At 31.3% G+C, this 144,179-nt stretch overlaps 1 protein-coding gene across 1 annotated transcript; it reads right to left on the bottom strand.

The window, feature by feature from the left end:
* Positions 1-29,001: 29,001 nt before the first annotated feature.
* LOC148283339 (transcription factor collier-like) lies at positions 29,002-100,259 on the bottom strand. Its single transcript, XM_088223662.1, has 7 exons — positions 99,624-100,259; positions 97,938-98,076; positions 80,851-81,004; positions 75,374-75,437; positions 61,618-61,673; positions 34,574-34,647; positions 29,002-29,074 (listed from the first exon to the last, which is right to left on the bottom strand). Exons 2-7 carry the CDS (start codon positions 98,066-98,068, stop codon positions 29,002-29,004), a joined length of 552 nt encoding a protein of 183 aa, XP_088079788.1. The 5' UTR covers positions 98,069-98,076; positions 99,624-100,259.
* Positions 100,260-144,179: the final 43,920 nt, after the last annotated feature.

The following is a 144,179-nucleotide window of genomic DNA, read 5'->3' on the forward strand; positions in this document are numbered from 1 at the left end:
TAATTAATTTTGAAAGTATTATTTAAATTGAATTATTTTGTTTAACTCATACTAGGCTGTGCTACAAAATTCCTCTACTCGCGGTGATATAACATCGTGTTACCTCAAGCAAAAGACATAATATTCTGAAGTTCAGACATTAAAAAAAAAAAGATAAATACGGTTCAATAATTCACTAACCATAATTTATATATTTTTTTTACATAATTTAGGCCTATTATTGCAGTATAATTTTTAAATTATAAAAACACCGGTCATATAACTAGTGTGCAACTTTGCCTACAGCTAATAACCGACCGATTGAACATTGAACGAATATCTTATTTTGTTTTTGCCTCTTTCACACAAACACCGAACACAGAACAGCGTCTTTTTCTTCTTTGTTATATGTTTTATTCGCGTACTCGATCTATATACGATAAAAAAATCATCATTGGCATCATTTTCATTCGTATAATTATTCTTTGAATAGTAAGAATAAATATTTTTTGTCTTAAAATTATGCATATTTATACAAATTTTACTTTGCAAATACGATGTGAAAATGTTAATTTAAAGAATAGATATAATAAGATAGTCTTATGTCTATCTTAGATGGAGATTTTTCTAAACAGAGAACACTCCGTTTTTATTTTCTATTCACTAGTTTTATATATATTCCCTGTTACTAAAAACGTATATTTATTTTCTGCAATAAATTTATAAAATAAATAAATAATGTAGACTCGTTTAACATTATGGCCACACAAGAGTTAAAAAGCTTTAACGAGCTTTGACATTTGTGGATTACAACTTATAACGTAAGCTCAATCATCCTAAAGTGTTACGGCTTACAATATGATTGTACTGGTTAAACTGCTATATTTTATTTTATTATTATACTTTATGAAATATTTTCATACAAAATGTTTCCAAAAATTACAAAATTGTTTTTACAAAATTTCTTCCTCACTAAGAAAACCCGCCTTAAGAAAGACTGTACACAGTTACAGTGTACAGTGTTACCTGTCACTCACATATTTTTATTGATTTCTGTTGCATTAATTTTAAATGGTATGGTTTTACTAAGACGCAACGAATTGCTAAAATATGAAAACCAAATAAAAAAACTGCAACTTTCGCTTAAATATGATGAAAAAACTTTTCTGTCATCATTATGCAATAAATCAGTATTTTCTTGACTAAATCAAATTGAAATATTAATTTATAAGTACAGTAGAACTTCGATCGTCCGAATCAATTGGGACGAGACCCTATTTGGATAATCGAAAATTCAGATAATTGGATTTTTTCAAAAAAAAAGATTTTTTTTTTTTGTTACTGAATGGACATATGTTGAAAATGGGAGAAGAAATAATTTTTAAAGAAAAATAGCTTTCAATTGATTGAATGAAAGGGTAACACTTTTACATGTTAAGCGTAGTTACAAGCGCTGTACATAGGTACATTATGTACATACCGTACAGTCAATGAAAGTCATTGCTTGCTGAACATCTCAGTCAAAGTAAACTGTTTGTCATCATCCGTTTTCGACAATAACGCGCGTAGACAAAATCATTCTTTTGCGAATCGCAGTATGTTTCCGTCTTAAATTTTTTTTTCTGAAATTCTGAAAGCGATTTGGATGGTCGGAGTTTGCATAATTGGAGTTCTACTATAAATGTATTTTCAAATAAAGTACCTATCAAAAGGCCGCTCAAGCGGAGAAATAAATTGGCATAAAAACCAAAAATAATTGCGGTATTAGGTACTGACGTAGCCTATAAAATACGTTTGGGGTGACACAAATTAGGCATAACGATGCTAAAATGAGGGTTAGCTCTGTGTCGTATTTCATTTTCAAACACTATTATATTGCTTGATAAATTGTATGATGCATAAGATCGTTCTTGTCTGCTTAGAGGAAACCGTGTATATTTTTAAAAAAAAATCACTTAATTATGAATTTAAAAATATAAATTCTTACTCTTGCAATCCTGTTTTGATTAATAATTACTTTAAAATAAATTATTAATACGTTAAATATTTTTCATGATCATACTTAAGAAAAGCATGTGGGTAATTTGTAAAGCAATGCTTCTAATTTAAGTCACTGTTATTTAATCTATTCTGATTCGGGACTATCACAACTTTTTACGTTTGTTGTTGTTTTTTTTTTGTGGTGTTATAAAATTAATTTCATCAGTCAAACACTGTAGCAGCATATAATTTCAATCAAACCGAGAACATTTTAACAAACTAACCGTTTTACGAAACAGAACTTTAAGAATCGTTTTGAAAAACCCGATACACAAGTGTAAATTTGATGTTAAATTAATGAAAGGTGCTAACATATAAGCAAATAATATTTTACAATACGATGATGTTTGTGATTAAAAAAACTGAATTTCGGAAAAAAATTATCACAATACCCGAGAAAAAAATTAAGAAAAAAAGCGAAGTCAAGAAATTCTATTTTATATAAGACAGTAAAAAAATATTATGAAACGGGAGAAAACATTTATGAAATAAAAAAAACAAAATCCCAACATAAGGTTGAGAAATATGTGTTAAATAACTTATAAATTAAATATATGTACATAATAATATGTTTATGTGTGCCATATTTCAAGATTCAAAATTTAAAATTTAAAATATGAGAACACCGATCGACGTTATATATGAATTCGGTAGTTTAAACTATGTTTAATGTGAGAAAACATATTTTCTTACTAAATCACACGCACTATATTTACAGTTTATTTATTTGTATTAACACTTTATATAAGAGCGAGCATATTGAATTATTGCATTTTTTTCCTATCTACCCAAACCGTTCAGTTTGAGAAAATTACATTTACATGAACATATTCTATTGAATTGTACTGAATCATATAATTTTATACAAAATTAAACACAAAAATTAACTAAAAAATTAAAATGAATATTTTCAAAGAAGAGAAAAGAGGAGATGGGAAGAAAAAGAGAAGGAGAAAGGAACAACTAAAATATCCATATAAATACATATTTTTACAATTGAAGAAAAAATAGCTATGGAATCTGAAAAGGAAGCCTGGACACGTGTTTATAATTAATAGGTAACACTCAGATTAGGATTTAGAAAAGAAAATCATGAAAATATAACCACATGTAGTGGTTTTCGCGTTTGCTTACGATATTTGAGGTCCTAGGACGATATATTTGTGATTAATTAGTTTAAAACAATAAAATTTATATGTGTCCTCATTTAATGTTTTATAAAAATGAAAATATTCATAGATCTTTGTTTATTGGTGAATAATGTACATAAATTATTTTTTGATTTGATTTATTTTTTGTTTACATTAAAAAATACTTTTAAAAAAAAAGTTTAATGTTTAAAACGAATAAAAAACAAGCATGGCATGTGCTAGGGTATGGTATATATTTTATTCATTAACATAAAATAAATTAAAAGTATAATATGTACTTGCATCTTGCATGTCCATATGTTGCACATACAAATTTAAATAATCTGTAATTTCTAATATTATTTCAGAAATGATCTTACATCGTGAAAATATTCAATAAGATAAAACCAAAATAGCGAAGAAACTCGTAGAAAAAAGTCTCAATAGTGGAAAAGTTTTCCTACAACCAGAGCTAGTCAAGTGGAAAACCGTTTCTAAGCGTGTTAGCTACGTGCCCCAACGACCTCTTGTACTATTACCTACCCTTATCTAGTGCTCTCCCCAAAGGCTGCCTAGATTCTTCTATAATTTTCACAATCTGTACACGTTGGTGCGCTGGAGGAAGCAAACGTGAAATTCCCATCGAAAAGAGAACAGAAAAGCTAGACGAGATACCGCATATATGGGAAGAAGTTACAGCGGAACGGTGTAATAAATGTTTAGTGCTGTTTAACTCGGTGGGTATTTTAGGTTCATTTGTCCGGCAGGAGATTGGAAAATAATATGAAAAACCCGTGTGATCCGGAAAATCAATCCAATCAACACGACGCGTTATTTTTATGTTGAAAATATGCGATATATTTTGAACCGAAATCTGTACCTAAATTACCTATTATGGGTGTTAACGTAAGTTTTTTCTGTTAAGAGAACAAGAAGTCACAATAAAAAAAATATAACCAATTAGTCAATAATCAATAAAAATCAGGTTACAGTCCCGCGGCTAGTGTTGCAGACTCACGTATCGGAGGTCTCAAGCTCGAAATCTACTCTGTCCTGACTTGATTTATATTTTTTTAATGGTGAGTTATTTACAACTCGTTGAAAATGGCCACCAAATTTGAAATATTTCAGTAAATTAAATAAACTCTTATATTTCAGAGATTTAGGAGTTGTTTTGGACTATAAACTGACATACAACGAGCATATAGATAATACAGTAAATAAATCACTGAAATTACTTGGCTTCATTAACAGAATATCCTCTGATTTTACTAATGTCCGTACAATCAAAACTCTTTATTGCTCAACTGTTCGCCCTCTTCTTGAATATGCCTCAGTGGTCTGGTCTCCATTCTATGTCAATCGCATAAATCACATTAAATCAGTCCAACATCGCTTGCTTCGAAAAATAGCGTGGATGCTTGGACTAGAGAGAGATAATTATTCTTAAGCTGAAATAGAGTCGATGTTAAATATTTCTAGTCTACAAAAACGTAGAACTAATATTGACTCCATATATATGTTCGGCATACTAAATGGTATAATCGATGTTCCAGCATTACTGGGACAAGTAAAATTCAATATTCCGACTCGTAGATTGAGAAACAATGAAGTACTGTTCATCGATCAGCATAGAACAAACTATGGCCTAAATTCTCCAATGACCCGCCTTTGTCGTATTGTTAACTCAAGACAGGATCTGGACTTTTTTGGTTTAAGTTTACAACGATTTAAACGAGCACTAAATAAATAGTCCAGATCTTGTCTCGATGTCCCTTATGTTTGTCAATGCTTCTTTCTTTTTTCTTTAAATGTTTTAAACTACTCTTTTATTGTAATATTTAAACCTTATAAATTGTATACATGGACAATGTCCGTTAATAAATAAATAAATAAATAAATTAAAAAATGTGTTTATCTTCATGGTTTTCCAATTTAAAAAAAAAAAATTCACAGCATCTTCACTGTAGGTACACTGCGCAAATATCGCGAGTATCTTCAGCAGCGTTTCTCCTCCTATTGAACGCGAATAGAATGAGTGAAAGAAGTGTCGAAAATGCTCGTTTTTGTCTTCTTAATATTTCATTTTAAAGGCTTGTAATTGAATTTTTAAATTTATGTAAAGTAAAATCAAACACAACGTCTAGAAAAGCAGAAGATTTTTCAAACTACGTATAATCTTTATAATTTCCTTTTAATTTTTATGGTCATTTTAAAATTTGGAAAAAAATTGGACTCAACTTATGTTAACACTCAAAAGATTCGATAAAATATTTGTAAAATGGGTAAAAACAAGAATGAGGGAGGTTTACTTTTTGATATGCTCGTTTACCCACTTAAATTTTTTTTTTTTTTTTTTAATATTTAGATAATATTTTGATAGATCCCTCTTATGTGTGTATTGAATATGATATATATTATGAGCTGTTAAAAAAGGGTGATTTTTCATTAATTTAAGAATTATGTTTAACTAACTGATTAAATTGATTTAATTGTTAAATGAACGAAAACTAAATAGTTTTTAAATTGATTTTACTCTTTATCGAAGTACTTAGGTTTTAGCGCAAGTGATTAAATGTTAACAATGAAAAACAGCCATGGCATATAAATTATAAATATTTAACATTGAAAATGATTATACAAAGGATCAGCAAACATTCTTGGGTTTTGCATTCAAAGTTACGTTTAAATCCTTGTGAATAGCTAAAACCGCTGATTTCTTTATTACTCAGATGTTCGAATTACGATTGAATAAACACGTCTTGATCACATTCTGGAATCTTCGAGTATTACACAATATGGATAGGAAATAGTCTTTTTCAGCACCGCGTAATGGTGATACGTCCCGCGGGGCTAGCTGCCGCCGGCAGTCGCATGTTAGGATACAGAATCATAATGGTCAAACTCCACGTTTTATTTTTCAAATTATAATTTACAGGAATAAACAGATAAGCTTCTATTTTAGAGGCTTGCCAGGAGGTGAGAAATAGAGGATTTGAAAGTGTAAGGAATGTAAGTATGTTGTTGGTGACAACAACATATCTACAGGCGTCTGCATACTGCATACTGCATCTTCACAACTACCTTAGTACAAAACAGAAAGGAATTTGTGAAAAATACAATAAAACTCCCATACCAACTGAAAAAATATTATTTGCATTTTTTCTTTCAACTAGTGGAAATCAAACCCACGACGCCTTTTAAAAAATTGATAAATATACGAATAAAGATATAAATATTTAGCATGCAGTACAAGATAAATTATATTTTTATTATTTGAAGCCAATCACAGGCTTATGAATACTCGAATGGAGTGGCATTGATGATATAACTTGAATACATTGATTGAGCTTTCACATGACAACATGCTAATTACAGTAAAAACTTACGTTGGGGGATCCAAAACCCTTACATCCATCCACAGCTGTTATAGATTTCTACTGTCAGTAACGCACAGAGGAAAATTCATGGATATAAACTCTATCCATTTTAATAAGGGAGAGAAGGATGAATATATATAGGCCAATACGTTGTCTCCACTCCTCAGATTCGTAATATCTCTTTTTAATGCAGTGCACCGTGGAAAATAAAAGAAAGGTATTTTTATTCAGTTATCTGAATGTCAAAAGCCTACAATAAAGAATAAACTAATATTTACGTATCTGAAATTAAACCAGATTTTCTTAAATCGATAAATTTAAAAAAGATTTACTTTTAACTTTTTAAATACACTATTCATATTTAAGAGAACATCTATTTAGTATCTGTTGATACCTTTTAGTGGATTTAGACCAGTGTAATTCTACTAAACAGTGGGATCCGTTCCGAACGCCAACGCTTATTACCCTCTCATTCATGTGTGATCGGGATTGCCGATGCTCGAAAGATCGTTGAGATTTTAAGAAAGTGAACAAACAGAATATTAAGTTCTAAAGGATTTTAATTGGAGAGCTAACTAACAGATACTTCAACAATCAAATCGGATAAACAACAGTTCGAGGAAAATATCTTACGCAGTAAAAATATAAAGTTTGTATTACGAGTAGAAAATTATCGGTTGACAATTAAGTCCCGGTGCCGGCTTTAAAGTATGAAATCAAAGTACAAAATTATGCAGAAAAACAAGGATGGAAGTTCGCTTAACGTTGTATGAATGCAATATCTGTCAAATGTGTTACAAAACTCTCTCAAATGGTGCACATATATCGGAATGTATGCAAAATGTGCGACTTAGACAAGCATTACCCATAAATGGATAGTGAAATAATGTCAAAAAAAATAACGATGCAAATATTAATGGATGCGAAAGACCAAAAAACACATCACATGACAAAATTCAAGATTTTTTTTTTTAATATGTTAGTGGTAGAACTTTAAAATATATATCATTCATTATTACATTTTAAATTAAATTTCATGCGACCGTAGATTTGATATTTGATGTAGCAAGAGCAAAATAATTGGCTTAATAATTATCTTATTAATGTGCTGATATATGTTTTTTTTCCAAAGATATATAAAAAAATATGTATTTAAAGATGGACAAGCTAAAAATCGGAATAAATATATGAAGAAAATGAGTGGTGTTGCGTTCTATCCTCTCAAACAAAACAGTGTGATGGTTGGACTGTTTGTATTTAATATACCATTTCGGACGCTTATTTGGTTAGAAAAACGGTATTTTTCTTTAATTATGATTAAACACACGCAATGGTACACAAAAATTATTCCAGGAGAAGCATCTAGACGTTTTGTATTTCGACATTGCTAAGAAAATCTCGGGACAAAGGAAGGGAACCAAACAACAGAATAATTTCTCTACTTTCTCTAGCAAGATTCCTTCAGCGTTGAAGACAATTGCACGCCCGACCTTAGTTGCTTAGGAATGAGACAGCAAATGAGTACCCGATGACAAGATACGTACGAACGAGCAAAAGCTAACTGTATCGTCCACAGGAGGATACTCATTTAACAGGGTCATACGGTCGTGAGGAGAAAGCTCCAGGGAGACAAAGAACAGATTTGCTCGACACCGCGATGTACGTAACGACTTTTTGTGCAAGTTCCTTTATATTACATTCGATTACTGCTGCTTGATTAATATGAAATGAAACTTACTATTTTCCGGAAAAACAAAGTCATGCTATTTTAAAAAATAAAACGCTTTTTTGAATTGTGTAAATACACAAAAGGATTTCAATAATATTGAGAGTATGTCCAAAAATGTATATACAGGTACGTACTGGATTTAAAAGTTTACCAGAGGTTAATATAATTTCACACACATGAATTAATAATAATAACTTTTTAATAGGAGCTATAAATTAACTAATGGAACAAGTAGAGAATTGAGAATATTCAAACGCAGGGAGAATGGTAAATGCTGCACTGTATATTAAGTGATCACTTAAACCACGAACGCTAAAATATTTATGTCATTTCCATCCTTAAAATGTTCTTCATTTCTACTGTCATATTTATCGAATACTTTCCTGTTCTGTTAAAAATCTGAGGGCAGTTTCTTTGCACGCTTCCGTACATCCATTTTTCTTATTTTTGTAGGCAGTCTTCTGAATTAAGCGTGTCTTATCCTTTATTCTCAGCACAACTCTGTTTTGGCCGGGCTGAGACTCGAGAAGATTACATATCTTAGAAGGAAGTAAAGTGCCCGAGACCCTAAGTATTTTTATTAAAGAAGTCATCAGAAACAAAAACCCAAAAAGGATTAAGGATGACGTGAATAATAAATAAACGAGTCATTAAATTTTTACCGGCTACCTATCACTAAACAGAAAAAAGAAGATAATCAGCCTTTGAAACGGATACATATTTATTTTGGTAAGAAATTATAAAAAGCACACGCATATTACTTTAATCATTGAATAATATCTGTACCTTTAAGCAACCACGGGAGTCACGTTGAATGAAATGTTCACGAAACAAAATTTTGTGATTGGGCGATTTCCAAAACATCATAACTTTTGATCCAAGTGAGATCATTTCAATATATACAGAACGTTCAATGTAAAATAAAGATTATTTTAATGATAAAAGTACATATTAAAATAGGTGCTTATCAAATCAACTTATGTGTTTTCATTAAAAAAAACAGGACTACATATTTTTATTTTAACTTAAAAGGGAATTTTTATGACGAAAGTGGACTTCAGTATTATATTAAAGTATAAAATAGCTTATTAAGACAATTTCAGCATTTTTAACTTCAAAACGGCAAAAAGTGGACTCCCGTGTTTCATCCTCTTAGTTACAGAATTATTAAATGGACGTGTCATGATCATCAGAATCATTTCCTCAGCCGTACCTAGTAGTGCATAGAACACTGCTTTGATGCTCCAATTGCAGAGTATCTCGATCATTTTTGGTTGAAGGGCCAGCCTTACGCTTCAGGTATCAGTCCAGGAACAATATAACAGAGCAGAGTAGAACCATCTTTGAAACAATATGTTATTTCCACCAGGTCAGGAATCGAACCCAGGAACTCAAACAAGGTAGGCAAATGCTACAACCGAAATACTAATCGTCAGAGTTATAACGTCAGACGTTTTAAGGTGGTTGATTTTTATCAAAACGTATTATCATAAAATTTTCCATACGTTTTTGGGATACCTCCATGTTCAATAAAATACTTTAATTAACACCGCACGGAAAAAAACATTATTTATATCCAATTTCCGTGGCCCTAAACTTCCTCAGACAGATGAATAATATTTAGATAAATAATAAATAAATATTTTTTTAAAACATGCCACGTGTTATTAATGGAAATTTAAATGTAAAACACGAAATATAATTACATAGAGTTATGGTTTCATGAATAGTGTCATGAACTCCGGATGGAGGTCCGAGGATCAAACTTCGTACAGCCACAACTTGTTTCCATTTATCTAGTACGATTATTTACGAATAAAAGAAATCGTCCCAAAACTAAAACATTTGGATAAATCATAAGATTGGAAATATTTGTTTTTAAAAAAATATATCGTCAATCCTTTCCGCACCTAATTGTGAATAGGGCCTTTGTAACTTATTTATAAAAAAAATACAAATCATCAGAAAATGGTACAATCCTCTCCATCTCAATCAATTTGTATGCTTGATTAGACCAAGCAACATAATATGGTACATAATGATTTTTATTCAGCGCTCCCTTTACGATTATACCATCAATTTTTATAACATTTTTATAAATGTTAACATATCGAGGAGAACAAATATATGTTTAATTTAATTCAATAGAAGATTACCTCCCACATTTACTTTTATTTTACTTACTACAAAACTTAATAATTGCAGTTTTTAAAAAAAGTGTTCAATATTTTACTCTTGTTGCATATTATTTACTCGTAAATATGCATAATATTTTATTGTTTTATTGATGCTGGTATTATTTTGCATTAACAAATAATTTAAGTTGATAGTAATTGACAAGAAAAAAAATATTATAGCCATTACTTAAAAGTAAATATAATAATAAAATCACTATCTTTGATTAGTGATACGTTATGAAACGAAAAAAAAAGATAAATAATTAACAAGATCTTGATACATTACCACGAATATAAACACATAACAATTATTATAAATTTGACCAAAACTTTACATTATTTTTTATTATAAATAGCATTTAAGTTGAGTTAAATAAATTGATACCAATTTTTGTTTCTTTTTTAAAAAATTAGGTTTTTTAAAAATTTTTATATTTATTTTATTTCTCATATATTTAAATTTCATAGTCCCTGGACTGGTACCTGAAGCGTAAGACTGATCATCTTATCTTCATGTAACAAAAAAGATCAAAATAAGCTGCGATTGGTGTACCAATGCATTGTCCTATGCAGCATTTGTTGCAGAAAGGGAATGGTGGTGGGTGGTATTTTATATTATTTTTTCAAATATCCTTTTATCTTTTTATTTAATTTAAAAAAATATTTATTTGTTGTATTTTATTTTATTAAACCAGGAACATCAAAAAAATAAAATAATACGTACCTATTTAATAAAATGAAAATAGTCAACTTAATTTTGCTTGGAAAATAAAGAAACATTAGTTAATATTAGTTGAAACGTGATTAATAAGGTGGCTGATGTTTCCGTGAAAAAGTTGAAGCTCATTTAATGGCAAATTTTAGTTTTTTTAATGAAATATTTACTCAAATATTTCAATTTGGGGGGTCATTTTCGACAAATTGTAAATAGCTCACTATTAGAAAATGGGAACCAAGTTGTGGTAGAGCTAGAAGCTCTAAGCAACATATTTATTTTAAAAGAACGCTTGCTTTTACCAACATTAATTTATTTCAAATACTTTTTATGAGACCATGATGTAAATAATAATAAAAAACTGTAAGTCGTAAAGTCTACTACTCGTATAATAACTTATTACAATGATGGATACCAGACATTTTAGATTGGGTCTTATTGGTTAACACGCAATACCTAATTCAATCGTTTATATGGAGTAATCAAATATTCATTTTATTTTATTTATTTAGAAAATTTACTAAACATAATTTGATGTAATAAACAAATGAGAAAAATAAATCCACATGTACATAAATACAAAAGTATATTTACATGTATAAAGTACCCGTTAATAAAATACATCGGGCTTAAGAAAGAGACTGCTGCCTTTATACTTTATAGAATAGATTTATTTTAAAGGGTACTTTGTTAAAACGGTCTGATTGTGTTTTTTCGGTTTTTGAGATATTAATGCTATTTTTTTCTCCTAAATGAGTTTAATAAAATTGAATATACAAAACTGAAAAAATGTGGCTCCATGACTTATAAACAACTGGAAAAAAAAATAGTGAATATGCGGTGATTGCTGAAACAAGCTCGTTTTTGTTAGTAATTTTTTAAACATTTTTTAGTACATAAAGTAGACGCTTTTGTTTATTCTTTTTTATGATTGTTTGTAAAAATATATATTTAATTGATTGAGAACCTATTTTATTAAACGATTTAACGCAGGGTCCCACAAATAAGGATTTTATTCTTATTTTCACTCTTCCATCCATTATTTGGTAATGAGCCCGTTCTTGCAGTGAGATAATAAGATAAAGTGTAAAATGAACGATAACACAATGAATCAAAAATAAACTGACCCTTTCGAACAGAATCACAAACAAAACAAGTGTTATATTTCATAAAGCCATCTGTCGTTGATTAGTTCGCAACAAATAGACGTTTCAATTAATAAAAATAAACACAACACAACGCCCAGTGAATAAATAATCTATCAGTGTCATATAAACTCGTACGTACAATGACGTAATTCGTGCGATGGATGTACTGGTTGCGTTGCGTTAGTAGCGTGACGAGATCATTTCAAGTAGTAAGGGATGGAGTGGGGTAGGTAGATTTCTTTTAGAATCCTCCCTATCACGATTACTCGTGGTTCAAGTACGCTTTAGTAAAAGTGTTTTAAACTGATTGTATTATTACTGGATTTATACTGCTGAGCGAGGAAAGATGTGTAAGGTTAATAAAGAGAAATGATTCAGAGTTCACTAAATATTTAAGTTTAATTTTTTTGTTGCTTATTTATTGAGTTTAAGTATATTTTGTAGAACTTCTTTTAATTTAGGAGGCAAACATTAAATTTGGGTCTACGTTTTTTAAAACCTACTAATAATCTGTATACACGAGTATGATGCGTTAAATTATAATTACCAGACTTGTATAATTGTAAAATTTTAGGACCTTAAATATACTTGTAGTAATTTTCACATTTGTTAAAAAAAGATCTGAATGACGAAATGATAATTGTCAAATTTTATCAAAAATCTAAATTAATTTCGTAGCGTCAATGGTGTAGTGGTTAAAACGCCTAACCCAGGCATGGAAGTTTCCTGGTTAGATTACCTTTGAGCCATAAAAATCTAAATGTGATTTTCTTCAAGCTAGGTTGTTAAAATACGTACACTCAAATCAGTATTTGATTTTAAATGAAGTTTTTTGAAGTTATCAATGTTTTCGACTGGAAAAATAACAGGCAAACTCTGTGTGCACATTATAATATCTATGCGTATATTATGGATTACATATTTATTGCAAACAGAGGAAAAACATTTTTGAGAAGAGAATATGGAAGTTTAGGCATTTACAGAGCTTACGAACTGTCATTGGCTGGTTTAAGTGGCCACTTTACAAACTGTGTAAAATTCACCATTCTGCCTAATATGGATGGATGTTTAAACATTTACAGAATGGTGAATGTTACACAGTGTATAAAGATAACTTATAAGTACTGTAAATGTCTAGACTCCATGTTTCTTCCTGAAAAATGTTGCAATAAAATAATATCTAAATAACTCCTAGGGAGAAAATCCAGGTTGTAAACAAACATCTGGACACACCCAAGGTATTGCATATTTATGTTTATGTAAAATAAATCACTAAGTATCTTATGTTTTTTTTCTACTGAAAATAGTAAAAAACAGTATTTCATATACGAGGTAATAGTAAATGTCTGAAATTTTTATTTATATAGGATTATATGCAAAATATGTTTATTAAGTATTATGTTTTATCAATTATTGTAATGTATCTTTTTGGCGTAGTAGTCTATCTTGCAGAATTCATTTCCACAATATTGATATGAAATATTTAAAAAACAAAGATGCATTACATTCTACCACAATATAATACAAGATACTAAGAATATTTATCACTAAAGATGTATTTGGATGCACAATTTGCTTTAACTTTGGAGCAGATTTAGGGTGTTTGTATGTATTTACAGAAAAAAATTTTTTTTGGAAGATTTTTGTCTTTGAATCTGTTTAAAACATACCTACTATTTACAAAAATTCTGACCAATGCACAAACTTCTGTTTTTGTATTTTTTTCCAAAAACATGTTTGATGCATTTTATTTAATTGATTTTTGTTCGGTTTGCATTTTATTACATCATTAAATTAAATCAATTTTAGGCTAACTAAACCTAGAAAAGCGATTCAGTTAAACTACCCCTTATTTATTTCATTCTATTACAGCAAAGAATTATCTCCGACAAATTTGTTAAGTGGATTTTTATCCCCGCACCCGCCCCTATTGATAATGCTTCCTGCAAGTGCTTGTCTCTTATTCGATTAAGTTGAACAGTTGATTGCTTGTATACAGTTGAACTGATCGTTGAAATTTATGGACTGGAATGAACGCATGTTTTTAAGATTGACCCCCTAGTCACGTGGGCAAAGTTAAGTGATTAAATTCGTTCGTGATATTTTGTGATTTACTTAGCTCAATGGAATTTTTTGTTCTATTGAAATGCATATACATAAATATTTTTTGATCTGTTATTTGATTCACGTTTTTTTTTAAATTAAATGCAATCATAATGAAAAGATATACGCATATCGTCGGCGTTACTTGCAAAACTCGTAATTCCAAACCTTGTTTGTGCTAACGGGAGAGTAAAAACAATTTTTACTTCAGTAGCAAATGTAGCGAAGTTTTTTTAAAATTATTTTTTTTAATATAATGCAGCACTGCACGATTTACAAGTTTTACTGACTTGATTATTTAAAGTCCTAACCAAAAACGCCATAATATCATTTTTTTTTTCGACTTATGAGTTTTACAAGTTAGGGTGAAATTATCTTAAGGAATATCATAACCATATTATTGCAAATGAACTTAATTTGTTGTGCTTTTAAAAGCTCAAACTCACACTAAAATATTTTAATCAGGGAACGCGACGACTTGTTCCATATAGAGATAAGTGAAGTTATATAAGGAAACCTTCCTTCAGCAAAAACTGCATCCAGTTTGAGGCCAATTACCCTTACTTAGGAGCAGACGATAACAGGTTATTTACAATATATATCAATAGACCATACCTTCACTTATTACCAAGTGAGTAGGTATTTAATTTAAACCGTATCTTGATACTTTGTGATAACAAATACATAAAAAATCCAAGCTACTACGTGTTGATTTGTTGAAACAATCCAGTACGAACTAAACATGGCGTATAAAATATAAGTAAAAAATAATATATTACATGTACTGTAAATTATACATAAATCTTAAGGAAAAAATGGAAAATAATATTGAGGACACTCGTTTATGCTATTATCTTGGCTATTCTGAGGTAAAAATCCTAAAGAAGGAAATCGAATGGAGACAAGTCTATCTGAACACTACGGTCTGACGATGTCGCGAGAGAGATCAAACCTAATTGGATTAATGTGTCAACCTGTTATTTTTTAATTAAATTGTATTTTTATTGACGATTATTACAATGGACTTTCACTTAGTAATTTAGAATTAAGGACTATTTTTTCAAAACTCGACAATTTTCGTTTTAAAAAAATTATTGCGCAATGACTAAGGTAATCTAATAAATAATTTATTTAAGTTATAGTTTTCCATTATATTTCATTAGCACCCTATATAAATGATTGAAGTTAGGAAATAATATTAATATACGATAAAACACAGCATTAAATTTTTTTTTTATGACTTTAGTATTTTTTAAGCAGGTTTTTAGTGTGGTTTAGTGAGTTTTTTTTAAAGTTATCGAACGTCTTAATACTGGCCTTAATTTATTTTTTTTAAATCCCTAATTGGGTGAATATTGTGTTTTGAAAACGCATTCTTTAATTATTATAATCATTAAATACATTTTATTAAAAATATTTAAAAAACCAACGCGGGCAAGAATTAAATTAATTTACAAGTTCATATCTCAATGCCTTTCTAAGGCCGCCATATCAATTAGTATAGGTCTAATATATGATATTGGAAATACAAGATAATTTACCATACCTTGGATACACATAAAACCAACTAATTGGAGTAAACTTTATGTGTGACATGTGACACTTATGAGTAATTTAATGCAATAATTGCAGTTTTGTCATTGAAAATATAAATGAAAAACACATATCTTTAGATCAGAGTTATACATGGATTTAAATACAACAGTAATTTAAAAAATACTATTTATATGCAGGAAAACTAGAACCATATTGTTTACTGAGATAAAAGATGTATAATTATATCGTTATAGATAATTTGTTAACGTGTTTTATCGCTCCATTACTAAAAAAGTTATATGTATGGGTATCTGATATGTATTATGTTTATGTGCATTTTTTTTCAATGTGCGTTTATATGGCCAACTTAATTAGTGTAAGATTTTAATTGAAAATGATTTACTCGTATTTCGCACTTGAGCGATAACAGTGGCATAAGTAAAAAATGGAATATTTTATGTTCAGTGTGCAGAAATGCCCCTGAATTTATTTTGTTTCCGCATAATTAACGGCATAGTTATACGGCAATATCTGGTATATTATTGTTTTTTACTCAAATTAAAGAAACAATGGTGGCATAATAATCTTTATGCCAATTTTTATATTAAAATGTAGATGGCACAAGTGAGTGAACTTTTAGTTTTGCTTTCGTTTTTTTAAATGAATGTTAGTTAGTTACTAGAACGGGGTGTGTGCAACCACTATCTTGTAAAAATTAGTTTTTTGAGTTATGCCACTATTATACCGTATGGATTTTTTTTAAACATTTGGAAAAGTCAAAATAAGATTTACCCTTTCACATTGAATATCAATATTGATATTAATTTATTTAACATATTACAACACAGATGAAGAACATTTTATGGAAAGTAATATAGAAGTCTAGGCATTTGCAAGGCTTATGACCTGTCATTGGCTGGTTTAAGTGATGAACAGATGAAAGCATTAAAGGAATATAGACGTTCAAATATGGGCAGAATGGTAAATGTTACACAGTGTGTAAAGTGGCCACTTAAACCAGCCAAGGACAGGTCATTAGCCTTGTAGGTGCCTTGACTTCTATATTTCCTTATCTAAAATATTTTTCTTTAATATTTTCTTTTTCTTCATCTATGTTGTAATATGTTAATATTAACAGCTCCCCAGGGAGTTGAATCCGATCCTTGTCTACAAAAAATTGGACAAACTAAAAATAACGTTGGTTAATTCATTTAAGTACAAAAAAATCATTTTCTATTTTTGTGTGTAGTTTGTTTGATTATTTCGTATTCTCTCTTGAAACTTAAGTTATATTTTTAAAAATAATAATTTTATTGGTTGGTTAGAAGAAATTGCTCAAATATGTATCATGTACAATAAGTTAAATAAGTAAAAATGAAAAAATGTATTCGGTTAATAAAATAAAAATACTCGTGTCAGTTTGATGGTTTTGTAAATTTTTATTTCCGTGCGATTGAGTTTACATTGTGAATTGAAATGGAGCTTTAACAAAATGGGCTATCTACAATTTGCGGTACCGTTGCTCTACGTGTGGTATCATTTGCACGCTATTGCACAAATTCAATTATCAAATTACTTTAGTTGGTTGCTGCACTTTACCCTCCCAACCTACTCTGGTGTGTATGAATGCATAATTGTATTTATAGGAGTGGGTATTGAATTTAACAACTCTTTTGATAACATTGTCGAATTAAGGATAGTGAATTTATTGTTACTTTTATAAAAGTGTACAAATACTGTGGAAAGCTGCTCAGATTTTGACCTCTTTGGTCAACGAATCACGTTTGTACTTAGTTATTAAAGAAATATTAAGGTAACGATGCCTTATTTGACCGATGTTTAAATGATGGGGAAATTCTTTGGGAAGGGAATGTAGAAGCCTAGACAATCGTGGATCTATTATTTGTCATAAACTAATAAACGATTAAGGGATCATTTTACACACTTCTTAACATTCGGCATTTTGCATATTGGAACTTTTAAAAACTAATTAGTTGTAAAAATAACAAAAAATATAATTGTTCTAAGAAGGCCTGGGCCCCGATTTCAGCAACAAAATGAAAGGCGCACTAAGCACAGTCAATTGAAGCTAATTGGCAGTGCACATCGGAGTTTTAGTCCCAACACTTATATATGGAAGTGAAACATAGAACTGGCAGAGGAAAGATAAGTACCGAGTGAACGCGGTTAAAATGCGATCTCTAAGACGAATGTGCGGGAAATAAATTCGAATGACAAAATTAGGCGAGAGTGTAAAACTGAGTCGAGTATAATTGATAAGATTGAGAAAAGGTCTCTGAGATGGTTTGGTCATGTAGAAAAAATAGACGATGAAAAAATGGTAAAACAAGTATATATGGCGAAAATGAACGGTAACGTGAGACGACAACGACCAAGGAAGACGTGACATGATCAGATAAACCAAAATCCTAAGTTTGGTCATGTCAAAAGCAGGCCGAACCGAAGGGTATGTATGACAAGATGTATGAATGTGGAAGAAGCTAGGAATGTATGCCAAGATAGACGTGTGTGGCGATCCATTCTCTATGCTTGCCCCTACGGGGAAATGGCGTGATGTTAGTAGTAGTCTATAAAATAACTTGTCGGTACGAAAAAGTGTATACTTTTATGAAATGAAATTTTAAAATATCATAATCGAAAACCTGTAGTTGAACATTTTGTCTATAAATATATTTTATGTATATACTTTATACATTTGAACTATAACTATGGTATCAACTTTCCATTGCAATACAGGCCTTGGTTTTGCGTTAATTTTGCGTTAAAAAAATACATTTATTTACAAATATTGATGAGCGTAATTTATTAATTCAACTATTTATTACGAATTATCATTTATTTATGGAGTTTTTATAGCATAAAAATTATCTTTAATAACATGAAAGGAAACAAAATGGAAATGTGTATAAAACGTGAAACATGCATTTATTTTTATGAAGTTATATTTATATGATGTGATCAGTCGAGTTAATTTTTTTTTTATTTTAATAGTGATCGACAGAAACAAGTTTTTCAGCCAAAACCGAAACTGAATTTTGGTATCTGTTCTAGTTTTACTAGAAGTTTACTAGTTCTTTAAGTGACCGAACAAGGAATAAAGGGATAAGACGCCGGACAAAGGTGACCGATATCGCAGAAAGAGTGGGAAGACAAAAATGGCAGTGGGCGGGTCATGTGGCGAGACAAGAAGTCGATAGGTGGACCCCCCAAAATACTAAACTGGGGACCCTACGAAAGTAAAAGGAAAGTAGGGAGACCGCAAAGGAGATGGACTGACGACGTCGTTGAACTCGTGGGCCATGGATGGAAACAGAGTGCCCAGGACAGAAAAACATAAAAAGATTTGGAAGAGGCCCATATCCAGCAGAAGAAAGAAACGGGCTGATAAAAAGAAGAAGAAAAGTTCTCGTTTTGGCAGAAACAAAAACCTATTTAAATAAGCTAAAAGTCATTAAAAAAATATGGCTAATTTATTGTTAATTTACCCTTGCGAGTTCATAAAAATAAGTGATAAATTAATTCCACAATAAAATAAAAGATATAAATTTAATTGGTAAATTAATTTATTTTTAACGCCTTTTGTTTTGTTTTTGTTATTTAACTTTTATGTGACAGTTCTTTGATGTACGCTATAGGAACTTTAACTCATTAACCACGAGTATAAAAAAATTATAAAAATATAAATATGACAGATCTTGTAACCAGTAACATTAGTCAACCAATCACAAAATCGGCCGAGTCACAAGCCATAAGATGCATTCAAATTCAGCCAAAAGTAATCCGACACATGCCGACCGCAGGTTTCGGCTGAGCCGGAGTTTTGGCCTAATTTTTGGCAGAAACTGAAACTTCGGTCGTTCATTTTATATTAATAACCGAATTTAATTTTTAACCTTTACGCTATCATTCGACTTCAGCTTAAAACTTATGCAATAACACATTTCAATTCTGATAAGCGAATCAAAGAAAGATTTATTGAAAGAATATTGGTCTATTTATAGTGATCATTCAATTCATGTCAGATCCGGAGCAATGATAAATTATTATATTGGTATACTTTGTCTCATTATGTCCTTACGCAGATCGATACATATCGATTTTAGCGTACTAATATCATGTAAGTACAATTTAATAATATAATTGTGCCCAACTGTGAAACAGGCCTCGGCTTCGTCGGCTCGATTCCCTCCAGCTGCAAGAAAAAAAATATAAAAAAGGTATTTTTCTTAATTTGCCTGAGTTTTGTGATAAATTTTTTATATTTTTAAACCACATCATCTCTTTTCCACCTGCTGATAAGCCTTTAAAATAGAAGCTAAGCGGGTTATATTTTTAAAATTATAAGTTCCAAAAAGCTTATACATGCAAACTAATTTTCCTTAGAAAATAAATATTTAATGTATGCTTAGAGCGTAAAACTGATCATTTTACGTTCATGTAACATCAATTATCAAGATACACTATTTTTGGTATACTAAAGCACTGCCTTATGCTCGTTTATCTTCGGAAAGGGAATTACGATGAATAAAAATAAATAAATGTTAACAAGCAAAATATGTTTAATTGTAAAGCAGATAGGTACATTTTGATGTATTAAATAAATTTAAAAATTAAAAATATGGAATTATTTTGAATTCAGACTAATGAAGAATAAAGTTCCATCTGTGAAATATAACCAGGACCATAGACAAGTGTTTTTGACTCGATGGCTGCTTTTAGAAAAAATCCTGGGAATGGAAATGGATTTGAGATAATTCCGTCTCTTAGTGTGCTAGTTGGCGCTTTTTTCTTACATGTTTGAGATCTTAAATTTTATTCCTGATAAGGTGAATGTCAAATATTCGTTTTAAATGTGGATCAACACTTCAATATTCCATTGTTTCTGGACTGGCACGTGGAGCGTAAGACTGGTGCGTTGCAATGTACTAGTGCAGTGCCCTACGCACCACTGAGTGTTGTTGGATAAATGATCAATGATCATGGTGGTGACGTTTAACTACAGGAACTTCTTAAAGAATTATGGCCGAGCGGAATTGTACACAATTTCTCAATTCAAGCTGGACTTTCTCAGAAATAACTTAAAATAATCAACTCATTAATAAATTTTCATAAAATTTATACTTTATTTATTTATTTTTATTGACACTTTATATACATATACAATAAATATACATATAAGGGCGGGCATATTGCCTTAAGGCAATTTCTTCCTACCTACCCAAACCGTTCAGTTTGAGAAAATTATAAATACATGGACATATTGAATCTTACTTTACTAGGATAATGTTTTAATACTTTTGTCTTGTAAATAAACACAACAGTTAGAGTTTCCACCTTTGGTAGAAATAGCTGCGTCAACATTTCTTCTTGATGGCATACTTAAATCGCACCGTTCTGAAATGTCTTTATTTCTTCGTTTTCCGAACAAATTTCGTGAGTTTTTTTAAGACAACCTTCCATTGAATTTGAAGTAGATTAAAATAAGTATTGTGTAAAATTCTGCGCGGGCATAATTCTTTGAGTAGGTACTTTATTATGTATTGTGCAGTAGTTATAACTTCGATCTAGGTTTAATCAGTATAAAACATTATTATTTATATTGGCTCTAAACGAATGCGGTAAGAGGGTGGTTGGAAGGGGATGAATATTGTGCATAAGGTAGTCACGTGACAGTCGCGTGCACAAACTAAACCCGCCCTTACTAAGCAATTACTGATGTTATTGCAAAGCTTATTATGTTCCTATCATGTTTGCGAACATGTTCGTACCTACAGTGCACTGGTTGTACAAAATTATTACTCATTTTACACTAGGTAAACTTTTGGGAAAATAATAAGAAAAAAAACTTTGATGTGCTTTTTGTTCTTTGAAAACATTATATTTGGTTAGACTATTATTATTATTTTTTTTTTATTTGATTGAAAACTAATAAATAATAAACTCTAATAAATTAGACGCATACCAACCGGTAGAACAGGCAGGATTTTGGAGAGGTTACAGCACGAACGATCATATACAGACCATGAAAAATATTATCCAGAAATATAATGAATATAATATTACAACAACTAGCATTCATTGATTTTGAGAAAACTTTTGATTCTGTAAAGATTTGGGCAGTAATGAAAGGTTTAAATAATTGAAGAGGGGATCACAGGTATTCAGAACTCCTGAAACATATACAATAATGCCACCTATATTTTACAGCTCCATGAACCAAGCGAAAAGTTCCGCATAAGAAGCGAAGTAAGACAGGGTGATACAATATCCCCAAATTATTTACACTAGCTCTGGAAGATGTCTTTTAAACTCTTGACTGGAACGACAAGGGTATTAACATCAACGGCGAACTCATTAGCAATCTCAGATTCACAGATGATATAGTCCTGTTTGCTAAAAATGAGAAAGAACTCGAAAACATGATAAACGAAGTTAATACAGCATCCCTGAGAATAGGCTTGAAAATGAATGCTTCAAAAACTAATGTAATGAGTGATGCAAACCAATCATGTAACATCTTAGTAAATGGACAAATCATTGAAAAGATTGATGGTTATTTATACCTAGGACACGAAATAAACCTTGGGAAGGATAATCAAGAGGTAGAAATAAAAAGAAGGCGAGGTTTAGCATGGGCTGTCTTTGGTAAGCTCTCATATATCCTGAAATCTCCGAAGTATTCAAATTACTTAAAGAAGAAACTTTTTGATGCTTATGTTCTCCCTGTACTGACATATGGCTGTAAAACTTTTGTGTTCACGAAAAAAAAATTACACAAATTATCAGTGACACAGAGAGCCATGGAAAGGAGAATGCTGGGTATTTCGCTGGGAGACAGAAAAATCAATACATGGATTAGAGCGAGAACAAAGGTCACCGATGTGGTCCATAGGGCTGCCAACCAGAAATGGAACTGGGTTGGTCATATAGCCAGAATCACAGACTCTAGATGGACCAAAAAAGTCCTGAAATGGCGACCCAAAACGGGTAGAAGAAGTGTCGGTAGGCCTCAGACAAGGTGGTCTGATGACATAAGACGAGTTGCAGGAAGTGGTTGGATGCGGTTGGCTCAGGATAGGGAAATATGGAGACTAAAGGGGGAGGCGTATGTTCACTATTGGACAAGAGACGGCTGATGATGGTGATGATGATGATTATTATTATAATTACGGATAATTTATGAAGCGTCATTTTTGTTAAAACAACTCCCAGGGCGCTGCACAAAAAGTATTCCAACGTAGCTACATTGCAGCGCATGGGTGGTTAGGATTCTAGTTCCTTGTTTCTCATTATGACGGAATTTAATAACAGGTAAAAGCTAGATTACAACGCGTCTTGCAGCTACAGAACACATTTTTTTAATGTACCTTTTCGTGATTTTATTAATATTCTATCGTTTACAAATAAGAGCTACATTTCAATTAGAATTCTAGTCCCTATTTACGAAATTTAAGTATGAAATCATTTTATAGTTGATGACAATCAAACACGAGAGCCAGATTACTAAACGTCTTGCAGCTACAAATGGCATGCATGAATGGAATTCTAGCAAACTAAAAATTATTTTTGAAAAAAATATACATTTAACCGAGTAGGTAGTAAATTTCACAAGTGTTTGTGATAAAAAGTAATAATGATTGCAAAAGAGAAAAAAATATTTTTGAACAAGGAATTTTGAAATATTTGCATTAAAAAGACTTAGGATCTTTCGTTGATTGACTAATACCCGTATGCAGAGATCAAACTTAAGGTGAGGAAAGTACATTCTAATCTCAAATGCGGAGAATAACCCGAAGGTGAACACAGTAAAATGTACTTTCCTCACCTTAAGTTTTGTCTCTGCATACGGGTATTAGTCATATTAATATATTTAATATGAATTAAGTGGTCATTCGAAACACTTATAAACGTTAATACGCTTGGTTAAAAACCAAATGAAAAGCTTCTTATTTCCAAGAAAAACTCCATTGTAACTTGATAATTAATAAAGTGTACAGTTCGAATAAGAAATTATTGAAATTCCCGATAGGATATTTTATATTTCTTCAATGTTTCGTGGGGTGGGATTTTGTCATTTTCTGGGCTGGCCCCTAAAGCGTCAGGCTCATCACCTGACCTTCTAGTGTAGAGTACCAATTCAATGCCCTATGCGCTACTAGGTGCGGATAGAAAAATCATGATATTTTTGAAATAAAAATATAATAAATGATTCCTGTAGATTTAAAACAATGCTGGTTTTTGTTCCACCCCTACTAAAGTGAATTTTCAGAATGAAATATTACAATATACCTTGTCCCTTCATTGTTGTGTGTAGAAATATCAATAGGTTTGTCCCTCATTGATGGTTTTGATATTCCAAAGTAAAATACCACAATAATAACATCGTCTTATTACTTGTACGCCAAAAATTGCATTGTTGCTTTGATTAGCCGACTCAATATCACCCCAATTTTCGGTTCGGTTTTGATATCCGAGCGATTGTTTTGCTTTGAATATCCAAATATTGTGTTAAAAGCTTCGATTGACTCCCGGGAATTACGAATGCATTGTTTTGATATCAAAAGCGTTTTGTTAAAATCGACATACTCAGCATTGATCGATATCATTCTACTTTTTTTTAAATTTATTTATTGCAAATACCAAAAAGTGCATTTGAAAATGAATATAAAATGCCCCCCGTCCTTTATCTAACATGACTCTTTTATATCAATGTTGAAAGACTACTCTAGAATGTACGATGTATGCCTGGAGAGCGAATTGGCGATGAACGAAAGTAAGTCAAAAGTGATGGTATTTGAAAGGGATAATGAGGTTACTGACTGCATCCGCAGCGAGACTTATTTTCGGAATCTCTAAGTTCAGTCATATCACTCCACTACTTCGGGAACTACACTGGCTACGTTTTCCACAGAGGATCGAATACAAACTCTGTTGGCTTATGTATAAGTCACTGCACAACTCTGCTCCAGAATATCTAAGGGAACTATGCATTCCAGATGAACTAGCTGACAGGCGTCTCACGCTTAGATCAGCTACGTCTACGGCGAGAGGAAAAGTTATTATATCTCTACGCAAACAGCGCACTAAATTTAGTGAACGCGCATTTGCGGTCGCAGGCCCTATGGCATGGAATGCTCTTTCAGCAGAGGTGCGAGGCTGTGAAAGTGAAGTGATGTTTCGGAAAAAACTTAAAACCCACTTGTTCTTTAAATCATTTAAATAAATCCGTAGCACGTGACAACAAAATAAATTTTCTTGGTTAAATAACAAATTTAAAAGCTTCAATTAAATTAATTTAACTATAGAATCACTATGTAAAGCGCCCTTGAGGTATTTTATTACGAAAATGGCGCTACATAAGTTATCCATAATAATAATAATAATAATAAATGTAAACAAGGAATGTCTCGAGCAAGTAGAAGAATTTGTGTATCTGGGTAGCATGATTTAAAGAGATGGAAGAGTAGAAAAAGATGTTAAAAGAAGAGTGAATGCGGGCAACAAAATGAACAGAGCACTAAACACAGTAATTTCTAATAAAAAATATGTCAATCGAAGCTAAACTGGCAGTGCACAGCGGAGTTTTAGTCCCAACACTTATGTATGGAAGTAAAACATGGAATTGCCGGAGGAAGGATGAAAACCGAGTGAAGGCGGTTGGAATGCGATCTGTTAGACAAATGTGTGGGAAATCAATGTATGACAGGGTTACGAATGATGAAATTAGGCGAGAGTGTAATTCTGAGTCAAGTATAATTGATAAGATTAAGAAAGGGTTTCTGGAATGGTTTGGTCACGTAGTGGAGTAATGAAGGACGAAAGAATGGTAAAACAAGTATATATGGCAAAAATGAACGGCAACGTGAGACGAGAACGACCAAGGAAGACGTGGCATGATCAGATAAACCAAAATCTTAAGTCTGGTCATGTCAAAAGCAGATGGAACCGAAGGGCATGTATGACAAGATGTATGAATGTGGAAGAGGCTAGAATTGTATGCGAGGATAGAGGTGTGTGGCGGTCTATTCCCATTCGCTCTGCCTACCCCTACGGCAAAATGGCGTGATGGTAGTAGTAGTAGTAAAAAGACTACTAAATAACAAACTACACCTTTGCAACTTGTTACAGAGAGAACATAATACACTTAGTCCATTATTATATCTATCCGAACAATAAGTACAGATTATTTCCGAAATCTCAAATATTCCGATACATTTTAATGTAATTTAATCTTGAATTTAAATATACGGATTTGTTAAAAAAAAGTAAAAAGTAAAGTTTTACAAGAATGAATGAAAATAGCAATTGACTTCAAATATTTGTGTCGGGATTTGAAATAAAACAATTACCTCCTTCAAGCAATCAGTTACAAAATTATTTTGAAACTACTAGTTTTTTTAATAACATAAACATGCTTATAAAATGTCAATAGACGATATCTCAGCACGCATTGAAGATAAATATATATTCAATTAAATTACTGCAATTAGTATGTTGTAAAATTATCCAACGTAGGTCAAATAATTACAGAGCAAGTTGCTAAAAGAAGGTTAAATAGCTAAAAAATTGCAGAAATACCTTATCTGATTGATTTATTAACTGAATTAGTTAACAAGTTGAAACATATATGAAGAACTTTTAAAAGAAGGCCGTAGGGAGTCTTTAAAATTACTAGGAAGTCTTTAAGATTTACAAATTACAACAGAGATGGAGAACCTTTTGAAGTGGGCACTTAAACCAGCCAATGACAGATCATTAGCTCTGTAAATGCCGTAATTTCTGTAAACTCCCTACGGCCTTCTTTTAAAAATTCTTCATATATGTTTCAATTTGTTAATCTTAATGACTCCCAAGGGGGTGAAATCCAGTATTTTTTCTTTAAAAATTTGGACGAACTCAAAATATTGAAATTAAATTAGTTTCAAATACAGCATTAAATATCAAAACGTTTAAACTAAAGGCTTTAAACCGACAAAGAAAAAAACAAACCTTCATTATAAAGGGTTTGATGTAAAAAAAAAAAAGGTGAAATTTCTCGATGTCAATCACAAAATATCTAATATTGCAAATATACTGTTAATAAAACATTTGTGTATTGAAAACTTGAAATAACGCTCGTATATCAAGAATATGAATTAATTTGAACTAAATAAGGTTCACCAGTTTTTACAGCTGGCATTTTCAAAGTGCATAAAGCCAGTTTTTTAAGCGCATATTAAAACAACATACGCATACGGTACAGGTGGTACATTGCCACTCTGTCATATTACATTCTCTTTGTAAAACTCAGACGCAATAAAAAAAAGATACCCAAGGACAATATTTGTAGAATTTTGTAGAATTAGAAACACCAATTGAAATATTGTCCATTAATCATATTTGTTTGTTGGTATGTAAATTAGACGATGCACTCATACTTATTTATTTGTCAACCTTCTTAAGATGTTTGCGTTTTTTAATTTGAAACAAATTAATAGCTTATTTGATAAACAATAACTCTCTAGGTACTAATTATTTCTAATTTTTTTTATAAAACGCCGTTATTAAGACACTTAGTACAATAAAGGCATTATTATATTTAGATAGACATTGATAATAAGTCAATTTCTATTTCTAAAAAATATAAAATATTTGGATGTTTTCTTTGTAATAAAAATGTTTTAATATAAAAAAATATGTACATATACCACGAAATTTCTTAAATTGATCAGTTATAAAAAAATGGGTGATTGCTTTGTGAGCTATCAAAAAAATGTTAACCCTTACATTTAGAATTTCACATTTTAAAACTGATATTATTTGGTATTTAGATCCCTTTCACGGAATTCTAGTACGATTCTCACTGGAAAACGTGATTGAAAAGAAAAGAAACGAATTTTATTATGAATAGGCGGCAAACACGACCAGAGAACGAATTAATTCCTGACTCGAGGCCAGCGGTACAGAGAAAAATAGGATATTCCTAACAACGAAGGAACGTACCGGGTATTGAATGATTCGAAAACAGCACAGCGAAAAAAATAATTCGGAAACGGATGGCGTGGCTAAGGGAGGCGGGTGTTTCAAAAACTTTGGCGTTCCGAATAATAATAATGGAGCTTTTTGGCATTTTAAAAGCGGAAGAGAAAATTTGAATAGACGATGTTTTTTGTATGAGAGTTTGCGTACTGGCAAACTTTTACGCCGGGATTTTTACCGAAAAAATGCTTTGTTTCAGTCAAATGCCAAAGCTGTGTGTTTTTTCCTGTTAGTTGATTTTAAAAGTCACCCAATAGGAGCCAGTGAATGTGACGTATTAGAAAAGAATTTTGTTCTTTAATTATTGGATATATTGTGCCTGTTTACCTTTAAAGGTAATGAGAAGTGAAGGGATGGAAGATACAAAACATTCTATATTATCGTTTAATATTCATGGATTGAAAGGCATGACATTTCGTTAAATACAACCTTTCGAGAGTATTTATTAAAGACATAATGTTTTTAACTAAATAAGAATGCTCTTTAAATTGTTACAAAAATATTAATTTACAAACATGTAATTTCTAGTAATAATATTTGTATGAAAAATGTTTTTTATTATATAAATAAAAGACGAGTAATACTTTAATCCACAAATTTTGTGGATTAAAGTATCACTCGTTTTTTATTTATATAATAAAATACGATGAATTTCCATCAAGAATTTTTACTTACAAATTTAAATGTTTTGAAAAATGTTAATTTAATTGTAAAACTCTGACTTTTTGATAATATGTCTACTTAAAATTCTTCAGCTATGATTTTAAATTGAGTTGGGTTAGAAAAATACTAGTTTTTAAAACTAAGTATAACCTCGAGAATTTTTATTGGCAGTGTTAATATTTAAATTAAAATCAAATTAAAACGCAAAATTTGACTTTCAAACCACAACGACTTACAATATTTTTTTGAGAGAGCATTTTTCACATTTTTACTTTTATCGTCTGATATAGTATTCTTTCATTTTCAATAAAATGTGTTTTTTTAAACTTTTTATACTAAGGTAATAAAAGGACAAATAGTACTTACCTATCGATGATGACTGGGTCTGATGGTGTTTCATTTCTATTCCCACAACTTTTTTTATCACAGCACCGACTGAAAAAAAAACAAAAAATTAGCATTTTCTCATCTCTGCACCCAAGTTGTATTGCCAACTACATTGATATAACATGTGCATATAAAAACAACAGAGATATAGAACATTTTAGAGAATGTAACATGGATGTCTAAGCATATACGGGGCTTACGACTAGGGCCCGAACTCTAATGGATAGTTAAAATTTATCTTAAATTTTATCTACAAAGTAAAACAAAGTTTTTTTTTGCTAAACATGTTAAATTACAGGTAATCAACGTAGATACGTTGAATTTTCATATAAATATACCCATTTTCGTACATAAATATCGATGTTAGTTTATCCCGTCTCGATGTGTACCGATGACGATAGCGTTCATAATCGCGGCGCTGATACAGTAACCGGCAGTAAATAACGTACATCGGGATTAAGAAAGAGAATCGGTAAATTGCAGCTTTGTAGAGCGTCGTCTTTGTCATACATACACGCATACAGATACCGAACTCCTGCGTCAGAGACGACGCTCTACAAAGTCATCAGTCTTATTCTTAAGCCCAATATATTTTAACTCCTGCCGGGTACTGTATATATCTATTTACGTGGCCACTGGTAATATTCACCATTCAGCTCTTGTTTAAATATTCACATTTCTTTAATTCTTCAAATCGATGATTTTTGTGATGTAAATGAATTGTAACCTTTATTATCTGTAAATACCTGTATTGTACTATAATTGATTATTCTTAAAAATGATATTCTCCTTTCTTATTTAACAACAAATTAGTCAAAAAGTCAAAGCATCTTCACCGTATACTACGCAAGCAGTAGCGAGCAGCTTTCGCAGCTTTGTTTACTCGATGAACGCGGACAGAAAGAGGCGTCGGAAATGATCACTTTCGTCTAATTGATATTTCATTTTAAAGGCTTATAATCAAATAAAATAATTCGCGTAATGTAAAAGCAAATACATTATCTTATAGATAAGAAAATTTTCTTTAGAACGACGTAACTTTACCACTTTGCTTTATTTTTGGTGCTCATATTTAAATTTGGAAATAAACGGATGCAACTAGAATTAACACACAATATATATTTTCCTAATAAAAATATATTTGCGTTTACTTGATTTACTCAAATTTTTCGAATTTGGTGACCATTTTTAACTTGAACTGAATTGAACTGACTTGACTGAACTTACCAATTTCACCATTGAAAAATAGTAATTAAACCGTTAATTGCGAGGTATTAAATTAACCTTGGACACTAGCCACTGGACCAAAATTTAATTCAACACCCACATTTTTCAAAATTCTTTTTCCTTAGATTTTTGTATATAATCGGTCTTAAGCAGCGCCAAAAATATACCTGGCTACAAAATTTCTTCATATTCCTGGTGACTTCAACATGAACGCTTAGCTTCCATCCCCTTTCTTTACCTCTCTTTTCCTCCCTCTTTCACCCCTCCTTTCTTCCCTCGGGAGGGGGTAGGAGTCCCCGGGGAGTCTGTCCTCTGCCTATTCACTCAATGTCTTTGCCCCTCAGGAGGGCTGGCCGTAGAAAGGGACGCAGGCTCTTAGTGCCGTAACAGGGAATACCAATCGACTGCGCGTAGTAAATCATACAAAGGGGAAGGAACGATCTTGCAGGCCTTTAGAATTTAAAAAAGAAATCTTAAAAAGGGCCGTAAAAAATAAGAAGTGAAAAACAACACAAAAACATAATTAGACTGACACGTAAAGCTTTGCCCTCATAAATATTTATTTTTATTTTTTATGTTAATTATATTACGTTTTTAGTAAAGCTTGAATTGCTAGACTGACATTTCTTATGATTTTAAGCAAAATAGGTTTTTTTGTTTGTTTTTACCTCAATATGTTGATTGAAGTCATGAATATATAGTAAACAATTGTTTTATCGCTCTTGTTTGTCTTTGTCTTTACGTTATTTTTGTTGAAAGTTTTAGGTAACTAATGTTATATGAAAGAATTTGACTTAAGCCATACTTATATATAATAGTGAAATAAAAGGCGTAATAAACTATTTTAATATTTTGAATACGTCCAAATGTTTAAAGACAAGAACTGAATTTCGCCTCGAAGAAGCTTGTAAATATTGGTCTACATTAACAAAATTGTATATAGTATTACAACAGAGATGAATTTTTTTGTAAAATATGGAAGAATGCGGGAGTCATTAATAAAGTCTAAAAAATTATGGAGTCAAAATGATTTTTAAAAAATTAAAAAATTTCGTTAAAAAGTACAGACCAACTTTTTTTTCTTCATTAAAAATTATTGGTTTAGCGTAATTTTAATTATTTTTAAATGTGATTTTTTTAAAGAAACGCTATCTGCTACCTACGTTTTTATTTTATACAATAAATTATTATCTTTGTACGTAAAAGGCACAAATGCAGTTGATTTGAATAAAAAATTAAGACATCAATAATAATTCATAAATTTCTTATGCGTAATAATAATAGTATAATTTGTTTTGGGAATTTTAGTTTCCATGCAAAAATTATTTCATTTTTACGCATAATTAAGAGACAGCCGTGCTACAAAACCGGCTGCTATTATAATTGTAATTTAGTGATTTTACACAAAATAACTAGGTACTTTAACTACTAAAGAGAAAAATATCACAAAATCAAGATTGTCAAATAATGATTTTATGCAAAATTATTTTATTAGTGGCAAATGTTTGTATAATTGGCCTAATTTTACACAAATAAGACAGACACGCGTTGAGTAAATCGCAATAGTTATAAGGTCCTGCTCGTGCGCGTTCTCTCGAGGACAATGCGGCCACGCGCGATGGTGGGGTCATTGTTCCTGGCCAGATATCCTGCTCGCCTATATCAGTGACAATGTCTCGGAACAATATCCTTTTCTAAATATTGCTATTTATACGTCGACAATGGTCGAGTCCTGGGACAGAAAAATATTGTATTGTCCACTGTCAACGGCCTTTAACGCTGTTAATGTTTGAACATATTTTAAGACGAAAAAACTTTAAAAACAATTCATTTTTAACTTGCATAAATCGGTCGTTGTTACACAATTGAACACAGTTATGCAGAAAGCAGCCAACCATAAAAAAGTGAAACTGAGATAGTAGCACCTGTGTAAAAAGAGTGAATAATCAAATTTACACAACGTTTGGAATATTTTTGACTTTGACAAATGATAAATAATGAATACACTGGTTTTTTTATATTACAAACAAGAATCTAATTATGTATTTGATCAGTTTTGATGATTTTTTAAGTACCGTAAGATTTTTCTAGTGCTGTGGGTGTTTTCTTGAAATTGAGAAATGGCGTTTTTGTGATCGACACTATTTTCAGAAGGTGATTATTACAATTTTTTTATGTGAAAGTGGTCTTGTTGTTTTTAGTAGAACATAGAATTGACCTTACTGCACACGATAACACTAACATCTCTTTTTTTTTATTGTAGACTGGCTGCTTTGTGCATAACTACGTTAAATTTTTGCATGTTATTTTCCAGTTGTTATTGTCAACCAGTTTGTATATTTTTTAGTCGAACATACTGTTTTTTGCATGGCTACTATCTGTAATATTGCATTGAAAGCTTCTGTCTAAGGACTACTGTCGTAAAGACGTAACCTAAAAGTTTTGCCCAGATACGATACTGTACCTGACCCTCGAAATACAGAATCTCGCATGGTGTAGGCATATCAAAACATTATTTTTCCATAATATTCCGGAATTAAATATTCAGATGCATGTTCGGCAAGATGATACCTGCATTACTTATGAGTATATGGTACTTTAACTGTATCCTAGCAGTAAAATGTAATGCTTACTAGAATTGAGGTTTATGATGCTCCCTACCTCCACTCCAATTGATCACGGGCAATTAAAATGATTGCGTGTTTATACTGAACGTGGCATTTATAAATAAGAACAAAAGTATTAGTACAATAGCATTATACAAATTAATTGAATCTAAAAACCGAAAAATAAAATTTCCATGAATACTTTTGGTATTTTGAAATCGTTTTTGGGTCAATAAGATACTTATAGATCATAAACAATATAAATATTATAATTCATCTAATTTTTTGATAACTTCATTTGTAAAAATTACTTTGTCAAAACCTCAAATAAATACTTAAATAAAAAAAGCTTTTAGAATTCAAATTTTTTGTATAAATATACGAGTAAATGCAAACATACATTTCATTATTTTATTTTTTTGTGGGTGTATCCACTTCACTAGACCATATCCACGTTTAGGAGCGACAAATGTAATATTTTTGGTGCATAAGTGACAATTCTAGACATCCTTTTTACCTTGTAAAAGACGTTTTCTTGTCTTTTCTTTTTCACGTTTTGCATTATTTATTAAATGATAACCAATTTCAGGTGTTCTCGCATTAAGCAATTTGACAAAACAAATGTAATTAATCCATATCCATAGACAAATAGCGACTGATTTACATATTTTTTAGCACAAGGATTGCCGGAGAGGTAAAAAGTAAAAAAAGGATACTTATTTTTCATCCCAATCAAAAAAAAAGGACAAATAAAAAATATATAATGTGTAATGAGCAACATTATTTGAAAATTAATAACCAGTAAGGTAGAATTAAAAAAAAAAAAACAATTTGAAACTGACTTATTTTGTAGGATTTTGGATTTGTAAACATAATAATGACGCAAGGTTACCATATACTAACGGATCATCGTATTTCTTTCTTGGCGATATTTGAAAGACAGAACTATTTTCAATCCTGATGAAATATTTCATTCCATCAGGAAAATTCTAGTGATTACTTCTAGTTACCTAAATAATTTCTCCCTTATACCACGTGAGTGAAGCCACGGGTAAAAGCTAGTATTATAAACAAGAAAATATTTGTGTATAACACATTTACCATACAAGTTTATGCTTTAAATATTAATAATAAAACACAATTTGCTATGCTAGAACTGTGATTACTGTACGGTAAATGAACAAATGTTTTGACTCTAGTAAATGAGATTTTTTTACATAAAATATTTATAAATATTGTAAGAAAAAAAATATTTTAATGAAAAATCCTATAGATGATAAAATGTGTGAATTTGGATGACTTTTTATTAACCATTTTTCAAAATATTCCTGTTTTTTTATGCCCCTGTCAGTCATTTTGACCACACTTTACGGATCACTGTACGGCGAATGAACAAATGTTTTGACTCTAATAAATAAGATTTTTTTAACTTAAAATATTTATAAATATAGTAACAAAAAAAAGTTTCAATTAAAAATCCTATAAATGATAAAAAGTGTGAATTCGGATGACTTTTTGTTAACCATTTTTCAAAATATTCCTGTTTTTTATGCCTCTGTGAGTCATTTTGACCACACTTTTTTGTTCTTAAAACCATAAATCATAAATTTTTCACACTCTTTGTCACGGTTTGAGGTTTGTCTTTGTTGTCAAATCGATTTAACGAAAACATCGTGTGAGGATATAAATAATTGTTATTTATATATAAACATACCTGCACATTACTTCGTGTGTGAGAAGGACCCGACACATCTCTGGATTTTTGTCCTGTCCCTCGTACATGATTGGCTGAAAAGATAAAGAAAAAAATCCAATGATTAATGATCTTGCGTATCGATGTTGGGGGAAAACGTGGCAACTATGGTCTACATGGGAGATATTGTATAAAAAAACATACCTACTAGTATTATATTGCATGTTAAAAAAACTGTTGGATTTAAACGAAAAAATATTTTAAAGACAAATAAAAATTCTAACGGATATTATTATCGATAATTTAAGAATAGATATTTTACATTATTAATGGTTTTAGCATTTACTTTGTGAAAAAACAATCTGAATTTTTCAAAAATAAAACACTTTGTAAATTTAGTTTAATACATTAAAACACGACTAGTTTATATTTACACCTGAGGATGGGTAATACTGATTACCCGAAACTAGTCGTGACTTAATGTATTAAACTCTTGTGTGGTAAATTTACAAAGTGTTTTATTTGAAATAAATTCAATGGATATTTTAGTGAAAATCACATGTACATTAAGCATCCCAACACGTCTTGCAGCTATATAGCGCATAAACATTTGTTAATATAACAATATTTCACGCCCACCTTGTCAGGAATCGAATTCAGGACCCCAAGAATGGTAGGTGAACGAGCCGATGACTTCATAACGAGATGAATTTATCTCCACTCGATTTCTTCATTCAGGATTTGAACCTGAGAGCAGCCATCGAGTCGAAAAAAATAGTCCAGAGTTCTATTTTACACAAGTAAATGTATTTTTGTTTATTTAATTTAAACCTTCAAGTCTGATGAATGAGTACTTTGGCGGACTTATAAGTAAAAGCCATATATTCCAGCTAACTAGATCTAGACCATGATCAGAAAAAAATAACCTCAGCAAGATATATTATGGTGCGCAAGGGTTGTGAAGAATATTATAAAGAAACGAGAGAGATTGAAAGTTTATGCTCTGTAAATATCGAAGCCACTTGAGTTCGGAGCGAAAGGAAGATACATGGTCACATTTTATGAAATTGAAAATAACGCAGATTTTTTAGTTCTGCAAATGCTTTAAACGATCAATGAGTTCAGTTTTGGCGTCAACATAGCAAATATTAGCATAGCACGGAGAAGACAAAATAATAGGTTGGAACATTTTTTTTTCTGTGGTTGGATGAAAATTCTGAAGTCTTTTCAGGGAATGGAGGGTGTGGTAAAACTTTTTCCGAACCTCAGCAATCTGTTCTTGCCACGTTAAGCATTGGTTCATAATAATATCGAGATTTTAAACTGTTTTTTGTGAAAAAATCCTATTGTTATCGATCACTAAAGTAGAAATGATTAAAATATTTATAATAGAGATTTGTCTTTTTTCACCTGGAATTTTCAGGATCGATCAATAGGCAGATATACAAACAAGATATCTAATTTAGATCAAAGTGAAGCAATTTAAAAGCATAACTATATCAGTATGGAGGTTAATCTAAAGATTGCTGGCATAAGAATAAATTGAGCTGTCTAAAAGGGACGAGATTGAATTTATGAAGATGAAAAATATAAGTGGAGACATACGTTTTTAGTCGTGGTCACAGAAACGTAAAGTCTCGTAATTTTCTGGCACGTACTACGCAAAGCGAATTCCTTTATATGTGCTCACCTTAGCCGCTTTTCAGGTTTAACTCGTAAAATGTAATTACACTTTACTCAGATCATTAAACGGTTCAGAAACTCGCCGCTAGGGGATCGGGTGAACATTAAGCGGCCAAGCAGAGTTGAACAGCAAAACAATGGATGTCGTGCTCAAATTAAAAGTTATACCGACCTTTTCTTGCCAGGAAAAATAAAGGTTGGTTTTTACAATTTTTTAAATAAGACAACGACTTTGACTTAACATATTTTTACGTCTCGCGGTGCAATAGTTGGAGTATTTGTTTACCATGAAAAATGCTTTTCAATTCTGACAAGGTTGCCATGAAACATTTAATGAAAAAATATGTTTTTACAGTGCAGCAATTCATATTTTTGTCAATCCAAATAAAAACATAGTACATCAGTGGAGAACCGTCATTTATTTAATATGTAATCTTTAAAAAAATGTTCGTTGGTTTGTGCCTACATATAATACATGATATATAAGATATAATTATAAATGGCTATTTTTTCTGTGGTTCCATGAAAATCAACTCAAACAAGAATTATTAATAACCATTCAATGAACGTAGCTTTATTCACGCTATTTTAATACAATAATTTTACAAAATTTTATTAAAAAATATCACAATAACATTCAGCAGATATTTTCATTAAGATTTACATGTCAACACTGAGCACTGTCCGATTCCTTTTAAAATGAAAAATGCCAAATACGGCCACTTCAAACGCCACATTTCCTATGTGATACATAACAAGTCAGCGGTATCCTATCAAAGAAATATAGTCCTTCAGAATGAATGTTCGAAATACTAGTTACCGAATAGAGAATCTTCAAATAATATTTGTAATCTGCAAGCTTGTTTTGGTACTAAAAAACCTGACTGGGTTAAAAATGTAAAATATAGTGTACTTTTTTGTATGGAGGAATAAACTGAGGTAATCGGCTAGTTTCTTCGTTCAATGAGAACGAACGCTGGGCGCTGGGCGCACTTCATAGATTATTTTTTCATAGGAAGATATAAACGGCGGTGGTGATTTATAATAAAAAACAATTATTTTATTTATATTCCCATAAACATAGTTACTTTAAAACATTATTATCGAAAGACAAATATAATGGTAAGCTTCACATAATCGCTTATTTATAAAATTTGCCCCTGGAACAAACTGTGTATATTTTAATTATCTTCTTCGGCAGCTTTTCTCGTTTGGCAAAGAGAAATTTTCTTTTGGATATGGGCACCGCCGAGAAGACTTAAGTCCTGACATGCGGTGTGCGTTATGTGGTGGGCAAGTTGCAATAATTAATAATTCTTTGAATAATAACTGAAGCGTAAGGTTGTTCACCTTGCCTTCGTCGACCATGCTCGAAGTCCTAAGTGCGAATATTCGTTCTTTGTTAGTCCTACATTGCAATTTATTATTCTTCCTTGACTGACACCCGATGTAACTATGTAACAAAAATGATCTCGATAGACTGCATGCACCACCGGATGTAAATAGAGAAATTGCGATGCCGACCATAAAAAAAAATGCCCCTTAAGTTAAAAAAAAAACTCACAAGAAAGCATTTGTATTTTTTAAGTATAAAATAAACGGCTGTTATTTATGTACGCGTTAAAAATATTTGTTAAGTACCTGCCATTCTTTCTATAATCTGACACTAAATATCATACAATGAATGGATTATAGTGCATTTAGATTGTTTGCGCAGTAGGGGTGCGCAAAAGGTCAAATGACAAAATGATTCTTCAGCGCTATGTACCACGCATATGTAATGTTTTCAATGATACCGTCAAATAAAATTTTGTGTAGTTTTATTTTATAATTAAGCACATTAGAATCCCTTTAAATCGATTTGCAATTCATTATTTGTCTTTTTGAAACCCATAAAATTTAATAACAAAAACAGAATTGAATGAAAATATAGTCTTATTCCTTTTTATTACCTTTTCGCACCTATTGGTGCATAAGGCACTGCATTGGTACACTAATTGCAGTAAATCTTGATATTTTTTCTCACATAAAAGCAAGATGATTAGTCTTACGCTTTAAAAGCCAGTCTAGGGATTATGAAATATTCAAGCGTCAAATCTCCTTTTAAAATAAATATTTCCAAAAAACCATGTCGGGAATTGAACCCAAGACCTCTTGCAAGGCAGGCAAACGCGCTGACTACCACACCACGAGGCTGACATGATTAAATTAAATATCAATGTAGTTGAGGTCTCAGATTAGCACGGAAGGAACAGACTGATACCTTAAAAAAAAAATATATATATATATATATGTATATATACTGCAAATAAATCGTGTTTTCGTTATAGCAGCGTATGTTAATCTTGTTTTTCTTTTCGTGGTTATGTCATACCATATTTCTATACGATAAACTTATAAATTATTAAAAAAGGAATGGCCCACGCTTAGATGCTGAAATCTTTGTAAGTATTTTTTCCAAATTACGGTATAGCTTAATTTTACGACGTATTTTTTTAAGTGTATTTTTGTAATGAAAATTTTATGTAAATATATGCATGGGAAAATAAACAAATAAAAAAACATTCTAATGACCAATGTAGTTTAGTTTAAAATATTGAAGAAAAATACGTAACACTTTATCAGATACCTACAAATATTACTTCAGTTTTAATGTTATAAGGACGCGTTAGCTTTAAATATTTCAAATGAGACGGACTGGGTTTTTTCTTAACCGAGATTGTTAGATTCATCGGCGAAGGGCGGCGTCGTGATTAAGTGTAAAATATAATATCATTTAAAAATAGGTAGTAGAACGAATGCAGTACCCTATGCACCAATAAATGTAGAAAATGAATGATGATGTTGAATATGGAAGTCTAGGCATTTACAGTGCTAATGACACACACTTTTATTTTACTGTATGAAAAATTCTCCATCACTATTGAAATATGTTAAGCTTTAAGTATCTGCTTCATCTGCTTTTGAACATGTGAATTTATTGAACCAAGTACATGAACTAACAGATTACTAATTTTAAGTTAAATTTTCCAAAACATATCTACCAGGCGCGTGCGGTGAAAATTATCAGTAGGGCAGCTGACCAAAATATAATTATGTTCTTACATTTAGTAGGCATGATAGTAGATAAAAGTATATTTGCACTGTGTAGAATCACTTTTGTAAAATGCGCTTGAGGTTTTATAATATGGAAGTCTAGGCATTTACAGGGCTTATGACCTAATATATCATAAGCCAAATAAATAAAATACCTTAAATAAGGAAATATGGAAGTCTAGGCATTTACAGGGCTTATGATCTTATGGCTTATGATATATTAGGTCATAAGCCCTGTAAATGCCTAGACTTCCATATTTCCTTATTTAAGGTATTTTCCATCCCTATTGTAATTTGTTAATCTTAATGACTCCCGAGGGGGTGAAATCCAGTCTTTTGTCTACGAACATTTGGACAAACTCAAATTTTGTAAAAATAATAATAGTTAATCATTTATAAATTAACGCTGCACATAAGCAGGTGCGTCTAGCGTTGAACCTGTAAACATGTTATTAATGCTCGAAATGTTATTAAATTTTGGCCAAAATTAAATACTACGCTATTTAAAACGTTACGCTACACATAATAAGAGCTTTTTTCTTTGCATTACACGAGTTGGATGCTAATAAAACAATATCACAAGGTTATGAACCTTAATGCGCGTGCGCGGAAATCCGAGCATTTGTAATAGGACTGGACTCCAAATGAAGAGTTGTATCCAGATTCCAGCATATCTAACGAATACTATCAAGCCAAGGTACCTTGATATTCAGTATAGGAAATACGCATACATAGATAGGTATGTATACTGAAAATGTTGTTTGAATTTGTAAATTGCGTGCACTCGAGACTTTTTTTCGATAATTTTAGTATTATATGTAAATTTTTTAAATCAAATTTATAATTTTTAATAATAACCTATATTATTTCTAAATACTTAAGGGATGCGCCGCATCTATAGTATGTATAAGCAAAATGCGCCTAATATCCACCCTTATTGAAAAATGATTAGATAAAATCCACATGGCAACAAATCTTCTTTTATTTAACGACTCCTCTCAACGAAACAGCGCAGGACTCTCCCCTCGCGATAAAGGATTAAGTCTCTTATTAAAGGTAATCCTTGCGATAGATTTTTCCCTGTTTAATTGAATATGTAATGGAATGGCTTAGTGGCCTTTGTATCGAGAGATATTCGGGGATTCTGGAGGACTTAGTGGCCAAACAGGGGCAAGAGAGGGTAAGGCGAAGCAATATGCTCACTTTTGTACTTACATATGGCTTATATAAAAAATAAATACTGCAGATGGGGTGCGTACAAGCAAAAAGAAAACAAACATTACCATTACACTTCTATCCACACCCGATGGAGCTTAGGGCACCGTATTTGAACACCAAATGTGGCGTATCTCGTTTATCTGTATGGTTACCGATCATCAGTCTAACGCTCAATATGCGTAATTGCAACCAAATACAATAAAATATTCCGATTTAATTGACCTGTAAAAAAATCGTTAAACCTTCCAAGAATTGAACCCGCAACCTCATGCGTGGTTGAAGCGTGCGCCAGTGGGAGAGGGCCCAAATCCCGACTCAATTTCATTTTTCAGGATTTTTACCTGAAAGTAGGCTCCAAGTAGAAAATGCGTCTGGTTCTATTTAATAAACGTCTCATCTAGTAAATTAACAATATAGTTCGTCTGCTAAGATAAAAGTTAAAGAACTGAGATTGACTGTGTGAACTATTTGTTGACGCCATATGCTCGATCGAGGCTTAGGGAGTCAATATGGATCGATGTTGGTGAATGCTAAAATTATTTTTCAAAATAATTTACAATATTTTGAGTGTCTAAATGTTTGTAGACAAAAGACTAGATGTCACCCCCTAAGGATTTATTAAGATTAACAAATTCCAACAGAGATGGAGAACATTTTAGAGAAGGTAATAAAGAAGTCTTCTATAATTACATTTAAATCAAGATAGAAATGTCACTATCTGAATGTTTAAGTTGTTCCTTTCTCCTTCTTCTTTCCATCATATCACCTCTCCTCTCCCCTCTTCGTGGTATATTATAATTTTTTAGTTAATTTTCGTTTTTATTTTTTTTATAAAATTATAAAATTCTGTTGAAATATGTCCATGTACTTGTTATTTTTTCAAACTGAACGGAAGGTAGGAAGAAATTGCCTAAAGGCAATATGCCTGCCCTTATATGTATATAAATTGTATATATTTATAAAGTGTAAAAAAATAAAATTTGTCATCTCTGTTGTAATATGTTAATATTAACCGCTCCCTGAACGGTTGAATCCAGTTCTTGTCTAACAAAATTTGGACAAACTCAACACATTGTTCACATAATAATGATTTATTGATTCATTTCTTCAAAAATAACATATTCCTTTAAATCGTTTTTGCGGTGTTTTGAGACAGTACAGAATGAGATTCTAACTTTTTAACTTGAGTTTAGCTGGAAATTCATTGCAAAAGAGGCGGAAAACGTTTTTGAGAAAGGAATATAGAAGTCTAGGCGTTTACATGGCCTATTGCCTGTCATTGATTTGTTTAAGTGCCCATTTTATTCTGCCTATATTAAAAAATCTATATTTTCTCTACAATGTGTAAACTTTTGTGAAGTCAAAGAGCTGAAACCTTAATTGATGTGGGTGAAATTCATCTGGCTGAATTATTTCACCTAGGTAGTAGGCATGGCCTGAAAATACTATTCAATTTATATACTTCTTTTTGAAAAATTTAATAAATAACAATATTTATTCACCTTATGAAATGAAGTCAGGATATTGCTTACAAAATTTGAACATTATTCTCATTCAATTATGTTTTCGATGAAATTTTCAAGTTTTTATTTATTTTTGTGATAATTACTACATTAGATTTATACACTTTAAGTATTAATTCATCATCATCATCATCATTCCCTTTCCGCACTTAATGGTGGATAGAACACTGCATTGGTATACCAATCGCAGTGTATATTTATCATTTTTGTTACATGAAGGTAAGATGATCAGTCTTACGCTTCAGGTACCAGTCCAGGGACTATGAAATATTCTGGTGTAAAAACACCTTTTCAAATAAATATTTCAAATCAACCATGCCGGGAATCGAACCCGAGGCCTTTTTCTTGGGCCGAGTATTGATTCAGCTGTTTCGTATTATATTAAGAGCTTTTCCACCGTAAATACTTTTATTTTTCGTTCGCAAAACGCGCCTAAACCATTTTTAGAGTCTTGTGTAAAAAAAACTAGCGCTTAAAGCTTCCAAATCAAATTTTCAACTTACGTGAAAGCGTATCACATAAAAGGGATTTTGATATTTTTCTTAAAACGTTTTAAGCGGGGAAGTAAATTTTATGTATTCAAATCCGATATGCAGTGATTTCTTAAGCAATTTCAGGTCTCTTTTGCGCTGTATAAAGTTAAACCCAATTTTCTACAAGAGAAAGTATCAAACGAATTGCGTGCGTTGCAAGCTACGTGAATGGAGACGATGAAAAATTGCCAGGCAGAGACATAAGCGGGGAACTAAGTTGGGATTGGTGATTTACAAGGAAAGCGCTTTGCGGGTCGTCGCGCAGCTAACGCAAAGTATACAAAACTAGAAAACCAGCTTTTTTATTTAATAAGCAAAAAGATCAAATTAAAAAGGCTTTCATGTCATATTAAATCAATCGCAGGAAAACTAATAGGTAAAGAAAACATTGAAAATAATTAAATAATGAATTGGGAAAATATCACGTTTTTTTTTATAATTTAAGATTAATAAAAGTCTATGAAATTGAGTCTGGGAAATTTATTTTTTTAAAACTTGTTAGTAGCAAAAAAGTATTTATAATTTTAAATTCCCCCGAAAACGGTTCCTGGCATTGGCCGCGAGCCTAATACGTTACGATTTGGATAATTTTTGAACTTTGTTTGTGACTGTTTAAATTCAAATAGAACGTCGTCACAAATCTCGAGGTCACAATTGTCCAGGTCAAACATGTCGCATTTTTTAAAATACATGTTTTTTTACAATAATTTTGAAAATGTATACCATTTTTCGTGATTAACTCTTAAAATGCTGTGGAACAACATTCTTTCACACGAGGAGTTTGTAACATCGTGTTACCTCGACCAAAAAACAGAGTATTCTGAAGTTCAGGAATTTGAAAAATAAACATAGAGACATAACGCTAAATAATTATTTTTCCATAATTTTCAAAAAGTTGTAATGTAATTTACGCCTTTTATAAAAAAAAATAAAAATCATAAAAATAAAACCCGTTCATATAATTAGCATGCACTCCCGCTTTCTTTCAATAACTCACTAATTGAACGAATATCTTCTTTTCTTTTTGTCTCTTTCACTCAACGGCCACAGAATAGCGTAACTGCCTTCCGTGTTATAAGTTCCATTCTCGCGCTCTTTCCTATACAGTAAAAGAGATTGATTGTGGTATTGGTATCTTATTCTTATTCTTAGTGGTGGGGGTCAGTGCTATGCAAGCTCCTGACGTCACTGCGACCTGTGAAGATTTATTGTAACGTGAATAGTTCGCAGTAGGTATTGGCATCCCATTCATTCGTTTAGTAATAATTCTTCGCACAGTAAGTAATCCTGGATATTTGTACAAATTCAATGTGAAAATGTCTATTCTAAGTTTACACAAAAAAAACATAATTTAAACAAATATGAGAGATATATCAAGTCAGTTATGTACCTTATATAAAGTCGTGTTACACTATAGCCACACAAGAGTTTATCAACTGATAAAATCCTCTAAATCCTCCTAAGTTTAGTTACAAAGTTATCATGTATAAATATAACTTTTATTATATGTATTTTTTTTCGAAATATTATTCAACGAAATAGTTTTTAATGAAACTTAAGTACTATCATAAGTATAAATCAGGTCTAAAATATATCGAAAAAACTATTATTAAGTAAAATATTCAAGGTGATTTTTCTCAGTATAGTTAATAATTAATCAAATTTGTTGCAACAAAGAAACATTTTTGAGAAGGGAATATGGAAGTCTAGGCATCTACAGTGCTTATGACCTGTCATTTTCTGGTTTAAGTAGCTACTTTACACACTGTGTAACATTTAAGGTTTCAGCTCCTTCACTTCACACAAGTCAACAGGTGGAAGAGTTGAGGAAATGTAGATATTTAAACATGGGCAGAATGGTAAATGTAACACAGTGCGTAAAATTACCACTTAAACCAGAGGATGACAGGTCATTGGGCCTTTAAATGCCCAGACCTCCATTTCCCTTTCCAAAATGATTTCCTCCTCTGTTGTAACAAATAAAGATCTTAGCAACTCCCTAGGGAGGAAATCCACCTTGTCTGCAAACATTTGGACATACTTAAAACATTGTTGAATAATTAATCTACATACAGAGTTTTACCATTATAATGATGGTATAAAGTCTACACATTCGTGTCTATATTCAATTCTTATAAAATCAATTATGTACAGGCCATTCAAATATTGAATTCCCTGGGAGGGACAATAAAATGTTCATATAAATTATTCTAGTTTGCTTAAATCACTTAGGTGGGATGTTATCTTGTAAATTGCACTTAGAAAACATTTCTTGTATTTTCAATTCCTCATAAATTAAGTTACATTAGCAAAAAATACGTCTGCATTATGAATAATACTTTTATAACTTTATTCAAAATATATTATAGCAGCTGGGTTTAAAGAATTATTTCATTTTATTTTGTTTTCATTAAAAGTTAAGTTTTGCAAGCGTATTTATAATATTTAGTATACTATGACATACTTCCGAATTCAGTTTTAAAATAAATACATTTTCTTATTGAAATATTAAAAGTATGATTTGATTCATTTTAAAAGAAAAAGACGGATCATTTTTTTTTTAAATCTCAATACGTGGCAATTGCTGTGGAAATAAAAATTTTAAGCTCCGTTTATTTTTTACAGTTTTTTTTTTAAAATCAGTCTTTTCCTGTATAAACATCATACAAAAACATCAACCGCTTTAAGAAATTTTCCGTAACGGATAAAGAAAAGTCGAGAAGTTCATTTTCGCCCATTCTTTCCATCCTCCCCCTTTTACCACCCCTTTCTGACATTCCACCCCCAACCCCCTAAGAAGCCGCAAGCGTCTCTAACAAATCAAATTAGCAGCCAATGTGTTTTCACGCCTCTCCTTAGACGGCGTCGCGACGCCCTAAGAAGCGTAATTTCATTTTTAAAAGGATTTCATCGTGTGTGAACAAAGATTTTAAATCCAATTCCTTCTGGTATTATTCAAATTGGAATCCCTTTAATGGAAAAAAATGGTTTGTTTTATATTTAAGTTGTTTTCCAGTTAGAAACCGAATCTCAACTGTTTCGATAATTTATTGGTTGGAAACCGAAAAGTAAAAGTTAGGTTTTGAGAGCAGTTTTACATTAATTGAATAAGTTTATTCATAAGTGTTTTTTTTATTGTTGGAAATGAAATGCATAGACTTCTATGTTCTCATCAAACATGTTCTCCATATCTGTTGTAATATGTTTACCTTAACAACTCCCTAGGGGGTTAAATCAAATCATTGTCTAGAAAAATTGGACAAACTAAAAATATCATAGATTAAACCGACTGGTCCAAAAAGAAAAATTTAAAAATATTATCTGGCGTTAGGGAATATGTTGGTGAAATAATTCAGTCGTACAAATCTCATCCCTATTTTTAATAGTTTTATAAATTGAATCTCAGAGAAACAAACAGTTCAAAAAATTTTAAAGTATGAATTTTCAAACAAATGCCGATTGGGGGATGTTACAATTTGGCAAATAAGTAAGTAATTGGCCCCTTAAACCAGCCAATGACAGGTCTGATGCCCTGTAAATGCCTAGACTTCTTGCTTCTCTTCCCTAATGTGTTCTTCATCTCTGTTGTAGTATGTTAATAATGTTTAATGTGGAACTATAAACATATTTATAAATGACTACTTATGCATCGTAATATATAAGTATTTTCTTTTAATTTGAAACATACATTTTTTATTTGTAGTTCTTTAAAAATACACATCTAGAATTAAGAGGTATGAAAAAGATTGAATGAAAAATTTATTTATAAATAGCGAAATTCGTAAAAAATGGTTTGGATTTTGAAAATTTGCTATCTGAACTACTTTAACAGTATTCGCTATTTTTCTTGTTAAAGTAAGAATTTAAAAAGCAATTATCTACTTCAAAATAAATATGTCTACGCTTACTTCTGATCATAACATAAACAAATTCAATTTATTTTTCAATTTATTCAATGTTTCTATAGTCTTATCAAGCTGATTGAAATCTGCCATTTAAACTTTAAGTTAACTCTTCACGAATACACGCCTATTATACAAATAAAAGTATTTGAAAACAGTTGCATACAATTTAGTTTTATTTATTGTGAACATTTACAGAATGCAGATTTATATGTATTAGTACAAAAATATGTTTTAAAACAGTTGAATTTAAAATAAACCAAAAAGTGGTCTTATTATAATTTAAAATTATTATGGAAAAAAAAATACTTGGCCGAATTTTTCTATCATTTTATTTTACTGTATTTTTTTTGTTTTTTAAATTCCCACCTGGTCTCTTGTAGTAAAAACTATAAGGCAAAGGTTTCCGCCCCTTATCATCATTTGATAGATTTGTCGTTAACTTCATTTTATACTCTTGACGATTTGGTATGTTTTGACTTGGAATTAACTGATCTCTATTCATATAAAAATGATGATCCCTAGATAAAGGTAAAATGGTAATATTTGGTTTCAGCATCATTTTATTTTCCGAGAACACGTTCCATTGTGCCTTCAGCTCCGAATTATTTTCAAAGGATAATCTGGTCGAGAGACGTTTGTTAGATATTTTGGTCATGTATAAAGGCAGTACGTCAAAACTTTCGAACATTTTTGTATAAAAAAAATATACCAAAAGAAAATTAATGTCTATTTATTTTGACCAGCCTGTCAAAATTAACAATAGTAATGTTTTAAATAAATACACGCTCTATTTTTAAATAAGATATTGTTTATAAAGTACCTAACGACTGAAAACCTGTTTTGATTCCCTATTCATTATATTTGCCGTGGTTTTGATTGTTCAGAAATAAAACTTCAACTGACTGACAACGCGAGCGATATAATCGCTGATTAGGTTTTTTAAATTCAGTGGGTTAAACTGTCAAATAATAATGTTCAATGTTTTAAGTGAATTCAAATGTTTAATTGCATACTGCGCCTTAACATCTGCGAGACCGGTCTACAGAGGGCGCTGTAAAAACATTATAAAACAAAAACGCAAGAGCGAGTGTTCTATGTTCTCTTTTCTGACAGCCTCTGAACCAAAATGCGAGGTTCAATCATCGAATTTATTGATTGTAAATTATTTTTACTATTGAAAATTCAGTGACAAATAAATCTCATTGAAGTAATCTGAATCACAAATCATATGATAATAATGACATGAATAAGTCATCCATACACATATCAATATCCATACTAATATTATAAATACGAAAGCGTGTTTGTTTATTTGTATGTATTTTCTTCACGTCTCAACGAAGGGACCAAATGACATATTTTTTTTGTGTAAGATTAGCCGAAGAGGTGAGAAATACAAAAGTGTACTTATTTTTCATCCAGAACCAAAAAAAAAATACAATAAAAAAATACCACCATCATTCTTTTAACGCACATAATGCTGCATATGGCACTGTATTGGTATACCAATCGCAATGTATCTCGATCATTTTTGTTACATGAAGGTAAGATGATCAGTACGCTTCAGGTACCTGTCCAGGGACTATGAAATATTCTAGTGTAAAAACGCCTTTTTGAAATAAATATATTATGTCAACCACGTCGGGGATCGAACCCGAGACTTCTTGAATGGCAAGCAAACGCGCTGACTACTACACCACGAGGCCGATAAAAAATATATATATATACACAATCAGAAACATTATTTGAAAATGAGTAGGCGGTAAGGTGGGATGTCAAAAAGGATGTATTTGAAATTAATTCAAAGACAACACAAAGACAACTTAAACAAATACAAACTAATACCACTTTCGGACAAAGGGATTTTGAGTATTATTCAATTAAAATCTTTAAACTTCTTTCACTATCTATTAAAACAGTCATTAACGAGAAAATGTTTAATAAGGCAGTAAAAAAATGGATAGTAGAGCTAGGTAGAAATAAAATGGATTTTCTCATTCGCCCAAACCAATATTGAATCAACTGCTCCACAAGTGTATAGCTTATGTTGGGTTTTTGTTATTTTCATTGTGTGTTTTGTAATATAAATAATAAAAATGTACATAAATACCTAGTTTTTTAAACTGTCTGAATATTTTGTTAATTATCTCTGTTTTTTAAGTTAGTCTTCTTTGTTTATTCTCAAATGTAAAAACATTTCAAAAAAGTATATTGTTAAGTGTCCTCGGCTCGGGAAACCCCAGTGAGGTCACATTATTTTTATTATTAATTATAGTCTGCAAAAGAAAAATATGAATAAATAAATAAATAAAAAAAATAGTTCTTTAAATTTCTGAAGTTGACTCGCTTTATTTGTGGTTAGTAAGGTTTGCTTGTCGTTTTGGTTTCATAGTATGAATTTGGATTGTTGAACACAATTACGATGCTACGTCACCATAAATTAACGAATAACTCTTCGTATATCTTTGGAAGACCAAGGACTCTTAATTCAGATAAAATATATCATCCCATTCAAAATTTTTTTACTGATATACAAAAAACTCTTATTGATAAAAGACACAACCAATTAATTACCTAAATAATTTCTCCCCAAGACCACGTGAGCGAAACCACGGGTAAAAGCTAGTTCCAAATTACTGTAATTAAATAATAGTAGATCACAGTAATCTGACAACGAATCATATCCCAACACGACATACACAAGGGTTTAAGATCCTTTACTTTTTAAAAATGGATTCTCGGAAAATTTTAAGAAATATGGATACTCGAATATAGACAAAATGGTTAATATACAGCTTGCCCACCACATACTGCACACCGCATCTGAGGACAAAAGTCTCCATGGCGGCGCCCACATACATGCCTACATAAAAATAAAAAAACGAGAAAAGCTGCCTGAAGGAGCTTTCTTTAATCTAGTAGCCTTAGCATCGTTGCGCTGAAAGAAAGTAACCCAGAACTAAACAATATGCATTTCATTGAATTGAGAAAAGTGGGAATTAAATTCTTTACTGACTGGGATTAAATTGATTGGACATGATCAATTCGCCGAAACGATTAAAAAACTTTTTAAAAGCCTAGAAATTATTTTTTGAAGCCACCAGATCTAGCCAGAGTGTGTTTAAAAGATGGCGGGCTATGAGCACTGTAAATTTCAAAACTTCAATATTTTCATCTCAATTCTGCTATCCATAGTAGAGTCCAGTCCTTTAAAACAACAATCTTGACTTACATTTGTATAAATCATAACTTGTATTCAATGTAGACGTTTGTGAGTTTAAATTTCCGGGTTTCTACATATTTTATGTCTGTACCTGTACATGTATGTATGGGTATTAGGTAATTACTTATTTAGAAATCGATTAAATTCACGAGCCCCTATATTTGCATAAGTATCGCCTGCATTTATCACTCTGCAAACAAAATCCACGTGGCCACGTGGCGGGACCATGTCAGATAATCTAAAATCCCAGCTATACAAAAGTCGCATACGCCCGCTAAAGAGATACGCCTCGCATTATTGGATAGACGGAATCATAAATTTAAAATATATCGCCTAAGAAGATGAGCAAACACTGGGACATTTTGTATGGGAATATTGCATGAAAGGGTATGCTTAAAAAATATTTCCTAATTGTATATAATATTGCTAAGTCAGATATTATTGCAGTATTTTTTCACTTTACATATAGGAGTAATAGTAAAAATAGTTGAAAACCCGGCAAAATCCGTATTTCTTTATTTTGAGCCTATTACAAAAAAACTATAACAAAAATAGCTAATACTTTTTTTATGTTGAAATTTTGATTCAAGCCAGTTAATATTTTATATGTAATTAGTGATGAAATAATCATGATTATGTCAAGAAACAATACTGAAATAACAAATTTATCTTTGAAGATTGCCAACTTTGTAATATTCAAGTAGAGTTTGCCATGTTTGCAACAAAACAAATAATTCATAATATTAGAACCAATTTTTATTTTTTGACATCCATCATATTCTCTCTGTAACCTTTATTGAAATTGAAAATAAAATGTATATTTACATACGGGCCATGTCTTTGTAGGATTTTTATTATATTTCATTTGTTTATTTATTTAATTAAACATATTTTAATATGACATTTTTTTAGACGTAAACTAAGAAAAAAAAAATATCTGTACAAAAAACGGGTAATGCTTATTCCAGAAGTAAATTAATTGGTCAGCGCATTTGGCTATCATGCAAAAGGTCTCGCGGTCGATTCCCAACAGGATTTAAATAAAATATTTATTTATAAGAATATTTTTTTCCCTAGAATTATTCATATTCCCTGTACTGGAACTTGACGCGTAAGACTTATCATCTTACCTTCATATAATAAAAATGATCAATATACGCTGCGATTGGTGTAGGTACTAATGCAGTACCGTATGCACCATTAGGTGTGGAAAAGGAATAATAAATACCTGAATCTACAAATTCGAAAAACATAGTTAAATTCGATTACTTTTACATAATTTGTGCATCTTACTGTTGTGCATATAAACTTAATTTTATAATAAAGATATCAGTCTCGAAGATGTCGCGAAAGCAATGAAACCAGTAACTGGTTATTACGAATTTGTAGATTGAAGTACCTATCACTCATCTTTTATTTCGATGGTAAATTACAATTACATGAAATAAATTACAATGTGTAAATAAATCCGAACTTCTAGTCCTATTTAAAATTCTCAACTCACTTTTTGATACGCCTGAACTGATACGAGCACAATAGAATTAAATATCCCAACCTTAGACAAAACATACTCTTTCATACCGATAACCATAGAACTAACTATGGTTTTCATTCACCTATGCCTAGAATTCTTAAGTCTGCCAATTATAAATACCAGTCTTGATTTCTTTGGTAACAAGTTGTCTTTTTTCCAACGATCACTGAATCAGATTAAATTATTAACACCTCTCTCCCGCTTCCACTCCCACTAAATTTACTTTATACCATTGTGTCTTTCTACTTTCCTTTATAATAATTTTCTTTGTATAAATATGTCCTTAAAAATGCCTATTCGGCGTATATTGAAAAAAATACGTAGTTAATTCCTTTGAAAACAAAACTTTTGTTACCATGACTTGCGTGGAGTTTATGATTTTTTTTTTATTATTTTGGTATCTGAATGTTATTCATTTCAAATTCATTGATTTTTTCTTCTAAGTAAATTTGTATACTAAAAATTATTTTGTACATAGTGTCAACTGTATAATTTATGAAGATTTTTGGTACTGAATGCTTAGAGATTAACGTCAGGGAAACCGATACGTGATACGTGAAAAAGAAAAAGAAATTGAATTTCAACGCGAAAATAATATTTGTTAACTAATATTGTGTTAAAATAGTCTGTAAATTCGAGTAATTATCGCACAACTGCCTCTCTGCACTATTCATAATCAGCTACTATCTAATGCTGATATCATTAACTATAATGACGTAATATTATAGCTTTGCTATACCGATATAACCCGAGTACAACGGACACACTAAGCATTAATTACGGACATAACACTTTATCAAAAATCGTATAACATTTATTATGATTGTGGGTATAGTTAACCGAAGAAAAATGTTTTTTAAATACTGTTAACATGATAAAATAGTAATTTAAAGAATCTTCTCATTTTTCACGTCATTTTTATGTGTGGTAACTTATCATCATCATCATATCCCTATCCGCACACGATGGTGCATAGAGCATCACATTGGTAAGTATAAACCCTCTTTTAAAAAACACGCACTATCCTGAATTCAAACTATTTAGTTATATCTATCTGTAGGGTCGCAGTGAGTCACATCTAGCTGGAGGGTGTGATTCTATAAAATGTTGCAAACGCTTAGTTGAATTCCACCGGCAACACTACTGACTAGTCCAACTCGTTAGCGTCAACGTCGTGGACCCTGGGCAATGGGATCACACTCATAACGGGGTGATCACAGCAGATAACGAGGGGATTAAAGGCGAGTTTCTGGCGCCTCCAAACCAGAGCCAACCAGCTAAGGAAAGGTAGCCCCGACAAAAAATCTACCAGAGAAGGCAACGGGAAAACACTGGTCATCTTTTCCCAGGAATCACCATGGCGAGTAAATTTATCCAATAAGCAGTTATCCTGGCTGCGGCGCAGCGCAGGATCAAGATGCTTTCGCTGTAGTGATCGCCAACATCCGGGGGACCTGACAAGGCACCGCAAGAAAAGTTATATCTTTATATTAACATTTTTTGTCTATGATGTAATTTGTTGCCCTTTAATAATAAGGAATATTTTTATGTTTTTTTATATTCTTTATTTCCTATTTAAATTACAATAAAACAAAAAAAGTACCTGCTAATATTTTACAATTTTTTTTTTCTCCTATATTATACAAAAATATTATACCGCCTTTTTACTATAGGAGAAGAAAAATCATAAACTATTCTTGTTTACCCACGAACAGGCCATGGCTGGGATTTTTAGTTTACTATTCTTACTTTGTGTGTAATTATTTTTTGTTTTTTGAATATTCTGTTTTACCTCTTATGTATATTGTAAAAAGAAACGAAAAATTCTCATAATAAATAAAAAATATAAAATTAATGAATATAAAAATCAGTATGATTTATACATGTTACTTGAATATAATGTGATCAGACTTACGCTTCAGTAAATAAATAAAAGAAAAATTGACATTACTTCCCTATCCGCACCCGGTGCGGTTGTGTAAAGGTCACTGAATTTTTAAACCAGATGTGGCGTATCTCGATAACCTGTTACGTAAAATTAAGGTAATCAGTCTAACGCTTCAAGTGCCAGTTTAGGGTCAGTAAAAAAAAGAATTCAAGAATAATTTTTAAAACAAAGTTTTCATCGAGTCTGTCAGGAATCGAACTAGAGACTTCAATTATTGTAGGTAAATACGCCAACCACTAGGCGGGATTAATTACATTCGATTACCTTTTCTAGGATCTTCACCTGAGCCATTAAGTCGAAAACACTTGTTCACGGTTCTATTTCACATACAAAACTGTATTAGTTATCCGTCTGGACCCATGAGCAATGAGCAAATGCTGAGAAGTTCCTGATTTGGCCTACTTTAGTATAGCTTTCCCAATCCCAACAGTTTAAATAAATTTTGATAGTGTAATATAATTGCAGAAAAATCCTTTTTTGAAATATTAGCCTTGTATATTATAAACAAGGTAAAAATTAATGCAACTCCCATTAAAATATTTAAAAAATACATCTGGACCCATATAAACATAGTTCAAATTGTTAACTATCAATAAAACTTAATGTCTACAGTGGCTAAAAAATTTAATATTATGTATTATTTTCCTATAAATTTATATTCACGATATTGGCCCGTTTAAATTCAAGCCACAGAATAATGTTACGAATTATTTTTTTATTTTAAAGAGGTATAATATAGATATATAAATATAAATATATACATATACCTTTTCGACCCTAAACGTGAACAAAATACTCGAGTTCTTTAGGGGGTACCAGAAATACCCCAAATAAAGTGCTATAAATACATTTTGGAAAAAAAGTTAGTTTGATTGTCATGGTAGTATTAAAAAAATTCATTGCTTCTCTTGCTGCTACACGTTGAATAACACTGACGGAAAAGCACAGCGGGGAGTTGGGAGGTAGAATGCATTATTGCTGGAAATAAGCGACCAAATAGCAAGAAGCACACTTGCGAACTGACCAATTTATCGAAGATAATTAAACTGTAGAGTGAATGAATTGTAAAATTTGCTGTTTACACGATGGATAAACAAAGACAATTATTTTTGAAAGAATTTGGCAGAATGTTTTATTGATTTCGATACATTTTCAACATTATGAGGTAGGATTATGCAAAAATGGAAATCAATATAATGATTAACATAAAAGTAATTATTAAAAAATGCTACCTGGGGAACCCTAGACAGCACTTTAGATCCGGAAGGGTTAAACAGTGTAGCATATCTTTAGAGATACCTTTAAAAAATAATTCGTCCTTAATACCCATTCCTTATCCTGAAAATTGTAAAGAGTTCATGCATTTCCAACAGAAAGCAGAGCATCGCCTAAACGCTGTGAAACTCTCGCTAACACAATAGCATTGTTTATTTAGACTTGCCTACGTTGAACGTTGTTATACTTTATTATGAGTTTTAGTACCGGGGCATCATTTTACACCAAAGCCCTGTACGAGGGAGTAAGGATAATATATTGCTGAAGAGAATTTATGTTAAACGTAACAAATATTACAGGAGCCATAAGCTGCCAGGTCTGCACGTAGATTTATGGAGGTTTTATAGCGCGGGGTAAACTTGTGATATTATGTGATCGTTTGTTATCACTTTAAAATCATACTGTCACTTGTTTTACGTAATTGAAAAAAATACTGCAATGGCACGTTTAAATTGAAAAACCTTTTTTCTCAACTAACCTCATTTTAAAACAAGACATTAACAGTAAAAATGTACCTATTAACTAATTTGACGAACTATGTACAATTCAGAGAAATCAGTTTCCACAAAAATGAAGTGAATTTTAAGAATTGTTATGTTAATAAACCATTATGTTCATTATTATATCACTCTGTCTTTGCAAGCAGATCTCACTTTCTCTATATTCATACATCATATCATGCACATATGTCGATTATTCCTTTAAGTCGTTTTTTGTCGTCCATTCGTTTTACATTTCCAAACAACGCAGAACCTCCTTTTTTAATTTCATCGAAAGGCTTATATCAGTCTTAAAAAGATAATGCACGGATCGCAACATAACCTATCGTACATAGTGAAGACAGAGTAATACGGTCTTCTATCCTCTCTGCCTACCCTTTTGGGGATACGGTGTGAGGGTTTGTTTGTTTTTTATTATTAATTGATAATAATATAACATCATACTGACTTTTGTAAGTCAACAGGATCATTATTTATGTATATATTTTTTTACTGACCGATTTTGAAGCTTCACAAGGTTTCTTATCAAGGTATAAACGAATATTAGTAATGAATACCTTGTAAGCTTGGATAAAGCTTGTGTAGCTTCGAGAGCGATCTATTAAAAAAATAAGCAAGTAGTTGAAAACAAAGTTGTTTTATTTTCATTTTGATATTATTTCTAAATTTTACTTTCCATAACTGTTTTTTTTTAGTTCAGTCACAAATCATTCCTGATTGTGTCACTATACGTTAAAATGTACTTTTGTACATGATATATGCTTTAAAAGTAGATACAATAATGCATATTTAGGCAAAAAATACATAAAATCTCTCTTACTTCTTTATAATATTCTTCACCATCCTTGATCTCCAAATTATCTTGCGGAGAATTTCATTTACCTTCCTGATCATCGTCTTTCGCTTTGCTCTTCTCAGGAGAGAACACTTTCCACTCCTCGGCATAGCACATCATTTTCAGCTATTCCTTTTCCGTCCAAGCTGCTAGACTTTGCTACCTCTTCATATAAAAAATACACCTTCTCTAGCCACCTTCAAAAAAACGCCAGAAACATTATAACATATCTCCAGAATCCTGAACTCCCTGAGTTTTACTGTTTTTTTTTTAAATCTTAAATATAAATTTATATCCCTTTTTCTTTCCTTGGTTTTTTTTCTCTCTCCTTCTAAACACACTATCTGATCCCACATCCCTCATAATTTAACATGTATCTCGTAGTGTACATTTTTTATTTTATTTAAGTTAATATGCGCAAGCCTTATCTCCCAATTAAAAAACAGCGATTTTTTAAAAGAAATTAGATTTTTTAATTTTATGTATGTACCTATCTTTTGGTATATATTGATTTTTTTTTTAGTACAAAATTTTGACCAATCTCTTCTTCTTGTACAATCTGTTATTTTGTTGGCTGGAATATATTACTTTTAACAATAAGTCCCTCTAAGTACTTATCCTTTGTATTTGAAGATTTAAATAAATAAAAAACGAAACGAAATACCACACTAAAAAAGACTACCTTGTGATTGCTATAATTATATTATTGATACATTGGTTCTTATACATCTTTGTCTATTTTTTGTATAAAAGGCCACTGTCTACGTGGTACTAAACCGTTTTTTTTTAATCAGAGCTCAAAAACTTAAGTCCGTACGTGAATAAAAAATGATGAGATAATGTACAACAATATTATCTTCCTGTAGATTTTTGGTCATATAAGTATAAAAATAAGGGTTGATACATTGAAATATAGAATCACCCGTTATTTTGATCACCACGGAAGATCACAATGTGTTCATATTAACCGAAACATAGACAAACGCCGCCTGTTAGTTTCACGGGGCAGTTAGTAGCAGGGTGGTTAAAGGGGGGGGGGAATGTGGAGGGGGTGAGAGTGTATATTCATCGTTATGGCCTGTATGAAAGAAGAGTCCCTACACATCTAAAGCCGTAAAAGGAAATTTACGTGTACGGCATAACCCTTCGTCGCAGTTAGTCTAACAAGAAGCCTTCTCATGGCTTACTCTTTCCTTGGAGAGAAAGGCGGCACGCGATGAATTTGACACATTATTTAATTAATTCTGTAAAATTACAATTTTTTTATCACAGAGAATTTGTAAAATAAGACTTGTCAAATATTTTTTCAAATTAAAAATATCCCATATGAATTACGATTCTGACACTAACTACTTTTTTTTGATTTCGTGGTTTGACACATTTTTCCATAACACTATCCAATTATGACTAGTGAGTTTTAGAAATAAAGGAACAAAAAATTTAATCAACAATATTTTGAGTTTGTCCAGACAAGAAATGGATTCAACTCCCTGGGGAGCTGTTTATATTAACATATTACAACAGAGATGAAGAACATTTAAAAAAATCTCTTCCGCATAAATAATCGTTTCAGCTCTTTAACTTCACAAATATCAACAGATAAAAGAATTGAAGGAATATGGATGTTTAAATATGGGCAAAATGGTGAATGTTACACAGTGTGTAAAGTGGCCACTTAAACCAGCCATTGACAGGTCATTAGCCCTGTAGATGCCTAGACTTCTATACTACCTTCTTTAAAATGTTCTTCATCTCTATTGTAATAGGTTAAAATAATTTAATTTCAACCCCCCTTATCCCTCAACACACACCTTCACAAAAATAAAATACTGCATGATACAAAAACTTGACTTAATATCTCCATATGCTTGGATTTAATATTTAGTAGGCACAGTTTAAAAAAAAGGGATATTATCAATAACTAAATTTCATTCAGATAAGGAAGCTTTCGAATCCAGCAGGTAAGAAAATATTAAATAATTAGTTAAAAACAAAAGCGTTTCTTAATTTTCAAATTAAATAATGTTTCTAAATCGGTGCGAATGTACAGCGAAAAATATGAGCAGTGTCCGGGTGGAATGAAGATTAAACTTATTTGTGTATGTTCAATTATTATTATGGATGACTTATGAAGCGTAATACCTCAAGGGCGCTGTAAAAAGTGATAAAATAGTAAAATAAAAATAATTTCAACTGTTTTAATTTGTATTTTAAGAAAAACAATGTACTTTGTCATTACTTGCAAAGGATTTATTCAAATGATTTAGAGGACAAGTGGGTTTTAAGTTTTTTCCAAAACATCACTTCACTCTTACAGTAATAGATTCAGTGTCCTGGACGAGGATTGTCGACTCAATGGTTATGCTAAGGTAAAATCCAAAAAATGTCTATACAAATTTGATTGATTCCATTGAGTATGGAATCCAGTTCTTGTATGAAAACATAGCCAACTAGTCCAAGGAGTGTTCTGCTGACATTAGCAAAAAGGCAGTTATTTGCAAAAGTCGTATTTTGAAATATGACACAGTATTTATCTACTTCTATTAAAAAACCGTAATTAATCAGAAGTTAAAACATAGTTTGTCCATTGTTTTTTTAGCATAAAACCTGTGTGTGTCATATCTACGTTGAGTTTTTGGTTATGAATATCTAGATATTGTGTTATTTATTGCTTTAAAAACTTTAAAAACACTTTATGTTTTTACTGTTAATTGCAATACTACTGTAAAGGTATTTCAAATTGTTCGGGATTTCTTGTAGAACATTACCTCACATTTAACTCATTTTGTGATTTTTGACAAAAAGTTGCCTTTTTGCTAATGATGGATGTATAAAAGTTGTTAGGTGGTTTAAGGTATTGCCTGTGAAATAATACAGTCAGACAGATCTCACCCACATCAATTGAAATTTCGGCGTGTTAGCTTCTAAAAAATCAACAGAAAGATGAATCGGAAAAATGCGGTTGTTTAAATATGGACGGAATAGTGTTAATAATACACAGCGTATTTTTTTTTCCAGGGATTGGAAAAAGCCATTCTGCCATTTTTGGTGATCCTGTATAAATTACAAAGTATCACCCCAAAAGATATATTGTGAAAATCTAGGCACCTATTTGACTATGGCTAACTTAGTGATTGATAATCCTAAAATGATTTTGTCGGTATGACCGGTGCATTATTACTCTGAGGATTTTATTTCACACCCTGAACTGAATTTTTTATATGTCCGGCCACAGAGAAAAATAATTTAATTTATTGTGCTACAGATGTGCGTAGTGTATATTGTATATTCTACGCCTATGGGCTAAGAAACTCGGAGGCCATAAGCGTCCCGTGAACCGCGACTGTGCTATACCCAATTAACAGGGATTTATGGCTACCAAATAATTAACTCAAAGGCATTTCCTCTTCTTCTTCTCACATCTTCAGCAAGCTTAACTTTACACGACTCTCCTTCTACCCACCCCGCCTCCTTTGCGATCTTACAGCCTTACTTGAATCTTTTACGACCAACAATTTTTAAGAAAGAAAAATATCATTTTTGACGTCTATTCGTTGCTTATATACTGTGTATTAATTCATTTAAAACGATATTTTACAGGATTTTTGACACTTATGATCGTGTCCGAGCATAATGAAAAAGACGATTGTTTTGCGAACGCAGGTTATGGATTCGATTCCATCTGGTATAAATAAAATCAATACTATTTATTTCTTGACCTATGCCATGCTGTATTTAAATTATATTTTTATAAAGAACTGTGTTGCGAAAAAGTTTTATTCCTTTCAAACTTGTGCAAGAATATTCTTGTTCATATATTTTTTCCCTTTACGTGCTCCTTATAGAACGTAGGCAAATTATTTATTAATTTATTTAAACACTTTATTTACATATACAGTTAACATACAAATGCATAAGGGCGGGCATATTGCCTTAAGGCTATTCCTTCCTACCTACTCAAACCGTTTAGTTCGAGAAAATCAGTAGTATGTAAACATATCGTTGGTATATTAATAATTTTAGTATACAACAAAATATATCTATGCACCATTGAGGTCGCCGAAAATTTACGGGAAAAAAGTCTTCTTCGTTCATTAAAATATCCCCTAAATTCAATTTTTTTTTACTTGTGCCCACAAAAATTCAAAAGCAGCAAGTTTTTTTTCAATTACTGGAACCCTTTAGTACGTTCCTTGTTTTTTTTTGTATACGTTGGTAAACAGGATTACACAGAAAATATTGTTTTTTACTTTGACAGCTAACCTTTTTATTTTTTAGAGCGAATTCCTGTAGTCCTTATAATTGATAAGTAAAGCAAGTTTTAAACCAATTTTAATAAAATGAAATTAAATTACTTTAACTAACAGATGAGAGTAGTAGAAGCAAACTAAGAAATTTCCATTAAAGGCGTTACTTAGATATTTGCGAAAAACTTTGAAAAAATTTGTTAGATTTCTAATTATGCTTTACTAACTCAATGAAAAATGCTTAGTTTTCTGCGTCAAGTAGTACAATTGAAATCTGTTTTTGCAAGATTAAAAGATGGTTTTTAATTTCGCTATTATTTAGGTAGGTTGGTTTTTATGTAAAGTTTATTTTGGCATCGATAAATAATTTTATGTTTTTGCTGGAGATTTGTATGTTTGCTTCTAATACCCTCATATATTGTAAGATAACTACACATTTAAATTAATTTTGTCGATTGATTATTAGTTTTAATCCCATTGTTTAAAAAAAATGAATGTTAAATAATTTCAAAAAAAGACAAAAAAACATTAAAAATACCCAAAATTTTGCAAATACACGTAATTCATTTAGTGCACACATAATAATTAATATTTGTTTTATCCTTAAGAATTAATTTAGGTGTAAAAGGGTTTATAAGTCAACTTGATAGTAGTATCAATCACATTCAAAATAAGTTACAGTAAAAATCCGTAAATTTATTTCGCTCAACATCTCTATACGAACTAACAAAAGCACCCCAATCGCTTTAGATGACTGTTTAAATATCATTACCTATTCCATAATATTTCCAAACAAGGGATGTATTGTGAATCAGGAGGAAAACAAAACACAATCAGCTGAGCGCTCATTGGACCGCTGGCGGGTGGGGAGGTCACGTGTGTGGCACGTGACTGACACGTGGCAGATTGTCATCGGTAATAAAATTCACTACCTCCGATGATAAAAAAACTACCCACAAAGATTTGGCTTATTTCCGATTTGAAAAAATCTTTGAAAAAACCTATCCTCGAAGCTATTGAACGATGACGCAAAATTAAAATAAAATTTGAATTTTCTTAATTATTTGCTTTTCGCGCAAAAAATATGTTGGTCCAACGTTAGTGACTATCAAACCTGTATTAATTTGTTAATTTAAATTGTTTTTTTTTTTCATTCACGAACTTATTATGATTTTTTAGGATTTGCTTAAGATAAACTTTAATAATTAAAAAGAAAAAATACATATACGAGTAGTAAGTTCAAATAAATATTAAATACATGTGATACAATAGTAAAAAAAGGAATAATTTTTTTTAATAAAAAAATACCATAAAAAGTAATAAAATATAAATTGTACGTATTTAGTTACAGACATGATAAATTTAAAATGATAATGGAATCATGGAAATGAATATGTGGTTATAAAAAGAAAGAAAATAAATAAATATTAAATTCAACAACCAGTTATGTTTTGATTAATAAAATACTACGTCCTAGTAAAATGATTATCATGATAAATCAATGTGCAAAAGACAGTTTAAATAATTTGAAAACAATTGTCTTACCTGTTTTGTGACAGAATCGATTAGTCGCACAAATATATCCTGTTCTTGGCGCATTCCTGTAAATAAAAAGAGGAATTAAATCACTTAGAAAATTTTACAAACCTACAAATTAGATCGTAGAATCATGTTGTAGCTCATTTTAATTCCGAACCAATATAAAATGAATTTTTCTTCTGACATTGCTTAGTGAATCTTAATTTTAATTTTCAAGAAAATATTTCTGTATTTCGTTATTCACGCTTTTATTTATATTTTTTACCAGTGACCGGGTATCGTCATTACCGACATCTTTAGACTAGTCGTGACTGGCGAAGTCGGTCACGACGAACCCGGTAAGTAGAGTAACATAAAGGTAACTAGAATAAACACGAGCGCACAAAATAAGTTTCCTCAACCTGCGGCCAATTGGCATATGTTTGATAGAACGGACTTTAATCTGTGGCGAGCATTCCCCGGCTACTTTTCTCTTTGCATGTACTGAAATTCCTATATGTACGCTAAGATACTACACAAATCGATCGGGAAAAGATAAAAAAAAGCGATAGTAGATATAACCTTTCACCGGTAAACAATGTTTTTATCTTAATTAATACTTGTTGGAAATAGCTATTTTAATGTCTTATTAATATGTTATCAGTACTTATATTTTCTATCTCTGTCCTGTTCAGTTAGTCGGGCGTATAGTGAGACAATAAACAAAGATGACGCGTATGTGGAAGAGAGTGACATACTGAACAGAACTTACAGTAGACCGATGTAAACAGTCCGCGCTTTTTAATGTACTACTTGTTTTGCTTGTCAAAGTCAACGTGATATAACATGACGACACTTGTTCCCCCCGCTGGTCAATCTCTCTCCTTTGGGGACGACTTTTTAGGTTGGATTTGTATGGAGTGTTATCTCTTTATATTATATCTCAATGATTTTCGATTAAATATTTAGCAATCGGATTAAATATTTTATCATTATTTCCATATTCGCAAACAGTGGTGCATACTCGGATTATAGTGTATCTGAATCATTAATGTTGAATGAAAGTAAGGTTATCAATCTTACGTTTTAGATAAAAATATGATCGTATTATAACAGAGATGAAGAACTTTTTAGAGAAAAAAATATACAAGTCTAGGCATCTACAATGCCTATGACCTGTCATCGGCTGGTAAGCGTGGCCACTTTACACACTGTATAACAATCATAATTTTGCCCATATTAAACTTCTATATTCCTTCAATTCTTCTATCTGTTGATGTTTGTCAAGCCATCTACCTATTATATTTCACTTAAATAATTCAATCAGATGAATCTCACTTGTATCAATAAACGTTTTAGCTCTATAACTTGACAAACATCAACGGATGGAAAAATCGAAGCCATAGAGATGTTCAAATAAAGGCAGAGTTATGAATTTTTCACAGCGTGTTAAATGGCCACTCAAACCAGCCAATGACAGGTCTTAAGCCTTGTAGATGCCTAGACTTCTATATTCCCTTCTATTAAGTGTTTTTTATAGTTGTTGCTATACGTTAATATTAACGGCACCCTTGGGGTTGAATCCAATATTTGTCAACTAAAATTTTGACAAACTCAAAATATTTTTGATGTAGATATTGGTCAATACACAGTAAAAAACTGAATTCACTACAAGGCGATCGAAAATATTTTTTGCTTTAACCCGTATTAAAAGTAATTCCTGAAAGTTGAAAAGTGTTCCTGAAAACTCCGTTCGTCATCCCATTTGTCTCATTTACCGTTCCCCCTAGAACAGTGTACCGGGAAATACTTTATGCCAGCGAGGACACTGTAGTAGCAATGACTGCACAATTTGTTAACAGGTTAAAATTACGCGAAACGACATTTATTTTCCGCCATGAAAGCCCCTAGTGTTGAACCCGCCTCGCTATAAAAGCCTGTTTGGATTTCAGCCATTTTAAAATTATTTGTGACATTGCGGCATTAACAAGCATCGTTTGTTTAAATTTATATTTAACCTGGTCGCTTATTTAAAACAATAAAATTAGATATTTTTATTATTTAAGCAACGTCACGATTTTTTTTCCGAATATTTTTTCCAATAGGGGTTTATTTCTTTTTTTTATTTTAAAATAATGAGGGTCCTCGAAATACTGTCAAGCAAACAAAAAACTCTTTTGTTTTTATTAGTGGTTTAAAAAATATTTTTTAATTTTTAATTTCAAATTCCCACGAAAACGGTTAATTATATTGGCCTGGCCTCTAATACGTCAAGATTTGGTTTAATCTTAAACTTTGTTTGTGACAATTTAATTTTAAAAAGAATATCGTCATTTTGTTAACTATCTCAGTATATTCTCACATGCAAAATTAAAATTAAAAAAAAAATATTGTTAAGTGTCCTCGACACGGTTAATCCCAGTGAGGTCACATTATTTTTATTTTTAGTCATTGTTTACTATGTAGAAAAAAATATGAATAAATAAATAAATCTTAACGCCACAATTATCAAAGCAAAACTCGCCGCGTTTTTGTTAATACATATTTTTGAACTATTTGATTTTTAAAATTATGTATGAAAACAAATCTCCACGATATCCATGTTGATTTTGAAAACACAATTAATTTTTATAAATCCATTTCACATGTTTTTATCAGTATTCGTAGTATCCGATACGATACTTCGTTAGACGGCCAACTGTGAAACTAGCGTCGCGGGTTCGATTCCCGCCAGTAACAAGAAAACCATCCAAGAAATATTTTTTTATCAATTAGTCTGGGTGTTGTGGTATATTTTTCATGGCTCCAATTAATTTACTAAATTACTAAGACAAGGCTTTCATTGAAGCATTTTAATTAAAAAATAAAAACCATCCATATTTAAAGGTACTTAAACCTCATGATTTAAATATAAATTTTGTACGAATAAATTTCAAACACAGAAAAAAATTCAAATTGTGGATTCAAAATGAAAGTGAAAAAAAATGTTTTGGTAAAAAAATAAAAATGCCTAATAGTGAAATTATGTCGATCACATATAAAAAAAAATGTTTTACTGTGACGACCACTTATTTTTTTTTACTATTTCATTCTTAGAATAGTGAAATGTTAGCTTATACATGGTCAAATTTCGAAAAGTCTTGTTTTAACCTTTTTTTTTCTAAAAAAAATTACGATAGTGACAAAAATTATCAACTGATTAATAGAAAAAAATATAGTATTTATTATTTGCCAAACAAATGTTTATTTAACGAACATGATAAGGTGAAAGTGAAAAATCTTTGAAAGCTAACATTTATTGGAAGAGAAAGTTTTCCTCGAGAAAACGCGAAAGAATAAATAATTTGCCAAACATCAAAAGCCTTCTTAATACGCAATATAAATATCCATAAACACAAATATACACATAACTGGTAAATAACATAATAGCGCTAAAGTATATTTACATAGTCGATAAGAAAAGCTCAAAAAAGTCCCTAAAGACTCGTCGGAAGAAATACACAGCAATACAGACGCTCTCCGTATTTATATTCATATACCTGCAACAACCTACTTCTCGCTAGGACTTTGAAGGTATAGCTTTTAGTGCTGCCAGTCTAAAGCTTGTTATTAATCGAACGTGTTTTTGAGAAGAACTCAAAAATAAAAAATACTTTTTCGTCAGATTAACGGTGGAAATATAAATACAATCGTCATTTGAAGCCATAATGTTAATGATTTATTTTTACAATTTAGGAACAAACATTAAAAATTTGTCACATAAATATGAAAATAAAGGTTTCAGATCTTTAACTTCACAAACATCAACATATGAAAGAATTGAAGGAATATAGGTGTTCAAATATGGACAGAATGGTAAATGTTACACAGTGTGTAAAGCAGCCACTTAAACTAACCAATGACAGGTCATAAATCCTGTAGATGCCTAAACTTCTAAATAACCTTCTTTAAAATATTCTACATCTCTGTTGCAATATGTTAACACAAATATAGAGCTTGAAAAATAGAGAAAACCTTTTTTTTAATGAAGAAAACAGGCGTTGCCTAGTGAATTAGTGAGTCGGATGAATCTCACTCACATGATAAAAGTTTTTGGCTATTTTACTCTACAAAAGCCAACAGATGGAAAAGTTGAGGAAATGGGAATATTTAAAAATGGGCAGAATGGTGAATGTTACGCAGCGTGTAAACTTGCCACTTAAGTCAGCTATTTTTTACCTTTCATTTGTGTTATGATTATTTTTTTCCCATCAAGCAACATTACGCGGTGACATCACGATTGCGCGCGGCGAAAGAAGGGCATAGTAAGGGAGTTATTGGACACAGTCCAATACATTCAAATATGATTCTACGCTCTTTCTGGACGATTCTTAATTATATGGTTCGCTACTTAATTAGGTTATATGCGTTAGGGATATTAATTTGAGCATTTTTTTTTCAACTGATTGGTGGTCACATACATAATTCAGATATTCTGAATGAGTTAAGTCTATTTGTCTTCGACAAAGGCAACACAGATTGTTTTATTTATTACGATGCAGAACCAATTTGCGAATGGCTATTTCTGTAGGTAAGGCAATCTTGTTATTCAATCGTATCGCCTCTGATATCGATATAAAATTTATTACAATGGGATTTTTCTCTGTGGAGTGATTTTCAAATTGTACTTAATATAATAAAAGATTTCATTAAACTGTATTTCCTAATAAATTTAGGGCAATTAGGAAGTCATTGCCAAAGTTCGACTGTGAATACTAAAACATTCCCATACAACTACGGTCCATGGTCTACAGTCTACAATATGCTGACTATGGAGTAGAAGCGCTTGCATATCGAATAGCTATTTGTAGATACATTTGGTACATTTAATTTCCTCCAAGTATTCCTTATGGCGTATGTATTCGAAATGGTATCAATGTTAATCCAATTGAGCGAAATGTGATGTTAGTTTTAATAGAAAAGGTATATTGCTTGAGATGTAAAATTTGCGCTGAAACGTACATATGAATATAATGTTATAAAAAACAAATAACAAATGAAGGCATTATACTTTTCTGCCCCCTAAGCATTACAACTTTTTAAGCAAGGACACATTGGTGAAAAAATGAAAAACAATATTTTCAAAGCTCGAGTCCATAAATGGATTGCTAAAAAGACTAGACAGGAAGCTGAGAAATATGTTTTATAAATAGTTTTAGTTTCTTGAAAATCCTTTCTCGTTTTATTGATGTAGGTATGTTTTAATTTTTTTTATTTCTTTTGAATTTTTACACAATTGATGTGAAAGTATGTACAATTATGTATAAAATAAATAATACACTGACACTCCAAAACATGCCTGTGGGCCAGTGGAGTGGCTACATCCATAAATAAAAATTAAATTAAATTGAATGTACCTATTGTGTAAACATTTTATTTTGTAAACTATGTATTTGTATTTTATATTGTTATAAATAAATAAATAAAAAAAATTAAAGTACTTTTCTCTCTTAAGAAATGTTACAAATAATTTTTCAAACGATGCTTTATTTTCCAAGTTTGTCGTCTGTGTCTTGGCAGATAATTAAAAATTCAATATTTATACAATGAGATGGTGAGATTTGTTAGGAGATTATTCAGCTAGGCCATTTTTTTTATGTATTGTTTTATGAGCGCTATGATTTTTCGAAGTTCTGTCATTTTGAAATAACTCCGTCTGTGACGTCATAACTTCTAGTCGGAGAGCTTTGCTGATAAGTGAGTGAACTTCCCGGAAACCAGAAATTCATCACAACACTATATCATTGGTTGATTCTTAAGAACTTGTGAAGACTTTAAAGTAGTTCATTTTCTTTTTAGAGGAATAACCCGCTAAGCTCTATTTAGAGGCTTGTCAGCAGGTGGGATATATGATATGAAAAGAGGTAATAAAAAATACACAACACCCGGACCGAATGAGAATAAAATGTTTTTTCATTTTTTTTCTTTTAATTGGAGGGAATCGAACCCGCGATGCCAGCTTCACAGTTAGCCGTCAACAGCCAGAAATAGAGAAAAATCTGGGATTGAAACCACCTTTTAAACAAATATATCACGCCGACCCTACCAAGAATAGAACCTGTACCTCAAGCATGGTACGCGAACGTGCCAACCACTACTTGAATTTTTATCTGAAAGCAGCCATCGAGTCGAAAACACTCGTCCTGGATTTAAGTTATACTTCAAACACAGAACTGTGTTTATCATCCGTAACAAATAAACATTAACATAATTACTTTTGTCCAATCCAACTGGTGTTGGTGCTCCCTTAGTGATAATTTAAAAAAATCTTACAAATGTATTGAATATATATCTAAAACCGTCAAAGTTATGGTAAAAAAAAAACGTTTGCCTTTGTTAAAAAACTACTACAAAAATAAATCTGTTCCTTAGAGGATAAAACACGGAGTCCATTTTTTGCAGTTTTGAAGTTAAAATGCAGAAATTATCGCAATAAGCTATTTATAGGTAAATAAAATAACATAGTCCACTTTCGGTTTAAAAACTTTCTTTTTAAATTGGAATAAAAATCGGAAGTTCAGGACGTTTCTTTTTCTTCTTTGCACCACAACAGGCCAGTAGGCCCAATTAAGGTGGTGTATTACAACACCGAATACCCGGATCGAGAAACATCAATTTTTAAATTTTTGTGTCCTCACCGGGAATCGAACCCGAAACCTTCCGTGTGTGAGTCGAGCGTCCGCCACTACACCACGGAGGCCGTTAATAACTCAATAACTTAATGCAAAAAACATCAATTGTCCCTGGTACACTACTTTTATATATACAACAGAAAAAAAACATTATTTTACTTATGTTTCGGAAATCGAACAATCACAAAATCTAGTCAGGAACATTTCATTAAATGTGATTCCCGTGGTTTATCGTTAAAGGTACAAAGTTTATTTGCATTATTTTAACTGTCGAATTTCTAAAATTCATTTTTTTTATACCCTGATCCTTTTTCCCGTGCATTCTTCGTATGTGTTATATTTTTATTATGCATGTATTTCAGCGCCGTACCTGTAGCACTAACACAAAGCTATTTCGATGCTACATCTTGTAATACGAACAGTATGAATTTTATTTTTATACATTAAATTTAAACGTTTTACGCTTAAAGCATCGTGTAACAGTTTGAGTTGCATGTTTATAGCGAGAAATGGGTAATACAATTTGATATTACTAGTAGAAGTTACAAGTTGACTCCTCTTTTATATTTCTATACGATAAACGTGGAAAACTTCTAAAACTCTTCAGTACTCGATTAAAGTATTTTGTATTGTGTTATTCAGTTTAAATAAAATAATAATATAATTTTTTTAAAATTGTCTTATTTACAGTTGTATTTTTTTTTTAGTGACAAATAAGAATACAATATTACAACTAAATACATTTTTTTACATTAATCATGTACATATATTTACATTAACGTTTCCCATTACGAAAAAGAAATAAACAATTCTTGTGTACATAATGGGGAGTGACGTCTTACAATAGTTTATTTTATTTAAATTAATATTTTTTTTAGGATAACATATACAGAGTGTTCTTTAAACTCTGTCACATCCGAAACCACGATGATCAGTATGGGCAAGAAGACATATTAGCATATTTAAAAAAATATTTAGAACAAAGAAAAGTTTAAAAAATAAAATATTTAAAAAAACAAATGGTTGCTTACTTCTGCAAGGAAGAAGTGAGGGGAGCGCAGCGCAGTATCCGACTCCCCCCTTCTCATAACTTTGTTGCACAAGTAAGCAACCATTTGCTTTTTTTAATGTTTATTTTTTAAAAATTTTATTCGTTCTAAAAAAAATATTTTAATGTGCCAATACGTCTTCTTCCTCATACTGATCATGTGGTTTCTGATGTGACGATGTTTTTAATAAGTGTTACATAAAGACGAATTATAATGTAGCTTTTCAATTCTTTCTTAAATATATTGTTTTTCTGACTGTACTTTTTTATCATCTTTGTTCATTTCATTTAAGAAAAATATTCCTCTATAAGTATGATGATGTTGTGCAGTAGTTGTTTTTAATTTAGGAATTAAGATATTACCACCTGTTCTAGATCGCATACTTACGTTTTGTGACCTAGAAATACTACTATTTATTTTATCTTTATGTATTTGAAGCAAACAATTCTTTTTATATAGAAATTTTCTATCGATAACCTTAAATTTTTTAAATAATTCAACAGTGGGAAAAGTAGACGGTTTTTTCAAAATAACTTTAATAATTAATTTTTGTATTTTTTCAACCGGTAAAATATTTGTTCATTTTTATTTTATTGTATTTTATTTGGGAAACCAACAGTTCTACATACATATTACATACAAACCCAGCAAGAGAAAAGTGCTTGTTAATTTGATTAATGGATGCATTGAGAAAATAGGAAACTGGATGGCTGAAATAGACTTAACACTTTACCCATCTAAAACGGAATAACTACAGATGGCTTCAACCAGACGATAGAATTTGGTTTAGGATACGGCACTACCCGATGTAAGGAGTACCGCTTTACCCACCGTTAAATTACTGGGAGTCATCCCTTATTCTGACTTTTTTCTTGACGCTCAAATTAGTAGAACGATAAGTTCATGCTTTTACCAGCTGAGGCAGATTAAATGCATATACAAACAATTGCCAGTTAATGCCGCCCGTCAATTAATAAATGCGTTTGTAGTGACTAAAGTCGATTATTGTATTGGTATCTACGCCGGTCCACCAATGAATAAAATGACTCGCCTACGTCTGTATTGAATGCCGCAGCGAAACTTATTTTTGGAATCTCTAAGTTCAGTCATATCACTCCACTACTTTGGAAATTACACTGGCTACGTTTTCCACAGAGGGTGGAATACAAATTCTGCTGGCTTATGATTGTATAAGTTACTGCACAACTCTGCTCCAGAATATCTAAGGGAACTCTCAATTACATATGAACTAGCTGACATACGTCTTACGCTTAGATCAGCTACATCTACGTCAAAAGGAAAAGTTATTATACCTCTACGCAAACAGCGCACTAAATTCGGCGAACGCGCATTTGCGGTCGCAGGCCCTACGGCATGGAATGCTCTCCTAGCAGAGGTCCGAAACTGTGAGAGTGAAGTGATGTTTTGGAAGAAACTTAAAACCCACTTGTTCGCCAAATCGTTTTAATAAATTCTTAGCATATGGTGACAAAGAACATTTTTTTTCTGAAATTTAAAATTAAATATATATATTTAAATAATCACTTTGTAAAGCGCCTTTAAGGTATTATATTACGAAAATGGCGCTTTATAAGTTATCTATAATAAAAATAAGAATAATATTTTTAACTTTAAAAACCCGATAGAAAAAAACTCGTAGAACCAATACCAGATTTCCACAAAGTATACAAAGTTAGTAAAGAAAATATATTACATGTTATATAAATACATATAAGTTTATACATTTAAAAATGTTATTTTCATGTATTTTTTTTAAAGAGCAGTAATTTATTGTAAATTGGGCAAGATTATGACAAGGATGCTTGAAGAGAGGATAAGGAGGGGAAGGGAGATGTACATATTTATTTTTATAATGTCTACTGAGTTACGTAATGCATTTTAAGTGTAAATTTTAAATCTGACAGTGATGTTTGTGCAGTCTGTGTCTTTAAATTTTGTATTTTACACTGAAAAAGTGTACGAAAAAAAAGCATTTTCAACATACAATGTTTTACTTATTGGTACATGAAACAGGTAGTACTGTCTGCAAATCCTAGCTAGCACATGTATTGTTATTAAACTAAGTAGTTCTGCACAGTCAACTATTCCTGTCATAATTTTGTGAAGCAGTTGTTGGTCCGCACACACTTTGCGGTATTGTAGAGAAGTAATTCCATGGTTCGTGGAGGCAGCGAGAGTTGATACATAAGAAATAGCAGTTTTGTATTCAAGGTACTTTAGAAATTTGCTTGGAATATTTTCTATTCTTGTTAAATATATGGCATACTGGGGATTCCATATCTGAGATGCGTATTCCAAATGGCTTCTAACAAACGTATGATATAATGAAATTAGGACCTTCGGATTATCAATATAGCGCTCTTAAGAATATTGTTTACAAAATCCACATCACGTAATTCAACCTTTTTTATTATTCAACCCCTTAAAATAATAACAAATTATGTTCCGACTAAATAGTTGTAAAAAACGATTTTTTCCTTTTTGCAACTGTTTCTTCCAAACGATCAAACATTTCAAATATGTATGTAATCAGTGTATGTTAGTTTAAGCTAATATCGTCATGTGGCCATTAGCACGTTGGTTCTATATTTTTGTGTTATTTCTACTTTGGTGAAGGTGTATAGTGGGATTTGCCTGTTAGTGTAATTAGTGTCCAGACGAAGAGAAGGGTACGTTTCGAATTCGATAGACGTAGAAAAGTCGGAAAGGGGCTATATAAAATTATTTATGAACATTTAAGAAAAATAATTTCTTATACATTGATAGTTAGATCATTGAAATTCTAAAAATCCGCTCTAATAATTAAATATATGTTAAACTAACGTTCTTCTAGATTTATATAAAAAAAATACACCACAACAGGCCAAGATGTCCAATTGAACGCAGTTATGCAGAAAACAGCCAGCAATAGAAAAGTGAAACTGAGATAATTGCACCTTTGTAAAAGAGTGAATAATCAAATCAACACAACAGTAAGATTGTATTTGACTTTGACAAATGTTAAAAAATCCTTTTTTTTTTTAATATTTCACAAACAAAAATCTTATTATACATCCTTTAATGATTTTTAAAGTACCGTAAGATTTTTCTGGTGCTGTGGGTGTTTTCTGCAAATTGAGAAATGCCGTTTTTGTGATCGAAACTATTTTCAGAAGTCGATTATTACAGTTTTTTATATGAAACGGTCTGGCTTTTTATAGCAGAACATAGATTGACTTTACTGCACCCGATAATACCAAAATATCATTTTTTCAAAATTTTGGACTGGCTGCAATTACAGAAGTACAATTAAGAACCGCAAAAAAAATGTGTTCTCACTAGAAATCGAACCCGGAACCTTCCGTGCATGAGTCAAGTATCTTGACCATTACACCATAAGGGTCGTCACCGAGATTCGTGAATATACCTTATTATTTCACCTGTTAGACAGAGTTCAAATCTAAGTGTATATTATTTATTCTAAGCAAATTGCGTAAGATACGAACTTAACCTCAATAATAATATATAAATTATTATAGTATGTGTAATCTCACCGTTTATGAACAAACAGGTGTCTGGATGAAAGGTATGAATATTCAAAATCGACCCAAAAGGTTTCTGAGGTAATCCGCAATGGTAGACCCCTTCTTTTATAGCAGCACAGAGCGTTATAGAGGTTAATAATAAATAATTAGAAGACTTAATGAACGGTCACGAGTAAACGGCTCTGATTGTGTTATTTTGTAGTTAATAAATTAAACCAATTGATTTGACCCTTTAGATTAAGCACTAACGATTGAACAAATAAGTAAAATGTGGATGACAAACCGATTTAAAAAGAAGTAATTTTTAATTGAAATTTCAATGAAACCCTTTGTTTTGAACACATATTTCAACAGAAACGAATGCTGTGGAAGCCTAGTTTAACATCTTTATTCACCATATTTTATATGTTTAATATTATATGTATTTAAAAAATCTATGTTTTTTTTTTTAAGGAATAACCCGCTGAGCCTTTTTTAAGAGGCTTTTCAGCAGGTAGAAAAGAAGAGATACGGAAGAAAATAATGAAAAGTTCACCACAACACCCAAACCAATTGAGAAAACATCTTTTTTGGATTATTTTTTCTTGCAACTGGCGGGAATCGAACCCGCAACGCCAGTTTCACAGTTGGCCGTCTAATCAACTGCGCCATGGCGCCTCATATTAATGTATTTCATAAGATGAATGCAGATATGAATGTAAATGGATAGATGTTAAAAAATAACCCTGTGTCCAGACGGATAAAGAATACAGTTCTGTGTGTGAAATAAAAGACTAACCCTGGATGCGTATTTTTAACTCGTTGGCTGCTCTAACGTAAAAATCTTAAATTAGAAAATCCAGTAGGGATAAGTCCTCCCCATTGTGTAGTAGTTAATGCATTTTTCTGCCATTCTTGCGGTCCTGGATTCGATTCGTAACAGGGTGGACGTGTAATATCGGTAATGTACTTCATAGCATTGTGTAGATTTTTAGTTTATTTTTGTATAAAATTTCGTAAAAAATTATAAGAATCTGTAATACATAGAATATGTTCATATGCTTCTTATTATATCAAAATAAACGGTTTAGAGAAATTGTCTTAAGGCAATATGCCCGCCCATGTATATTAAATGTATATTTATATAAAGTGTAAAATAAATAATATGGATTTTACAAGTTTTTTCAAAACTGCTTTATTGATTGTTCGCGGGTTCTGAATTTGGATTACGAATGCAGTGCCTAATAAACTACTGGGTGCATAAAAGGAAATAATGATGATGTTGATATATTAATTTAACATTAATCATGGACATCATTCTCTTTGCGTGCCTAATAATACAAAAGGCACTACACTGGTTCACCAAACGCAGAGCATCTCGAACGTTTTTGTTACATGAAGGTAAAAATTAGTGTTTCATTTAAGCCATATCGGAAAATGAACCCAAGACCTCTTACATGGTAATCAAACGCGCTGGAAACTAAATAACGAGGCGTACATTACTTTGTTTTTATTTTTCTAAAATCATCATAGAAATAACTGTAAACTAGTGAAAGCCCGACTGTACTTTACATCATAAATTTTATGCTAAATATTAATAAGACAAGAAAATTTTAACTTCCTAACAAAACAATAAGAGTTGAAATCGTTAATAGTTAATTCCGTTTGAGATTGCGCACAATGAGACTTAATATCTCACAAGTAATGCAAGATGATGTGGTTGAACCGAGTTTGGATCCCAGGAGAACGGAGTCTCAACAGTAGACCCTGGATGCTAACCGCACATTCAGAAACTCAGCTTTACTGGTCAAATGAACACTTAGCTACACGGAAACAGGGCAACTGGTCGACGATATCAAAGGAAATCGTTGCACGTTACATGGACCGAGAATTAGTTCTCTGTTTTTGTTCTAAAGTAACGCGTACGTCTGCAAGACCGTATTTATTTGCGGCACTTTTAAATGCCATTTACTCGTAGACAATAGAATATTGTTTTGTCCCAGGACTCGTCCACTGTCCACGTGTAAACAGCAATTTGTAGGACACAAACTTTAACGATTCTAATACACTTTGGTACAAAACGAATAACATTTTTCGTAAATTTGCTCGTAACAAACGCCGTCGTGTGTTCATTTTCGCGTCGCGCACGTGTGAACTGCGGCTGAATTTTCGGATTGTCCCACCGTTGTGTCCTGCGCGGTCAAGGTTGTTCACGGAGCCGGGACAAGACAATATTATTGTCATGTCTGTTGTATTTTGCGCATGTAAACGGCCCTTAATAAATACGTAAGATACTCCCATATCTATAATTATTTCATGCTTTCCTAGTAATACATAGAAATGTTCATAATGATATTAAATATCAGATTCGCCTCGTAGCGAATAAGCGTGATCTAAATGAAGAAAAGATCCCTTATTCTTTCTTGATAATAATGAATATAAAACCAAACAATTTGAAATAAAAAACGCATTTTTTTCATACATTTTAAATTTGCATTTTTTGTTAGTTTGAAACAGCATTTTGAGAAAAATATCTTACCATTTGCGTAAAGAAGTTGAAGTCTGTACTGGATTCCATTGTTGGTTTTTTGTCCTTCGGTTTCCTGAAATGAATTTTAAAATCATTAAATCATCATCGTAAATGCTGATTTTTTCATTTTTTCAAATACATTTTTTTTTGTTGATGATACCTTTACATATTTTTTTTATTGTATTATTGTCAGTCTAACTAAGGTCACTACCTAGTACTAAAACCGATAAGTGTATTTAAAAAAAAAAAATAAGGCATGAGTTGACGAGGTTTCTTACTGCATAAAAATACACATTTTAAGTTTTATCTTATTTTCAAAAACAAAATCAAATCAAACGAACGAAGTATCTTTCATATTAGAGAGGAGAATGTGGAACCCTAGGCATTTACAAGACTTTTGACCTGTCATTTGCTGGTTTAAGTGGTCATTTTAAACACTGTGTAACATTTGCCATTTTACCTATGTTATGTATTACTTCAAGATTCTTTCTATTTTTGCATCTGTTGATTTATGTGAAGTTTAAGAGTTGAAACATTTATTCATGCGGGTGAGATTCACCTGAGTAAATTATTTCACCTATATGCTCGTATCGTACCAAGCAATGCCTGAAAATATTTTTAAATAATATACTTCTTGGACCAGTTGGTTTAACCAATAGTAAATCGAGGTTGTCTAAATTTTTGTAGACAAAGATTTTTTTGGATTTCGATTAAAACATTACAATACAATGACAGGTCACAGGCCCTGTAATTGCGTGGACTTCCATATTCCCTTATCTTAAGTGTTCTCCATCTCTGTTTTTATGAATCTCGATAATTTTTGATGAAGTGAAATCTAATCCTTATCAACAAAAAATTTGACAAACTCAAAATGTTGTTAATGTTTACTTAAAAAAAAAACACAATTCAATATAAATGGTAGTCATTGTTTGATAAAATGAATTAATAAATTCATAAAATATGAAAATGAATATTTAAAAAATGACATTGATTATACAGTGCTACGTTAAATAAAGTGCCCATGTTAGAAATGCCCATTGGGCGTAAGTAAATAAATTAATATTTATTCATGTTCAATCAATATTTACAACCATTTAGGGTAGATATTTTAAATTTGTTATATTTACCGATATAGTTATAACTACGTAAGCGTCATATAAAAACTTTTTACATTATTTCGATATGATAACTATAAAAATAGCGTGAAAGCTGCTCGTTACGAAAAAACTAAACGTTGTTTAATAACAGACCACTTTTGGTCGATAAAAGTTTTTAAAAAGAATTACATTATCATATTTCTACAAATGTCGGGTGAATTTAATTACCTTTATGGAGACAGAACCACGTTGTTCCATTATAATTACACATTTGATAGAAACAAACAAATTTGAATCGCATTTTGATAGAGCATTTGTCTTTTTCTTGTCACGGGTTTTTGTCATTTGTTTAGGGGACTCTCCTGTGTTATTATTTGTGTGATTTTAATCTGACTTACAGAATGGAAAAAACAGGATTATTTCCTCGCTAAAAATCTTTACCGCCTTAAAATACACCCCTTTTAAGATTTATAGTTTGAATTATTGCTAAAAAACGTGAAAATTTGTATTAATATCCAGGAACACATTTTATCATATTTTTATTTATTTCATACATACGTCATTTGTTACACAGTTTTTACCATTATGCGATGCAATACATTAAATTTCAATTTATCGGAATTTTTTTAAAGTTAATAACTTATTAAAAAGTGTCGTTACGGACTGAAATCAATTAAAAAATAAGATACAAATGTTTGCTGCAAATCAATACAAAGGATTAAAACAAGAAGAAAACCATTTTACGAAAAATACGTGAAAAACTAATGTTTCAACACCATGTACTTTGCTGCTGCAAGACGTATTAAAACGTTTAAAAATAAAAAAGGGGGCTATAGGGGGGGGACAAAAAGCATTATTAGAGTAGCGAAAATGAAAACCCTACGCTCTATCGCATGCAAAATGCTGAGAAATCGGATCAAAATTGAAACAATAAGGTTTGCATGTAGTGTTGAAGACAAACTGAGTTTGGAAGAAGCAGAAAGCGCTTTTGGAGGGAACCACGTGAACCGTATGGAAGATACGAAGCTTGCAAAAATTACTCAGTCTGAAAATCCTAGCAGCAGTAGACTAGCAGAAGAAGTCCGAAAAAGAGGAGAGCTGGACGTCATCATTCAAAGAAATCCCATCGTCACAGACGAGTCATACGAGAGGGGAGAGAGTCCAAGAGGAAGAAGGAAAAGAAAAATATCAAGTTTTTGTTAAAAATGTTTCTCATTACACTAGATAAGACTTAAACGCATATTATATAGGTATCAGGCAGGTGTGTATAAATGATTGAAGAATTACAAATTACGAAGAAATAAAAAAAAAACTTTTAGAACGAATCGGCTTGAAAACAATTAAAAGTAAAAAAAGCATTACATTTTTTTCGGGTTGAGGGACAGTTTCTTATACAATGTACACTGGCCAGGTATTCTGTGTTTTATCCCTAACAATATAACAAAAATAATCCCTCAAAAGCGTTTCACTTTACGTATAAATTCATTAAAGTATTACAATAGAGATGGAGAACATTTTAGAAAGATGGTATAAAAGTCTAGGTATTTACAGAGCTTATGATCGGTTAGCTGGTTTAAATGTATACCTACACCTTGTTACATTCGCTATTCTGCTATGTTATTTTGATTTGTTGATTTTTTTCCCTTATAATTAAAAAAAATTACAGTTTATGGGAACAAAAATCGAACAAAACATTAAGAAGAAAAAACACACATAGCCATGCGCGGTATACTGATTTTGATTGATCAGTTTTACGTGACAGCACGATTGTATGAACAAAATAATACAGATAGTTTGAACCTCCAAATTTTAAAAATTGTTCCATTCGTTGACTTGTGTGATGTTAAAAAGCTGAAAATTTTATTGATGCAGGTAAGATTCATCTGACTAAATTATTTCACCTACAAACTAGGTAATAGTTTTTGAAAAAATTGACTGTTTTTATTATTATTCTTGGGCCAGTTAGTTTTACTTATTTTTTGTAGACGAAGACAATTTTGAATCGGGTTGTGGTCCTGCGGCTAGTGTCTCGGACTCACGGACCAAAGATCTGTGGTTCGAATCCTACTCTACCCCAACTTGATTCCCATTTTCTAATAGTGAGTTATTTACAACTCGTTGAAAATGGCCCTCAAAATTAAATATTTGGGTAAATCATAAGAACGAAAATATTTATTTTTCGAAAAAAAAAAAAAAGACTGAATAACATTCCCAACATAGATAAGGAACCTTTTTTAGAATGTAATATTGAAATTAAGGCATTTATAGGGTTTATGGCCTGTTATTTGCTGGTTGAAATGGCCATATAATTTAAGAGAAATTTAAAATACACTCATGTTTGTAATCAATCAAATTTGATATTTAAGTTGATTGAAAAAATAAGTATTATTTAATTCCTCCACTGCGTCTGAAGGAGTACACGCAACTTCATGACTGCGGGGTTATTTTGAAGAGATCGACATGGCGTTTTATTTATGATTAAAATATTATTTGTGTGCGTAGTTTTAACCTTTTAAAAAGTTGAATGTCTTCATTAAAAAGCGTTTACTCAAAAAAACACAAGTTCGAGTAAACAAGTGACATTACTGTCACGCTATGCCCAAAGGTATACTCGTCTGACCCCCATATTTACGTGGTCGAGTAATTTACCATGTTTATGTTGATGGAATAATTAATCTGCTTAAGGCAAAGCGTAATTAGTCATTAATTAATCGAAACCAACGAAGGCTTAACATTCTGCAGAAAATTTTAAGGGAGAAGCTACTTTGTACAGACCTTTAAATAAAAGTTTTGTTACTAACATATGCAGGGTATAAGGGTGTAGTATGATGAAAAGAAAGGAAGTCGTTCTTTTTTAAAACGCCTTTCTGATTATACCTACACTATACAGGTTAATATTACACAATTACAATTACTTTTTAACTCGCAAATTTTAGGTACATTGCTACCAATCTAAAGACAAAGCTGTTCTTATTATTTCGATAATTAATTTACCAAAAAAGTTATCAAAATGAAAATACAGTTATTTTTTTTTATTTGAACAAACACTTTTTTAATCGTAGAAACTTCATGGTATTTTTTATAAGTTAAAAGTTTTTTTTTTTTTTTTTTTGTCTTTTTAGTAAGAATAATAATATTTTAGTTGTAAATATTTCATTTTATCCGCAATTTTTTTACAAAATTTTAATTCCGTCGAATGGCCAATGTGACTTTTTAAAAATTTATTTTGTTTAGTTAGATATAAAATATTATCGATTTTAGTACTCCGTGGTGTAGTGGTTAAGATACTTGACTCACGCACGGAAGGTTCTGGGTTCAATTCCCGGTAAAAACACTAAAATTAAACTAGTTTTTTCTTAAACTTTGGAATTCTATGCTAAAATTTAACATTATAATAAGACCTCCTTGCCTTTTGTGGTTCAAAAACAACAATAAATGTAGTAAATCAATCTAGGAGGTACTTTTAATTTAAGTTATTCATATAGTTAGTAAGTTGTCAAAGGAATAAAAATTTACTTAAAAATAATTCGTATAAATATATCTTATTTAAATGAATCTATAATTCTACATAATATAGGTACACACATATAACATATCCCTAATAGATACAAAACATTTTGCTGAAAAAGTAGAGACGCTTCTAGCATATCTGAGACTTTCTGGCAACTCAAAACATTATAGTTAAGATTGTTTTGAGTTTCAGTAAGTCGCTTCTTAGGAAACACATAATCACCTTCACTTATCGTTCCATACCTGTAGAAATCCTTAACAATGTGTCACTGATTAAATCCAAAAGGGCCACCAATCGAAATTCGTCATTTTTCAGTAGAGTTAATTAAAGTTTTTAACTTTAGTTTGTGTTTTTTTTTAAAATAATCTTGATACATTTATGTTTTCAATATTATACTTTTTTTTTTAGTTTTATCTATCTAGTTAAAGAGTGTTGTGCTTACTATCACCCAGAAACCTAAAACAGGTGGCGATTTTAACCACGAAGAAAGCCACTAAAACGCAAAATGCCAAAAGGGCTGTTGCGCGATTTGGGTAATTTATAATTCAAAATCGATGATTTTTTTATAGAAAAACATGACCGATTTAAATTTCATTTTGACAATAAAACGAACTCAACGAGTTTTCGATTACAGGCCCTTTAGAATTTAAGCAGCGATATATTCAGGGAGCACGCCGTTTTTTTACTAGTAAATGAAAGACAGAGTATTGAAAAGAATGATATTTTTATAGTCCAGGACATTTAATTTCTCTAACATATATTTGATTGTGGTGTATTGACCACGCTTAAATACTTTATTTAGTTGCCAAATGCAACGTTTAATACACGATTCCGTACAAATAAAGACGGGAAGGGATTTACTTGGTATTTTTTCTTACCTGGTCTTTTTCTATGAATCCAATGAAAGCAGTTCTTTCGATCTCTATAGGTTGTCCAGCTCTGTCGTAAAGAGCCACGACAAAGTGGAAAAAGTTGCTTTTGCGAAGGTTACTCGGGGGCTGCTTCTCAAAGTGGGCGCGTCCAACGCCGATGCTGAAATAACAAACATCATTAATCATTTAGCTGGCATTATACATTCTACTACTAAATACAGTATGGGTTCCTAATACCATTATCAGTAAAGCCACATCTTGGAATGTAGAAGAAAGACCGTCATTATTTAGTTTAGTTTTCCGTTTGTTCAATAGACAATAAGCGTTTATATTATCCAGATATATGATAATATATCTGCGTAGTGTGTGTTGTTAACGACCTTATCTCCCTTAGTTTTAGATCTATAACTTCCTCCATTTTTTAAGCGTTTTATATCTGTATTTTTTTGTGTAAGGAAAGGATTTCGTCTCATATATTATTATGTTATATTTAGTTATAAAAACATTGATTTGTTTAATATGCACTAATTAAAAATAAAAAAAAGTCCTGAATTGAGGTATAGTAACTTCTGGAAATGGAATTCATATTTATTATACTTTTTATTATTTGATATATATATTTTTTTAAATACTGAGCAAGAATTCATTTTTTTTAAATTAATTTTTATATTTCTTCATACATATTCCAAAATTATAATGACGTGTTTTAAACTCTATGAGGCCAAGGGCCTCGTGTTGAGTTGGGATATGACATAATGTAAAGTGAAAGCACGTACATAATCAAATAATAGCAAAAATAAAAATGAAATATTATCACATAAACACACATATATTTCAAATATTATTTGCACTAATTTAGAATATCTCCAATCAAGTAACGAAATGAAGGCTTAACTCTTGTGTAGCTATGTGACATGAAATATTAATTTTAAAAGGGTGTTTTTACACTAAATTATATCACAGCCCCTAGACTGGCATCCGAAGCGTAAGACAGATCATCTTACCTTAATGTTACAAAAATGATCAAGATGCGCTGTGGTTGGTGTAAAAATACAGTGCGCTATGCACCACAGAATGATGAAAATAAATTTATTTTAGAATATGAATTGTATTGATATTAGATCTGATTAATTACTTATCTTTCAACATATTTTTTTTTGGCCATGAAAAATGATTTACGTTAGATATTGATCAAAAACTTTTTAAAACGTGTTAAGATTATTGTAAAAATGCAAAAAAATATAATAAATACTTCATAATCACGAATTACATTAGGAACTCACAACATAAAATTTTTAATTTTTAACTGCTACACCAGAACAAGTGCAAAAAAATATATTATTTATATTACTCTTTCTGCTGTGCTATTCAGATTCCTTACAAAATATTTCACACGGTAGAACAGTAGTAAAATTTCCTAAGAACTCAATTCCTTATTTCAAACGATGACAGTCGCTTAGTAGTACAATATGAATAATGATCGCTGGAATAACTACGTTTCTTTGTTTTCGATGCGAAAAATATACCCCCGCAGAGAAGCGTCCCTAGCACATAGAAACTGGAGTCTAGAGAATTATGTCACTTTGTTTTCGTTAATAGAAATGCATGTGCATTTTAAACGCTCAATGCTGGTCGTATTGCACGTCTGTTAACCCTTCCGAAGTGTTTTTTCTGGAAATTTCTGAGGTAAATACCCCGCGGAGAATAACTTGTCACAGTGAAATGTACCGCAGTAATCCTGTTTGTTTTGGTCACTGGTCAGGTAGTAACTATACCAAAGAATGCAATTCGATTTTTTTCATTGTGTTTATGTGCGTATTCCAATATAAGTAAAAAAAAGTAGTTTTAGTTTTTTTAGTTAGACTTAAGACGCTGTCAGTTTATCAAACGTGCCCTTTTAAAGCAGTTTGTTTCCTGAACCAAGGCAAAGTGGTATTAATTTATTTTTGAGTCATTTTTAATCTTAAATGCATTTAACAACAGAACTCAAAACGTAATGAGGATGTTCAGTGTAGTTGGAAATTGTATGTAAAAATCTGTTCCTACGCGCGGTAAAAATTAGAGCATTTTATTGTACGGCGAAGTTTCTCGAAAATGGAGAGAAAATAAAAAATTAACCACTCAGAACGACATCACTAGTTCTCCAAAACCAACCGAGTGTTTTGATACATTTCCAGGTACCGGGAAGCCGACCGACCAATCAGAACAACTCACCGTAGATAACTTGAGACGTCACAGGCGGAGTAATTTTAAAATTACAAAACTTTAAAAAATCATAACGCTGATAATACGATAAAATCAAATTTTATTTTTTGCTTAATTTGATAGTCTAACAACATATATTTTTTTTTTAGAAAAAACCACTCAACGTCTTCATACTTGCTAAAAATTGCAAAGATATGGCTTACTTTTCGTTTTGCTGCAATTTTTCTCATCGTCTGCATTTATAATGCACATTAAAAATGTTAAACTCCATAAGATGACAGATTTATTATCACTAAATATTTTTCTAAGCTATTTTTCTTTCTCGTTTTTACGAGATGCGCTTGCTTAATCTTTGCTTCATTACATTTGAACAGCCATACGGAAAATAAAGAATCGTTTGAATTTTTCATCCACTTCAAGGTAAAATATCGGGTTATGGTCCAGTGGTTAGTGTCACGGACTCACAGATCAGAGGTTTTAGGTTCGAACCCTCCACTCCACTCCACTACCTTAACTTGATAACGATTTTCTAATAATGAGTTAAATACAACTTACGTATAAGAGCGGAGTATAGAATTGGAAAAAAAATAGGAAAGAAGATTGAATTCTGTTGAAATGCGATCTCTCGAGCAAATGTGTTGTAAGCCTATGCATGAAAGGTGCACAAATTTAGAGATCTGCGTATTATGTGAGACTGAGATAAGCGTTATCGACGAAATCAAGAAGGGGATGCTGCGTTTGGACATGTATAGTTAATGAACAGCGAAAGAACGGCTTAAAAGGATCTGCGATGCAAATGTTGATGGATGCAGAAAACGAGGAAGACCGAGAAAGACATGGCACAATCAAATCTAACAAATACTTTAAGATGGACACGTCCAGAATGGGAATAATCGGCGTGCGTCCATGAGAAGATATATGAATGTATAGGCAGCGAGGTCTGAATGCAAATACAGAATGGTATGGCGTTCTATCCTCTTTGCCTCTGGAAACATAATGGTGGTTTGTTATTATTGTTGTTAAAAATAGTTTCGAAAATTGAAATATTTGGCTAAATCATAAGACGAACAATTATATATTTTTAAAAAAATAAAAGTATTTTAGTTACCATGCGTATGTTTTCGGGTTTAGTTCCTGGCATGGTCGATATGAAATATTTATTTTAAATTGTGTTTTTACAATAAAACATTAATTTCAAAATGTAAAGTCGAGCATCCCAAGCGTTAGTCTTCTCACCTTTGTTTCAAAAATGACCTTCGAAGAATTTTTTGCATCGATAAATATTGTAACTATTATTTATGATGAATTATAAAAGAAATTCATATCAAAGTTAATAAATTTTCAATAAATACCTAATTTTTTATATTTGTTATTATTGAATAATGTACATGCTTCCACTTTCCATTATGTTGTATTCTAACTCAATACAGGGCTCATGGGCGTGCCATGGAGTTAGGATACGTTATTATTATTATTTGTAATATATATGTATTTGCATAAATAAATAAAAGAAATAATTAAATAAATTTAAATATAATACGCTCTTAAATATTTTATCGCGATGTTATTTCCTATCGCTGACTTGTTAGACTATTATTGTTCGTACCATCTTTATTTAGATTAACATGTGCCAAAATGAGCATCGCAGTAGAATAATTTAAACAAATACATCCCCGGAACGCACCCCGCTGCATAAATTATGCACTCAATTATATTATTGTAGAGAATATAGAGAAACGGGGGCTAATTTCGTACTACAAGGGTAGTGTGCTAGGGGAGGTCGGGGTAAGGTGGGACGAGGGGAATGCCGCGGGCAAAATTACAAATTGGGGGCTCAACTAACCCCACGCTATCCCATTGATCTGCCACTGTGCAATATTGGCTAACGAAAATGTATATTTATCTGATAGTTGCCAACGAAAGTGAATTGCATTCCGATTCTTGTTAGTTCTCTTTCATTTCACATTGGGGTTTGACACATATCAGTACTTTCGTATCTGAACTTCAATGTTTAAGGAAACATTAGAATATAAATACATAATACGCATAAAAAATTTAAAGACCGCGTTTTGATGCCAAGATAAACTACACATACCACACTAAAACCTTTGAATCGTATTATTTATGGAATTGTTGTGTTTAGTAATATGTTTTTTCAAAATATACGTAAATTTATGCTTAATGAGTCATTTTAGATTATTTATCTTAACAATATTTTAAGTTTGTCCAAATTTTTGTGGTCAGCGACTGCATTAAACTCTTTGAGGAGCTGTTAATATAAACATATTACAACAGAGATGAATAACATTTTAGAGAAGGTAATATAGAAGTCTAGGCATCTACAGGGCTTACGACTTGGCATCGGCTGGTTTAAGTTGCAACTTTACACACTGTGCAACATTCACCATTCTGCCCATATTTAAACATTTATATCCCTTCAGTTTTTTCATCTGTTGATGTTTGTGAAGTTAACTTGTCTACAAAAGTTAGAAAAAACTCAAAATATTGTTGATAAGCTCACCTGGTGCATGAAGAAGTAAAGAAATTAAAAAAATAAATTTTCAGGCGTCGTTGCCAAGTATGTAGGTGAAATAATTTGATGAGATGAATCACTCCCGCATAAATAAAAGCTTCAGCTCTTTAACTTCACAAACATCAACAAATGAAAAAATTGAAGGAATATAGATGTTTAAATATGGGCAGAGTGGTAAATGTTACACAGTGTGAAAAGTGGCCAGTAAAACCAGCCAATGACAGATCATAAGCCCTGTAGATGCCTAGATTTCCACATTACCTTATCTAAAATAGTCTTCATATCTGTTGTAATATGTTAATATTTCTTTTTAAAAAGTTTACAAACCTTTGTACGACCGGTTTTTACTTGAAACGATTTATTTTTACTTATCTTTAAAAATACCAATTAAGAAGTATTAATATGAAATAATTTTTACACGCTCAAACGCTGTTTTAGGGATATAAAGACGAAAAAATGCCGCACCACTCTATCTAAGGTGATAGACCTGGTTTTTAAACATTTTATTATTTTTTCATGGATACGTTTATTTTATTTTAACAATAAAAAAAAGGAAAAAAAATACAATTTAATAAATGTATGCTGAATTTAATAGTAAGCATATGTACATACGACATTGGTACATTCTTACGAGTTGGGTTATTATAAATTGTTAATTGTGCAGATGTGGGGGAAAACTGTTAAAAATATATTTAGATGTTGTTCTCAAATGATGGCTACCTAATAAATCTCAACTGAGACCAGAGTCCATACATTTAGAGGCATTATGGCGTGTCATTTGGTAAATATTTTTCATTCTGTAATACGGTAATATCGATAATTTTTAAAAAGGCGTTTTTCCACTAAATTATTTTATCATCCCTAGACTAGCACCTGAAGCGCAAGACTGATCATCTTACCTTTATGAAACAAAAAAATATCAAAATATGCTGCGATTGGTGTACCAATTCAGTGCCCTATGCACCATTAAGTGCGGAAAGGAAATGATGATGATGGTGAATATTTATAAACCTTTAGTTTATAAAATTTATCTAAGATATAATTAGAACTTATATTATAAGTATATTATTATTTATTGAAATTTATTGTTTTCGAGTGATTTTCTGCAAACTCCCTAATTTTTTATTTTTTTTAAATATTGGTTTGTCGATAAAATTTTGTATCACACTTTTTGTATCCAAATGTCAAATTAATGTATGTACTCGTATGTACGGATTTGTATTCGGTTCTGACTTGTTTTTGTCTGTTTGGCATTCAAATCTGAAACATGTGTCGGGTGTCCAATTATGCGATCGTTATTTTGTGTATGTAGGTACTCAAATGAATTGGTTGCACATTGTTGCCACTTCGAACACACCCACTTGAAATATTTTTTTAATTTAATACAAATAGGTGATTTTAGCCTTAGCCTACTACAATATCTTACTGTCATAGAAATTAAATTATTAGCCAGAATTCCGACTGGACTTTAATGATTTTTTGAAATCAGAAATACGTTTTTTCAAAGGTTTATGAAAATATTGTAGTAAATTGCATTTGAAAAATCTTGAAAAATTATGATATCTGTCATTGAAAACTAATTATTAAATGTTATAAACATGTTAGTATCACTAGTCTATTATTATGTACCTACAAATATACTTATTATTATTGTTAAAAATCTGTGCCTGCAAATTCAAGGCAAGATCTGGACTTTTTTGGTTTAAGTTTAAAACGATTTAAATGAGCATTAAATAAATAATATAGATCTTGTCTTGATATATTTTATATTTGCCAATGCTTCTTTCCTTTTTTTTTTAAATGATTGAAACTGTTCTTATGTTTTAATATTTATCCCTATGAGCTGTATAAATGGACGATGTCCGTAAATAAAATAAATAAATTCACTGCGAAACTTTCTATTAATTTATTCGTTTTTAAAATGTATGTACCTACTTTTGTTTGATTTAAATATATACAAAGATAAAAAAAAAATATAGGAGGAAAACTATAAATTCAAAAAAAATCATTTTATCAAAATAACATTACAAATAACAAAATATTTAAGGCGTTATATTGGGACAACATATCAAACCAGAAACCCTTGAGCAATGGTCCGACATTCTTAAGGTACAATATACTCCAACAGCAAGAGTATTTGCCTCTTAAACCTAGTATTACTGATGTGATAGATGTCGATTTCCAAATTGATAGTGTTCAGCTGACAGACTACTCTTCCAATAGGCGTAACCAGAGGCAGGTTGGTTCTGGAAGCCGGAAGGTAAAACGGTCAGTGCTGACGCTACCGGAGAAACCGTCAGGAATACAAAAATTGACTCTCGCTAAAATGATATAAACTCAATTCTTATGATGTATGTAAGGGTTGTCAATCATGCTTTTATGTAATAGGGAAATGCCACTTTTTCTCCCTTACAATTTTGAAGTAATAAAGGTCTATGAAGTACTGTCCAGTAATTATTTATTTTACTATTTACTAGTGGCAAAAAAATATTTTTAAATTTATAAAATTGAATTCCTACGAAAACGGTCATTGTAGTGGTCATGCCGTCACGTCACGATTCATACTAAATTTTAATTTTCCCACCGTTTAAATTTTTACAGAACATCGTCACAAAGCTTGATGTCACAATTATCAATGCCAAACATTTTGTAGGGACAATTTTTTTTTATAATTTATTTTTCAAGTTATGTATAAAAACATTTTTTCACGATATCCATATTGACTTTAAAAACTCAATTCATTTGTGTAAATTCATTTAATGTATTTTATCGATATTCGTAGTTTGGGATATTTCCCTATTATGGGAGTAAATGAGTTTAAATTATACTTATTTAAGTATAATATAATAAAATTTTATAAATATAAGTATGTTTGAATGTATTATGTACTTTTATTTTAACCTGTTAGTATAAATACATTGAATTTTAAATTAAAGTTATCAGTTTCAAAGATGTTACGAAACCGATGACACCGATCACTAGATATTCCAAATTTGTGGATTTAAGAAGTACTTGTCTTTTATTTCTATTAATTAACTACATCAACATTTTTTTGAGTTTGTCCAAATTTTTGTAGACAAGGACTGAATTCAACCTTGTCTACAACAATTTGGACAAATTCAAAATATTGTTGATAAATCCACCTGGTCCATGAAGAAGTATAGAAATTGAAAAAAATACATTTACAGGCGTTGCCTAGTATGTAGGTGAAATAATTTAATCAGTTGAATCTCACCCGCATAAGGTTTCAGCTCTTTAACTTCACAAACATTAACAGATGAAAGAATTGAAGGGATATAGATGTTCAAATATGGGCAGAATGGCGAATGTTACACAGTGTGTAAAGTGGCCACTTAAACCAGCCATTGACAGGTCATTCACATTCTTAAATATTCTTCATCTCTGTTTTAATATGCTAAAATTAACTAACTACATATTTGATTTTGCATTACACCATTCATAACTTAGTCGTGCCTCAAACCAAGTTCGTTTCGAAAAGTTTTTTTAATAAATGCATATTTATAAAAATATATAATCATAATAACAACATTAAAATAAGTTAATTGTACTTGACAATTAAGGATGACACACGATATTAATATGGGGAGGGATTTTAATCGGAATTATTATTTTGTTTAATGTTCCCTGTCGACAGTTCATCATTAACGGGACGATGACAAATGCCAGACATATTTTACAAATCGTGAGCTTGCCATTTAATTCCGTGACGACACACCCACGCCTTCTCTGCATACCCAAAACAGCAATTAATTACTCCCGATATTAATTATCCCGTGTATTTTTGTTTGCTTTCCATTGTAAATTCGCCGTAATAAATGTGACACTTTGGAGAGATAAGAAGCGAAGCTTTTGATTCAGAATGCTTTTTTTTAAATACAAGGTGCTCAGATATTAAATAAAGGTACATACCTACATACATCATCATCATCATCAAACCGTTATCTATACACAATGGTGTATAGAGCACTGAATTTTTAAATCAATTGAAGCGTTTTTAGAACATCTGTTACAGAAAGGAAAGGTGAGTCTCACGCGTAAAGTGTTAGTTCAGGGATCCATATTTAAGTAAAAACACACCCTCCACATACTAGAAAACCGTTTAAAAGATAGTGGATCTTCCGATCGGTTTCCCTCATAGGTATTAAAAATATTTTTTTGGCAAAGTTTTAGTTGACATAATTTATAATTTGTAAAAAAATTATCTATGACTAGAAAACTACAAATGGCTTATGAGATTCTTAAAAGCGTGTAAATATTTTCTGTAATGCCGTTGTTTTCTTAAATAATGTATAATACAATAAAATAAAAAATGTATATTTATTTGTTTTTGTTGTTTTGAAAAAAAAATAGCATTAAGAAGAAAGAAAACCAAAAACTCAAGACAACTAAATAAAATGGTTAAAAATATTTTTTCTAAGGAAAATAAAGAAAAAAAAAAGCAGTAAAATTAAAGAATGAACAAATATACATACATACATTTATACATACATTGTATAATTGAATTGACAGTGAATTCCTCGATAGAAAAACCCTTTCCAAAAAATAATTATTACAATTTTAGTTAAGTTTTATGGATTTATTGATTTAATTGAATATAATGTAACAGCTCATATGAAAGAATAAATTTACGAATAAAAATTATACTTGAACGTGCGCTTTTGCTAGGCGAAAAATATAAACGCTTGCTTCCAAAACCCAGACAAATAAAGTTTCTCAAATGGTGGGCCTGTCAGACCACTTTCGCAAACCTCATTTAATTAAAAACAATATCGCATTACAGTAATACAATTAGTTCTCTTTAACGCCGGCAGAGGTAATGAGGTTAATTATGACTCCGTCTTTTGGACAGGGGAGGAGGCGGGCGGGTGTTGAGGGGGTGATGTAGCTCATTTTTCCTTCCTTTAGAAGCCAGGGGTGGATTTGGTGGTGGAACGAGATTAATTAACCGCGTTTTCATCGCCGGTGGGGAGGCTAAATTGTTTAACAAATTCGCGGCAACCCGAAATATGTTGGATTAATTGGACAAGCAGCGCAGATAAGTCAATAATTAAATTCTTTTTTTTAATGTTCGATAAATCCGAAAGACGCCCAGTAAACAAAAAAAAGGTAGTGACAATTAAGAAGCCAATGCAAAATTACTACTACTTCTACCATCACGCCATTTCCCCGTAGGGACAGGCAGAGAGGATGGACCGCCACACACGTCTATCCTGGCATACATTCCTAACCTCTTCCACATTCATACGTCTTGCCATACATGGCCTTCGGCTCTGTCTGCTTTTAACATGACTAGGGTCCGTATTTTAATGGGAAGATAAATTTTATCATTAAGTTTTCCGTGTGAAAAATAGAATTTGTATCGTAATCGTATACATCATAATAATATTGATGTTTTTTTATAAAACTCCAAAGTTAATGATTATGATAAAATTTTAAATAAACTTATCAATGAAACTTCTTGGTTTAGTTTAATTTTTTATTATTTTGATATTTATGTTTCTGTCCTCTGTTAAAATACTAATTTGATCTTATCTCTAAAATATGTTAAGAATAGTATAAAAACTGTAAATTTTGTAAACAATTCACCAGTCTTGAAGATGCCTACTAAGGCGAAAGCGCTCGTTGGTCAAAATAATAAAAAGTAAAACTAAACCAAGAAGTTTCATTGATAAGTTTATTAAAATTTTTATTATAATCGTATCCATCACAGACAAACGCGCTGACCACTAGACTACAAGGCGGAGGGTCCTACGTAGGTACGATATAATTTTATTTTGTTTTTATTTTGCCAAAGTAAGCACTGTACAAACTTGCAATAGTTGACCGGTTGTCGGAGAGATCTGTGGTGTTTGCTTAAAGGGATATTAGCAATACATAATAGATAAAGAAAATAGGGGTTGGTATATCCAATTATACTTCACATCAATATTGTTGTTCGCCTAACTGGCTTTTCTCTTACCAAGGGGTTCTATAAAAGGATCCTAATAAAGTTATTTTAGAAGAAACTTCATTTGATGGAAACTGTCAATAATATTAGAAACGTTTATTTATATTTAGAAATATTTTTATTTGTAAAGTCAACGGATTTTATTTTAAACAACACTCGTGTCTGAGAACCTGACGACAAATTACTTATGTAGCAGTTTATCGTGATAAAAATATTTTTATTCTACGTATGTTTTTTCACGATTCCTTAAAAATACTCATTTTCTCCACAAATCATTAGCGACAGATCGATGTTTCAGTTTCAGTTTCGGCCAGTTTCGGCCAAAAATTGACCGAAACTTAGGCTCACCCGAAGCCTGCGGTTGGGATGAATCGGATTATGTTTGCTGTACTCGGGTGCATCTTACGGCTCGTGACTCTAGTTCTCGTGAGTTCTAAGATCATTCATATGTATGTGTTTGTAATTCCTTTATAGTTAATAAGTGAATATTCCTTTAGCGTACATTGAAGAACTATTGAGTTATATGCATAACATAACAACAGAGCTTACTTCTTCCACTCCTTAACTATGCAGATGTATGTTATCCAGATGCTAACTCTGAATGACTTGATAAGTTAGAACGATTGCAGAATATTTGTATTCGTTATATCTTTGATCTTAAACAATTTGACCACATAACCGAGTATCGCACGCAACTACACTGGCTCAGTATCAGGCATAGAAGAAACATTCACATTCTGTCACTTTTTCACAATATTTTAAATAATCTCACTTCGCCTGTTTATCTGACAGAGCTCATCCAACGTCTTTCACAACACGGACTATCTCTTCGTTCTAGTAACAAGAGAACCCTTTTAATATCCTGTCATAGCTCTAATTTTCTTGCCTCCTCTTTCACAGCAGTAGCCGCTCGATTGTGAAATAATCTACCCACTAATATTAGAGACGCCCCTTCTTTATTTACATTTAAGTCAAGATTGAAATGTCACTATCTAAATATTTCAATTGTTCCTTTATTCTTCTTCTTTCCTTCCCATCCCCTCTCCACTCTTCATAGTATAGTGTTATTTTTTTTAATGTATTTTTTTTGATAATCTTTGTTTTTAATTTTTGTATAAAATTGTAAGATTCAATATATCCATGTAGTTATAATTTTCTCAAACTGAACGGTTTGAGTAGTAAGGAAGAAATTTCCTTAAGGCAATATGCCCGCTCTTATATATATATATATATAAATATATATATATTGTATATGTATATAAAGTGTTAAATAAATAAACAACGTACTAAAAAGTACTTAAAATAAACAAATTTTAATCATCAAACGTATGTCTTTTATTTCATTGTTTATTTTATTTTACACTCATCTTAATAAACTCGTAATGTTTAATAGTAAAAAAAGCCTAGTTTTGGGGGTTTTGAAGTGACTTTTAACTTATTTGGCTGAAAACCTTGTTTCAGTCGACCACTGCACCTCATCTTAGCCTCTTCAGGCCCTGGTATCGCATAGTCACAATTAAAATTATTTCTGATTTGACCTTAAGCATCACATACAATTTATTTATTTATCTAGACTATAGACTCCTGTTTTACAAAAAAAATACGATCTTCAGTTGAAGTTCAAACTATTGCTGTTAAAATATTTTCTGCAGTCAAAAGGTCATTAAAATTATTTAATTAATCATTTTAATAGTCTTATTGTGACAAAAGACTTTTTTAATTCTATTTTCTGTTTATAAAGGACAAAGACAAATGTGTTGATAAGTATTTATTATATTTATATACATTATAGACAAAAACAAAGTTTCTTATCGTCCTTTAGCAAATAACACCGGGTAAGTCATTTTTGTTATTTTTACAGGACGACGAAAACCTGTTTATTTTATTGAAAGCTCAACTGAATTTATTTAATATTTTTTTTGTTTTTTTACAATGAATATAATAATAAAACAGGGTATTAAAAAAATCAAGCATAATTACATTTTAAATACATATTAATAGAAAAATAGTAAACAAAAAAATCCCACAAAGGCATGGCCTGTCTGTGTGTTTACTAGAATACGTTAATGAATTTTTGCTCCTATAGTAAATAATGGACAGTTATAATATTTTTGTATAACATAAGAAAGAAAAAATAAAACATTCTGTAAAAGAAAATACGGTTTTTTTTAATAGTAATTAAAAAAGGAAATGTTTTTTTTTTTTTTTTTAAACACAAAAAAATTCCTTATTATTAAAATCTTAAAAAAAAATTCATATCTTTAGTTTGAATCCAAGATGACAATAATAATAATAATTACGCCTTTAAATGTATTAATATGCTATATTTATCCATAAACTACCACCTATTAACACTTTTAAGTCTAATTTTTCTTTAGATCAATAAAATGTACATTTTTTACATCGTCCAGTAAAAATATCAAAAATTATAATGTAAGCTAAGCGACGATATGTTTCACTGAGGTCCTACAGTATGACATGTTTAATTGTTGTTTTATCATTTGCCGAAAATGAATTGGAATCTTAAATTTTATATTATAATATAATAACCCACCAGCTCCTCCCTATACTCGCCATTTGTTTAAAATGTGATCATATTAAATTAAATGAGAATAGTTTTTTTTTCTACTAAATGAAACTGGGCTGGAAGATGATACATTGTTATCACGTCACATTAATTGTCTATCATCGTTTCCGCACCTGATTGCACACAGGGCCGGTATCCAGGTTGGTGAAGAAATATATCGAGAATCGGGTTGCGGTCCCGTGGCTAGTGTCGCGGACTCTCGGAACAGAGGTTCGAGGTTCAAACCCTACTCTACCCTTACTCGATTCCCAACTCGTTGAAAATGGCACCCGTAATTAAAATACTAAGGTAAATTATTAATTCGCTAATATTTCTTTAAAAAATCTCTGGTTGAACGATTCGGTGGGTATTTTTAGGTGAAAATCTTGAAATCGGAAATTGAGTTAGGATAAGTCGGCCTAGTAGTGTAGTGTATGACGTATTAGTCTACCATATCTCGGGTTTGATTTCTGGCAGGTTCAACGCAAAATACAACTCTATATTGTGATTCGAGACGGCAATATTTCACTGCACATAATTGACACTTTAACCTCATTTTCAATGTAACAAAAATGATCCAGTTACGCTGTAAATGGAGTACCGGTGTAGTGCTCTATGCATAGCTGGGCGCAGAACGGCAAATGATAATGATAAATAAATTTTCCTTTATACTTAAGGTAAACGTTTTATTCGTTCATTACGTTCTTGTGAGTACAATAATTTGTAAGTATTTTCGTGAGAGTTTTTTCTCCAATTACTTATTTATATATAAGGCCGTCTTAAAGTATTTCACCTTTGCTATGTTTGAACAGCTCTTAATGACGTGGCGAGTAAAAGGTGACCGCCCTTAATTCAATTACCCCCGTCCCCATCTCAACGAGGACACGACTTTTGGCGGACGTAGAGAAACTAGTGACTATGTAGCTATAATATATAACCTATCCTTAAACACTTTTTTAACACGGAATTAAGTATATTTGAATTGCCATTCTGCACCTTTACAAGAATAGTGGCATAACACTTTTTTTTTGGTTTTGAGTAGTGTCACTTTTATTATTTTTAAATACATTGAAAAATCTAATTGACTATCTTAGGCAGGCATGGGCAACCATTTTCTAGTTTGAATTATAAACATTCCCATCCACACGTCTTAAAATATATGTATTGTTAGTAGTAGTATGGTAGTCTGCAAACACCATATAAAAATAACACAGAAATTCAGTAAAAATTAAAAAGACATTTGATGCGCTCTGTTTCTCGATAAATAACTGCAATCCTAGTCCAGTTAAATCTTATTTAATATTACACGTAATGACGTGCTCTGGATTGAAATTATTCCAACCTTCCGAGTGCATTTATTAATTTCCTTTAAAAGGGATTTAACGCTTCACACGATTACGCACTCAGGATTGAAGTCATTTTCGTGTTCCGCCTGTGAGTTATTCAAATTCTCAAAAATCATTTTTTACAAGAAATAAATTGACGTATTGTACATTGAAATTATTCCAACGATCCGAGCGCATTTATTAATTTCCCTTTGAAATCAGGCAGGATCCAAACGTCTTACGGACCGGAGGTTGGCCATGCATGGTCTAAACCAAGAATATTATCGATTGCATCGGCATTCACTTCGCTACACTTCATTCTGAATTATTCTAAAATTAAAAACTTTTTTCTTAATGTTACATGTTTATTCTATACACAACGATACTTTCGTGAGAGCAAAAGGGAAAAGAGTTTTGTATCACCCGTCGATGGAAAGAGGGCTCTCCCGAAACTATAATTGTGTTATTTTAATAGAATAAACGTGAAACACTACATTAAAAAAAAAAAACTCAGGATTCTCACTTTAAGAAAAACGTACTATTTTCTTAAAGCAATCATTTTATCATACGGAGTATTGTTTAATTGATTATCACTTTCCTTAGTCAATCTAAAAGACATTTAGTTTAGTGTCACTACTGTTATAAATATGCGATTTTTCCGAATAAAAGAAAGTAAAAAGAGAAAGTGCATTGTGCGAATAAAGTCTTGACGTCCAGACTTCAGATCGCATGTTTTTAGGTTACCCACTAAGAGATAAATAAAACAGTATGATGACCGGCCAATAACCTAAAGATTGAATTCGCATTCACCTTATGACACCTTACGATCAATCATTATGAAAGAAAAAAACATTGTCTTTAATATTACCAATGTTTATTGCATTGAAATAATACAATCAATTGTCGTTTTGTGGAAGCACTCCTCTCATCGACGGCTGTCAAAAAAATATATAAACTCAAAATCATATTTACAATGAACAGTTATATATATTTTTAAGATCCGTTCAGGGTGGAATGTTCTCCCAAAACTGAAGGTTTTTTATTTAAAAACTCGTAGAATTAATGATAGTAACACTGAAAACAAATTTTTTGTATCAGAATAATTTAATAATAACCTTGTAAAAACAAATATAATTTTTATGAAGTTGGGTGTACGATACAAAACTTATATAAAAGTTAAAAACGTAATAAAATATTACCCAATGAAAAATACACACGTTTTCAACGATTGTTGTACGCGTAGGTACCTTTTTAGTATTTTTATGACAAATAATGAGAACAAATATGTGTGTGCTTATGTTTTGTATGTACCTATTTATGTCGACGGTGAAAAGGAAAATGTTCCTCAGCGGCTTTTATCAGCTCTATAGAAGAGCTTATTAAAGTTTTTTTTTTTATTAATAAAAAACTCTCATTTTCAAATCTACATATTATTTTGGCGTGATTCTTATTTAAAAAAATACGATATGAGATTTTTGACATATTTTGAAAATCTATACATTCGTTCCCACGATTTAACATACATGACATGTTTTTATTATTTTTTTTTTTTTTTAGTTTATTTTTAAAAAATACAAGAAACAATATTATAACTGAATACAATTTTTTATACGTTTATTTACATTTACATTTTTCATTACGTAAAAGAAAAAAACAATTATTGTGTACAAATAGGGAGTGACTTATAATAATTTGTTTATTTTATTTTTAATAAGTAAATATTTTCTGTTTAAGACATAAATTACACAAAAAATAATGTACGGTGTTTTCAATCAGTGTTACACAAAAAAGAATTATGAATATAACTTTTAGCTACTTTCTTAAATATGTTGAATTCCTGACTGCACTTTTAATTTTTTGTTCACTTCATTAAAGAAAAATATTCCTTTGTAAGTATAATGATGTTGTGCTGTAGTTGTTTTTGATTTTGAAATCAAAATGTTACGTTATGTTATATACATGATGTTACCATATATATAATATATATTTTACACGTATATATAGGTATAAAATAATATATTCATATTATGCATCAGCCTTCATTTTCAGGTCACTCTTAAAAAGTCGCTAATAACTATTAAAATAATTCAAATAATTGTGTATTTTTCCATGTATGAAATACAGAGTGGTGCCAAATATTTTATTATTAAAAATGCCAATCCACAAAGTCAACTCTGAATCAATAGAGAAAATAAATAACCATGACAGAAAATTGTACCCGGAACAGTAAGTACGGTAGGCAAACGCGTCAACCAAAACACTACGAGGCAGACTTATCGTTTCTCTATTTTCTTTTTCATGATTTTTACCCGAGGTTAATATTCGAGTTGGAAAAATTCGACCAGGACTCTGGTTCTATTTAACACAAAAAGAACTGTATTCTTCATATAACCGGACACAGAAAAAACACAACCTGACATGTATTAGGAAATTGTTTTTTGTGTGGTAAAACAATAAAATTGGTAGATGCGCCATGCAATATTAAAAAATACTAACTTTGAGTTGTCGACCAACGTCGTCGGTTGCATCCAGGCTCGTGCAAGGGGTTCTTCTTTAAGGGATGTCACGGGACCTCTTGGTTGGGCGTGCAAAGCCCCCCCAGCGTCTCCGTGGTGGAGGCCAAACATCAACCCCCCTTGTAAAAAATACATTATAACATTAACAAAAATACATCTTGTGATTGGCAAATTTTAGGAATATTAGACATAGGTAGGTAAATAGATTTTTTATGCTTCAGCGGAGTAGGATCAATTTAAAATATTTGTTTGTTTTCATCACCGTGTGGTAATGTTATTTTTAATTATAAATGTATGTCATAATTATAAATTAGTAAAAATTTTAAATTTCTCTTCGATATGGAGAATATAAATATTTTTTTTAGAGAACAGCGAAGAAAGATTTATAATTTTAAATATAAAAAAAACAAGTACAACTCTAATAAAATAAATAGTCACAACACATATTTAATAAATTTAGTTAAGAAATAATCACACTTTGTTTATTAAAAAAAACGTTAAAAATATAATCTTTTATTGCCATCAGTCGAAAAAATTTTTACGAACGTTTTTAATTAAACTAATAAATAAACAGATTTTTAAACAATTTTCAATCATCTGGTCTCGAAAAAGTTTTAAATGTATTTTTTCGATAATAATATGTACATTATAGTTATAGTTAATTTTATACGTTACAAATTTTATGTTTTACTTATTTAGTTGGTGAGCATTATTTTGTATATGTTGGAGGTTGAATAAATAATGTGTGATGCACCTATATTCTTTCATTTACTTGACTTTACAAAATACCTTGTCAAGTAAGATTTTAATTTGTTTAATCTAAAAATTAATCAGCCGCAAACAGGCTGACTTGTGTCTGATAATTTACTGAATTCATTGAAAAACTTATAAAATTTACACAGTACTAAAAGAAAAGAACCATGACAATGTTTTCAGTAGAAAAAATCATAACAAAGGTAAACCTACGTTTTTTGTATCGCTTATAAACGTTTTAAAAATATTTGAAAAGTTATTTAATTTGTATTTTACAAAAATCAAGTAGCTTTAAATTAAACACCTTTTTTAAAAACAACGTATTAGAGAAAATAATTTATTAGAACACATTATATTATTGAAAATCCCTATTTCTCATTTTACTTGGGGTAGGTACCACACAGACGTCATTTTATTCTTGAACTTTTTTTGTTTTTATAAATTTTGGCTAAAAAGGACATAGTTCTGATAAAATTAATAGCTTTGTAAAAACAAGTGTGTATCTGCATTTCGAATGTTGGCTTTACCATTAAAAAAATAATTTATAGGTAGACATATTGAATTTAGAAGCCGATATTTATTTGATAAATATTTTATATATTTGTTTTAATGTAAAGGTAAAGGTGTTTTAAGTTCTCGCAATGAAACACTGCACTTATATACCTAAAATAAATATATGGATTCCTTAAAACTTGTAAATATTAATTTTAATTTTTTTACAAACCATTTCTTTATAAATAAGACGGGAGTATGCAGGTAAATACACAATTGCAAAATTGCTACCTATTCTTTTCGGTCAAACCAAAATATATAAATATACATTTTTTGGTGTTCATTGAAATTGCACCATAATATCTTAAATAAATAAATGTCAGTAAGTGACCCGTTGGTGTATGAAAATGTGGTAACTAACCAGCCGACCGCGGTCCAGCAGGCGGATAAAGCTTCCGTCCCCAAGCTCCAACCGGATCCAGCTCTAGGGGTGGCCATGGCGAACCGGTATAACCAGCCGCGGCCGCGTTTAGCTCGTCAGACCGAATCTTGACTTTTTGGCAACCCTGTCTCTAAAACTTGCGCTCAACGGGCCAAAACACCACAAAAAACTATATGGAAATTATTATCATACCAAAAATGTAACGAAAACACTCGCGAGTTAAATCAACACTTTCCGTCGGCAAAACGCGTGCGAAAAATCACTTCACTTCAAATCACAAAATGTATTAAAATTTTGCCGTTGAAAAATTTCGGGTACACAATTTTCGAGTAATTTTTTCTCATGTTATTTTATATAAACAAACATTCGAATTTTTATTTAAAATTAAAGCGGTCCGTTTTTTAAAAGTTTGTCATAAAATTATAAAATTTTACGTTGATTTTTAAAAAATCACAAATTTTTGCCGTTTTTTTTTACCTAAAATCAGATGAGTGAATTTTTTTGAGCGCGCAATTTACGTAAAAAATTTCCCCGATTGTCAATTGTTTTTTTTTTTCGTTTGACAAGTGACGATCGGCAATCTCCGCTACTAGGTTCGGGAATATTCGTCCGCTGGGTAAGGCGTCGTCCCACGGCGGGCGGCGGCGGAATAATGCCTCAGAGATTTTGTTTCCACCAGCGCAGCCTGCTGGGGCGGGGCGCCTGGGGGCGTGGCCCCCGGGGGCGAGGTTAGAGCGGGATGGGAATACTGCCCCAGCGCGCCGTGATTCGCAAAGGATTCGCCGGGAATTCTCACGATTTATTTTATAAATAATTTGGACGTCTTGGTACCGTAAATTCAATATTTTAAGCAATTGATTTTATGAAAAAATAATAAAACCAATAATTGCTTACATCAAAAAAAAAATCGCATTTATTTTACAAAGAAAAACATTTAAATTTTAAGTATCTATTATTTTTTACCTGTTCGAGGAGAGACAGGTACCTAGATACTAAATTTCAAAAACTCGTAAACTACGAATAACTAGAAAAAGTAGTTAAAAATCCCCGAAATAAATGTTTTTAATTTCCAAAATTATATATAGAAACTATATGTATATAAATAACTGGCTATGTTAAAATTAAATCTAACTTGTATTTAATTATCACTTGAGCAAAACTTAAAAAATTGATAAGTATGTAGAAAATATGGACCCATAATTTTATGTCGCGTCAAATGAAAACAAAATACCCATAAATTTAATACCTAGCTACCTAAGTGAAAATATGCGTAGATTGTAGAATAATCATTCAATTCGATTTTTATGCTAATTTTTAAGTCGATGGACAGGTGAATATAGATATTATATTCATTTAAGCATGCTTTTTTGGAAATGAAAAAGTTTGCATTTTGTAGGCAAACGTTTCAAAAAAATTTAGGGTTGATTAATATTTTTCGTTCTGTTTTTGTAAATGTTTTCCACCTTTTCAAATATTTAACACTCACTTTCGCGGGATTGGGAAAAAGGCTTGTGCGAATTCAAAAAGGTCCTTGTGGGAAAAGCGTTCAGGGCCGGCGGGCGGTCCCGGGCGCCGGCCAATTAGGGCCGGCCTCAGCGGGCCGTGGGCCAATGGAAGGGCACAACGGGCTGGCTCCGCCTCCTGGGGCCGGACTAGGGTGGGGGAGGTCGTGCCCTAAGACCTGATTTTCACAAGCCTTTTTTTGGATCCTACAAATAATGAAAAACGTTTCATAAAAAAAGCTCGTATTGATAGAAAGGTCTGCCTTTGAAAGAAAACTACGTTTTTTTAAATTATTATTATTTGCAAAGTACGTAGGTAGATAAAAAATATAAATAATTGAAAATAACTGATAGAAAGTACTTCAGCAAGAAACTAATTGAAAAAAAATAAAAAAATAGAGGCAATGCTTGAGCATAAATTAGTCACTCTGTCGCGTCGTACCGACTGGCGCGACGCCATTGGCTAGCTGTGTCTAAGGAACAAACTATGAATGTCTGCTTCACTTTACTAATATTGTTCTTTTTTCCATAAGGAATGTGTAGGTATGTTGTATTTATATATGTATTTTATTGGATAAACAAACAGTATATACAACACATATTAACAACTTCTTTGTGTATAAGTGTAGGACACACACTAAAAAAAATTATTACACTTAAGACAATAATTTGAATTATGTTGAATAAAACAAATGAAAAAGATAAGATATGAAGAAAATTTATTTAATAATAAATATTTTAAAATATCTACTTCTCTCAATATTTCTATGACTTTTGATTTAAATTTACATATATTGTCATGACAAATATCAGCGTCTGTAAATCTATTGAGTATATTGCTCGTATATTCTAGGTATTGTAGATGGTTTTAAACGGATTATTGACGCGTTGCCTGTGTAAAACAGAAGGTTTTGTCTTGTCGATCTAAATGGCACACGGAATGAAAGTCTTTCAAGTAGATTAAGGGTGTATTGGTGTACATTTTACTTCAGCTGATAAAGCGTCAGTATTAGTGATTCTTAGGCAAGGCTTCATCTTAGAAATAACAAACGAGCGCATAATGCTATCTTGCAGTTTCATCTTAATTAATAATGAAAAAATATGCTTCAATGTCTAATGCCGAATTTATTATTTCATACAATCAAGAATATTGTGCTGCGTTAATTTTTCCAAAAAAATGGACATGGAAAACCGTGATATTGGTGCTGGTGAAGGAAATATCTGTTAAACCATTAAAAAAAACATTTAGTTTCCTCTGTGAACTTTTATCGGGATAAAACTAAAGGACAAGTTTATATCTTAATTACCTGTAGTTATTACAAAAATAAAGTTTGACAATTATCATACGTAAATTCAGTGTGAAATATTACGAAGAGTTTAACTGGCTAACTGGGCGTGTACATAAACACCGTTTATATTGATTCTCTTGTACATTATTTTTTAATTTTAAACCTATCTCCTTTGATTACGAAATAGAAAATATTAATTAAGATGAAGTCAAGTCTATACGGACCTTGGAGTTATCATGGAATGTAAACTTACCTTTAATGATACAATGATTAACAAGTCTTTATTATGTATATCTAGTTAAAACACTGTATTGCTTATTTGTTCTTCCTTTTTTAGAATATGCCTCCGTGATCTGGTCTCCCCTCTATATAAGCCGGATAAATAATATTGAATCACTGCAGCATCGTTTGCTAAGAAAGTAGCATGGATGATTGGCCTCAAGAGGTAAAAGTTAGTTTTCGTACTAACAGTGTAGAATAAATTAAATAAATAAATATTTCGTATAATATTCACCACTCTGTCAATGTTGAAATAAGTCGTTAAGGATTTGGACAAGCAAAAAATATTATTGTATTTCTCGGAATTTATAAAACTAATAACTGACCCAATTTTTTCGTCGTTTAAAAATAGCAAGTGTGTATCGGGCCTTATGAAGAAAGCCCAACGCGCATAGCGCAAAACCTCCGCAGCGGATTCCTTCGCAATCCTCTTCAGAATGGGACGGGAGATTTGAAAAGCAATTTGCTAGAAGAGTAGAGCAATACTTTGACCTGTGAAGGTGACTTTAGGGAAATTTCGACGCAGAAGCGAGCGGTCTCCGGCGTCGCAACTCGAGGCGGGTCCTTCGCCGGGAATAGCGTCATCGTGGGTTAGGGATGATTTAAGCTCCATAAATCACGACTTATATGGACTTAATCCCAAAAGGGATTCATCAAAGTCACCACTTAAATATGGGAACCTGTTGAGTTCGGATACTTCAATTACCAACGATATTTTACTCGTGTTACAATAATATTTTAGATAATTAAATTCGTATGCCTAAGTATATTAACATTTGTACTTATCTATATGTCTACAAAAGGTAATCTAATTTGGCTTCATGTAAAATGGTAACGGAGGCTCATCAACTTGATAAATCAATATCTATTAGGTGTACAACTTTGCTTCCGCCGTTTTTGTATATGGATTAAGCGGTATGTAGCGGTCGAAATAAATAAATAATTTATGCCGTACAATAAACTTGGGCATCTTTCAATATAACCTCATACAAACATTAGTCGATTTGTGTCTGCATCATAAAGTTATTATCGATTGAAAATGTCAGTTTACGAGCTAAATTCCCCAAACGTTCTCAAATACTTATGTTGTGTATTAGTAAAAGAACATGTGTGAGTGGTTTTAACGCTTCAGAGCCCCATTTACAATGGGAAGTTAACAAAGTTATCTTTGACTAAAGAAAAACCGATATTTGTGTACGACAATCGGTATATTTGAACGAGCATTTCGAGTATTTTCGTCGGGTACCTATAATTGAACATGTTTAGAAGAAACAATTGTATGCACATTTTGCTTTTCATACAGCAAACTTAATTTTACTTTGTAGATAAAATCAAAGATAAATGTTTACTTCCTATTGTAACCGGGGCCCTGAAACTGTGATTTTCATTTCAAAGACAACCATAGCAGTGGAATAGAAAAAAAACAGTGGAAACAGTTGTGCACCTAATAGGACTTTATTGAAGTCATTATCATTATCATTCCCCTTTACGCACTTAGTGGTTCATAAGGCACTGCATTAGTGAATCGTATGCATCATATTTTGACCATCTATTACATGAAGGTAACTCTTACGTTTCGGATTTTCAATTTCAATTTTCATTTTCAATTTTTAATTTCAATTTTCAATTTCAATTTTCAATTTCAATTTCAATTTCAATTTTAATTTCAATTTCAATTTTAAATTTTATTTATTCATATATATGTACATTACAAAATGGAATACCTTAATTCATACATATCGAAATAATTAAAATAATAACGTAAAATTAGGTATATACAGATGCCAGTCTAGGAACGATAAAATCGTCCATTAGATTCTGAAAAATCCTAAACGCCAATTTTTCGAAATGCTTTTTCTAAAGAATGTGATTCTCTGTGAAATTCCCTTCTTTTCTGCATAATCGTTATTTTTACAATACTTTTGAAGTTATTAAATAATTTTCGTTTATCCTACGCCAAACACTCTAAATCATTTATCTTAACTATCCCAAACCCCTAGGATACTCTTGAAAGGCAATCATACTTATTAACAGGATTTTCTTGCTTTTAATAATTTAACACTAACTAGCGTTAAAAATACTTACTCAGGAACGTACCGCTTGTGAAGTCAAAAAAAGCGCTCTCCTGCACATGATATTTTTTGGCGTTTATTATAGTTCAGAATTGCACAAACAAAATATGGCAGTTTAAACTATCTTTTAAAGAATCAATTCATATCCACCATGCCAACAATCGATCCTAGGATCTTAAGTATGCCAGACGTACGCGTCAACCACTAAAAAATGGGGTGGACTTATCTCCAGTCGATTTCTTTTTTCAGGATTTCCACCCGAGAGCAGCAATCGAGTCGAAAACACTCGTCCAGGGTTCTGGTTATATTAGATACACATATAACTGTATTCTTCATCCGCCTGGACACATAATTAATAAAGTTAAACTTTAAAATTCCATTTCGCAGTTTAATACTACATAACTTAAAAAATATTATGTCAAATTTGCTCGGAATCAATTTCAAGACCTCAATCATGATAAATGAGTGCGCCAGCCACTATGCAACGAGGCGTATTGTGTTAGACTGTCCAAGTATTAGTCCTTAAACTTAAAAAAAGTCCTGAAAAAAAAAACATCTTTTATGAGATATTTTATGCCGTTATACACAATAAAACTCATTTCGGGAATAGAACATGTGTCTAAGAAACCCAACTATCCGAATCAACTAACTAACTCAGATAACTAAAAATTCAGCTTATTGGATTTTTTTCCGAAAAAATGTTTCTGTTTGAATAAATTATGGATGTTGAAAATGAAAATAAATGATTGAAAATGAAAAATGGGCTTTCAATTAATTAAATAAAAAGGCAACACTATTACATGTTAAGCGTAGTTACAAGTGCTGTAGGAACATTAGTACAGTATGAACGTATCGTACTGTAAATTAAGACATTGTATGCTGAACATCTAGGTAAAAGTAAGCTGTTTGACTATCATCATCCGTTTTCGGGCCGGCAAGTCGTTATTTTGCGAATCGCAGAACGTTTCAGTATTTTTTTTTCTGAAATTCTGAAAGCGATTCGGATAGTCGGAGTTCGGATGATTGGAGTTCTACTATACTTATACTACTAAATTAACAAGATAGGCACAGTATTTCATGATCCATTTCTAACTTCAACTAACAATTTTCTATACGTACGTATGTACATTGTACACAACTTATTTTTTCAAAGAGTAAGCAGGTACTAAAAAAAATACTTAAACGTCAATTTTATTCTGGCTATTCTGTACAATTTTGTAATTAAAGGTGTCTAGGTATATGCATGTGATATATAATATTTTCATAATTCGGGAATAACGTCAAAAATATAATTTATATTCAAGGCGGATTTTTACGATTCCAATGATATAACTATTATTGTATTCAAAATGAGTGGTCTTTTAAAATTTTCGGGTTTAAAAATGAGCACATACAAAACGCCCCTTTTTCATTTTTTTTACATTTTTTTGCACCACAACAGGCCAGGAGGCCCAATGACAGTGGTGAACTACATCACAGAAAACCCAGGCTTGAGAAAATTCAGGTGAATTTTTTTGTGTTCTCACCGGGAATCGAACCCGGAACCTTCCGTGCATGAGCGTCGAGCGTCTTGACTGCTACACCACGGAGGCCGCCATTTTATCTTATTTGGCATCACGTCATTTTGACGTCACGCATTACGACCGTCGACCGAGCTTCTAACAAACATTGCGTACAAATTTGACGCCAAAACGTCACATGTGCCCTTTGTCCCACTTCGGACACAACGTCTCGTTTTCGGGTAATTAAAATTATACATATTTCAAACCTTTATAGAAAGTTTATCCGGCAGCGCACGAAAAAAAAATACCGTTGTCATAGTATTTTTTTTCTTATATAAAAATAAAAATAATAAATAAACGTGAAAAGACTATATTGGACCGACAAATATCTACAAATCATATGTGTTTTTAAAGTATGTATCTTTGTTCAATTATCTAATAAAATAAATACTTGGAAAACAATACATTTTAATGCCTCTTTTATAAATTGTAATGGTTTTTCATAGAAATAAGTAAACGAAATAAAATATTTGTCAATTAAAGATACGTTATAGTTAGGTATCATCACTTTTGTCCGTTGGTAAAATGTCCTTAATTTAGTACGAATAAAAGTTTTGGCGTAACGTCAACTACCAGGCGACAAGGAAGAATAAAGGGTGATAGGCAATTAAATGTCCCTTCATTTCTTTCTTGTCTCCCCCTTCCTACAAGGAAACTTTCTTTATTGAATTAACATAAAATTCCCATAACACTTTCTTTTCTTAATTCGCAGATAATTCTATTTCCGCGAAAATGACGCCATTTGAAAAGTTACTACTAAGTCCCTACTCGTGAAAACTGTATGTTTTCAGAATCGTTTTATTTTTATACAAATTGATATTGAACATATTTACAACCTGTTTTGTAATACTATTGGAATCCCATATTCTTCGTGTTTTGATTACTTTAATAACTTAAAACCGTTTTTAAAAAATTTGGTTTTCCAGCGCTGTAGTAAAACGGCGTGGCAAAAATATTTTAATACCTACTACTAACAACGCAATAACTCAACTTAAGCATTCTTAAAAATAATGAAGAATGTATAATCATAGTAACTGTTGTATCTATAATATGCATATTTAACTTTAACAAAATGGTCGGTGGAGGGGTGGTTACTGCTCTAATTCTCCCGGTCAGACTTGTTTCTCTTGGTTTACTAACAAGCTAATGAACTAACATACCTTATCGCCGTCTGAATCGGGAAATAAGATTAAGGGTGAAAGACAAATTGACTGTATATACCGAGATACACTGTGATAGTGGGTTTTAAATGCAGTAAGTATAGGTGAATTATAAGAAAACGCGAATCTATTGGAAAAAATATATAAATTTAAAAAAGTAATTAACCGTTCATTAATGCTAAAAAAAGTTTCATTTGTAATGCGCGTATCTAAAAAGAGGCCACAAGAACTCTAAAACGAATCCAGGTAAGTGGGTGGTACTTTCAGTTTCTGTTCTAAATTGGAAATTGTTACTAATAAATTAACCCCTATCCGCACGCAGTAATACATAGGGCACTGAATTGAAACTCAAATTGCAGCGCGTTATTTTTCGTTACTTAAAAATAAAAGTGATCAGTATTTGGCTTCGGGTGCCAGTCAATAAACAATGAAATATTGCATTGTAGAACCACCTTCTGAACAAATAGGTATATCACGTCTACCCTGCCAGGAATCTAATCTGGGATTTCAAACATAGTAGGTAGGCAAAAACGACAACGACTAAACTACGAGGTAAACTTATCTTCACTGGATATCCTTTTTTTAAGATTTTTATTGTACAGGAATCATCATCTCGAAAACACTGTTTTACACTCGGAACCGAATAATGATTTTTAATTTTTTTTCAAATTTACTATTTCAAACACCCGTGAATTAGTTTATTTAAAAAAAAAAAGGAATACTTCGCTAAGCCTCTATGTTATAGGCCTGTCAGCAGATGGGAAAGATATGGTGTGGAAGGAAATTATATAAAATACACCACAACACTCAGACCATCGAGAAAAAAATATTTCCTAGACTTCCTTCTTACAAATGGCGGGAATCTTACCCGCGACGCCAGTTTCACAGTTAGCCATCTAACCAACTGCGCCTCCAAGCCTAGTAGGGTTATAAACGAAATATTATAAGGTTTAGTCATGTTATGTCGCGTCTGATTAGTAAAGCCAACATATGCTTTTTTCCGTTTGATTTTTAAATTGTCTCCAGTGTAATTTTTCAACTTGCAAATTAGGTCATTGCAGTGTTTCAGTCCATTTTATAGTATTTTTAACTGTCCCACGTCTTTGCTTTTTTAATGCAGTAATGTTGTGTTTGTCTGAAATTATGTATGGCAGTATTTTTGGCTAAAGTCGTCGTTTTATTCGTGTTTCCCAGTGCAATTTTGGGTATAATTTTTATCGTCCGTCCGGACACAAAAAAATACGTCTATGCAAGGCTGTAACATTTTTTCAGACCCTTTTCCAGATTTTTGTGTACTCATTCGTACCAACACACCTAGATATTGTATTTATACATACGTTCTAAGTACTGTATAAAATTTAATACGTACCTACAGTAAACATAATAAATTTTCCAAGACAAGTATTTAATGAAGAGTTTATGAGATGAACCACCGACAAAATTTGAGGAAACACATTTTAATTATTAGCAGTGAACGTGAAAATCCTGGAGCCTTGTGATGTATCTACATACTTGGAGGTCTTATATAAAGTGCAGACCTTGTAAAGAATTGACCAAAATATATTTTTGTCTCAATTTTTATTAATTGTTTGATACTTGCTCACATCTTATACGTATGTACATTTTTTTTGTCCTTTTTTATTTTTTTAATAAATATTTTATATCAGTAAATAAACCTACGCAGCAATGACTTTAAGTTTAAACCTTAAGCACTTCCGTAAAAGACTAATTGGGCCAAAAAAGACACTTGAATTTTCATTTTTTAAATGTCCTGTGCGACGGCGCGTAAAGCAATTTGAATTAAGGGTGGGTTTAAGTTTTAAGTTTTTACGGATAACGAGGGGTAGGCTAATGAACCGAAATACACTTAATTTGTCTTAACACCGCTTGGAGTAAGATTAAAGACTGAAAATCCTCCTTTTTTTAATGCAGGGTTGTGTAAATGGTTCGTAAATGAAGTACCTACTTAAATAAATAATGTAATAGTACCTTTCTCTTGATTACTTTTGGGTGAAATTAAAACCTGATTTACAGTTATTTAGTACCTATCTATTTAATTTCGTTTAAAGAAATAATTGTATAATAATATTTAAAGCATTAACTTTGTCGTCAAATATTTAATAACATTTAGTGAAATTATTGTAAATTCACTTATTCATTTATTTCAATTGAATATATATTAGATTTATTTAAGTTTCATCATAATTACCATCCTCATTCATGTATACAGTGGTGCATCGAGCACAGTATTGGTAATCAATTGCATCATATTTCGATCTTCTGTTACATGAAGGTAATGTGATCAGTCTTACGCCCCAGGTGCTAGTCCAGAAAAAAGGAAATATTTTTTTATTTTTTTCTTTTATCAAAGGAACTTTATTAAAAATTAACCAGCAGTTGTAGTTGTTGTTGTTGTTTTAACCACTCTAAAAATCAATTTTTCACGTCAATCTTATCTGGAATCGAATCTGGGACCTTAAAAATGGCTGGCGATTGCGCCAACCGCTACACAATAAAGCGGACTTATCTCCACTCGATTTTCTTATTCGAGGTTTCTACATACTTAAGAGTACCCATCGAGTTGAAAACACTCATCCCAGGTTATGGTTCTATTTCACCCACATAACTAATTATTTATTCTCCTGGACACAGAAATATCAGTTTCAATACGTAATTAAGTATAATATCATGTTTAATTATCATTTCAATGCTGTACTTCTCCATAAAAGACATAATCTTTTACTTAGAGAGGTACAGCATTTAAACTTAATTATTATTAAAACGAGTATCAATAGAATTTATGTAACAAAATATAAAAAATATTGTCATTTTTTAATTGTCCTTTACACATTATCTCGCTGTTTTTTCTATAAAACATTCCTTTAATTTAATGTTTAATTTGTTTGTTTTTTTTTGTTTTTTTTATTTTTTGCACAACAGGCCAGGATGCCCAATTATAGTTATGAATTACATTACAGAACACCCAGGCTTGAGAAAAATCACATTAAATTTTTTGTGTTCTCACCGGGAATTGAACCCGGAACCTCCCGTGTGTGAGTCAAGCGTCTTGACCACTACACCACGGAGGCCGCAATCTCCGTATATCTTATATCTTTAATAAATAATAACTAACTGTCGTTACGTAGTTTTTCATTTATAAAAATAATTGTAATTATTTAGGTACTTTTTTCTTGTGGAACACATAAAATTAGTTACATCAAAAAGAATGTATAAATAAATAATTTCAATGAAATTTAAAAAAAAGAATTGTTAAACTCCATGATGAATATTACACAGTATATATGTAATATGGCTACTCAAATCAGGTAATGACAGGTCATAAGCCTTTTAAATGTTTAGACATCCATCTTACTTTCTCATAAATGTTCTCCATCTCTGTTGCAATATGTCAATTTTAATGTGTAAAAGTTATTCTGTCGATAGTTTTATAAGCTTTTTTTCCTGTTTCTCAAATCAGAAATAAAAATAACACTTTTAATTAATATATTTATGTGTTAAGTAAATTTGAGAATATTTTTTACTAGGGAGTATGTAACTCTTGTGAAAATTATTTTAGATAAAACGGTATTCTTCTTTGTTTCTCGGTAGATTGAGGAATAAATTAGAAAGAAAAACTGCGGAACTCATCTATAAAACAATAATTATTCCAAATACAGATTACTGCTCTACAGTATTACTTTTAGCTAATGGCGTATATTTAAATAAATTGCAAGTATGTATTTCTAAATAGAGCCACGATAATATTGCTGAAGAAAGGTACTATAGAGACTTGCAACACTGGATATATGCAACTCCAGATGCCCGGCCTACCAACACAAAAGCGCAACACGTCACCAACGACCGAGAAACTAAGTTTTCACTCTCTCCGACCAGCATTGATTCCGGTTGTCTTCGAAATGAGGTTGTTATTTTTATTATTATAACATTTAACGTAAATTTGTTCCAATTTTTACAGTTGATTTCAAACAGTACCTGTGCCAGTGCTCGGTATTCATTCATTGTATTTTATTTCATTTTGGTCAATTAAGTTGTAAATAAAACTTCAGATAAATATGTAAGTTATCAAATATTTTATACACGCAACCTTGTAACAAAACATTGGTAAAATAATAATTCTATAAAATTATCAGAATTGCACTACAACAAACAGATTACACAACAGACGCTGTCCTAGTTCTTTTATGTTCAATAGACCATTAAAAAAAATGGAATTATGAATCCCAATATATTTATTGTCTTATTACGAGTTCATGTAACTAAATAATTATTTTTCCCGTTATTAAATACTATTTTCAGCATTTTTTGAGTGCCAATCTCCACTTACTGGTTTTACTTATTTGACTTTAAAAACAAATAAAATGTATTTTGTACAATTTGCAAAATGGTCTATTGAATATAAAAGAACTAAAACAGGGTGCAAATATTATAAAATAGTAAAAATCCGAAAAGAACTCAATTTGATACCAGTAAAAAAGAGACTGATACATAGTATGACTGTTTTATATGTATCTATTTATATCCAACAACATGAAGTCTAATGCTTAAATATTTCTTCTATAAGAAAATGGTAAATAAAAAAATCATATTCATAATTCATAATAAATAAGAATGGAATAAGGCTGCCATTTGATAAAAATAGAGAATTCCAAAGTTTCTTGAGTAGACAGGTGTAAAAATTTATAAAGAGATGCTTGAGTGTAGGAAGAATAAAAAGAGTTGGCATGTATTCAAAAAGAAATGTAATGTAAACAGTAAATTAATGTAAATATATATGTAATAAAAGTAAGTGTTAATATAAATTGTAATTGTAATGTAAGTTGATTCAAGAAATAATAGTAACAAATTTCACTCAGACACAGAAAAAATTCACAAATATCTTATAAAACCAATACCATAAAGCCTTTTACGGTGTAAAATCTCATTGCATGCATAATTGATATCCAATATTTCCCTACCACATGAAGTGTTGAACGAATCGTATCCTTAAAGGTAAAGGGGCAGGTTCAATACTGCAAATGGATCGTTTCGTATTTGTAGAAACCAATTTAAACCCGTAAAGGTCTACAACATCTTGTTCTCTTTCGTTTAGGGAGAGATGTGAGAAGATTAGATACTCTGAAAAAGAAAATGGCAGAAAAAAATCTCTAGAAAATTGTATCTTATGCAATAGTAAGCATTCAAGCATGCTTACCACTGCATTACAAAGCAAACATTTTGCGTGTGTAAGTTTTAGTACAGAACACTTTAAATGAATACTTTATTTATTCATACAAATATACATATTACAAAAAAACAATAACGTATCCCTAACTTTATGGGGCCAACAGCCCTGTGTTGAGTTGGGATACAACATAATGGAAAGTGGAACATGCATATTATTAAACAATAATTATTACATAAACATATACATATTTTAATAAACATTTGGATAACACGCTAAATAATATATAAATATATGCAATATTCCGCATCAGTCTCCCACAATGGTCTCTTCCCTTAGACAAACTCCAAACTTGGACACTTCTCCTGAAAATGACTTTCGTTTTGAAGAACTTAATATATGTTCATCCACTATTTGAAAACTTGTAAATTAACCCTTAAAAGGCTATGCTACAAAATTCCTTTACACGCAGTGCGGTAAAATCGTGTTACCTCAAGCAAAAAACATAATATTCTTAAGTTAAAGACGTAATATAATGAAATAATTCCTTTTTCATAATTTTTAATAATTATAATATAATTTTCTAGCAAAATAAATAAAAAATTATAAATACGCCGGTCATATAATTAGCGTGCACTCTCGCCTATTGCCAAATCCCGACTGATTGAACGAATTTCTTCTTTTGTTTTTCTCTCTTTCACACAAGCTACAGAACAGCGTCTCTGTCTTCTTTGTTGTAAGTTGTATTCTCGTGCTTCTTTTCAAACAGTAAAACAGACCCAAACTCGCGAGCACTACGAAAATGAAATCGTTACGAACGAATTTAAAAAAATAAAAAAATTTCATTAATATGTATTGGAATAGTTAAAGGACCAACTTAAAAATAAAAAGGATTTTTTCTGCCGCTATTTTTGGCAGTTAGGTTTTTTGCGAGCGGCACGTTCACGTAGGGTTAATCATTGTCCCAAGGATAGCCTGCTCGTCTATTTCGGTGGCGATGTCTCCGGACATTTTTACGTTCTATAAATTGCTTCTTAGACGTGGACAAAAATCGAGTCCGGGGACAAAACAGTATTGTATTTACTACGTGTAAACGGCCTTTCAGAAATGGAGTTGAGGTTACGCGTTCTTTCTATCTTATTTAAATCTAAGTGTCACTTACTCTTTACTTTAAGTTTTAAGAGGAGATATAGTTATAGCATCGCGGAAAGTAAAAGGAATATAAAAGTTTTATTACTTTCTTCAAAAAGGCTTATACACTAAGTTATTTAAATTTATCGATACGCAAGGTATTTTTAATGAAAAATTCTATTTTTTTTTATATACAATGTCGCTCAAGACGCAAGATTCCTAAAATAGCACTGGATGTTTCGAAGGCGGAGAGGGCATTAGGGCCCCCGAGGGGCCTATAATGCCTCCGCCGTTACGGCCGTCCGATTGCCTCGCAATGAGAAATCAGCCCTAGTTCAAACTGGAGACGAATCCATGAAAAATGCGGAACTTGATCGAGAAGTGTCAGTCAGGTGCCTTTTAAGACCACCAGGGGATGAAGATGCACTCAAATCCAAGGCCCATTAAATTGAATTATGTTTCAGAAATAATATTTTTTTTAAATATAGAAATAAAACTTCTAAAATACGCATAAAATAATATTTTTAATATCTTCAAAGTTAAAACGTTACTAAAAACTCCTTTGTCATTAAATTTACAAAGTGATCGATTTGTTATCAATCAATATATTTTTATTTCATATCAATTTACGAAAAATTTAAATGTGTTTGATTGTTTGATTAAAGCAGCTACAAAATTAAATTAAAAAAAATAATAATCATACTTTCAAAGTGATTCTAAACAAAAATATGAAACTTATCATTTGTAGATGGCATTTTTATAATTTTTGATTGAAAAGTGCAATTTTTACATTTATTTTCAATGAAAATTTTTCACTACTTGGTTTGCGGAAACTTTACACTAATAAGATAAGTTTTTTTTTGTACACCATTTTGTGAAAAGGACCTAAATTATATTCAAATGGTATTTGTTACAATCGAAATAGAGTTAAGTTTCCGCAAACCAATTTTTGTAAAATTTCCATCGCAAATAAATGTAAAAAAGGCATTTTTCAATAAAAAATGATAAAAGCGCCATCTCTGAATAATAAGTTTCATATTTTAGTTTAGAATCACTTTGAAAGTATGGTTATTATTTTTTTTTAATAAATATTTGCGTTCTTAAGATGCACCAGAATATTTCAATTTTGCGGCTATTTTCCAATAGTTTTATAAAACTTATTATTATAAAATGAGAATCAAGTTGGGGTTGAGTGGGGTTCAAACCTCGGATCTATGGTTCGTAAGTACGTAACGCTAGCCGCGAGACCACAACCCGAGTCTAATGATTTTAATGACAGATCTACTGTTTTAAGTTTTATTTACGTAGAAACAGTTGGTTGTATGCAGTTCAAGCTACATTACAATTTTTCCGGAACGTGAGTAGTTCGTTTTTCAAGTATGATCGTATCCCGTACAATAATTATTTTTGCCACATTAACACCATTTGGCGTCTAAATAGATCCTGATGATGCAGGTTGACATAAATAAACATTCTATCCGTGCAACCTTACCAATGGTCTTAACTGATTTATTTTATGAATCTCTTCCACGATTAGGAAATCTGTACATAAAATATACAATGGACGTAGTTTACTAGTTACAGCTACCAAGAGCGCATGTCGACGCGGAGGTAGTCAAACGCTCCCACGTAAACCAAATTGTTTTCCACTAAATGAGTCCATAAACTGTTATTTGTACGACCGCCGGAGGGCGCAAGTCGGCCTCCTCCTACGACCTATTACACCCTGGTAGCAATAATAAAACTATGTACAGTACCCGGCAAACAGCAAACCAGGGGGGGTGACTTTTGATTAGGGCCGTAAGTTGAAATGGCAAACATTACTCGGAAAACGTATTTTTTACTTTTTGTTTTTCATTATGATTGAAAAGACCCATACTAAAACAAACAAATCATAAAGCAGAAAGCCTTAATTATTTTCATGGCCATTTTAAACGCTCAGTAGTTAAGCGGTTATTGCGTTTGCATGCGATCCTGGGTTCAACTCTTTATAAAGTTGATATTATTGATAAAATATTTCATTCAATAGTATTTTAATCGTGTTTAAAGGATAAAAGTATGAAAACATTGATAAGGTTATTCAATTATTTATTTATGAATTCAAAATTTCACACGTTTATATATTCAAGAACTTATTAACACTTTTTAGGCTGTGCCCGTATTTAGCTATAATAATTTACCAGAAAAATGAATAACATTATAATAGCATGTGAGGCGATAGAATAACAATCTAGAAAAACAAAGTATAAATAGTAAGTAATAATAAAGTAATAACATAAAAAAATAATGAAATATAAATATTCAATTATAAATTATACAAATTGAGTCACATGCATAATCAAATATACAAAATAATAGTATCTTTAAAATCAATACAAAATAATTCAAAAACATAATTGATATGATGAGTGAGATATGGTTTCTACAAACACACTCTATACTATAGTAAAAAATATATTTAAAAATATGCCGAATAACAGTAAGTGATCAATTAAAAAATACAAAAATAAATAATGAAAACACATCAAATATCAAGATATATAATAAACAGATAAAAGTATGGAAGGAAAGCAGATAAGTAAATTTTGACTAGTATCGAACTTGACAACCTCGTCCCTATCGATGTGCAGCAGCCAATTGCAAACATTTGTCTTAAATACATTGGCACTTTTGGTCCTTGTAGATTATGTATTTTTTATCGGTAATGTATAAATTGTTATGTAAAAACGATCACGATATGTTAAAATGATAAAAATTACGACAGATTTACAATATTTTAGTGAAAATTATTAATTTGTCCATAAAAATACTAAATTTTACCTTCATTTTTTTATCATCAAGCTGAACCGTGTAAAAAGAACATTTGAACTATCTTATAACAGAAAGGTCATAAGTTATGAGACAGTTCTGGTCCTGTTGGTAGTATCGCGGACTTCGGATCAGGAGATCCGAGGTTCAAATCCCGCTCTACCACAAGTTGTTTCCTATTTTCTACATCGTCTTTTAAACACTAAAAGAAAATGGCTGCTGCTTTGAAATATTTCGGTTAATCATAAGAAAGCCAAAAATTCCTTAAAAAAAAATTATGTCTGGACTTGTTCATTCCCTTCTCTAAAATTTCGTCTTCTCTGTTATCTCTAAGTTATCGATAAAATTGTGTATATGGTTTCATAGATTCTACCCCTGCCTATAATTTCTAAAGTCTAAAATGGAGTTTTACGCAACCAATACAATATATTGTCAAAGCAAATAAGGGCGAGGTGGGCAAACATTACCGCTAGTTTATAATGAAAAATCAATGAATATCCGATTGTAGAAAGATGTTGAAACAGTGTTTATCTTTATTTAGGATTCAATATTACATTCGGCACACCTCTATTGATATTGCAGCCACCTTCGATGTCGTTAGAGACGCGTAACGGCTTCAGTAACGGCCGTTATAGCTAGCGAAAGTCGTTCGGCAAAACTATACTCGACTACAAGGCTAATCAAAATTGTATACACACCAGTTTGTGATCTTAAGCTTGGGGGAGCGAGTGTGAAATTCACAACGCCATTGGACGTAGTTACATTTCATTTTCCGATTGCGTTTTATTGTAAATGGGTCTACTAAAATTTGATCATGCGATATTAAAACTAAATATATTTAGAAAATATTCAAAACAAATTTATAAAGTACCTTAAATACAAAACCGGTATTTCTTATGTATCTACTCTCACTGCCTCCACCTTCCATGGAATCATTTCTCTACAATACCGCAGAGTGTGTGCGGACCAACTACTGCTTTACAAAATTATGACAGGAATGGTTGACTGTACAGAGCTGCTTGGTTTAATAACAATACATGTGCCAGCCAAAATTTGTAGACGGTACCACCTGTTTCATGTACCAATAAGTAAAACATCGTAAGTCAAAAATTCTTTTTTTCGTATGACTTTTTCAATGTACAATACAACATTTAAAAATATAGATTACACAAACATCACTCTGTCAAATTTAAAATATACACTAAAATGCATTATGTAACTTAGTAGACATTATAACAATAAATATGTACATCTCCCCTCCCCTCCTTATCCTTTCTTCAAGCATTCTTGTCCTTATCCCGCCCAATTTACAGTAACTAAATATTCTTAAAATAAATATTTTAAAAAAACTTTGATTATTGAGTACATGAAAATAACATTTTTATATGTATAAATTGTATGTATTTATTTGATATGTAATATATTTTCTTTACTAACTTTGTAAACTATGTGGAAATCTGTTATTAGTTCTGAGTTTATACACTATATCTGTTTGTTTACTAAAAATATGTATGTAGAACTGTTGATTTCCCAAATAAAATAAAATTAATAAAATTAAAATAAATAATTATAATAAAATAACATTGAATAAGAGTAAAGGTAAATATAAAGAGTATTGACCATCAACCAATCAATACATAGACGCGCCCTATATTTTTAGGGCACGTCTATGTATTGATTCTATGTATGTCTATGTATTTAAAATATTTTTAAAAGTAGTGACACGACAGCGTACCGATAGTTACTGAGTTCGTTTATTAAACCAGGTCTGCATTAAACGAGCATGCATATACTACCAAAAATTGGAGGATACCCATTTTTAGAATATAAAAAAAATTGTATTCTTATGTTTACAATTAACGTTACTTTTTGGTGGTTTCCAATCAGATTTTCCCCTTAAATTCCTTTTAGTTTTGACCAATTTATTTCTTTTTACTGGATTTTCAGGAACGCTAAAGTAAAATTATGTTTTTTATTATTTGTCTGGAATCTTGAAATATGGCACACATAAACATATTTTCATGTGTGCTCTAATAATAATAATGTATATTAATTCAATTTATGAGTTATTTGACACACATATTATCTATTAACCTTCTGTTTGTTTTTTTTCTTCTTAAAAAATGTTTTTTCTCATTTCAGTGTATTTTTTACTGCCTTATATGAAATTGAAATTTGTGACTCCTCTTCTATTCTTAATGGGAGTCTGATTTTTATCTTTTCTCTGGTATTGTGATCATTTTTTATGTTTGTTTTGATCAATTTAATTCCAAAATTCAGTTTTTTAAAAAAATATATATGTTTCACACAAACATCATCGTATCGAAAAACATTATTTGCAAATATGTTAGTACTTTTAATTCATTTAACATCAAATTTGCACTTGTGTATCAGTTTTTTTTTCAAAATAGTTCTTTAACTACTGAATCATAATTAACAAATTGAAAGCAATATATCTATAAAATACAAACACTAAATTTTAGAGAACCACGTAGATTTGAGTTAAAATTGAGTCGAAAACACTTGTTTAGGGATTTGGTTCTATTTTACACACATAACTCTATTCTTCATTTACATGAACACCACTGGCGGCTCCTGACCGAAAATATGGGCAGTGCATTTCTTCACATTTTGTAAACTTATATATTAAGTTCAATAATATTATAACAATATGACAGGTCTGACGTGATAAACGGGCAATAGTATGACAAATGACAACCCGCGCACCGGAACAAGGAACGCTAAATTCGCCTAACATTATACGCACGTTATGGGATACTAAATCAACTAAATTCTTTATAATATCATGACATTACGCATGTTCAAAGTGACATTGCTCACGAACTTCAAACTTCAAATCTGCGCATGCGTTGGCGATGCCCTGAGTATGTATATGACCTTCTCCCTCTAACGCAAGATTCACCGGTATAAAGCGTTGCCTATCTCGCTCAAATGACGATCTTAGGAGAAATGACATATTTCATACAAATTCAGGGTAAAGAATTGTGCAAAACAGAACATGCACAGGGACGATTGCGCATGCGTAGACGAGATGAGAAAATCGTCCGCTAGAGTCGATCTAGCTAGCTCTTTTGGCGCTAGTATTGAATATTATGATGTTTACGAGTATAATATTGTAACGAATCCCTGTTTCTTTGTACCTATAACATATTTTTACTATCAATAAAATTACTAATTCTAACTAATTACTAATTTCCACATATTTTTACTTGGCAGTGCACTGCACTTATGCACATACTAAGAAACCGCCTCTGATGGACACACATTCTTTTTAATAATACAACATCGGGTTATGGTCCCGTGCTTAATGTTGCGGACTCACAAATTAAAGGTCCGAAGTTCGAACTCCACTCTACGCCTACTTGAATCCCATTTAACATTAGTGAGTATTGTGGAAATTGTGACATTGTGACAATTGTGGAAAAAGGCCCTAAAATTAAAATATTTCCGTAAATTTTAAAAACGCTAATGTTCCCTTTTATAATAAAAAAAAACTTTTATTGTTTTCTTCAAACAATAAATATCGGCATTCTAACACCTCCATTCATGTTTATATATGAGTACAGAACTTCCGAATCAAGGGTACATTGTCAAATAAATTAATAATTCCACTATAATAATGTAAGTAAATAGGTGCGTTTATATACGTAAAATATTTTGAATAAATATGAATATTTTGTCCCTTTCTTACTCTCTGTATTAAAGATCTTCCCTCTCAAGCTCCACCCCAGCGCTAACGCGGAAGTTGGCACATGTAAAAGGATAATCTCTAACGAAGTGCTAGGCCCTGTTGAGAATTGTCCCAAATCCCATATCTGCTTGCCAATCCATCAAGAAGGTGTCTGTTAGGCGGTTCTCTTTAGACGGAGGTTTCATCATCTACTACTTATTCATGTGCTCCGGATACGCAGAACGAGAGAAAACAAAAATGTCCGTATAATATATACCTTAACATTTTATCTAATAAATTAGACCACATATAAGAATATTTTAATATTTCCAATAAATTCTCAAATTAAAAAAACAGATGATTGTTTGGTCAGCTCAATACCTCTCAGTCTTTAAACATTTATAAAAGAAAGAATTGGTGGACTGTATAGAAATTGTACTCAATTATAAATCTTCCGTTTGTTTCTTTAATGGAGCACTTTGTTTTACTAATGTACAGATACCGAAATCGTGTAAATATTGATGCTATATATATTTTAGATTGTTATTTTATTTTATTTTATTTGGGAAATCAACAGTTCTACATACATATTTATAGGAAACAAACAGATATAGTGTATAAACTCAGAACTTATAACAGATTTTATAACAGTAAGTATACAAAGTTTGTAAAAAAAAAATATTACATACCAAATAAATACATTTAAGTTTATACATATAAAAATTTTATTTTCATGTACTCGTAAATATTTTTCAATAATCAAAGAATTTTTAAACATTTTTTTAAAGAACAGTAAGTTACTGTAAATTGGGCGGGATAAGGACAAGAATGCTCGAAGAGAGGATAAGGAGGGGAAGGGAGATGTACATATTTATTATCATAATGTCTACTAAGTTACATAATGCATTTTCACTGTAAATTTTAAATCTGACAGAGTGATGTTTGTGTGATCTATATCTTTAAATTTTGTATTGAACACTGAAAAAGTGCTAAGAAAAAAAGCATTTTTAACATACGAACACTAATTATTACACTTTGTCAGAAGTATGCAAATGCAGGTATGTGATAAGGATACAAAAAAACTGTAAAAATCACATTCTAAAAAATAGTGTCGATCACAAAAACGGGATTCCTCAATTTGCATAAAATACCCACTGCACCAGATAAATCTAACACACTTTAAAAGTCATTAAAACGGGTAAAATACATAATTAAATTCTTGTTTGTAATACATGAAAAAACTAATGTATTCATCGTTTATCATTTGTCAAAGTCAAAAACACTCTAACTGTTGTGTAGACTTGATTATTCACTCTTTTCATCTCAGTTTCTTTTTTCTATGATTGGCTGTTTCCTGCATAACTACATTCATTTATTCTGAAGCAATGGTGGTTTGGCTATACTGAAGCTGAATCACAAAATTCTCCCAAAAGATAAAAGCGTGTTATTCCCTTTAAAATACAGAAATACGTTTCTCTTTTCTCTCGGGCTTTTACAAAAATTGAATGAAGATCAATCAATTAACTTTTAGGCCCATCATAAACATTAATTTACGGATTTTTTCAAAATGTTTGGATAATCAAATCGCATCAATCAGTTCAATATAATTATTTGGTTTACCTTGACAGCCACTGAAAAAAGTTTAATAATTTAGTAGGAATTTGGTCGATATTTTATTATACTTTTGTTTGTCTCATCTTTTAATTCTAGTTTACCCTAGTGGGTCTAAACTGCAATATTTCTTTATTCTCGGACTGGCATCAGAAGCGTAAGAGTGATAACCATATCTTTCATTCAACAAAAATGATCGAGATACGTCGAAAACGGAGTACCTACCAAAGCAGTGCCCAGGATAAAAATAGGGAATTGATAGTGATGTATTAAGTGATATGTGTAAGTTCTGGTATGTCCAATAATAAAAGTCAACAGATGGAACAGTTCAGGAAATGTGTATGTTTAAACATAGGCAGAATGGTTAATTTTCTGCGGTGTGTAAAGCGGCCACTTAAACAAGCCAAATATACTCGTATGTGATAAGTTCTGTACATATCTAGACTTCCGTATTTCCTACTCTAAAAAGTTTTGCCTCTCTGTTGTAACAAATTAAGAATGATAAACCTGCTAATTTGTATGTAGGGTTACGGTTACCTACCAATATGTTAATGTAAAATATGGCTATCTGTAAGTTAAACATACGATTTTTGTAAATGTGTTCATTAATCCTCTTAGTACCGGAGTTATTTTTTTTTGCAATTATAAATTCTATTATTTTTTCAAATACTTTCACAAACTTTTTTTAAGATTTCATAGTTTACAAAAAAAAATGCACTTCGGGAATAAAATTAATGCTCAGAAGGTGTAAAATAAAGGTACAGAGTACAAAATGCATATATCACTGTTTTTTTTTTCTATTTCAACTGGTAAAATAAATAAAATTGTAAGAAATTATTTAAAATTTCACATATTTTTAAGTTTAAAAAAATATGAGATTATTCTGGAGGTTATATTAAGAAAAAAATAATTTTAAAATGTAAACTTTAGAACAAACGTAGGTTACCAACATAAAAATTATATTGTTTTGTAAAGAATATATTTTAATTTTTTTTGCAACAGAGAGGGAAAACATTTTAAAAGAAAGAAGGGAATATTGCAGTCTAGGCATTTACAGGGCTTATGATCCGTCATTGACTGGTTTAAGTGGCCACTTTACACAACGTGTTATACTCACCATTCTGCCTATGTAAACGTCAACAGATGGAAGAGTTGAAGAAATGTGGATGTTCAAACATAGGCAGAATGGTGAATGTTACACAGTGTGTAAAGTGGCTACTTAAACCAGCCAATGGCAGGTCGTAAGCCCAGTAAATGCCTAGACTCCCATATTCCCTTTTTAAAAATGGTTTCCCTCTCAGTTGCAACAAATTTAAATATGAACAACTCCCTAGGGAGAAAATCCAGCCAGTCTGCAAGCATTTGGAAATACTCAAACTATTGTTGAATAAACATTTGGCTAGACGCATAAAAAAAATGGGGCAGATTGGTTCAGAAAAAAACGAGGTGTGATTATGCTTCTTTATGTACCTGGTACTGAGGGGTTAAGAGTTCTACTATATTTTACTTTTAAATGTTGCTATATTTTTTTATTTTTATACAACGCCGTAACTGAAGTTAGGTCAAATCCATTTCCTTTTTTAATGGGTTTAGCAAAACCAGTTCGTTACCTTTCCCGGAAGCATTTTCCGGTCATGAATAAAAAATACGCGGAAACATTTTGGTAACGTTCTTTGGGTTAAAGATATTAAAATCTGCATTTGCATGTCGAGTGAATTAGTTTTCCAATAAATGATAATAATGTCATTTTACGTTTTTTTTTACCAGTCGCAAAAACATGTGTTATCATTATTACTTTATTTTGCAATTAAAAATACCCTTTTATGTATGTAATTTTCAAAAGGATCATGAATCGCTTGTTTCGAAAAGTAGCGTGGATGCTTGAACTAGAGAGAGGTTATTATTTTTATGCTGATACAGAGTCAATGTTAAATATTTCTAGTCTACAAAAACGTAGAACTAATATCGACTCCATATATATGTTCGGCATACTAAATGGTATAATCGATGTTCCATCATTACTGGGACAAGTGAAATTCAATATTTCGACTCGTAGGTTAAGAAACAACGAAAAACTGTTCATCGTTTAGGATAGAATAAACTATGGGCTTAATTCTCCAATGGCCCTTCTTTGTCGTATTGTTAACTCAAGACAATACCTGGACTTTTTTGGTTTAAGTTTACAACGATTTAAACGAGCACTAAATAAATAGTCCAGATCTTGTCTTGATGTTCCTTATATTTGTCAATGCTTCTTTTATTTTTTAATGTTTTAAACTATTCTTTTATTTTAATATTTAAACCCTATAAATTGTATACATGGACAATGTTCGTTAATAAATAAATAAATAAATTAATTATTGGGGTAAGTCTTTAAAGATTTAAACAACCACTAAAATAGACGAGGGCCGCGATTATAAAGACTATCTTCATCGGCACATACCGAGACGGTTTAAACTATCTCCATCTACCCCGGTTTGTTCTAGCAAATTATCATTTTAACGTCATATGATCAAATCCAACCAACGAATGACCCCAAAAAATTTAATTCGCGTTCTTAAAAAAATATTTAGTTGGTGTTAGATAAGTGAGGTCATATACTAGCTTCGATGTTTTATTTTGCTGTCGTTGTAGTCTGTTTATGTCATTGTGGTTTTCTGTTCCACATAGTTGTTGCATATAACATATTTTAAATTTGATATAGGCTTCATACATAAAAATTATTTCCGTTTTCGGAACAATTTTTTTTGAAAATCAATTAATGAAATTAAAGTTATTTTTTATGCCACTGACAAGAAGTAAATTTTAAAAATATATTCTGCAGTATTTCATAGATCCTTTTTAATTTAAAATTGTAATTTTTTTTAGATTTAGTGCACAGAAAAACAGTAGGCTGTAGGTGTTTAGGTCGAGAATTTCAAAAAACCGTCTGTTGTTAGACCAAAAACCAAAATAAAAATTTGTATTCCTTTTGTTCTATGCAATAAAGTGAAATGTAGTAATATTTTGAGGATATATGAAATATGCTAACCACGTACTTTCATTACTGAATTCATTTTTTTTTTTTATTAATTTATATTTATTCAAAAAAATACATATCCTCGTATTTATGTGCACTCGTACCCTGCCCCTCCGTACATATTATGAAGGGAAGCTTTGGCTGGGCCATATGCATTGTGTTGGTGTTCGCATCAGGCTAACAAGTGCGCAAGTGGAATTTGATATCTCGGCCACATTTTTAATAGAGGAGACCGCCCTCCAACTAATTCCATTTCCCCCTTTTGATTTTAATGCTGGCATGTGCCAGTCTTATATCCATGCACACAATATTTAAAAAAATCGTTTCTGTTTAAAAATAATGAAAGAAATAACTTACCACCTATGTCTTTATTTTCAATTGATTATACAGTTACTTCAGACCTATCTATAACGCTTTTGTGTATATTTTAACGAAGAATACTGAAAAGTATAATGATTAAATAAAAATAAGTCCGACTCATAGTGTAATGGTTAGGTACTACGCTAATGGTCCCAGGTTCAATCAGAAAGGCAGACATGTAACATTAATAGTAGTAAAAAGCAGTTTTACTCCGTAATACTTCTAAAATTACCTAAACAAAATCACTTTTATATTTGTAGCAAAAAAAGATTGGGATCTTCATAGTTGTTGTTTAGAATTTTTTCTGTCTAAAATCACAAGGCGCCTTTATAATATGTGCGTGATTTTGAAGGAGCGTTTATCTTTTTTTTTGTGATATTAAAAACATTTTATAATCACAAATAACATATAATGGAAATGCCAGAAATCAATAAACAAATAATGAAAAAGTAAATAAATATGTCAATAAACGTATGAATGAATAAATAAATAATTAAAAACTTAAAAAATAAATGAAAATATTTTAAAAGGCTCTGTTCACCTGTTCAGGTACCTGAACAGGTTATAAATATGTTCACCAAAACTAGCCAATGACAGGTCATAAGCCCCGCAAATGCTTAGACTTCCATATTTATTTATTTACATACATAAGGTTATTGTACATTTTTTGAGACAATAAGTCCCAACTCCATGGGATTAAAAGTCCTGTGTCGAGATAGACCGAGCAATTATATGACACAAACACAGACACATGAGTATATCACCACAAATATGGGATTAGAAAAATAAAAAATAATTAAAAAAAATATTAAAAAACATATATATGGCACATCAACATGGTAAACAGTAAACTCAAGCATTTAGAAAATCATCAAGGAGTTTCCCACTCAAATCCCTCCCACTAAGGAAAATCCAGTCCTCAACTCCTTTCTTGAAAACAATGTTTGTCCTTGAGAGCTTAATACGTCCTTCCAAAATATTGAACACTCACGTTGCGATAAATAAGAGATGTCTCTGAGCAAAAGTTCCTTTCTCAAAAATATTTTCCTTCTTGTTGTAAGAAATTTAGATCTAAATAACCTCCTAGGGAGAAATTCAGCCAGTCTGCAAACATTTGGACTTACTTAAAACATTGTTGAATTAACTAACTGGTAAAAGAAGAAGATAAAAATTGGAAAAAAAATCTGGCGTTGCCTAGTAGGTTAATTGGTTAAGCTGGATGAATCTCACTAACGTGATAAAAAATTCAGCTGTTTTACTTCACAAAAATCAACAGATGGAAGAGTTTAGGAAATGTGGATGTTTAAACATAGGTAGTATGGTGAATGTTACACAATGTGTAAAGTGGCCATTTAAACTAGGGAATGACAGGTCATAAATCCTGTAAATGCCTAGACTTCTTGATATTCCCTTTTGAAATATGTTTTCCCTTTCTGTTGCAATAAATTTAGAGCTGTTTGCAGTTTATCATGTACAATACGATGAAAAAATATGAATATTGATTAAGTATGCACCGTAATCCCAGAGGGTATTGCTGTTATACCAAAGTATGATTATCGATTGGAATATAGTTCAAATAATATTTACGAATACATAAAAATAACATTTTAATATGTATAAACTTATTTGTATTTATTTAATATGCAATATATTTTCTTTACTAACTTTGTATACTTTGTGGAAATCTGTTATTTGTTTTGAGTTTATACACTATATCTGTTTGTTTCCTATAAATATGTATGTAGAACTGTTTATAGAATAAAATTAATATAATAATATTTTCTGATTGTGCACAAAGTCGATAAGTATAACGAAATTCGAATTTATATAAATAAAACGTGATTATTAATACTATTCCGGACATTCATCAGAATTTTTTTTTTTCGAATTAAGGTATTTTCTTTAAAATGCCGTTTATAAAACATCATTGCAAATATAAAAAACTTGCATTTTATTTTATCGTTTATACGCCAAACATTAATATACAGTTACAAAAATGCTAACAGTTATATATGTTATTTATTATTTATAATGCTTAATTATAAGTATTTATACATATAAACTAAGTATTTATACTTAATATATAAAACTTTGACAGTCCTGCTCTGATTCGAATTTGAATCGTGCAACAGAGACGACGCTCTACAATGTTAAGTTTGGAGAAATAACCGACAGACTCTTTTTCTAAGTGCCGATGTACTGTAATAATAATAATGTATTAACAAAATTACAATATCTTCTAACCACTATATTTTATAGATATCTCAGGATTACGTGTAGTCTGCCTAACTAGGAACAACCTGTTTTAAGGCAGAGTTTTTTTTTAGTGGAGCTAAACAAACAAAACAGTACTACCTACTTGTGAATTTAGTACACAATTTAGCAATATTACTTTTTTTAATTTTTTTTTTTATGAAATATATTTTATCAAAGGTGCTGAATTCCCTCAACTCAATTTCTTTCAAATATAATATTGTTGTTTGAGTTTAATTAAGAATAATGAATCTTTAAATTAAATAAAAATGGAAAATGGACTGACCTTCATCTAATAAAAAAATATGCGGTGTAGCAACCAACGCAGTGTTCTAGTAACCATTAGGTGCGCAAACGGATTGATGATGATGAAATAAATAATTGGTACTTTTGTAAAACAGTAATATTTGACATTCAAAATTTTACTCTCTGCTTTCCTGTTATATCTGGGTACTCGAAACAAGTAGTTCTATGACTACTTGTTATAAACGGGATGGCCTTACAATTAGGGGGTAATTTTTGTAACAGTTGGACACATTTACCCCCCAGAGTGCTAAACTACTTCTAACAGTGGTGACGCGTGAATGAATCAATACAATGACGCCTAATATAAAAAAAACAGGTAAGTTTTAAAATGAGACACATTTTTTTTAAAAGCGATTACTTAGTATAGTAAGTTCAGTAGAAAAAAATGGTGTGCGAAATTACAAAAAAAAATATAACTCGATTACATTGTTACACACAAGCTATAAAAAAGTCCTGTTTTAACAATTTGGAATATTTTGTCAACATGGTCAAGGAGAATCTTTACATAAAATCTATGTAATACATAATCACTACTCTTCAAAATAATATTAAAAAAATTGTAATTTATGTCCCACTGCATATTTAAGAAACTTAAACATAAAAAAAATTAAATTACCAATATATTTGAGAATTTTTACAAATGAGGATAAAATAAATAATAAATCGAATCTGGTAAATAAATAAACAGTAAATCTCAGCACATTATCATCATCAATCCTTTTCCGCACCTAATAGAGGAAAGTGTACTGGATTGTTACACCAATCGCAGCAATCTTGATCATTTTTGTTACATGAAAATAAGTTGATCAGTCTTACGGTTCGGGTGAAACATTCTAGTGTAAAAACACTTTTCAAATAAATATTTCATCTCAACCATGCCGGAAGTCGAACCCGAGATCTCTTGTTTGGAAGGCAAACGCGCTAACCACTACACCACGAGGCCGAAAGTTTAGAACAAAAAACTATAAATATTTCTTAATAAAAGTATCAATAAGGTGATAAAATAAGTAGAGGTAGGCTAGCATTATGTTTAAAATAACGAATACTATTATTTTAATATACTCATTTAAATTTGATTGAAATATAAATATTTGTTATAACTCAATCAAACGTCTAAAATATGCGCTTATTTTTACGAATATGTTTAATTATATTTTAGCTCTCTTATTAAACGATAGTACAATTTACTAAAATGTTTTTATTTAGTATCTTCACGATGCTTTCAGTATAATAATTAAACGTAGTTATGCAGAAAGCAGCCAGCCATAGAAAAGTGAAACTGAGATAATAGCACCTTTGTGAGATGAGGAAATTATCTAATCTACACAACAGTTCGAATGTTTTTGACTTTGACAAATGATGTATGTATTACAAACAAGAATCTTATTATGTGTTTGAACAGTGTAAATGAATTTTAAAGTACCGTAAGATTTTTTAAGTCATGTGGGTGTTTTCTGCAAATTGAGAAATTCCGTTTTTGTGGTCCGGCTGTTTTAAGCAAAACATAGGATTGACGTTGCTCCACCCGATAACACCAATATCTCATTTTTACAAAATTGTGGACTGGCTGCTTTCTGCATAACTACGTTAAATTATTAGTGTCTAAGAAAAGAAAAATATTTCGATTTCTTATGTAATCTTTTTTAAAAATAAAATGGCTTTGTTTTATGAACCACTTTATTCATTTACACAAGCAACTAGTTTCGGCAACAACACGTTGCCCTCTTCAGGGTTTTTTAAAAACATGTCGTTACAACAAATTTAACAACTCGATTTTTCCTAAAAATATGATATATATAACATTGATCCACAAAATTAGTGTTACGAACATCCGAAAAAACACACGGTTCTGTACTTTCAGTATAATTTAAATCACATCCTTTTTGTTTAAAAGGCTAATATTTTTATGACATAGAAATATGTATCCTACATCCCTGGATTTACAATATCATCTATCATATCTGTCTACCAACGACACTAACTGGTGCATAAAAATGCTGTAGAAAATAATGCAGGGGTGCATTGTTTACCCTGTATTGTTGCATAAACTTATTTGGTACTAACAACCCCGCGCACTTTCATCATACGTCCGACTGCCCGTTTGTCCTGACACATTTCTATAGAATAAATTAACCAGATATTATTACTCCGTTTTTTAGAGCAATGAATCATTTCCCATTTTCGCTGCGTGGTGCAGTCGTTAACTCGTTTGCCTGCCATGGTCAAGAAATTCAGTTTGATTCCCGATTCTCGCACACGGTTAAAACAATATGCTGCAAAAGTTGTACCAATGCAGTGCCCGAACATTATCATCATTCCTTTATCTACCCTTGGTGGTACATAAAACACAGTATTGGAACTCCAATTATATCGTCTGAGCCATTGTTTGTAAAATGTATAACAGTAAGACTTCTTATAATTCTGGTACCAATATAGGAACTATAAAATAATCAACATTTTTTAAAAGGAATACCTAACCTGCTAAGCCTCCATTTTAGAAGCTTGTCAGCATGTGGGAAATAATGTATAAGTCTGGAAGTTATAAAAAATACACCACAACACCTAGGCCAATTGAGAAAAAGAAGTTCTCAATTTTTTTTTCTTTGAACTGGCCGGAATCTAATCCACGACGCCAGTTTTAACTGCGCCATGGCGCAGTGCCTGTCGAAATTTTGAAACGATTAATTCTGAATAAAGTACAAATTTAAAAAAAGTGTTAATAGAAGTTAGATTTCTTACCGTCCATGCGCTCCGTAGCTGCAAGACGTGCTGTAATCAATCTCCCAACTGTTATAATTTAAATTGATCTTAATTGGAAACAAGGAACTAGAATCTCAACCGTCCATGCGCTCTGTAGCTGCAAGACGGGATGTGATATTAATTTATCGTACAGCGCCTTTGAGGTGATTTACACAAAAATGGCGTTATTTAAATTATCCAACCATATATAAGGACTTCCTCATCAAAAATCAATAATTCATAAATTTCTCATTTTAAAAAAAAATCGTCTTGTTGTTTTAGTTTTTGATTATTTATTTGTTTTTTATGATAATTTTCTATGTATGACAACTTGCATTAGAAACGTGCCAATAAACTTTTATTTTCTCTTGGTTTGACGAGATCTAGATTTTGTTTACTTTTGTAATAAAAAAAAGAATAATACTAAATACATTGCAACTAATATTTTTCAATTCTGTTAGCAAATCAGGCATTCAGATAAAAATCTGTAACTATATCCGACCTATTGAGAAGAAAGTAAGTTCCCTGTCATATCTTTCGGTAAAGTCTCCACATGTCAGTAAACGCATCAAATATCCGGACAGCATAGCACCAAAAGGGCACCATTCACAGATCACAATAGATAATGGTGCCACTTCATTATATTTGGGGCAGCACTTTATTATTCCGATACTCCACGAGTAGCCCATATGCGCTACATTTTTATTGTAATAACAAACAGAGGGATGAAAATACTGTTTTTTATCCTGTTAAATTGATTAATGGTGCGGAGCTGGTATCTATCAAGTTTCTAATATATCCTTCATATTCCTTTTTCGACTCGAATAAAACATGAAGCATTTGGTTTACGAAATATATTTAGTTTTTAAGTACTTCAGCAATACATGGGTTATATTAAAGGTAATGTGAAGTGAATTCAAGATTGAATACAATTAAAGCTGTAGTCTGGTAAAACGAACGCAAAATTAGGAAATCATGCGATTTTCCCATTTTAAAACGAATGTTTTCTTTTAATCGCGCTATTTAAACAATTAAAAAAATATAATTTAAAACAATATTTTTTAAAGGTATTTCTGTAGAAAAATATACTTGAAAGTTTTGTGTAACTAAAATATAATTACTTTTAGACCGGCAGATTACGCCATTCCAAATTTAAACTAAACTTAGGCATCTGGGATCTCAATAAAGACTAATACCCGTATGCAGAGACAAACCTTAAGGTGAGGAAAGTACATTCTATTGTCTTCACCTTCGGGTTATTCTCTGCATTTGAAATTAGAATGTACTTTCCTCACCTTAAGTTTTGTCTCTGCATACAGGTATAAGTATCGAACCAAAATTTGTTAGAAAAATTTAAAGATAATAAAATGAACATGAATGTGGCTGGAACAAAATTTTAATTCTTTGTTTTTTGAAAGAAATACAAGCATTTTAAATCACATAAACTTTTGTGACATTTTCTTTTATTTCTATGTAAAATTATGCCTTCGGTATTACTTACTGAAAACTTTCTTCATAGAATTGTGTTCTTTTTTTTTTTTTTTTAAAGATAGTTCAGGTCGTAATATTTAATTTATAACAACATATTATTTATATTATATACTTGCCCTTACCGAAAACGATAACGGAAACATTGAAATCCGAGAACGGACGCAACAGCTTCCTATAACGAGCGTTTTAAGGGTGCGGCGCGGCGGCGGCCCTGTAGCTCAAACACAAATAACTATAGACCCGCTAATAGGCGACGTGATAACCATTTCTTGATATGGTTGATAATCGTATTCGCGATCACAATGCAACATCCGTGAACACCAAATATTAAATGTCAAAATATTAACGTTTCGTGACGCATAATCCTGCCGCGCAAACACATATTTCAATTTCACCTGTGTAAATATGGAAAATATTCAAAAACTGCTATTTTTATTTATTTATTCATTATTTATCATGCTATTTACTGAATTTAGCCGGTAGTTGGCAAGCCAAATGTCAAGAAAAGCAGTCGCCATAGTAATTGTAATTTGATTTTCACTTTTTGTATAAGATACTCCTTTTTATTTTGCAAATGCAATATATTGTAATATTTTTTTTGGTAAACGCCAATTTTTTGCCAATGAATTGTATTTATTTACGAGGAACACAAAAAACAAACCAACACGAGCGTTGACTTAGACATTACACACGCGTTGACTTATGACTGCGATAACTTAAGCATGTTCATCATTGTTCATTGTGATCGCTCAGATGCTTAGCATGTTTTTATGCACGTCGTTATTTGTGATCAGTTTTTTTAGGAGTACACTAAGGGACACGAGATTGACATGGGAGAAGGCAAGGGTGCTGTCTGGCCATAGGGTCTCCTGGAAGCTTATGGTCATGTCAAAATGCTACTTAAGTATATAGTAAAAGAACAAAAAATTTGTGACAATTGTTTCGCCTTGTTAGGACATTTTCAGATGAATGTGAAGATTAGATGGATTGAATGTCCTTATATAGTTATATAATTTAAGGTATATATAATTCAAGGTACTAATAAAAATAATCTTATGAACTATAGTATGTACATTAATCATAATTAAGGGAAAAACCAATAGTTAAGGGCAAGGCCAAGTGTTTAATAGGTAATGGGGAATTTAGGTTTTTATATATGAATTTCGGAAAAAAATAACAAAGTAAGTATTTATTGACGTACATGTATGTATTGTAAGATAATTGATGAAGCTTTATAGTTTTAAAGCTTTAAAAAAATTGTTGTAGAAATTGTATCAATAATATTATGATAGGTTGCTATTCTTTTTAATTTTAAAACATAATTGTAATATTATGAAGAAATTTATAAATACCTAGATTTCCCATTACCTATTAAACACTTATCATTACCCTTAACTTTACTTTTGGTTTTTCCCTTAATTATGATTAATTTACATGCTATAGTTCATAAGATTATTTTTATTTTCTACTAAGTACCTTGAATTATACACCTATATAAGGACATTCAATCCATCCAATCTTCACATTCATTTGAAAATACCCTAACAAGGCAAAACAATTGTCGAGAAATTTTTGTTTTTATATTTTTTATATTTGTAAAAACAAAATAAAATGTGTTCAGTAGACTCAAAACAGTGTTTGATTTCTAATATCATAAGTTTAAATATGGAGTTCTACAAAATAAACACCAAATAAATCATTAAATGTTGGTTTTTATAATTTCGCGGAGCACTTGCAACAAGCTCGCGGAGCACTGGTTAAGAACCACTGGGTTAGACTAATAAATATTTTTTATCTCGCATATTACAAATTAATGATCACTGCTACACTGCAATTACAAGTACAGATGCCTTGCTCTATGCACCATTAGGGATGGTGATGTGTCCATATTTCACAACAAACTTATTCATTTTCGCTTTCCCCTTTCGGCCTTCCTTAAACCCCACTAAAACGGCCAAATTACCCGCAAACTCCGAAATCCCGCTACATAGCAGGTGATTCCGAGCGGATATGGGGCCGCGTGTCCACCCCGGGCCCCTTTAGAACTCCGCTGGCGGGCCCGGGGGACCATATGCAAATGGTGTATTCTTGTCAAGACCCACCGACCCCGTAACGACTTCTTCTTGAAAGGACCCGTGATAAATTGTCACCCTGCGCCCGATGGACTATGAAACGAAGGCTCGGGATGAAGAAAGGAATCATTTTGTTCTTGATTTTCAGCAATGTCGACATTTTAACATTAAGGGTCAGATATTAGAAACATCACTTCACATCATTCTAACCGGAGCAATATATTGATTATTGAAATGTTTATACACGGACAGTTATGAAAATACTTAAGGAATACAAATCTATATAAATATTTATATATATATATATAAATATATATAGATCATATGTGCAGTGAAAAAATAAATGCAAAAACTTAAGTAAAAACAAACCAAAATGCCTTTATTGTCATGTTCCATACGTCTGTTACAGACATTTTATTATAACATCATGTCAGTATCCTGATCAATTAACTTTAAAAATCCTCCAAATGCGTAAAAACCTCTTCAAAGTAATTAAACTTACAATGTACCTGGCCACCGCACCCGTCACACGAATTAATCTCTTTTCCATGTATCCACAGTTCGCACCAACTATGCACAGAACTCTCCTCTGATTCGCTTGGCGCGTAATTATAATGTATTTTTCAATAACATGGACACATTTCACTGCAGTAAACTCACTTTTGAAACAAGAATTAAAAAACTAATATATATATTTTTTTAAATATATTTTTACATTTTAAATTTAAGATGTTTCTATTCACTCATATCAAACACACACTCACCCTGTCCATAAACCCACCCTCACACCCATATACACTCACACACATATTCACATACCTACCAAAACCACACTCCACTCACTTACACACGCATCCTCACACAAAAAACTCGCACACATGCATTTCTATGAATTAATATCTAACTGAACTGAATTTTTATAATTGTATTTATGTGGAAAACTGATTTGGCTTTATTTTTTTTTTTTATAATGTTGTGTATATTTTTTGCATTGCTGTTGTTTTTCTGAATAAACAAAATAAAAAATAAAATAAAAGTAATTCAATCAAACTTTAAAAATATTTCGGAACGCCAAAACCGCCAGTCTGATTTATGTCAGAGTAATTTATAAAATACGGCCGGCGGCGGCGTTCTGAAATAATTCCAAAAAAATATGAATTTCTGTGTTTAAATCGTAATATTTTTGAAAAATATAAGGCAAGTTGTTGGACTGTGTAAATACGAGTACATAAAACGCCAATACGAAGGCGGCCAGCTAGTTTGTGCATTAAACTTTAATTGTGTATGATGGGTCTAGCTAGCATTTACAAAGCTATTTCAATTATTTGATCTATCCAAAACCTTAAATATAATATAAAAATAATCTCGTAAATACAAGTATGTTCTAATAAAAATATGAAATCATTATTTATTTATTTCAACACCCATACGAGTTTAATAATGTATTACACGTAGCTTGTTTATAAATGTATAAAAAATGTGGCATAGTAAAAAAATGAACAATGTAATAAGCCGATAGTTATTCTAGGTAGTAAATATTTTTATAAGTAACCTTTTTACTATACCGGGGTCCCGATCTCAATGGGGAGTTAATAATAAAGGCCCATTATATTTCGTCGTAGTAACACTCGTTTCTTTTTTATTTTAATATTTGTTTAACAATTTTGATTTAAGGGATTCTGCTTTACGTGTCTTGGAACCTACACTCACCTCATATTATTTGTTTGCGGGTCATATGTAAAACGTGGCAAATTTTGCATGATAAAGAGGAAGTGCGCGGATTTAGGAACAGTCCGTAAACATTTCTTCATTAGGCCTTTCACCCCGTAGTCCTGAGATCCCTAGCCTCCCCTATTGAAGGGAAGAAAACTCTAGTTAAGGAGAGAGTCGTAATATTAGAGACACCTATAAAGGAGTTGAAATTACACGTGGACATGTCGGAGCGAGTAATTGTGTTTTAAACATAATGTATTGTAGAATCACATTACGTGTTATTATAGTGTGCCTAAGTAGAAATTAGTAGCTTGAGTTGGTTTCTTTATCATGCGGATGAGATTTATCCGGCTGATCCAATTCACCATCTTCTTTTTATACTTAAGGTTTGATTCCTGGTAGGGTGAACGTGAAAACATTATTTTACACTGCAATATTTCATTATCCCTGGACCGGCACCTGAATCGTAAGATTGATCATCTTACCTTCCAGGTAACAAAAATATTCTAGATATGCTGAAACTGTAATACCTATTGCTTTATTATATACTACTGGGCTACTGGATGTGGGCGAGTATAGTAAAATGATTAGTATGATATTATACCTACATGTTTTCCTTTGTAGAACCTTTTCAGTGTATTGTTTAATAAATTTTAATTCAGAACATGGACGCTATTAGAAAGTAAAGACACGTTAGAAACCCAAAATGTTTCTTTCTTTAATTTAATCATTACTATCGCGAGTAATCGTTCGGTACCAATTGATATCCTCAAAATTATTTTTCCTTTACCTAGGGATATAATATTATGAGCATAGTTATATAACTGCATTGAAAAGAACTACAAAAGTGCTAATAAGAAATAAAATATCAAGAAAGTAAAGCTTTTGAATGTTTACATCTTATTTTACCGTTCATATATCTGTATGCATGACGTAAACAACGGTAACTCTAAATTGAGAAATTGAATCAATACCATGTCGAAACCCCGCAAATAATAATTCTCTAGAGAAGTTCTCAAGCTCTATTGCATAGAACAAAAGCGTTTAAAATTTTTGGATTGTTTTAATTTGGTTTTTAGTTTAAAAACAAACGGTAATGGGCGGTTTCGTTTAGCGCTCGCAATTCTCAACCCAAGTACCTACCGCCCGTTGTATTAATGTAATCGCATGAGCGACTCTGTTAGGTTATAACTCTAAGCAAAAACCAAATTTTTCCCCATTTATTACGAAGTAAATAGCATTGATCCCCAATTTCTTTATTAACAAAGATATTTTTTTTTATAAGGGGATTTTTATTTTATTTTTATTATACAAAGATATTAGAGGCAACGAGAAATAAGAAAACATACAGTATTAAGAAAAATAAGATGAAAAAAACCATACATAACTTGTTTTAAGGAAAAAAAATAGTTTTTAAGAAATCTATAAAATTTTATATTCATGAAAATTAAATCCGATTGTTGATGTATGGGCATCTTTTATATAAAAAAAAATAAACCATATTATTTTTACCAAAAGCATTATTTATAATTAATAAACAACACTTATTTGGTACAAATTACAAAATAGTGTGGGTTTTTTGAATCCTAGATACAAAATCATTTGGATATTTTTTTGTTTTCCTTTACAACATTTGATATTGTACCATGAAGATGTTTAGCGGTACACAAATGTATCTTCACGTAGAGCATGAAAAAAATCTCATTATTAAAAAAAAAAAACATTTTAATATTAATGACACACAAAATTTAATGCATTTTAGAAAAACAATTCTACTTTAAAGCCTCTCATTAAAAAATCCCAGATGTTTAAAGTAAACAAAAATCACTAATTTGTGTCTCTTGAAAAATAAGGTTTTTGGAAAAACTTTAGCTTACCTCTCGCATACAGCATATTAAGGTATTCATGTATTATATCATATCTTTGCCACAACGCTGTGAATAATAACTAGACTGGAAATAAAAAGAAATAAATATAATTTGAGTATCCCACTATAATCGCCTATACCTACTTTATGGAGAATCACCGTAACTTAAACCGGAAGTGGTTTGCGCACTTTGAGGGCCAAACTTCCTGTCCAAGATGGCAGACTAGTTGGGACGACGTCAGAGTTGAATATTTCAGAGGGGTTTAGATGCAATGTCCCTGGGGAGAGATGGTCCTGATTCGATTAGCGTCTTACAAGACGCTCGTGTGGTTTCACGGTAATAAGGACGTTGTAATTAGGTTCCCGCTTGTTATTATGTGATAAACTCCTTGTGGGAAGGGACAAGGCTTGGGACTTGCCTAGTAGCCATCTTGTAAGTACTTCGTATTACGGTGAGCTTTACTTGAATTATGTAGGGCTTCAGGGAAATTATAATGTGTTATACCTATTGGTTTATAGTATTTGAACTATGTACGAATTTTTAATGACTAAATCAACATTTAATACTAACACTATTATGTACGCTTTGACTCTAAAATGAAAACGACTTATGCGTAAGCATTGTGATTTAAATTTTAAATTAAATAAAACCTGTACAGATGCATTCCATCTTACGATCAGCGCTTTTTACGTTTTGGTGCAGATAAGTCGGATATAAATAGACATAAACAGACTACAACGAAAGCAAAATAAAATATTTAATATGTCATAGACTGGGTAAATGTATGATGGTTTGACTCCGTAAGGAATGTAGAAATGATAATAATAATAGTAAAAACACAATATATATAATATAACTGACGCAGCAATCTCCAGCGTAAATCGTCACCAAGCGAACCATAATCACGCTTGTCTACTTTACAAGGCATCAGGTTCTTGCAGTGCTAGACGTCCACAGCTGACAGTCCGTTTGCAGATCACATCTGAATTCTGGTATCTGACTTGGGAGGATACACGGGGTTGGAAACAGGCAACGTGGCCTGGAGAGATTTTGTTTTCTTGATCACAATTCAAGAAAAAGATCATCGTTTTCAATTTCACATCAAATAAATATTTTTCGCAGAAAATGTTGACAGTTGTAAAGGTCATCCCTTGAATAAAATACAAGTGCGCATTTTAGAAAAACTCATAAAGAAATTATACCCCTATTGTGATAATAGAAAATCTGTGACTGATTTCACAATACCTCGCAACGTTACTGACACTTGCTAAAAATGAAAGGCAGAATTATTTCAAAGGGGGTTTTGTTCGCCCTTATATCGCGAAGGGCGTCGCAATCATTTATGATTTTCATACGCCCTTCGATAAATCGAATTATACCAATAAAATATTATGCTATTCTATGCGTGTAATGATTATTTCCATAAAAATGGATACAATAACTGGCGGAGAATTTGAATCAATTTGCAGCAATGTACATTAACGACCCTTAACGAGGTGACAAGTATTTTATTATATTACGAGGAACAATCAAAAGTATTTTTGTTGAACTAGAAAATATGACATCAGGTGGAATCATTTTTCTTTTCAAATCATTAATTAAATTTGATGAAGATTACAGTTCTGTGTGTAAAAAATAACTCGAATGTAGGACTAGGGTTTTCAATCCTCAGGTAAAAAATATGATAAAGTGAATTAAGTAAATATAAGTCCGCCTTGTGGTGCAGTATTTTGCGCATTCGTCTATCGTGCTTGAATTTCTAGGTTCAAATCCTTGCAGGATTGACGTGAAATATTCGTATTGAGGTATTTTAAGGTTATTATTATTTATTTTTAATATTGTTTATTCTACTTTGTAGGATAATCCTTTCGGAAAATTGATCATGTGCCATCAATTTGAACCCAGTCAAGGAAAAATTCACTTCTCTCTTTTCTCAATCCAATGAAGTGCATATTACGTACCTCTAGATTACCTCCTTTCAGTACAAAAATGCTAAGGCTACAAGATTACAAAGAGCTTCTTTGGGCAGCTTTTCTCGTTCGGCAACGAGCAATTTTTCCATGGATGTGGGCACCGCCAAAGAGACTTACGTCCTCAAATGCGGTGTGCGGTATGTGATAGGCAAATTGTTCCAAGGTTATTGCAATTTTTGCACCAGAAGCGCAAGACTGACTGTCGTAGTTTGAAGAAACAAATGATTGAGATAATCTCCATTTGATGTACTGGTGCAGTGTCTTATGCTTAATTGGGTACGGATACCGCTATGAAGGTGATCAATGAAGAAATTATTAGTCATCAGCATACCTTTTATTAGCGTCCCTGGTACGAAGACGCTTGATTGGGATACTGAGTTTAGTTTCAGATTTATAAGTAGGTAATTAAATGGTTATTTACCAAACTATCAAGCTATTGAGATTTTCAAAAACTTTAAATATTGTTGCTTATAATAAGGACTTAAATAAGACCTCGCCGTTTTCTGTCAGACAGCGTTATCTCAGCCTTTTATACATTGGGCAATACTCCAGCTAAATTCATCGTGAAGCTCCATCATTAGGCTTGAAATGACAGTATTAGTTATTCCGCCGAAGTGTAAATAACATATTTTTTCATGGCGTTAAACTTGTCGAATTTCGTGCCAAAAGCGAGTATTGGCCGGGAATTTTGCTGCATCATTTTTTTCAAAAAAAATGTGCAACTGAAACACATATAATTCTTGTGGAGACTTACGGCGTCCATACTTTGTTGGAATATGACCAAAAAATATCATTATTTCTGCTTTGCAAACTTTTCTTTGAGATTGCTATCGTTGAGGCACACACTGAAGGCGTCACGACAAAATAATTTTGCCGCATTATAACGCTAAGCCACATGTTGCAAAGCCAGTCACAACATATTCGGAAACGCTCAAATAGGAAGTCTTATCCCATCCGTCATATTCAATGGACATTGCTCCTTCCGATTACCACTTGTTCCGATCGATGACTCTTGGCATGGCTGAGCATCACTTCCATTCTTATGAAGATACCAAAAAATTACTCAATTCGTGGATAACCTTAAAATATGAGTTGTTCTTTCGAGATGGTATCCATATGCTGCCAGAAATATGGGAGAAAGTAGTCGCTAGCGATGGACAATACTTCCAATGACATGTTCTTTACTACTTACTTACGTAGCGTGTCCGCTTGGATTATATCCTGCCACTCCAATATACGGCGACAGATATCGTCTTATCGTTTGCCACAATTAGGTCCCCCGGAGTGCAGCCTTCCTCCGTGGGCGGGCATGTCAATAAGTAGCTGTCGTCCTGGGTTGCGCCGCAATCACGCAATATATCATCACCAGAGAGGTACCCCCCCCTTTTTACATCGTGTAACACCCACCCGTAGTCTATTGAGGGCGATCCATAAAGAGTATGGTAGGTGTTCACCTTCTTGGATACCCTCATTTGGATCCATCCACGGTCTCGCTCCAAGATCCTGTTGCCATAGTTCTTCTCTCCGCTGTTGTGAGGATTCAACAGGGGATTCTTTACTAATTTTTTAAAACGAAACAGTCATTTTCACGAAACAACAGCAAGAACTTATTCAACTCCTCTATAACTAAACTGTGATATGTTAAAACTGATTTCTGTAACTGGGCAAAATACTTGAGCAATTGTTTTTTAAATCTATAAAACACCCAGAGATTGAGATGAGATGATTTGAAAACGTTTAGGGAAGCGCAAATAGTACTAGAGCGTTAAATTTTACGGCAAAGTTTCTTGACAATGCCAAACAACAATAAATACAACAACGTCACTGGTTCATATGAACCCACCAATGATATGAGAGCTTTGAAGGATATCCCATTTGCTTACCGTAAACGAACCGATCGGGAGAACTGACAGAAGAACCTTTGACATCACACGCGGAGTTATTTCAGAAATACAAAACTTTAAAAAACCTTAGCGCCGATAATATTATAAATAAAAAAATAAAAATTGGCTTAATTTAATAGTCTTTTAACATTTCGTTATTTTTCGACACTGAACTTCCTCACTATAAACGGCTAGAATATGTAGCAATAATGCTTGTAAATATAAAGAGTTGATACGAAATATAACTTTAACAGTAGTATTTTTGCATTTCGAGGCTTTAATCTTTAATCGCGTCAGGATAACATGAGGTGAAACCGGTAAATTGTAAAGGTGCTTGAAATTACGCAAATGCTTGTGTATAAATTACAAATGTGCCTCTTAACAGCCCAACATTAAGCATTCAGTGACACCTAGCGACGTCGAAGCTAATCACCCTAATGGACACAACGACATGCCACTTACCGATCACTTTGCTTTCCCCATGATTGTGGTTTGCGTCACTGCTTAGCCTGGAGTAGAACAAATCGAATGATTTGTGTGACGTTTATAATTACTATTGATATAAACTGCTATAGTACAACTATGTTTTTTTTACAAAGTTGTAAAAATCACAGTATTACTCGTTATTTAAATTTAAAAGAGTACTGGTGCATTAAAATAATATGCTAGAATATTTAATAATAATAAAAAAATAAATTCTCTTGAAGCATTCAAATTCTAGTAGGTAGCAGGGGTGAACCAAGCATAGAAGCGATTATGCTCAGCTTACCATTATATTTGACTAACCACAATAATGTTTTATTGTAACCTTACTTACAGAAAAACAAATAAAAAATTACCATTTATTTTTAATCATTTCCACCGTTTGTATTTTTATTCTAATATCAATATAAATATTAGTAAAGCGCGCCCAGCGCCTGCGGTGAGCCAAGAAACTAGCCGATAATTCCAGCTTATTTTTTCATACAAAAAGTATACTATATTTTGAATGTATTAACCCTGGTGCGGGTTTTTTCCCCTAGATTAAACTTGCAGATTATGCAAATTATTTGAAGACTCTTGATTTGCAAAACAGTATTTCAAACATTGTTTCTTAAGGACTATTTTTCTTTGAGATGGTACTTTTGACATAAGACCATAATTACTTTCATGCGTCATATTGCAGGACATATAGCACTCCATGCGGCCATTTTTAGCACTAGTAATTACTAGAACAATGCGGTCAGTTGGCAATTGGACATTTCAATTGAATACCTAATATCGACTGAATTCATAGTGGTAATTTTTATTTATTTTACAATGAATTATATTTTGAAGTAATGGATAATATATCTATATAATATAATATATCACGAGGTTACATAGTTTGAGTTGATTTCACGGATGAGAGTTGTTGTATCACTTAATAGTATATATTACTTACATTATATTTTGTACCTACCTCCTATGTAGGTACAAATATATGATAATTTTTCAAGCTTACCTATAAATAAAATCACCATTCGCCACTGGTAGGTAGGTATTAAGTATTAACGTAAGCAACTAGTTATTACACGAGTTTCAACATTATTTTACAATATAAAGCATACATTTGTATAACATGTCTTCTTTTTCACTAGTTGCTTCCCTAGACTGAGATTCTTTCGCTGTAGTGATCGTCAACGTCGGTGTCAGGGTAACTTGACAAGGCACCACAAGAAGAAGAAGCATAACAATAAAATATAATATATTCTGGTGGAATAAAATAAAAATAAATGTATCTGCTACGATTATTCATTTAAAAAAAAACACTAAAAAGTTCTGCCAATAATGGTGAAATTTAATATCCATAGCATTAGGAATAGTATTGTGTAAAAATGAAAACCAAGAAAACCAAAAAAAATACCTCTTTCCTGATAGGATGTTTCCTGTATGGTGGATAATTTGGGGATCAAGAATGGAGAGGAGTTGTAATGAGTTAATAGAGTAAGGATATATTTGTCTCTTATTGGACAACCAAAGAATATGTGGTCTGGATTTTCGTTGCCCAGACCACATTAACAATGATTATTTTCTAAAAAATTGTTAATTTTTAAAAATAAATTTTATGGCTGTGATTTCTAAAAATTTTTAGTAACACTCAGGATTTGCAGTATTTGAAATAACCTCGAAAATTATAAATACATTTATATTTTATAACAGGTTTTCAACCAAAATATCTATTTTCAAAAAAGGGTCTAAGGACTGGATCTTCTTCAGGGAGGGAGAAACTCCTTGATGGTTTTTCAAATATTTCTGTTATTTTATTTTAATTAAATTTTTTCATGGACTTTAAATGTTTTTCATTGTATTTTTTTTGTAAATTGACAAGACATGTATTTTTTAATGATGTTTTTTTTCTGCATAATATTTATGCAGATATTGATGTTGTCAAAGTGCTAATATATTCGTCCCAACTCAACACAGGACTTTTTATTTATTTAGAATTTTTTCGTTTATGTTGGTACATTTTGTTAACATACTATATAACTTTACAACTTGACATGAAAACAATAAAATATCCCACAAAGGCATAGCCTGTGCGTGGGTAAA

Source organism: Micrasema longulum, unplaced genomic scaffold (genome assembly GCF_059751315.1).
Source record: "Micrasema longulum isolate JH-2025_06_02 unplaced genomic scaffold, ASM5975131v1 h1tg000247l, whole genome shotgun sequence".
Classification (NCBI taxonomy): Eukaryota; Metazoa; Arthropoda; class Insecta; order Trichoptera; family Brachycentridae; genus Micrasema; species Micrasema longulum.

Excerpts from the sequence above, each read along its gene's own strand:
- LOC148283339 (XM_088223662.1), bottom strand. The coding sequence starts at position 98,068 with ATGTTTGGCCTCCACCACGGAGACGCTGGGGGGGCTTTGCACGCCCAA. Across the intron at positions 61,674-75,373 it reads TCAACTTCTTTACGCAAATG|GAATGCGCCAAGAACAGGAT; the intron begins GTAAGATATTTT and ends TTTTATTTACAG. Across the intron at positions 29,075-34,573 it reads ACACACGAAGTAATGTGCAG|TCGGTGCTGTGATAAAAAAA; the intron begins GTATGTTTATAT and ends TTTTTTTTTCAG.